Source organism: Pan paniscus, chromosome 5 (genome assembly GCF_029289425.2).
Source record: "Pan paniscus chromosome 5, NHGRI_mPanPan1-v2.0_pri, whole genome shotgun sequence".
Taxonomy (NCBI): Eukaryota; Metazoa; Chordata; class Mammalia; order Primates; family Hominidae; genus Pan; species Pan paniscus.
Window position 1 is genome coordinate 55,995,891 of NC_073254.2, and position 134,071 is coordinate 56,129,961.

Genomic DNA, 134,071 nt, shown 5'->3' on the forward strand with positions numbered 1-134,071 from the left:
GAGAAGCAGACATCAAACACAAAGGCTGCAGAGGAGCTTGGAAAGCATCCAGTCCAACCTACTCATTTTACCTATAAGGAGTCCAAGGCCCAGAGAGGGACATGTCTTGCCCGGGGTTACACAGCAAGTCAAGACTCAGCCCAAACCAGAGTCACAGAATGATGGCTCCAGGCTAGAAGACATTTCTTGACTTTCTACTGAGCAGAGAAAAGGGGGCTTCAGAGAGTCATACTCTGCCTGACTTCTGGAAATGTGGGAGCAAGAAGAACAGCCATCATGGCCCACCCAGCCTATGGCCAGGTATCAGAACAAAGAAATGGAACATTCAGGCCCACTGCCCATAGCCTTATCTACCTAGCAGCACTTGAGCCAAGGTTTGATGTGCTTTCTATTGTACCCATTGATTTATTCCACCACTTACTCTATGTGCCTAGCACTGTGCCAGGCCCTCAAGTTGAGGAGGAGGACAAGAAGAGGGTGGCAAGGAGGCTACAAGCTAGTTTATTCGAATACTTTGAAAGAAGGCTAATTAAGTGGACATTCAGTCAGAGGTTGCTGTATGCCAGCTGCTTGCCCCATGTTACTGTGTCAGAGACTCACAAGGCAGTTCCTACTGTTAGTCCCATTTTTTCAGATGATGACACTGAGGCTCAGAGAGACTAAGAGGCCCTAGGTCCTACAACTGATGTGGCAGAGCAGGAAGTTAAACCACACCATTTGCTCTTAACCATTAGGCTGTACGGTCCCCCAGGTTGGGCTTTAAGAGCTAGAGTGATGAGGTTACCCCCACCACACTGTGATCCATCACAGCCCCCTCCTCTTTTTTTTTTTTTTTTTTTTTTTTTTTTGAGACAGAGTCTCACTCTGTCACCCAGGCTGGAGTGCAGTGGTGCAATCTCGGCTCACTGCAACCTCCTCCTCCTGGGTTCAAGCAATTCTCTGCCTCAGCCTCCCGAGTAGCTGGGATTACAGGCACCCGCCACCACACCTGGCTAATTTTTGTATTTTTAGTAGAGATGGGGGTTTCACCATCTTGGCCAGGCTGGTCTTGAACTTCTGACCTCGTGATCTGCCCACCTCGGCCTCCCAGAGTGTTGGGATTACAGGTATGAGCCACTGCACCCGGCCAACACCCCTCCTTCTATCCCAGCCAAGGTGAGTCAGTCCCTCCTCTGAGGCTTTTATAAATGCCTCCCATGACCCCTTATTTTTGGCCTAGTCTTGGAATTAATTGTCAGCATGTCTGTCTCCCTGGCAAGTTGGAGGGCAGAAATGGCCTTTGCTCAGCTCTGAACCCCCAGTGCCTAGAACAGTGTCTGGCATATGGCAGGTGCTCAATAACTGGTTATGGAAGGAGTATAGCTGGGTAATATGGTATCCCCATATGAACAGAAAATAAAGCCCAGTAGAGGCTTAGGTCCAAGGGAGGGGCAGGAAGAGAGTTTCATTAGTCTCCAAATGTCCTGAGTCTAGCACACTGCCTGGAATATACTAAATGCCCTCATAAGTGCCCTTTGGAGTGAGTATGGAGGGTGCTCCAGATACGAGGCTTCCATGGGCCTAGAGGATGGACTCAGGAGGTTTGAGACTACATTTGGATTGCGGCCAGAACTCAGGGCCCCATCCCAAGAAGTTTGAGGCCCAGCCAGACCACCAGGAGAGCCTGCAGAGGACTGGGGTTCAGGGTACTGGGGGCCTCTTTCAGGAGTGCAGGCTGTTCCTGTGGACTCTGCCAGGGCTCAAAGCTGCGGACTGGGGGGTGGGCTGGATCAGAGTGAACAGGAGCGGGCAGGCTGGAGTTGGGACACATTCTCCAGCCTCTTCTGTTTGCAGGTGCCTGAGGACAACTTCGAACCTTCTCTGCTCCGTTGTAGAACTTTTTCCAGCAAGGGGGAGAGGAAGGACAAAAGGCTATGCCTTGGGCTCCAAAGTTTAGGAGAGGAGCCATGGAGATGGACAGAGAGAGGTGAGGAGAGAGAGACCCAGGAGGCCTCTGGGAAGGGAAGGGAAGGTTGCTGAGGAAGGAAGTCTGCACTTGGGGCCAGCCCTGCCTCTGGCACCAGCCCCACTGGGCCAGGGTCGCAGGGATTTATTGACTAATCCTCAAATGATACACTTTCCCTGATTTATTCTCTCTCCCGCTTGCAATCTCACAAGATCCCATTGTCTCTGGACACTGCTGGCCAAGGGCCTCCATCTCAGGAGCTGCTGCCTCTCATCCACTTCCGGGGCGGGGGTAATGGAAGCTCCCTACCGCCAAGCACCACGACCCTCCCCTGCCTTCTCCAGGCCTAAGGGTCAAGCTGCCAGGCCACCAGGCAGTGCCAGGTACGAGGATGACAACACCTAGCCAACCCGCGGAGAAGGCGGTGAGCTGGGTGACCTCCTGGAGCCGCAAGAGTTTGTGCCGGCTGAGGCGTTGCTCCACCGAGTCTTGGGGGGAGGCAGCTGGGGGGTGGGGGCGTGGCTGCCAAGGAAGTGGGTGTCGGGTACTGGGCGGGGGACAGAGCTAGGTCACAGTCGAGGTTTTCACTGACCCGAGTGGGCGGGGGTAAAGGGAATTCGTAAAAAGTTTCTTTCTTCATTAATGGCCTTTTTTCCCTATCCGAGAGCCTGGGCGCGGGAGGGAGCGACGACGGGCGGGGGCAGGGCAGGCCCTCCGCAAGTGACACTTAATTCCCGGTCTGGACTGGGCCGGCGCTTGAAAGCAACTAAATTAGCAAAACAGAAGTCAACTGTCGATTGCTTCATTGGAGGATTAAGTGTGATAAATGGGGGGTTTGTTCGCTCTCCGGTCCAGATGTTGTGTCTAAGTAAGGGTTTTTTCAAAAAAAAGTTTTTTTACATTCTTGGCCCAGGGCCCATATATATTTTGGATACTGCTGGGAGTATATAATATCATTGGAAAATGATGCGGTCTGCTAACCTTTTAAATAACATTTCCTCCCTCCTCTATTTTCTAATAGTTTGTTTTTCTTTCCATGTTTGCCTTTTATTGGGGGAAATTTTTTTTGGAAATTAATGAGGCTCAAGTTTGGAGACCAAAATAAAAAAGGGGTGGGGGAGTGTGAGAGGTGGATGGGGTGTGGAATGAAGCTGGGTGGAGGGAGGGCTACTCTTTGTGTCTTTTAAAGCGCTCCTGGTTTGATTTTTTTTTTTTTTCTTTTAATTTTCTCTGCCGAGGCTGCCCGCGGCCCTCCGGCGGGGCTGCGCGGTGGCGCACGCGGGCAGGGCGCCCGGGACTCTCCGCCGCGCCGGGCACCCGCTCGCCCTGCCCGGGCCGTGGGGCTGCGCGCCGCTGGCCTCCGGGAAGAACCTGCCATTCCCCCTGCAGCCGAGTCCGACGTGAGAGGGGGTGGGGGTGGGGGCGCCTCCTTCCTGAGTGAAACCTACGGAATCCGGCAGGAATTCGGGCCTCCCAGATTTAAGAAAACAAACAAAGGAAAGATTGTCAGAGAGGGGCCGCCAAGAGCCGCCGGGCCGCCGCACTGCCCTCCGCCCTCACCCCCGGGGCGCCCGGGCCTCCCAGCGGGGGCGGAACGCGAGGCTGGGGGGCTCCCCCGGGTGGTCCCCGGTGGGCTTCCCTGCCCTGGGTCTTGACTAACCTGTGTTGAGTCATCCTCCTGTCTCTAGAGCTGAAGAGGCCCCAGGGTGCATGGGAAAGGAGGGTGCTGCCGAGGTGGCTGCCTGGGGGCGGGCCCTACAGGGGTCATTTGGGGCATCCCCTGCCTCTAGGCAAATCCCCACGGGGCCCCATCCCGCACCCTCCCGCAGTGTCCAGGGCGAACCCCTGTCCCCAAGCCCAGGCTTAGGAGTGAAATCTCGACGGCTCAGGTTCCTTCTCTACGCAGTCCCCCAGCCAGACTAGGAATGGATCACCGCGCGGGTGGGCTCAGTTCCCGGCTTCGCCCGGGTCTAGGAAGAATGATAAAAAGTGAGAATGTAAAGGGAGGAGGTACTATAAAACAAAAGGGGTTAGACACCCATCAGGCAGCTGCGACCCGGTGGTAAACATGAGGGTCTCCTGTGCTCCCACCGCCTGCGTTCTTCCCGGCCGCGTCCACGTTGGTTTCCTTCTCGTTGTCTTGGTCTCTCCTGATTCTGTTCTCGTGTCAGTCTGCCCTGCCTCTGTTACTCCAAATCTCTGTGGTCTCTCTCCCTCTCTACCTTCTCTGTCTCCTTCTGAATCTGAATATGGCTCAGTGCTTCTGGCTTTCTCTTTGTCTCTGAAGCTATCTCTCTGAGAATGTCTCTGTCCCTTTCTGTCTGCCCCTCTTCGTGTTTCTCTGTCTCAAGCTGACGCTGTCTCGTGGCCTGTCTCACTGTGTCTTCTTCTGTCCTCCTCCTCCTCTTCCTCCTCCTCTCCTCCCTCCTCTCTCTCCCCCCTTCGTCCCCCCCGCCCCACTATTCCCCTCCATCTCTCCACCCTGCCCCCGCCTTAGGTAGCCCAGCGGGCGGGCGCCGGGCCAAGGCCGCCCTGGGCAGGGCCTTACTGGCGCTGACAGAGCCTCGCGCCCGCGGCCCAATTAGCGCGCGGCGCGAGGGACGCGGCATCTGGAATTGCGCTGCGCTCACGGCCAAGGCCGATTGTTTAGTCTGCGCGGCGGGGCGGGCGGCCCGCGCGGTGGCCCCACATCTGGAGCCTCGGCCAGACGGCCCTGCTGGCGGCTGGCCGGGGTGCGTGTGCATTTTTAACTCTGGGATTTGCTGACAAGTTAAGAAGTCAGAAAGTCAGTGACGGCGGGAACTGGCGAGGCGCTCAAGGAAGGGAGGGGCAGGCGGAGGCTCGGGCGCATCAGCCGCGGCGGAGACATGCTTGGGGGAGCGCACAGCAGCTCCGTGCTTTGGCCCAGCGCGGCCTTCCCCCAATCTACCCCCACCCGTAGCTGCCCAGCGCCGCAGCCACGCGTTCACTTTTCTTCCTTCCCGGTCTTTATCCTCTCCCACTTCTCCTTTCTCTTTATTTAGTCCCTGAATTATCCCGAAATACCACACTTCCCAGCTGGCCAGAGCTCCTTGGAGGTCAGCCTCTAAGAGGGAAGCCCTGGAGTCTTAGGGCTCCCACGCTCTGGAGGAAACACAAAGAGGGCCAGAGAAGGCCAACAAATTGCCCGGAGGTGGCTCAGCAGTTGAGCGGCAGAGCTAGGACCAGAGGCCAACTCTCTTGACCCCTAATAGGGTTCTTGGCACAGCTCCGGGTCCCCCTTGGGGCTGATCCAATGTGAGCATTCTCACATTGTCAGAGTTCCTTCCCATCCTTTAAAAACGTGCTTTTGCACTTCCACTCATTCATTTCACAAATATCTGTAGCACACTGTGTGCCCAGCCTGGGAAACACAGCGGTAAACAAGACAGGCACGTCCTTGTGCTGCAGAGCTTACATTTTAGTGGAGAAGAGAGACAGAAACTACGCAGCAAACAAACTATCCAAAGTTAGAAACTGTTGAGGAACAGGAAAAAAATTGCTAATGTTTATTGAGTAACTATTGTGTGCCAGTCACCATTATAGATATTTTCATTTTTACCAACTCATCAAATCATTATGACCTTATGAGGTAGGCATGTGTCCCTGTTTTGCAGATGGACAATTCGAGGCTGAGTTACATGATTTATCCAAAGTCACACACGTGCACAGGTGGTGGAGCTGAGGTGCAGATTCAGGCTTGACTTCAAAACCAGGGCTCTCGCTCCAACAGTAGGCTGCAACGGCTTGAAGGACAATGGTATAGTTGTCCGGAATTGGGTAATGACATCTAGGTGATATACAATTTATTCCCAGCAGCAAAACAAGTATTTACCAGGCCGCTGCTGTAAAGATCATTACTAGCATTTGTGTACTGCTTTCCTATTTATAAGCCATTTTCACTTGCATCATCTTCTTTAATCTTCACAACTTAGAGGGGTAAGTATGATTATCATTTCCATCTCTGCCTCTGGAAACTAAGGCCTGCCAGTGTGCCCAAGCTTCACTTGAGTTTTAAGAGCACTCCCTGCCCCAGCCCTCTTTCTCGGTAACAGAGGGCTCCATTTCTTTCCGCATTTGGTCTACTTTTTCCTTGTTCTGTTTTCCATGGAAATACAGCTCAGTGCTCAACCTCATCCCCAGAAAATAGTGACTATATCATGCCTTTGAGATGTTTCCCCCTAGGAGCAAGTAGAGACTTTGTAATGTGCCATGGACTCTCAGCACAGTGTCCTGGTGAACCAGCCTGCTTTTCTGGTTGTGCAGCCAGGCAGACCCAACTGTTTAGGTCTGCCTAGCAGACCCACAAAGCCACACAGGGTTAGAGACCTTGGTTTCTATCCAGCCTCTACTGTGTGACCCAGCAGGTCACTTACCCTCTCTGGACTTCAGTGTCCTCCTCTTTGAGATGGGAGATTTGGGATGGAGCAAATCTACTTTTCTTGGGTCACAAACTCCTTTGAGAATTTGCTAGAAGCTTCAGGTCACCAATTTAGAGTGGCTTATGTGTACACATATCCTCAAGCACTCCATTTTTGCATATAAATATATATATATAGATATATATATATTTTTTTTTTTGAGATGGTGTCTTGCTCTGTCTCCCAGACTAGAGTGCAGTGGCGCCATCTTGGCTCACTGCACCCTCCGCCTCCCGGGTTCAAGCCATTCTTGTGCCTTAGCCTCCTGAGTAGCTGGGATTACAGGTGCCCACCACCGCACCAGGCTAATTTTTGTATTTTTAGTAGAAACAGAGTTTCACCATGTTGGCCAGGCTGGTCTCAAACTCCTGACCTCAGGTGATCGGCCCACCTTGGCCTCCCAAAGTCTGGGATTACAGGTGTGAGCCACCATGCCTGGCCATTTTTTACTTATAATTTTTAGGGACTTAGGGACTCTTAAGGGTTATCCATGGGCTCCCTAGGGATTCCAAGACCCCCCCACCCCCATTCCTCCCACCGCCAAGTTTGGGATTGCTGTACAAAATGGTTTCTACACTCATCAGACATCCGAAAAAACCCACTACTGACCCAGGTAAAAGGAACCACAGGCTATCCCTGGTAGGCAGGGAAATGTGGGATCCTTTTCACTGAGGAGTCAGCAGATCTTAACCCCATGGCCTTTTCTTTTTCCATCTTTTACCTTTGGGGTTGTCTTGGAATAGGAAGAGGCAGGAGTCATCCCACCAGGGCCAGGGGAACACACCTTTGTGTTTTGACCACAGAGTGAATAACATAACTAGGTACCTCAAGCTTGGATCATGCCTAGATCCTGCTTGGATCATCCCCTACCTGTTCTGAGCACTCCCCAAACATCATTCTAGCTTGTTCCAACCCATCTATGGCATAAGCAGAGAAGGTAGAAAGGTCTTAATTTTATAGACGATGTGGCCCAGAGTCATCCTATGTCTTGCTTAGCATCACACAATGAATTAAAAACTGAGCAATGGGGAGAGTCCAGGTTTTCCCAGCTCTAATGTCAAACCTCCTTTTGGTCCACAGATACTTACAGCATGCCTACTGTGTGCAAAATGCCATGCTGAAGGCTGTCAGGTCTTGAAAGGTGATGATTCAGCAGAGGATGCTGTTTGTGCCTCACCCCGTGTCCTCTAGCCCACTTCTCCACTCATCTGCCACTGTGATGGGAAGGTGTCAGCAAGCCCAGGAATTGTCCACCCTAAGCAGCCTTTCTGCTTCTCACCTGCAGAGTTTCTCCAGTGCAGGGGCCAAGAGAGCTTTACTCAGCCCACAGGACAGCTGGGATTTAACACTGCAGGGGCAACCCTCAAGTTATTAATAAGAGATAAGAATGGGTGGATAAGCAACCTGGCTGCCTTGGAACTCCGTGGGACAATTCCATGGTGTGTTCTCACAGTTCCTCAGTGGGCCCCCATTGCCCACAATGAAACTCGATCATTAACCACTCTTCACTGGCTTTTCTCCTAACCCATCCCTATCTCACTTCCCCTTTCCCTCCCTCCAGCCTCCAGAGATCACCTCCTCAGTAAACTACCTGCACCCAAGTTCTTGTCTCAGGGTCTGATTTCAGGAGAAACCAAACTAGGACATGCAGAGACACGCGTGCACACACACACACACATGCACACATCTCTGTGAAAAGATGAGGCACAGAGAAGAATCATTCCCAGTCATGACTGGATGGCACCAATAATAAAGGCTGACACGTCCAAAGCTCTAAGACTGTGCTCCTCACTTTGCTAAGCACGTTCGACACTTGCTTCATTTATTTATTTTTATTTGGCAGGTGAGAAGTAGGCATCATAATTATACCTATTACATAGAGTAAGAAACTGAGGCTGAGAGATTAACCTGTCAAGGTCCCTTAGCTAAGTGGTAAAGCCTGGCTGTGTGCCCAGACCTGTCCACCTCCAAAGCAGTTGTCTTATAAAGACTGCCTAGGCTGTCCGTGGCTGATGCTACAGGAATGGAGCCCAGAGAGGACTAGGGATGGGGAGACTTCCTGGAGGAGGTGGGGTTTGGCTTGGCCTTGAAAGACCAGGTAGGCTTCCACTTCTACCCATCCAGGGCAGGCCATATGGAAAACAGGGAAAGCTTCTAGGCAAAACATGAAGAACTTTAAAAACAACAGTGAGGAGTTGGGTCCAGCTAGCCAGGAGTGTGTGTTGGAGCAGGTTGAGGCCAGGCTGTGGAGACCAGAATGTCAGCCAGCAAGGTAGCCTCTTCCCCACTCCAGCCCAATGACCTATGTCAGAGAGAGCTCACCAGGAACAGGAATGGTGAAGGCTGGGGACTAGACAGCAGTCCTGCTCAGGCAGGGAGGGCAGAGAACTCACACCTGGTCTGCACCCCATTTCCTGGCCAGCACCCCTGGTCTCAGTCATTCCCCATTTCCAAGTAGTAAATAGATGTATAAAGCAACCGTTTCCATTTAAAGCTCTGCAGACCGTAGGGAGGAGGGCCTGCAGGCCATCTGGGCCCTTGTTTGGCGATGTTTGTGCTCACAACAAACCTGATAGACAGAGATTTATCGCCGTTTTCATTAGCTGGGGTTGGTTTGGTTTGCTGCTTTTCCACCCCCTCCCCCCTACACACACACTCCCGAGTTACAGATTTATGGTGGGTGGGAGGAGCAGGGACTCAGAGAGAGGGGAGGAAGAAGGCTGAGCAAGGTATGGACTTGAAGCAAAGGGGATGGGGTGGGGATATGGAGGATGAAGGGGTGGGGGTGGTGAGGAGTGCACCAGCTCCAGAGAAAAGACTAAGAGAGGGTGTGTGTGTGTGTGTGTGTGTGTGTGCACTAGCATGCATGTTAGAAGGTGGCTGAAAGACACCTGCAGCCACATGCCCCCAACACACACATACACACACATCTCATAATCACTGTAACTGTTGAGCATAGAAGCTGCTGAAATTCTAAGCTATCACCACCAGCACTGGGCCCAAGGCCAGGAGGGATGCAGACCTTTGGCAACCTCAGGGTCCACTCTGGTATGACCGTATTTAACAAATGCCTATGTAGCATTCCTTCTGTCCTGAGGCTTTAGCTAGCTTCACTAATTTCAGCATTAAAGCAACCTCCAAAGTGGACACTGTATCGTTTCCTTGATGCTGGTTCTTTCCCTCCCCTCACAGCAGAGTATACACCCCACCCATCTCTGTAGGAAGGGGGCCTGGACTTGAGTTCCCAGTTGTAGATATCATTTTCCCCCTTGGTGCTCCTGTGAAGTTCCCATGGGCATCCCCTTAGGGCTCTTTCTTGGGTTCTTTGCACTCCCTCTCCTCCAGCACTTCCCACCCCCAGCCAGGCTGGCTCTTCCCTGTCTGCATCTTTTCTCACACAGCGCCTCCTGCCCGGTGTGCCCTCCCCACACCTTCACTCATCAAAATCCTTCTAGCCTTCAAGCCCTCGGGGACTGCCTCCGTGAGGCCATTCCTGAGCTGCTCCATGAGGGTCATGCCTTCAGTGAAAGACACTGAGAGCTGCCCTTGGGGATCATCCTGAAGGAAGAGGAAGAAACCAGAGAAGGTTGGCTCCTGCCTCTCACAAGCAGAGCAGCTCTACTTTTTATAGCAGAGTTCTGTGTTGGATTTCATTACAGCTAATTTTAAGAGGAAAAACAAGGTTTAACCCAGTGATCAATTCTAACTTTCTCATTTCACAGGTGAGAAACCAAGATCAGAGAGGGTGAGTGACTTGTCCAAGTCACACAGAGTTCTCATCAGGGCCACAGGGCCAGGTTCCCCGATGCTCTTTCCATGGTATAGTTTCCCCAGTGTAAATGCCCATCCTGCTAGGAGACTGAAAGCTCTAGAGAGCAAGGACCAGGACGCGGCATCTCTGTCTCCACTCAACAAACATGTGATGCCTGCGTGTTATTTCACAGGCATTTGATCCCCAAGGCTGGCAGCTTTCGGAGGGTCCATGTTATCAACTTGCCTCCACAGCACCCAGGTAGGGACAGGCTGTAGGGTTGAGACAGGGCTGGAGTGTGGAAGGGGGAGTTCCTTGTCTCTATAGAATCTCCTCTGTCTGGAACACTCACTGCCAAACAGAGCTCTCTGCCTCAGGATTTTCAACACACAAAGCACCTGTCTTTTCAGACCCACCCATAGTCATGTCCCTTGAAAAGAAAGGGTTGATGGGTTGGTTGGTTGGTTGGTTGGTTGGTTGGCTGGAAGGCCCTTAGCAATAATCTGAAGGAAACCAAAAGAACTTCCTCTCCCCAACAAACCAGAACATCAACCCACCATCAGCCTGCCTCAGTGTCTACCGTCCCATCAGAGTGCCTCCTGTGGGACACGGCCTTGGCTCCAGAAAGTCCCACCTCTTTCCTAAGCAGGAGTATCCCACTAGTTCTGACTAAGGCAGGACTTATCAAAGTCAAGAGTGGGCTCTGGAGCCACACAGTCTTGGATTCTAGTCCAAGCTCTGCGGCTGAGAAATACTGAAATACTTAACCTCTCTCTGCTCTGGTCTCCTCTGGGAAATAGGGATAAGAATATCTGGAACAGTGCTCAGAGGATTATTAAAAGAAGTGAACAATTTGTCTCAACTTCCCTGACGGAAAAAAAAAAAGGATTGAATGAGATAACCTGTTGGGACACTCAACACAGCACTGGGCCCACTATCTTCCTGTGAATGAGGTCCTCCAGGATTAGCAAGTGCGTTGCTTGGCAAAGTCCCCAGGGAACAAGAGGATGGAGCTGGTGGGGCTTGAAGACACAGAGAATAGAGGGAGTTACCCCAGGCCACAGACAGCCCTGGTAGAGGAGGGGGAACAGCCTAGTCACTGAGCCCCCATCTGCTATGGGGAATCTTGAAAGTGGGAGGAGAAAAGTCTGGCACCAAAACCAACGTCTCCTTCTCTGATTTGCCAGGAGCTGCCCCTTAGCTGGGCTTAAGAGTTCCTTCCAAGGGGTCATTTCACATGATAACAAACTTTCATAGAACTCACTACATGCCAAACACTACATCTTCCCCCGGTAAACTAGACGGTTGGGGCCATTAGGGATTATTATCGTTACCCTGTCTTAGAAGAAGGCGGCTGATGCACCAGGAGCTAGCAACCTGCTGGGGCCACACAGTCCTAAAGAGCAGAACTGGGCTTTGAACCCAGGTGGTCTGCCTGCTCTTAACCCCCTGGACACTGGGTCAGCTTCCTCACCAGCCACTGGCCACACCTCCAAAGCCCTCTGCAGTCAGTTGCCTGACCAACCTTTCTTTTGCCTACTGGGGTCTCGTCAAATCTGTATTTCTCACTATCAGGCTGGGATCTCATTCTTTTTCCAGTTCGATGGAAATTACCAAGGTCCAGGGGTCCAAGGTTGGGGGGATGGGGGAGGGTGAACGAGACAAATAAGACATAATCCTGGCCCTTGGGAGTTTTCCACTCACCCCTCTTAGACCAAGCAAAAGTACAAATGGAGACCCACATTCCATATGTCTAAATATTTAAAAGTTAAAAATCAAGTTAACAAACTGTTTAATAAAATATGTTCTATTCTCCTAGGCTGACACATACACCTTCTAAAGATCTGGAAGGCTGGATTTGAATTTAGAGTTCTCAGGTTTCTTGGAGTTCTGCACAGGGACACGGCGTGGGGAGAAACTCCCTCTGCTCTCCCCCAGCCCTGCCCTCAGCCTGCCTCTTCCCTTCCCATCCCCACCTTCATCTTAAACTAGGGCTTCGAGCACGTGTGTAGATACTCCAATCCGCACACACAGCTGCTGACTGCATGCCCCACACTCGACTCACAGCCAAGACACAGGCTACCTTCTGGAGGTTGAACCTGGGGAGGTGGCCTGCAAAGGTCTTGGATGCAGGGTACAGGCCCTTAGGGCAGGGATTTCTAGGGCCCTGGGCATCTGGAGCATGGTTCAGGAGTGGGGGTGGCTCCCTCCTTCTGAACAGACTCCTACCCTGTGAGGAGGGCCAAAGGAGGGCCCTAAGTGTAGGGCCCGTTGTCTACAGGCACTGGAGCTGAAGGTGGGTCACTCTTTCTTCCTTCTGCTTTCTAATCTCTTTGCCTGATCAGCCAACATCTGAACATCCTGGCAACTTTCCTTTCTAAACAGTTCTCCAAGCCCCATCACAGCCCCTCTAGTCCAGGCCACTCTCATCTATCACCAGGTCACCACAACAGCTTCCTAACTGGTCCTCCAGGCCCCAGTCCTTTGCCCATCCCTCCACAGCCAGTGATCTTTGTTGAACACAAACTGGATCATGATGCAGCCATGCTTAACACTCTTCCGTGGCTCCCTGCTGCACACAGAAGACCCAAATTCATCTTGGCCATTGACGTTGGTGTCCAGCCCCTCTCAAGCCCTCCAGCCTCAGCCTGCCCTACTCCCTGCCTCTAAATGATGCTCTGGCCTATCTACACTGCCCCCAGGTCCCTGCAAGACATGAAGTACACACTGCAGTGTGTGCTGCTCCTCTGCCCCACTTTCTCAGCTCCTGTCTCTACGAATTCCTTCTTCTTGAAGATTTGGCTTCATGGTCAAACCTGCAGCAATCCTTTCTTGTCAACAGCCCACTCCCGCCTCCAGGTCTGGCAGGGAGTCCCCGGCTTGTGCTCTCATACTAGTATCTACACTCTATTATAACTATCACTAATTTAACCACTTCTTAATACCCTGACCATTGCCATCTCTTGCTTGAACTATTGCAGTGGCTCCCTAACTATTCTCCCTGCTTCCACTCTTGCCCCTTCCTCTAGGCTGTCCTCCACCAGCAGCCAAAGTGAGCCTTTTAAGACATGTGTTTGGGCTGGGCGCAGTGGCTCACGCTTGTAATCCCAGCACTTTGGGAGGCCGAGGCGGGCAGATCACCTGAGGTCAGGAGTTCCAGATGAGCCTGACCAACATGGCGAAACCCCGTCTCTACTAAAGATACAAAATTAGCCGGGTGTGGTGGCACGTGTCTGTAATCCCAGCTACTCAGGAGGCTGAGGAAGGAGAATCGCTTGAACCCGGGAGGCGGAGGTTGCAGTGAGCCAAGATTGCGCCATTGCACTCCAGCCTGGGCAACAAGAGCAAAACTCCTTCTCAAAAAAAAAAAAAGACATGTGTTTACTGACCTCACCCCCTGCTCAATATCCCCAGTGGCTCTCATCTCACTATAGGATCCGAAGGCCTGGCGGGGCTATAGTATCATTCATGATTTGCCCCCTGCTCCCTCTACTCTTCTCCCTTCTTCCTTCCCTCACTCACTCTTCCCCAGACACACTGGTCTCTTTCCTTGCTCCTCGTTAAACCCAAAGGCACTGCTGCCTCAGGACCATTGCACAAGCAGTTCCTTCCCTTTACTCAGATTTCTGCTCAAATATCCTCACCTCCAAGGTCCTTCTCTTCCCCCCTACTTTGTTTTACTTCACACATTCATCTCCCCATGACAGACTGTATATCTCTTTGCTTATGTGTTTCTGTCTGTCTCTCCTTCAACCATCTAAGCTCCACAAGAGTGGGGACTTTATCTGTTTTGTCCACCTCAGTGTCCTCAGGTCTGGCACATAGAGGTGCTCAAGAAGAATTTGGCAAAGGAATCATCTGTTTATGTTTTCATGTCCCAGCTAGAATGTGTCCCCCCAAGAGCAGGGACCGTGGCTCATTTATCTCAGTGTCCCCTCTGCTTGGCCTGTTGCTGGGCACATAAACAGATGACTTCATTCAGATGGTGAAGGAATGGAGGCCAAGAGCATGGCCTGTGAAAAGGCACCACAGTGGGCTGGAGCCAAGGGCACGCAGGGCAGATGGAGCTGGAAAGGTGAGGTGGGAGCAAATTACAGAGGGGCTGGAAGGCTGGGGGAGCTTCTCTGTAACTTAACATTGCAATGGCTCCTATCTAACATGGAGCCATTGCAAGGTCTTAAGCCAAAGAGAAGAATTTTACGCTGCAACTGTATTTAAAGCTGGGCACGGTGGCTCGTGCCTATAATCCCAGCACTTTGGGAAGCCAACACAGGAGAATCACTTGAGGCTAGGAGTTTTGAGACCAACCTGAGCAATATAGTGAGACCCCATCTCTATGAAAAATTTAAAAATTAGCTGGATGTGATGGCACACTCCTGTAGTCCCAGCTACTGAGGAGGCTCAGGCAGGAGGATCAATTGAACCTGGGAGGTCAAGGTTGCAGTGTGCCATAATCATGCCACTGCTCTCCAGCCTGGATGACAGAGCGAGACCCTGTCTCAAACAAACAAACAAACAAACAAACAAACAAACAAAAATATATATATATATATATATTTTTTTTTTTTTTAAAGAACTTGGGAGCCGGGTGCGGTGGCTCACACCTGTAATCCCAGCACTTTGGGAGGCCAAGACGGGCAGATCACAAGGTCAGGAGATCGAGACCATCCTGGCTAACATGGTGAAACCCCATCTCTACTAAAAATACAAAAAAATTAGCTGGGCCTGGTGGCGGGCGCCTGTAGTCCCAGCTACTCGGGAGGCTGAGGCAGGAGAATGGTGTGAACCTGGGAGGCGGAGCTTGCAGTGAGCCGAGATCGCACCACTGCACTCCAGCCTGGGTGACAGAGCAAGACTCTGTCTCAAAAAAAAAAAAAAGAACTTGGGAGAAGAGTAATCACGAAAGCATGGAGAGATGGAACTGACTTAGAGATTGCAAAATCCCCAATCTCAGAATATCCCAGAAGCAAAGCATCATCTTGAGTTGGACACACCAAGGCTTGTCTCCTGATACTTCTCGGCCTCTTTACACTGGCTCAGTCCACTTTCTGATACTGAAAATTGGTTCTGGACATAAGTGCTCCAATCACCCCTAGGAATGCTGGAATTTGCGTGAGAAGGTATCTTAGAGAAAGGTTAGATGTGAGCGGTTCCCTGGGGGCAAGGGCTGGGAAAGGGGCAGGAAGAGTATGGTGGCTCTGCCCCCCCGGGAAAAGTTGAAGGCCCTTATTTGGCATCACCACTCACCTAGGCCTTGGTTGTCCAGGAAGGCCTGGGAAACAGGGCGACAGAGTGTCTCGGGTCTCCCCTCCCCTCTACCCACCCCACAGGCTTTACTCTGGGTCAGTTGAAGCCTGAAGTGGCTTTTAAGCAATTAGACCAAGCACTGGGCACTTTCAAATCTAATTGTTTCAAAAGCCCTTGAAGGGTTTGAGTCTGAGCTCTTAAAATGCCAGAGAAGAGGGAAATCAGTGATGGTGGGAAGTGTGCGGGGCCCGGCTCTCTTCCCCTGCCCCTGTTTCTGCTCTCCATCTTCTTGAGGATGGAGCGAGTGGACAATTTAGAACAGAAGGGTCCCTCCTCCCCAGGCTCTGAAGGTTCTGTATCCCCTTCCCTGCCCTACTTCAGGTATCCAAGTAACTGTTTAATCAAACTCTATGCCCTCCCCACCAAAATGATGAGAACTAGGGCCGTCCAGTAGGGAGACCCTGACCCCAGTGGGCAAAGCATCTCACCATCACCCAAGAAAACATGTCAGCAGCCTCACTGTGATTGCACACCTACTCATGGGCTGGAGGCTTGGGATTTTTTAAAAACCTCCTGACCTCAAGGAGACCAACAGCCTGACAAGGGAGAAAAGAGCTGCTTCAAATGGGCAGAAATGAGAGGTTGAACTTAAGAGAGATGCAAAAGCAGTGAGCTCCAGGAACACCGAACTGGGTGGGAGTAGGGCCAGAACTGGAGGAGAGAATTGAGGAACGCTCCATGGTGGAGGGTGACATTTGAGCTGAGCCTGAAGAGTCCATAGAATTGTGCAGGTCAAGTTAGAAAGAAGGGTACATTATGAGTCCAGGGAATGAACATGAGCCAGAAGTGATCATGGGAGGGTGGAGGCCCCTAAGGACTCACATCCATCCCATCATGCTCTGACTCAGTTTCTTTGTCTATAAAATGGATCACTAGACTGGCTCAGTGGATTCTATTCGTGTTCTCCTGAGCTTTGGAGGTCCACAGAGAAGCTTTGGACCACTTATGGGCCAAGTGGGAGAGCAGAGGAGGTAGGGTCTAGACCTTTGCCTTCAACTGGAGCTTTAACTCTTAGCTGTTTTATATTTTGGATTTTGGTATACTTTTGAGTCATTTTGTCCTCTGCAAACTACTGGGTGGATGGGTCCCTGGATATCTTCCAGCTCTGAGCTCAGGGTCTTCCTCATGATCAGCCACTTCCCTACCAAGAAGGACAGAGAGAGAAATCTATGCAGAGCCCTGAGGGCCAGCGGGGTGGAAATTCTACCCCAAGGTCTGATGTCCTGGAAGGGATCCTGCCCAGCTGCCCTGGGGAGCTCAGCCCATGACCAAACTCAGATGGACTGATGGGTTTGATGCCTGGAGATATATCATTAAAGCACCTCCCTTTACATTTAGGTAAAGTCTCCCAAACTTTTTTCATGAGGAGAAATTGCCCTTCCTTCCATTGAAGGTGCAAAAAAGACAGCTTGGGTTGCTGCCAATATACCTACATGCTGTCAGAGGGTGTGGATGCCACTACCCACAAAGCCCAGAGTTTGGACAGCAGCCCACCAAACAGCTTAGAGGTGTCCCAGCTAAGCCTTCGAGATAGGATGGAGGGTCTCCAGGAATGCCAAAGGAAATTGTTGAGGAAATCAAAGAATGAATGAACAAATAAAGAGGCCACTGCCAAAATGCCCTTGAAAGGATCACTTTGGAAGCTGTTATTAGTCATGTTTACCTTGGTGTGAATTAAGTATCTTAGGGTAAGAGTTCCTAGGAGGAAGGAAAGGTTTTGGAAACTGGATGTCACTATATAAGGAAAGAATAATACAAAAAGAAAGATGATGGGTGCAAGACAATCACTCACATAACTTCATCCTAGTCTCCACTACCCCCAGCTCCTCACCTTCCCTCAACCCACCCCCAGCCTCCTCCTCATACCCTCTCCCTTCTTTCCTCCCTGGAAATGCTCCCCAGCTCAGGGCCCAGGTGCTGAAAGGTGCTTTAACGTGAGTGAAAAAGTATTTGGCCTGGAGCAGGGGGACTGGAAGGGGGTGTCAATCTGTGCCATCTGAAGGGGTGTGGCCCACTGCATGTAAACATGGAGGAAGGGAGTGGCTTCCGGCCTGAGCTATGGGCCCAGGGAAGGACTGGAAATTCCTACCTGGCCTTCTGCTGCCTCCCCACCTGCCACTGCAGCAACTTCGCTTCACAAACAAAACAGAGACGGAAGTCAGTGGAGTCTTTGCAATGACATCTGCCCCTGCTCAAGTCCTCCGCCCTTGGGAGGTCCCACAACAGGCCTTGGCTCCAACCTTCAGCACCCAAGACCCCAGGATGGCCCATACTCTCAGGGGCCCCTGCCCTGGCCCTGGCCCACTTTCCTGGTCATGTTCTCTTAGGAGTGGCTTCTAGCTATAAAAGCCCAGGTAGGCTTAAGACAAGCAAACAACAATAATAACAACGAAACCCACTTCCCATGGTTCTCCCACAATTATAGGTTGAGAAGTCAGATGTGTAACTTAGAGCAAGTCACTTAAACTTTCTGGATTTCAGCGTCTTCCTCAATGGACAAAACAGGTCGGAAGACAGTTTGAATCATATAAGGTGCTCTATAAGGGTTGGGGATAAATATTAGGCCATTTAACTGTGGGTTCAAATCCTGCCTCCACCTCCCACCAGCTGGGTGATCTTGGGCAGGTTATTGAATTCTTGGTGCCTCAGTTTTCTCATCAGAGGTGCTCCTGTGACCTATGTTGCAGCTTTGGGAGGTGGATTAAATGAGATAATGGATGCAAATCATCCAGCTCAGTCCCCACAGTTGGTAGAGGTTAGTTTTCTATTACTATATTTTGTTGAACCTAAGACTGTAAGATGCACCATTATTTTACGATCCACTAAGAAAAAAATACCACTGTCAATGAATTGTGAGATGTCTTGAAATGGAAGAGATACTGTATTATTGGAAGGACAAGTGGGGAGTGGGTGGGAAATGGGAATGTCAATCTTTTTCCACTTGGGATGCATCCTGGAATCCAATGCCCAGCCTGCATCCCAGTTAAACCAAAACCTCTGGAGTACAGCCAGTAATCTTTCTGTGACTTGGTTTCCCCATATGCAAAACTGGGATAATTATAGAATCTACTTCTGGGGCCATTAAATGAGTTGATTCATGTAAGCGATTTAGAACAGTACCAGGCCCACAGAAATGCTAAAGTAATTGTTAACAACTATTCCTCTCTCCACCCCCAGGTCCTGGCACAGGCTAGGTGCCTTCTGACTGTTGGTTGATGCAGGAATAGACATGATCATGTGACTGCTGCCCTCCCTCCAACCCCCATCCAGCAGGGAGAGGCCCACTCTGGCCTCTGGAAGCCGGAGAAGAGGCTCACCTGCCCAAAGGCCTTCTGTCCAAAGTTCAAGGGAGCCCCACCCCTCCCGGATGCTCAGCTCACCCCACCCCCAACAGGCAGGGCTACAGTGTGGTGGGCACTGCCACACCCGGACCTGCCACAACCTCTTGGAGTCAGTGACAAGAACCAAACGCACCCCAGCCTCCACCCCTCCCCTTTCCTGCTTTTATTATTTTCTTTTCCATAAAGATTAGTCTGTGTTGCTCCTCTATCAAGGCCTGGAGGATAAACATGTGGTCCGGAGGCAGAGAAACCCCAGGCCTGAAGGCCCCACTGCCCCCACCCCAGCAGCATAAACCCAGGGCTTTTAAGCAAGGAATGGTTTTCAGTAAATCTCTCCTATCAGCAGAAACCTTTGAAAGAGTTTGTTTAAAGGCCAGGGAGATAAACAGCAAGGAGAAGTGTTTGTTTAAGATGTATGTTCTGTGTGGCCACTCTGGGGCCCGGATTTACATCTCTGGGGAGAGGAACCACTCGGAGGCCAGGGTGGGGGCCTTCCAGGGGCACCTTGGGCTCCCGGTGTGGACTTCAGCCCAGGCAGGGACCCATGAGCTCAGGGGAGGGAAGTTAGCTGGACTGCACTCACAGGCCTCTCCAGGCTTGGGGCAAGAAAGCAGGGGCTGAAAGGAGCTGCAGGAAGGGAAGAAGCCCTGTAAAGGAGGGGAGGGGTGCCCGGAAGGACCTGCTGGTTGGAATGCAGGCAGAAATCCCCTAGGAAGCCACCAAACACACACACACACACACACACACACACACACACAAAGTTCAGAACAGGCTCAGGCTCAAGGCCCACCCCAAACAGCCTCATACTCAGCAGCCCAATACACAGCTGGGTATGGCCAGCTCCGTGACCTTGGACAAGTCACCTAACCCAGAACTAGAGCCCTAGTTCCTCTCTGCTGTGAAAACAACACACCTGCCTCAAAGGGTTTTGAGTTTTCCTCCTGTCATTTGACAAATATCGCTTGTACACCTACCGTATGTCAGGCACTGTTCTAGGTGCTTGGGATGCAACAGTAAACAAAATACAGCCTCTGTCCTTTTGGAACTTAAAGAGGAGGAAGATAGGCAATGAGGACAATAATCAGTAAATTAAATACTCTTCGGAAGGTGACATGAGCTATAGAAAGAAATAAAGCGGGTACAAAGACCTGGGAAAGGATGGTTAGGTTGGACCTCCCAGAGAAGGTGGTCCTTCAAGGAGATGCAGGTATCTGAAGGGAGAGAAGCTCAGGCAGAACCCTCAGCCAGGGCAAAAGCCTGGAGGATTGAATAAAATACCTTAGGGTAGGTGCTGAAGCATAGTCCTGTGGTCAGTAAATAACGTCCAATGTTGTCATTATACTGAAGCAGTTACTGAGGCCTGGGATGGGCAGGGAAGCCTTCAGGGAGGATGCAGGACTTAAGCTGGGTTTTCCCTGGAATTCCTTCTCCCTGCCAAGTGGAGAGAAAGGCCCTGCAGAAAAGCATCATGGAGGTAGAGAGACAGGAGAATGATGGCAGAGCTCATTCCCCAAACCCAGTGGTGCCCAAGGGGTGTAGGGACCAACGCAGCTGGATTCTCAAGGAAAGTCTTTGGCCTGGGTCAGGAGTCTGGGCTCCCAGTTCTGGCTCTGCCCCTTGCTGGCAGGTGATTTGGGGCAAGTGATTTGAAGCTTCTTGGGTCCTTCTTTTCTCTATGGTAAAATGGGAATAATATATCCTCCCTTCATTGAATTGGTTGAGAGGATGAAAAGAGATATGGGGCCAGGCGCAGTGGTGCACACCTGTAATCCCAGCACTTTGGGAGGCCGAGGCGGGCGGGTTGCCTAAGCTCAGGAGTTTGAGACCAGCCTGGGCAACACAGTGAAATCCCATCTCTACTAAAATACAAAAAATTAGCTGAGCGTGGCGGCATGAGCCTGTAGTCCCAGCTATTTGGGAGGCTGAGGCAGGAGAATTGTTTGAACCTGGGAGGTGGAGGCTGCAGTGAGCTGAGATCGTGCCACTGCACTCCAGCCTGCGTGACACAGCGAGACTCCGTCTCCAAAAAAAGAAAAAAAAGAAAAAAAAGAAAAGAGATATGGTGGGTGTTTCTGCCTGGAACATAGCAGATGCTCAATAAACATTGGGTTTGCATTTTGGGCTGTCCTGTGCCCTTTCAGACTCCTTTTGGGCACTTTCCTGAAAGAATGAGCCAGATGGTGATGAGTCTACTGGGTCCCAGACTTGGAGGAGAAGATGACGAATAGCTGAGCATGGTCCCCACGTAGCTGAAGGGCTGTCCCGCCAGAGAAAGCCTAGATTTGTTCCAAAGGGGCTCCAAAAGGAAGGAAGAAGTTTCACGGACACAGATTTTCATTTGCACTCAGGAGGAATTTGGCAATGGTCCGGGCTATTTAACAGCAGGATGGACCTCTATAGAGACAGCTAGCTCGTGCTATTAGGAATTGTGTGGGCAGAGGTGGCTGAGTTGTTTTTTGTTTGTTTTGTTTTGTTTTTTGTTTTGAGACAGAATTTCACTCTTGTCACCCAGGCTGGAGTGCAATGGCACTATCTCGGCTCACTGCAACCTCCACCTCCCAGGTTCAAGTGATTCTTCTGCCTCAGCCTCTCAAGTAGCTGGGATTACAGGCGCGTGCCACCATGCCTGGCTAATTTTTGTATTTTTAGTAGAGATGGGGTTTCACCATGTTGGCCAGGCTGGTCTCAAACTCCTAACCTCAGGTGATCTGCCTGCCTTGGCCTCCCAAACTGCTGGGATTACAGGCGTGAGTCACCGTGCCCAGCCCTGAGTTTTGGATAGAGGTAGAACAGAGAGGTGGGGACTCCTTCTCTGCGAAGTTTGGACCTGTTGGCTTCTGGGATCCCTTCCAGCTTTGAGATTTGGGGATTTACCTCCATTCCTTGCCAGGCTTCACAGTCCATCAAGATCTACCCATACAACAGATTTTTTCCAATCCTTCACAGAAATTTGCCTGACCCCTGTGTCCTTTGGTTTCAGTCATGTGATGGGCCAGCACATCTGAGAGATGCATCCATGCTACATTTGGAGTGGTCACAGATTAACACATTAGTCCTTCCACGTAACCCAGATGCAGGTTTACAGGGTCTTGGATCTGTCAACTTAAAGGTAAAAGGAACAGTGGAACTTCTAGCACAGGGGAGGGACCGAGGACAGATATGTTTGGGAAAACATGCCTGAGAAGTTCATCAAATAGTGCCTAGTACCCTCCAAATCCTTCTTACAATAAGATTAACTTTAGCTAAGATGACAAACCAGAGCTCAAAGATCTTAAGGGCTGGAGTGCCTACCTTGGCCCCTCTTCATGAGCCAGGTGAAGTTCCAGGGGATCTCTGGACACCTTCTCCTTGCCCTGTAGACGCCTTGCCAAGGAGAACCCGCTCGCCTGGCAGCTGTAAGCCAGCACTTTTCTTTTCAAAGCCTCTGAGTCTCCTTTCCCTCCTCCTCCTTCCTTCCTGCCTCCCCCCTCAACACCCAAAAAAGGAGGATGCCCCTTCTGTTGAGTACACAGCCTACAATTTTGCTGTCAAATCTCAGCCAGGAGGTCAGTGTTGTGACTGACTGTGTAAGGATCGCTCCCTTAAGGGTAATTACACTAAATTCCCCTCTGAAGGACAGCTCTCTCTGGATAGAATACAAGAAAACTCCACATCCCCCATTCACGGAAACTCATGATTTCTGTGGCTGTCACTGGTACTCTGGCAGCGAGACACTTCGAGGTTCTCCAACCACTCGGAGGTGAGTATGAAGGCGGTGGCCGTGGCAGGACCCAGGCCATGGAGGTGGGTGGCCAAGCGGCAAGATTAGGGTCGTGGGGTCCAGAGGACCCCTCTGGGGAGCTGGGGTCCTGGGTGGCCAAGCAGGAACTGGGCCACAGACAGGAGCATCTCCACCTGAGCTGGCCACGCCCTGAACAGGGAATGCAATGTCTCTCCACTGACATTCACCCCGGGAGAACAACCCTACACATGCACTCATTCCTTTGTTTAACATGTTGCCTTAGTGCACTCATCACCTGCCCTGCACTGTACTAGGCACTAAAGGGGGACCCGCGATAGGGCAGCAGCCCCCTCTGCAAAGAGCTGGAGCACTCGTTGGCAAAACAAAGCACTTACATGTGAAAGGTGAATAAATATCCAATCCTCCTCCATCCCCTGCATCATCCCCAGACCCTATCAGAGGGGCAACACGCTGACCCTTGTCCCCACCTGCCCTGAAGGAGGCTGGCAGCTAGACCTTTCAGGTCTGGCAGCCACACTTCCACTCTCCCCACCCTGGGGAGACCCTGGCAAGAGTTGGGGAGTCACTCACCCACAACAAACAGTTAAAAGGAAGAAAGCAGGTCTGGCGATATCAATGCACTTTGATAACAATAAACTCTGCTTTTAATTTATGCTAATGTGTAGGGCTGTGGTGACAGTAAGAACTAAATTACAGAGTGGCTTTCGAGCTGGTAATTATCCCTCCATTTTTCGCTGCTCTGGAAGATGGACACACAATTATGCTCTCTTGCTGTATATTAATACAGATTCTTGACATCTTCAGCAGACCTGGAGCTGTCATCGAGCTTTTTGTCTCCTTTAATTGAAAATTAATGGTTACTAGGTTGCCACGGAAACAGAGGCCACGGACGCCAATGGCGCTCACGTCTCACCGCGGGACTGGCGGCGTCAGGAGTCCGGAATGACCTTGAAAGTTAAAAGAAAAAAAAAAACTTAAAAAAGAAGGGGAGAGGAGGGGAGAGGAGGAGAGGAGGGGAGAGGGGACAGGAGGGTGGGGGGGTGTTCATGTCAGAACTGAGAGAGAGACAGAGAAAGAGGAGAAGGAAAGGAGTGAAAAGGGGGAAGAGGGAGAGAAAAGAGAGGAAAAGAAGAGATTAAAAATTGAAAAGAAGAGAAGAAATTCTAGGAGGTTGGGAGTGTGGATGCTGGTGAGGGGAAATTAAGTTTGGAAGTTTTACCTCTCAGCTTTTGCCTCTTACCTCTCATGCTCTTGCTCACTTTCTCTCTCTCTCTCTCCATCTCTCTCTCCCTTTCTCTCTTTTTTAAAGACCCACTGAAACACTGGGACCTGGGTCCCCACTTCAAAATCCATGATTCTACAAATCTGTTTCAGTCAGAACGTCAGCATCTGCTGAGAGCCCCCATGAGGAAGGGACAAAGGCTCCTTTGGTGCCATGAGAGGTGGCAGGCAGAGCAGGGGCAGGGGTGAGGTGTGCCACGTGGGCACTTCTCAGGAGCCAAGCGGGCTGTGCTGTCAAAAGTGGGGGCCACGGAGGAGGCCACTGCATGGGGAGCTGGGAGCTGCCGCAACATTGTCCAGCAGACACGGGCAGGTGAGAGGGCTCTGTCTGCTGGGCCTTCAGCTTGAAAACACAACAAAAGAACTCAAGAGTCAGAGATGAGGGTGGGGGGGTAGGGGATGAGGGGGGAGGGTCCAGGCAAGGTTCAGTTTGCCTGGGAAGATAAGAGATACAGGAGGGCCATTCAGTGAGCCTCTGGGATGGCCAGTGGCTCTGTGCGTGGGAAGGTGTTTTCCTAGGAGAAGTTAGCAGGTCCAGCATAGAGGCACTGGGGACCCCTGAGTGTTCTAGCAGGAGAGGTGGGCTCTTTCCTCATCAGTCCACCTTCCCAATTCCTCAGCCCAGGGCACATGCTCTAGAAAAGCAACTCAATTCAACCATTATTGGATGCCTACAGTGAACCAGCAGCCAAGCTAGACTTTGGGGTCACAACAAACCAGACACAGATCCTGCCTAGAAAGGCTCAAAATCGAAGCTGGGAGTAGACAGACATGAATAGACAATTGGAAAGTTAGCGACCCCCTCGAAGATTTCTCTGCAAGGATGTTCACCTCAGTATTATTTATAATAGCAAAAATCTAGAAATGGATGGATGACCAACAGGTGATAACTGATAAAATGATATGCCTTATGCCCAAAGACAGAGCACTATACAGTCATTTTAAATTATGTTGGAGAAGAATATGTAATGACCTGGGGGAAAAGTTATCAATATTTTATTTAATAAAAATATTAGTTGACAAAATGGTGATGTATTCATGATTCCATGATCTTGTTTCTAAACTTTTAAAGACGTGTACATTAAACATGTAACAAAAAGTTACATATATGTGTATGTAAATGTGTGAGTGCGTGTGAGTGTATATTTGTGAATATGTGTGTGTGAATGTGTGTGTCCATGTGAGTGTGTGTAAATGTGTGTATGAGAGTCAGCTTAAAAAAAACTAGGAGATACACTAAAGTCGTACCATGGTTATCTCTGGGTGGGAAGATTATGGCTGATCTTTATTTCCTTTTTTATGCTTTTCTGTATTTTCCTTTTTTTTTTTTTTTTTTTTGAGATGGAGTCTCACTCTGTCACCTAGGCTGGAGTGCAGCGGCTGGATCTTGGCTCACTGCAACCTCTGCCGCCCAGGTTCAAGCGATTCTCCTGCTCAGCCTCCCGAGTAGCTGGGATTACAGGCACCTGCCACCGCGCCTGGCTAATTTTTATAGCTTTAGCAAAGACGGGGTTTCACCATCTTGGCCAGGCTAGTTTTGAACTCCTGACCTCATGATCCACGCGCCTCAGCCTCCCAAAGTGCTGGGATTACAGGCATGAGCCACTATGCCTGGCCTGTATTTTCCATTTTTTAAACAATAAATATACATAACTTCTATTAACAGAACAAAAAGAAAAGAAAAGGTGTTTTTAAAATTCTAGAACCAGGCCCCTAGAGATAAAATCCCCAATAAGGTGCTCCTCACACACTTCTGCAGGGACTGGGCCTCCTTGCCTAAGGCTTTCCCTCAGAAATCAGACCCAGCAGAGCTTTTCCCCAGTTACCAGAACCCCAGAACCCCATCCTAGGTTCTCATTCCCCTCCCCCCACAACACTCTCCCCATCCCCAGCCTGCTGGCCAGGGTGTCCAGAGATAGGGACACCCAAGCAGGGCTGCAGGGTGGGCCAGGGGAGCAGGCCCTGCAGCCTGGGATGTGGATGCCAGGAACTCCTTCTCTTTGGTTCCCAGGTGGACCTTTAAGGTAGCACCACTGCCTTCAGCATCATATTTGGACTCACATGCAGGCCACCAGCTATCGAGGGCTAGGAAAGGGTCTCTCATTCATTGGGGCCCCAGTAACTGGCTGGACCTCAGCAACTCTTTGCTAAGCTGAATGTCAACAGTGGATAGTTATGGAGTAACTGCTCATCATTACAACTCTTAAGGTACATATTACTATCTCATTTCACAGACCTGGCAGCTAAGGTCCAGAGAGGCTAATTGACTGGCTCCAAGGCACATAGATGATCAGTCACAGAGCTGGAACCCAACCCCAGGGATGATCTGCCTCCAGGTTTGTACTCTCTGTGCCTGTTTCTTCCCTTGCCAGGTCCAGAAAACCCAGGTACAAGTGGAGTCTCCCTGAATGGCTAGGGTTTCTAGAATAGACTCCATTCTGGGAAGGTCACCATGAAAAACTGCATCTTTTCATGGTCTTGGCACCCCTGGCTTGCCCTTGGCAGGGCTGGAAGAGTTACCCCTAGTTAAAGTGGGAACTTTGGAGAAAGCCTGGCTGGGATGGGGGCTTCTAGAAAATTCATCCTCTCTGCCTCTCACCAGATACATCCTTAACTCACTCACCTGGCAAATGGGAGCTCTATTCCATACCCCTAATTCACTTCTCTACCCCTGCCCAGTCTCAGCTTCCTAAATCAGATTTCCACACCCCTCCCCCCAGGAAGCTTTCAGCCAAGTCACTTCAAATTGCCACACTTATTCCTGTACTCTGCCTCAATAATAAATAAAGCTACCCTATGGCGTATGTCTTCTGTCCTCCATGGCAGGCCCTATGCCAAGCACTTCGCACGTGTCCACTCCCTCTATCTTCCTGACAAGTTTATAAGGAGGTGCTATGATTTTATCCCACTGAGGCATAGAAAGTTAGCCAGCTTGCCCAATGTGACATAGCAAATCAGTGGCAGAGCCAAAAGGTTACCCCTTGCAGTCTGAAACCAGAAGCCACGTTCTTCACTACCACACCAATGACAATGCAAGGATATGAGGTTTCACTGGAATTGTGGTGCACTGGATGACCTGGAAATCAGTAGCCCATTTGGCTGGACTCTTGTGACATGTCAATGATGAGGCAGGTTGGGGTAATGGTCTTTCCCCAGAACAGGGGATCTTGCATGTGTAGACAGGTGGAAATAGGCTCACCTCCTCTCTGGAGGTAGACTGCATCTGCTTCATTGAGCTGGGAGCCTCTCAGGGCAAGGTCAATTGTGTTCTCACTGGTCCTGCCACCCACACTCAGGACATGAGGGAGGGTTCCGGGGTGGGGGTCGGGGGGCGACTGGCTGCTCCACTGGCTGGTGGACCAGCTATAGGGACAGGTATAGGGGAAGGGTCCCAGGTAAGGGCCATCTGTGCCTCTGCCCCATCCCTGGCTGAGCCCCAAGACCCAGAGGAGGCCTGACTTTCTCTTCCCTCCACCTCCCTCCACCCCCATACCAGCCCTTCTCCACCTCCCCCCTGTCCTTCCCTCCACCTCCCCACCTCACCCCTGCCCACTTCTCTCCCCGCCCACTTTCCCAGAGCCAGAACAAACAAGAAGACAAACCCAGCCGCAGCGGCAGCGGTGGCAGCGAGGGGAGCAGGGAACTTGCCTTCATTTCCCCGGCTTCCCTGATCCCGACCTTAATCCCCGCTCAGCATCCTGTCAGCCGGGTTGTTCTCAAGCTGACATTGCTGCAGGCGCCTTCTCGGCAGCCTTTCCTCAGATCTGCCTCCTCCGGGGACTTCTAAAGAGGAGCCTGAGGTTTCTCTGTTACAGCCGGCTTCACTTGCTGCCCTCAAGCAAAGCCTGGGCTCCCAGGGGGCCGTAGGGAGCGGGGGCTGAGCGGGGGCAGTGCCAGGCCTGACGTTTGGGAAGAAGAGAGGAGGATGGAGGTGGCTGGACCCCAGAGGCTTCCACAGTGGGGGTCAGGCCTGGAGCAGGAGCCCAACCAGTGCTGTGGGTCTGCTCAAAGCAGGGAGGGACTTGCTCAGGTGTGCAGACCTAAGAAACTCAGGGGAAACTGAGGCTGGAGCCCAGAGAATTCAGGCTGGCGCTAGTTCTGGCTGTAGAGGAAGCCAAGTGGTCTGCAAGTTTCTGAGCCTGCAGGGAGATCACAGCTCAGAGTCGGTTTGGAGAGAGGGGCAGCTGGAGCCTGCACTGTGTGTGAAAGAAAACACAGACATACACATTCATCAGTGGACGTGCTGAACACCTGCTGGGTCCTGGGAGCCAGACGGGAAAAGCAGCCTGGTGAGAAGGACGCGGGTGAGCTCCGCAACAGACAGACCCCAGTCCCCGCTCTGCCGTGGGGTCGCTGTGTGGCCTCAGACCAGTCACTTGGCTTTTCTGAAGCCCATTTTTCTCATCTATAAGGTGTGTGGTGGGTAGGGGGAGGTCATCAGGGAAAGCATCCTTGCAGGATCAATGTGAAGTTTAGAGTCAGCATGTGCAGAGCACCAGGGGTTGAGGATGATTTTTACCATTCATGTCACTGTCCACAGGGACATTAGTCTGGAGCTTTGTCTGGGTTTTCACAAGTGGAACTCTGTGTGGAGGGGAGTCGCATGAGGGCACGCGTGTGTGCAAGTAAGCAAGTGAGTGTCCATGTGGGAGTCTGGGCAGGACTCCCATGAAGCTGCCACACATCTGAAATCAGGCTCAGCCCACAGCCTGAACAAACATCTGGGACCATAGGTCTGGCCAGCTCTGCCGTCCCCATACCCCCACCCTCCAGTTGTGATACACCCATTCTGCCAAGGGGATAGGGATGTAAGAGGCTCCTGGAAGCCCAGGAAAGGTGCTCCTTAAGCTCCCCCACCTCTTTCAGCCCCCTCTCCGGGGACTCCCTCAGAGCCATAAGTGCTCCAGGGACTGAATTGGAAGGGAGTACCTGAGACCCCAGGTGCTCAGCTTCTTGGGAGAGAGCTCAGGGTGCAAGCTGGGTGGGCTGTATGAGAGTCTATAGGGTCCCAAAGGCAGAGGGGTTGAGTGAGTGGCAGAGAGGGTGCCTCTCCATCCACCTCTCCATTCCAGAGTGGGAGGGAGGGAGTCCTGGAGAGGGGGCTATAAAGCAGGATCTGGATTCAGTCCCTCTACCTCCCTAATAGGGCCTCTCCCTGGATCAGTAAAAAAACAAAAGCACCAGCTCTTCCTGTTGCCAGGGTTGATGTAGCCGGGTGGCCTTAGGCAAGTGACTAAACCTCTCTGACCCTTGCTGTCCTCATCAGTAAAATGGGAATAGTATTGCCTGTCGGTGTTGCGGTGCAGTAAAAAACAAAGCAGTACATGCAAAGCACAATGCCTGGCATGTGGTAGATGCTCCAAGGTGTGCACAACATCCCAGCTGACACACAGTTTTGACTCGGGCTGTGGCGGGTATGTCTGTATGAGCATTACTTGGTAATAAGAAATAGAATGTTGACAGCGTTTTAGGTTCCAAAAATGGATATGAATGTCAAAAAGTCAAAGCAGCCAGGTAAAAATGTCGTGTAACAGCCAGGCATGGTGGCATGCACCTGTAGTCCCAGCTACTCGGAAGGCTGAGGCAGGAGAATCGCTTGAGCCCAGGAATTCGAGGCTGCAGTGGGCTATGATTTGATTGTGCCACTGCACTCCAGCCTGGGCCACATAGCAAGACCCTGTCTCTGAAAAACAAAAGCACAAAGCAAAACGAAAAGCATCATGTAACAGCTTGGCACATATAGGTATTGGTAAATTATATTTTCCTTCCTCTCTTCCTCCCTCCCTTCCTTCGGACCAAATAAATTTTATCATTCTCTAACCAAATCATTCTCACTCTTTGGGGGAAGTCAAATTCCCTCCTGACCTAACCATGATGCTTGCATCTCATCTTTATGCGTTGGGCAGGGGGGTTGCCTCCAGGGCCCACATAGGGCACTGTTGTCTCCCAGTCTTTGGGAAACCACCAGTCCAAGAACTCTCAGGAACTTGCTAACCATGCTGATTCCTGCCCCCCACCCCCCCGACCTGCTGAATCAACGCCAGGAAAGGAGCCTGGGGATCCGCATTTAATAAGCTCCCCTGTGAATCTGACACCCACTAAATTTGAAAACCGCCTCCTTAGCACTTTTTCTCTTTTGCCCTTGGCCCATATGTGCTCTTGTTTGTCACACCGTGTTTAAAGTCCTTGTCTTGGGAAGGTGGCTGCTTCACCCCCCAGCCAGGAGATTCCTGTGGGATGCTCCCTGCAAGAACCCCGAGGTCACTGGGCAGGATTCTGCCCTGCACCTTAATCCCATGGCACCTGTATATATTCATCCCCCACAGTCTGCAGGAGTTGGGGGCTTCTGGGCCCATTTTCCATAGTGGATGCTATATTCCTCAAAGGTCAGAACCTCTGGGTCCCCCCAGCAGGTGGCCTGGGATACAACCAGGGCTCCATGTCAAACAAAGACATTGTCTCCCTGCCCTGGCATTCAAAAAGACAGGCTCAGGTGGGGGCAGGTGCCTTTCCAGCTTCCCAAGAGCCTCCCTGCACTGGGGGTTGGGGAGCAGGGCAGCCTTCTGCTGCTTCTTCCTTCCCTGGCTTGTCACCCAAAGGAGGCTCACCTTAATGTTTAGGAAAGGGTGGAGAAGGGGACACTTCTCAGACCTCTGATGACTCACCATTCCCCAAATTCCAACCCCCACACCCTTATAACTACTCCCATCACCTTAGAATGAGTGAGGGCAACCAGAACTTTACCAAGGGAGGCATCCTTGGGAGGAGGAGGCAGTGGGGTGTGTGAGGTTCTTCTGGACTCAGAGGCCTGAGTGTGAAGTTCTGGCTCCTCATCAGCCAGTTGCACAGACCATGGCAAGCCCTCCTCCAGTTCTCTCACCTGGGAAGCAGCCATTAAAAGTTGTGAGGCCTCAGAGAGACCACGGGGATGAAAGTGCTAAGTGAACATGAGGTATGGATCTTTTTTTTTCTTATTTTATAGAATTAATCCTTTTGCATCTTCCCCCAACAACAGGTGCAGGCTACCTAGGAAGACCCTGTCCAACTGCCTCCTTTCTGGGAGTCCAGCCTCAAGCTGTCTGGCTCTTAAAACAAGCCCATCTGTCTGGGAGGTTTCAGAGGCAGCTGGGAGGGGCCCCCAACCACCCCAGCCCATTCCAAATAGGTGGAGTGGGAGAACCTGGTTCTGAGGCAGCCTCTAGCCATGATGCCCACCCCGGGGATGTCAGGGGAGGCGAGGAGAGGAGGCACCAGGGGAAGAGGACTCTGGGAGCCAGATTCCGAAACTCCTATGGGCGTGAGATCAGAAACCCAAACCCTGCCCCCCACCTCCCCACCCCTTAAGCCACCGTCCGGAAAAAATAAACTATTTCCTGCAACCAGCTCCGAAACAAAGTCTGTGAATGCACAGTGACACATGTTACATAAATAGAAGCCACAGAGGGGAAAAGCCTGTTTTCTCTTTCATTATTTATCACTCTCTAACCATCTCCAGCTGGGTGAGTAAACAGGCACATTGGCCCATAATGAGGAACAGACTGCTGCCGTGGGGCTGCCGGAGGGGCGCGTGTGTGAGCATGAGAGTGTGTGGATGTTTCTGTCTGTCTGTCCCTGAGAGGGAAGCGTGGGAGCCTGAAAAGGCAGGCTTGTGGGGGCACCAGATTCCAGAGGACAAGGGGGGAGCCATCTGGTGCCCCCGCTGGAGTGGGACAGAGCCAGTCTGTTGCCTCCTTGCCATGAGGGTTGGTGCGGGAACTGGTGAGCTGGGCGGAGGAGTCAGAGGGGAGAGACTGTGTGGGTGGGAGAGGATGTGAGATGTATGAGCCAAGTGCGAGGCTGCAAATGTGCCGGGTCTCTAAGCATGACCTCCACAGGGTGGCCTCTGGGAGTGAGGCGGGGGCAGGAGGGTGTGCGAAGGGGTGTGACTGTAGGGGGTGTGTAGGGCTGTAAGACTGGGAAACTAAAGGAGTGTGTATGTGATGACCTCGCCATGTGTGTGTATGCGTGCATGTGGGGGGACCATGGGAGTGTCTGATCCTGAAAGTGTATATGGGAGTGTGTGATTTTTGTGACTATGGGAATGTGTGTTTTATATCTGTGTCACTATGGCAGTATGGCCTATGTATGTGAGATTTTATGGCTGTAGGTGGTATTTTGGGTTGAATTGTGCTCCTCCCCAAAAAAGATATATTGAAGTCCTAACCCCAGAACCTCCAAATATGATTTTATTTGGAACCAGTATCATTGCAGATGTAATCAGTTAGGATGAGTCCCTACTGGAATAGAGTGGCCCTCATGCATTATGACTAGTGTCCTTATAAGATGTCCATGTGAAGACACAGAGACAGATGGAGGCAGAGGCTGGAGTGATGCACCTCCAAACCGAAGAATACCTGGGGCTACCAGAAGCCAGCAAAGGCAAGGAAAGGCCCTTCCCCACAAGTCTCAGAAGGAATCTTGCTTTTGGACTTCTGGCCTCCAAAACTGATACAATAAATTCCTGTTGTTTTAAGCTACCCAGTGTGTGATACTTTGTTGTGGCAGTCCCAGGAAACTAATAGAGGTATGTATGAACATGTTGTGCATATGAATATGTTGTGCAAGCTTGAGAGTGCATGAAAAAATGTGAGAAGCCAGCTGGACGCGGTGGCTCACACCTGTAATCCTAGCACTTTGGGAGGCCAAGGCGGGCAGATCACCTGAGGTCAGGAGTTCGAGACTAGCCTGGCCAACATGGTGAAACCCCATCTCTACTAAAAAAGTACAAAAATTAGCTGGGTGTGGTGGTGCATGGTTGTAATCCCAGCTACTTGGGAGGCTGAGGCAGGAGAATCACCAGAACCAGGGAGGCAGAGGTTGCAGTGAGCTGAGATCGTGCCACTGCACTCCAGCCTGGGTGACAGAGCCAGACTCCATCTCAAAAAAAAAAAAAAAGTGAGAAACCACGAGACTGTGCATGTATGTGAGTATGAGATGGTGGTAGTGAAGATGGAGGTGACTATGGGAGTGTGAAAACGTGTGTGAGACAGGGAATGTGTGAAGTGTCTGTGTATTTGTATGTACCAGAACACACATGCTCAGTACCCACAAATCATCATCCTGGAAAGGAACTCAGCATCTGTCCTTCACATCTGATTGCCTCCACCCACCCTCCCTGACCTTGGGCAGCCCTACCTGAGGCAAGGTAAGCCTGGAGGAGGGCTGCCCACAGCCTGCCCACAGGACACAGGATGCAGGCTTGCTCCTCAGGAACCCAGATGAGGCCAGGCATTGAAGGCTGCAGGCAGTGAGGTAGAGGGTCAAAATCTTTGTTTGTGGGGCTGGGCATTATTGTCTGAAGTCTGATTTCTATTTTTTTGTTTGTTTTTTGAGACAGAGTCTTGCTCTGTTGCCCACGCTGAAATGCAGTGGTGAGATCTTGGTTCACGACAACCTCCGCCTCCTGAGCTCAAGAGATTTTCCTACCTCAGCCTCCTGAGTATCTGGGACTATAAGCGCACGCCATCATGCCTGGCTAATTACTGTATTTTTTGTAGAGAAGGGGTCTCATGGCCAGACATGGTGGCTCACACCTGTAATCCCAGCACTCTGGGAAGCTGAAGCGGGCAGATCACCTGCGGTAAGGAGTTCAAGACCAGCCTGGCCAACATGAAACATCTATCTCTACAAAACACCTGTCTCTACAAAAATACAAAAATTAGCCGGGCGTGATGGTGGGTGCCTGTAATCCCAGCTACTTGGAAGGCTGAGGAAGGAGAATCGCTTGAGCCTAGGAGGTAGAGGTTGCAGTGAGCCATGATCGCGCCATTGCACTCCAGCCTGGGCAACACAGAGAGACTCCATCTCAAAAAAAAAAAAAAAAAAAAAGAGAAGGGGTCTCGTTATGTTGCCCAGGCTGGTCTCAACCAATCCTCCTGCCTTGGCCTCCCAAAGTGCTGGGATTACAGGTGTGAGCCACCACGCCCAGCCCTGATTTCTTTCTAGCTGCTACGCTGGTATCCCCAGTCCTGCATAGGGAGACAGGCCTATGCTCAGAGAACCTTGAAGCCACACTGGGTTCCTAGGCACCATGCTGACCAGCCCCATTCCTGGAGACCACTGGATGTCACAGAGCCAGCTGGAAACTTAGCCTTCCAGACCATGTTCAGACCAGCCTGTCCCTCTGCAGGCTCAGCCTGTCTTCCAGCCAGGAGACACCATAATTGTTCAATTACTCAACAAAGCACATGTTCCAAGGCCCATGTCTTAGCATCCTCAAAGGTGTCCCAGAGAGGCTTTGCTATGAAACTTCAGACAAGCCACTTCTCTCTGAGCCTCAGTCTCCTCTCTGAAGAGTGTACAACCATCCTTACCCTGCCTACCCTCATGGAATTGTTGTCAAGATTAAGGAGCTCAATGGACATGAACTTGCCTTATAAAGAAATGCCTTATAAGATGCCTCCCACAGACCTATGGGGTCAGTATCATCTCCAGCATCAGCTTCCCACTGTCTCTTCCCTTAGCTCTGTAATGCTTTGATTTAATTCAGGAGTCTGCAAACTGTGGCTCACAGACAAAATCCTGCCTGGTTTTGTATGCTCTGTTAGCTAAGTGGTTTTCACAGATGAACATTGGTGGTCGCTTTGATAATAGGGAGCGTTAACTTTGAACCCCAACCAAGCAAAATGTTATCCCCTTTCCCCAAATTTCATTCTTCTTATTAGTAGACCTGTAGTACAAAAAAAAGTTCTCAATTATTATTGTCATTCTAATTTCATCAATAAAAGTTTTGTGGAAATTTGTTTTCTCTCTTGTTATGTAAATCCCTGCATCATATTCTCAATTTTGCCTCATAGCCTGTAGAGGTTAAAATACAGCAAAATTTGCTGGTCTTTGCCTCCACTGCCCAACTCTGCCCCGGTCACACAAAAACAGCCACAGATGATACATAAGCAAATGAGTATGACTGTGATCCAATACAACTTTATTTCCAGAAACAAGTGGTAAGCAGGATTTGGCCATAATCCACCAACCCCTGAAGTAGAACACTGTAAGCCCTTGGCCATTTTGATGGGTTTGGAGAAGGGCAAGTCAATCCCTAGTCAAGTCCAAATAAGCTAAGTGTTGGCTTGAACAATTCACTGGACTGAAGTGGGCTGGATGTGAGTCTGAAGCTGATGGGACTCCCTCCAAGGACTCTAAGAATAAAGCCCACCCAGGAAAAGGCAGAGTTAAGCAATGGGAGCACCCAAGGGCATCATTTTAAGCCCCTGGATCACACATCATCTGCAGTGAGTCCTGCTCCCTTGACTTTCAGTTACAAGAGTCAGTCAATTTTCATTGTTATTTAAGCCCATTTGAAGTGGATTTTCTGATGTTTGCACTGATACAAGAACACAAAAGAAGAGTGTCTAATCCAGCCTGGGGCATTCAGGGAAGACTTCCAAGAAGAGGTGCCATCTGAGCTGGGTCTTAGTCAGCAGTGAAAGCATATGGGAGAAAAGATATTCCAAACAGAGGACACAGTCTGAGAGGAAGCCTAGCTACATGGAAGAGCATAGCACATGCCACAAGTCCCAGGTGGCAGAGCTGGGAGTGGCCAGGGATAGAACCAGAGGTTCAAGAAAGGATACTTGTACCCTGTGCACCCAACCAAGGTGCTTGAATTTTGAATGCATCTTAAGCAGGGCATGACAAGTTCAGGCTGGAATTGTATTTATTTAATTTTTATTAAAGATGGGGTTTTGCCATGTCGTCCAGGCTGGTCTTGAACTCCTGGCCTCAAGCAATCCATCTGCCTCAGCCTCCCAAAGTGCTAAGATTACAGGCATGAGCTACCACACCCAGCCTGGGCTGGCATGTTAGATAGAACTTTTTCACCACTGTGGAGGATGCACTGAAAGGAGGCTCCGGAAGAGGACAAGGCTGGAAGTGGGGAGGCCAGGTAGGAAGCTATTGGAATACTCCAGATGAGGGATGATGAAGGTCCTGCCCTGACCAATAGTAGGAGAAGTGGAGGTAAAGAGGAGGGAATGACTCTGAGAAATGCCTTGGAAGCCATAGGACTTGGTGACTGGATGTGAAGAGGAAGGGATAAGGAGAACCAAGGGATGATTCTAGTTTCTAGAGTGACTGGGTAGATTATGGTGCCACCAATGGGGAGAAAATGCAGAGGTGGAGCATGTTATGGATACAGAAGATGGCTTGGGCTGGGGACATGTTGAGTGTGCCATCCCTGGAGGCCCACAAACACGCGCATGGGATCCAAGTCCCACACAGGATAGTAGTGGGAGCCACCATCTCAAAAGTGGAAGGTAAAACCATGAGAGTAGATGGGCTTGTCCGAGAGCACAGATGACGAGGACAGAGTGGGGCAACGTCCAGTGCTTCAGACAGGACAGAGGGAGATGAGATGAGCCCACAAAGACTCATGAAAAGGAAAAGTTAAGCAGGAGAACAGACCGGCAGAGTGTGGCAGGCACTGGCGCCCTGCCCATCTCTCTCTGTGTTCGCCTCTAAAGGTAGAAGCCTGCTTACTGCCAACACCTGCTGTTTGCCTGAGGCTTTTTTCCTGGCCGTGGAAACACCCTTGGCTCCAGCCCAGAGCAGGCCGGAAGTGCTGGAGAGTGAATGCGCCTAGAAGGAGGACGCAGCCCACGATGAAGGGGAAGTTGGTGGATGAGTACCCTAAGGCCTGCGTCCGTGGGCTGGCTTGTGTGCGGTGTGTGTTACGCACGCTCAAGTCCTCAGTGGGACTGCACTCCTCTTGCTGACAGTGGGATAACACTCCCTTTATTGGCTGCCTTCCCTTCATTCTCCCTGCCCTGCTCCCCCACTGGTATTTCTGGGACCACCTCCCAAATAAACCACTTATGCTTGAATCACTGTCAGAGTCTGCTTCAGGGAGAACCTAAACTAAGACAAACGTGTCATGAAAACCAAACAAATAGAAAACATGAAGGTGTTCTCACCAGGTAACTTTTGTCTCCGGAGGGATCAGGTCTTTCCTGTCCCAAGGGGCCCACCTCCACTCTCATAAAAGAGGCCAATTTCTTGTCTGGTCCGAAGGTTCTCAGCAGGGGACTTTCCACATTCCCTGGCTGAGCAAACTCTAACATCAAGAAATCCTTTTGCAGTCCCAGCTACTCAGAGGCTAAGGCAGGAGGATCTCTTGAGCCCAGGAATTCAAGGCTGCAGCGAGCTATGGTCATGTCACTGCACTCTAGCCTGGGTGTCAAAGTGAGATCCTGACTCTAAAATAAGACAGAAAAAAATAAATCCTTTCCTGTCTCTCATCTCATTCCTTCTGTTTTTGCAGGAGCTGCTGTGTACTGCAAATGCTCAGAAAGATTCCTCAGCCCCGAGCCCGCCCTCGCCTTGTACCCCTGATTCAGTCCTCTTCTTTTCCAGCACTCCAGGTGGCTTTCACTTCTTTCTATTCATCATATCTCCAGCCCTGTAGGTGTTCTCTGCTTCTCTTTCTGCCTGCAATCCAGAGACTGGCTATGACTGCTTGCTAGTGTCCCACAGGGAGACGGGGGCTAGGTGGGCTGGAAATACTCCCAGTGTACCCCTGACCCACCCCGCTCCCCACCTCCTACCTCTCAAGGCAGGAGGCCAAGGGGAATTGCCTTGAACCAGTCTTCTTGAGAGGGAAAGGGCCCTCAAGAAGCCGTATACTAGAGCAATGAGGTGATCACTCTGGTGTGTAACAAGCCAGGGTATGAAGACAGGTGCTGTACTTACATAATTGTGGAACCGTGTATGAATTTCAACCTTTCTGAGCTTTAGTCTTGTCATTTATAGAATGAAGATAATAATAGTATCAACCTGATTTAGGCTGGGTTCCCACAGAAGCAGCCCCTGAGACACTATTCCATTGCAAATGGTTGATTTAGGAGGTGAAGGAAATACCAGTAGAAAAGTGGGGAAGTAAGACAAGGAAAGGAGGCAACAAAGTATATGTTACCAAGCCAGCTACAGGATGGGCTCAGTCCCACAGAGGAAACCCTGGGAGTATGCATGGCACACATGACTCGGAGTTATCCCACAAGGGGAGTGAGGGAGTAGGGGTATTTATATACCAATTCCCATCAGTTATGGGTGGAGGGCTCCCCCAGGAAGTGTTAGTTCCCTGGCACTTCTGGTCTCCCACACAGTGGAAAAGTGGGCTCTAATTCCCAAAGGAAACTCTTAGGCTAGGAAAGTCAGGCACTAGTGATTGGAAGCCTTAGGGGTGAAAAGTCACAGTGCACCAGACAGGGCACCAACAAGTATCTGTTGCATCATCTTAGAGGACTGTTGGGAGGTGAAATGAGGTCATGTGTGGAGCGTGCTTAGCACAGTGTCTGATGCATGGGTGGTTCTTCTTTAATCAAGACCCAGCTTCAGTTTGCCTTCAGCTGCCTGGCTCCAGGGACTTCCTGCTGCCTCACAACCTTAAGAGAGGTCCTGGGGGCTGGAGAGCCATGGCTCAAGAGCAGAGGGGACTGGAGGAGAGAAGACCCTAGGGCACATGGTGAAGACCAGAAAGAAGAGGGGGTGCAGGAGAACCAGGAAGGAGCTGGGGCCTGGGGCCCAGGCCTGGCATAGAATTACAAGGATGAGGAAGTGTGTGAGCCCCACTCCATGGACCCAGCCAGATGCCACACACAATAAGGGATGTATAAAGACTCTCTTATCTTCCCTTATTTCTACTCTACGTTCATTGCCTCTGACATTTGGAGCACTGCTTTCTCTCCAAAAAAAAAAAAAAAAAAAATAGGACTGTTGTGGGAATCAGAGATACATATTAAAAGTGCCTGGTGAACAGTTGTTGCTCAACAGGTGGCAGCTATTTTCAATGTAAGTCTACCTGGGCTTTAACTTCCCTCCTTCATATCCCACCTCACCCTCCAGTGCCAGCAGCTGAGACTCCAAGCCCCAGGTCTTCCAGGTTCCATGGGGAAGGAATGCATCCTCTGCTAAGAACAGAGTTCTGAAGGCATCCTAAGTCAACAAGCAGAAAGGGAGCCAGAGTAGAGATGAGAAGAATGGGGAGCACAGCCCTCTGAGAGAAGGGGATGGCTCTGAGGGAATGAGAGTCTTCCTTGTCCCATTTTCTACCCAGGTTTCCCCCTTGACCCTAGCTAGCTCTTTCCTTGCAATCACTGAAGACACAGTTATTACATATGTCCTACAACATGCAGCTGATACCTGCAGGACACCAACTTGCCCTAAAGTGTTTGTTAGGCTATTTTTTGTTTTTTAAACTTTGCTCTAAAGTATCAAATCATAATCAAATCAATATGCATGTACTGTGCAGCTACCTTGCAAAAGAAATTAAGCTGGATGCAATGAGAAATCCCCAAATGACTGAAATTGTGGGTCCCTAAATTAAGGAGTTTATTATCTAGTTGGAGAAATGAGGCATAAAATGGCTAAACAGTTAACAACCAATAGGGTTTGTTAAAAGTTACTGGGAGCTTATTAAATAAGTTAGCTAACAACACATTATAACATCAATGACATAGGAGTGCTAAAGAGCACCTGGAAAGAGGCAGAAGTGGGCTGGGTTAATCAAGAAAGAATAACAGTAGCTATAGTCTATCCAATGCCTAAACTGAGAAGAATCCTACATGAGCCATACTTGTCCTCACGACCTCTCTGCCAGACTCTCATTTTTCTTCCCATCTTGCAGTTGAGTAAACTGAGGTTAAGCCCCTTGCTTCAGGATTTGGGGCTAGAAAAGTGACAGAATTGAGACTTAAATCCAAAAGTCTTCAAGTGGATGGAAAATGTGGGATAGCTCTTAAAAGATAAGGAAGGGCCGGACGAGGTGGCTTGCACCTGCAATCCCAGCACTTTGGGAGGCTGAGGCGGGAGAATTATTTGAGTCCAGGAGTTTGAGACGAACCTGCGCAACACAGAGACCCCTTCTCTACCCGGGCATGGTAGCTCACACCTGTGGTCACAGTTAATCGGAAGGCTGAAGTGGGAGGATCAGTTGAGCCCAGGAGGTTGATCACAGTGAGCTGTGATTGCACCTCTGCACTCCAGCCTGGGCAACAGAGCGGAAGCTCCGTGTCCGAAAAAAAAAAAAAAAAAAAAAAAGATGAGGAAGAACTAAATGAAGGAAAAAGGAATTCTTTTCTCTGTGCCCACTCCTGGGGCTTCTGCTACCCTCAAGCATCCTCCACCCACATCCCCACCCCCATGGGTGGGGTGCATGGGGGAGGGATAAGGCACTGGGTCGGCTCTCTTGGCCCCTCTCTGTGTGTCATGCTCTCTTCCTGCACAGAAATCCCTCCATGTAGGGATCTCATTTGACCTAAAGATGCTGTGTTCCAATTAGTGGAAAATTGCTCACTGCTTGTCAAGCTATCGCTTATTTCCTGATCTTTAATGACTGATTTTCCACCAATCAGCCCAAAGTCCCATGCCCACCACCTTTTGGACAAGGCCTGAGTCTCTGACTCCCTAAAAGTCCCAAAAGGAACTCCAAATACCTCCAAGGGCCCAGGCACCCGGTCAGCCTGGCACCTAGAAGGACAAGCCAGCCTCACCCCAGTCCTGGGGGCCCTCTCCTCCACAGCCCCTGGCACAGCTACCCACACTACCATGGTCATCTACTTGGGGCAATATGGTAAACTGATAAGCCTCCCCCAGAGGTAGGAGCCCCGCTTAAAACCGAGGAAGCCTAGAGAGTGCCTTGAAGGTTCCTGGCATGGTTCATTAAGATGTCAACCCCTAATGAAATATTTCTTTCTTTAAATCATCATTGATCTTGGGGAAGAGGAGCCTTTGTGGAAAAGGAAAAGGCTGTCCCTCTCCTATCCCTCCCTCACCTCCAATCGGCACAGATCCTAGGTCTTTCCCAGTCAGAAAGATTGGGAAGCAGGGAATGGAGGAACAGTGGGGAGATGGGAAAGGGAAAAGATTATGGAGTAGAAGAACCACAGGGGGGAAGGAGAGGCACAGTGGGGAGGGAGGTCACAGAAGGAAGCCTACTGCAGCAAGGAGATCATAATACCCAAATATCCACTACAATCGAACTGTCCCATCAGTGGGAGGCTGGGTAACAAAACAAGATGGGACACACTGATATGGTAGAATCCTCTCAAGCAGCCTCTTAAGTAAGTGACCTAGAGACACACACAACACATGCAACAAACATGTAGACATTCATCTCGGCAGCATGAAGTTCAGCAAAACGCAAGTAAAAACAAGGAGCAGGCTACCTTTCATTTAAAATTTTAATTGCTTGATACTTTACTATGCCCCAAAAGTGAATAAAAATAAATAACTCAAACAAAAGAAAATTTTGAGATACCCAAGCAATACCAAAGGAGTAAGAGTAGAAAACTTACTTGGGAAGGCCAACTTCAGGAAACCACAAGGGAAGGATGGAGAATGGGAAAGAAGGAGAGTCACGGAAAGGCCTATATTAGCAATGATTTTTACATGTTTCACTTTTAAGCATAAAATGTATAGCTCAATTAATGTTTACAAAGTGAACACATGCATGTAACCAACTCCCAAATTCAAAAACACCCCCAGAAATCCCCACGTGCCCCTCCGTCACACCCCCACCTAAAACAGCCATGCTCCTGAGTTTTAATGCCATCAATTCATTGGATTGGGTTTTGAATTTCCTATCAATGGAATCAAACTGTGTTTTCTTTCGTGTCTGGCTTTTATGCTCAACGTTGTATTTGTCAGATTCCTCCATGTTGTTGCTCGTGGCAATGGTTTGCTCATTCTCATTGCCAAGGACTAGCCCACGGATGAGAAGACCGTGGTTTAGTCACCTATTCCATTGTTGACAGCTGTTGTGAATAGTGAGCACATGCGAATAGATGGCCTAGCATTCTGGTGTATGCCTTTTGGTGAACATACGTACATATGCATTTTTATTGGCATATACTTAGGAGTGGAGTGGAGTGGAGTTACTGTATTACGCTGATAAAGTGGGTTTTATTTTTGTTTTTTGTTTTGTTTTTTGAGACAGAGTTTCGCTCTTGTTGCCCAGGCTAGAGTGCAACGGCACGATCTCAGCTCACTGCAACCTCCACCTCCCAGGTTCAAGCGATTCTCCTGCCTCAGCCTCCTGAGTAGCTGGGATTACAGGCATGTGCCACCACACCTGGCTAATTTTGTATTTTTAGTAGAGATGGGGTTTCTCCATGTTGGTCAGGCTGGTCTCAAACTCCTAACCTCAGGTAATCCACCCACCTGCCTCGGCCTCCCAAAGTGCTGGGATTACAGGCGTGAGCCACCACACCCGGCCTATGCTGATGAAGTTTTATTCCTCAATAACTGAAAAATAGTTTTTGGCCAGGTGTAGTGGCTCATGCCTGTAATCCCAGTACTTTGGGAGGCCAAGGCGGGCAGATCACTTGAGGTCAGGAGTTCGAGACCAGCCTGGCCAATATGGCAAAACCCCATCTCTACTAAAAATACAAAAATTAGCAGGGCATGGTGGCATGAGCCTGTAGTCCCAGCTACTCGGGAGGCTGAGGCAGGAGAATTGCTTCAACTCAGAAGGTGGAGGTTGCAGTGAGCCGAGATTGTGCCATTGCACTCCAGCCTGGACAACAGAGTGAGACTCTGTCTCAATAATAATAATAATAATAATAATAATAGAAACATAAACTGTCTGGGCTTAGGTTTGTTGGGACCATGGGAATGAAGCAAATGTTTCTAGATGTACACACCACTACCACCCCAACCTACTCCTGAGTATCAGGCCTGCTGCTAGGAACAAGCTCATCCATCAGCCCACTTCACCTCCACAATAGGGTGGCGGCTGACCTTGGGAAAGGGCGTCTGCTTCAAAGCAGGAGACCTGGGAGCAAGTCCTCGCCACACTACTTCCTAGGTATGTGAACTGAGCAAGTCATTTGACCTCTCTTAGCTTCACCTGGAGAAGAGTCACCATTGCTGGGGTGATAAGCTGAACAGCACGTTATTCGACTGCCTGGCAAGCATTTAATAAGTGGCAACTCATGATTTGCAGTTTTGTGAGGTCAGCATTCGTCATTTTAAGTGAGGACCCTGGAGCTCATCAAGGGGAAAATAAGTAATTATGGAAAGCATGTGAGGAACACATTACCAGGCTAGAAGTTTTGCCCATCCTCCCTCCCAAACACCCAAGGAGGCCTCCCAACCTCCCAATTGATGAGTGAGGTGATGAGTGAGTTAACTGAGACTCAAACATCATGTAACTTGCCTGGGTCACACACTGGTTAAGTGACAGAGGCTGAAGTTCAACCCAAGGCTGCCTGACTCTAGCCCCTGTGCTCTTAACTATGGCCCACCTGGAGGGGCCAAGCCATGAGCCTTGGTTCCGGCCACCACCAAAGCACCTGCACCTGCCCTGAGTCCTGTGAAGGAACAAGGACAGAAAGAGGACCCTCCTGCCTGCTCCCGGTCACTCCCACTTTGGAGCCAAGGGCTACTCTTTTCAACCTTCTTAACGAAGCTCTTGCACCAGGAAGAAGGGCTTTGGACTGGCTTCTTTGATTTAGGGGCATTTGTTCTGTATCTTTCTTTGGGGAGGCTTTGTCTTCCTTGCTAAAATGCCCTTTAGGTGAAGACAAGACAGGGTCTTTTGATGCCTTGAGCCCCCACTGTAGCTCACAGGGAGCTGGGAACTGAACTGGCCTGGAGATGAGGGGTAAACTGAACTGAAAGTGAAGCATTTCCCAGGGCAATCCCTCTAGGCAAGTGAGCCCATGTGTAAGGTACAAGGGCTGCTGCAGGAAGGGGATGGGAAAAACATTCAGTGAACCAGCCAGAAAAGGGCTGGAGAAGCCCCTCGGAGGTCACCTCATTCAATACCCCCCTACAGAAATTCTCTCTTTTGTCTCCAAAGCCCCTAGTTCTCACCCCACCCTCAGCCTTTGCTGCAAGAAGGATAGGAAGGAGAACTGAGGACATAGTCACTGGCCCAGCTGGTCTGACACAAGGACTTGCCACTCCAGGCTTGGCCTAGGGCTGTCCACACACCATGATTTCCACCAGAGCTGGGCCTCAACAGAAGGTAAATCAGATAGTACTACCAAGGGCTTTCTTTCTCCCAGAATATCCTTCCCCTCAGCTAACCCACAAGCAGGCAGTGTCGCTTCAGAGACCACCATGAGCTTCTTTCTTGTCCTCACTGAAGTGGCTCTAGTTGGAATCTGGCTCATCACTGACCAGCAGCTGTGTAAGCCCAGGCAAGTGACTTGATCTCTTTGTGCCTCAGTTTCCTCTTCTATAAAATGGAGATAATAAAAATATCTCCCTCCTGGGGTTACTGTGAAGATTAAATGGCTGGTGGGTGGTACGACTCAGATGTTAGCTGTTATTTTATTCTTATGGCTATGGTTATCTCAGTTGCCACACTGGAAAGGACACTGAGATATCCACATAAATGGCACTTAGAGTCTTCCCTGCACAATTTCACACCTAGAAATCTAAAACGCTCCAGTAGGACCTAAGTATGCCTGTCACACTTGCCCAACAGGGCAAATACATAAAATGGGGACCTGTGCAGGTGTCACTAACATTGCAGAAAAGAGACAGAAGTGATGAAAAACAACCCAAGAGGGTGCCTCCTCTCTGAGGTCCCCTTTTCTTTCAAGGACCACTGGAAGGGCCAAGAAATCCCCTCCCCCCAGGCAACTAAGCATCAATCCTTGCAGCTCCGACCCCACACCTCAGGCTTCCAGCTCCCACTCCACAGGGGCTCACATACTATGCCAGCCTCTTGTCCACCTGCCTGAGGATTTAGGGCCAGGAGAGGCTTCAAGAGCCATTGTCTTCTTGTCCTGATCCCACAACAGGATCCTCCCTTGGTCATGGGGACCCGGCATCACTGAGCTGGGTTGGGGTACTTCATGAGGACCCCTGAGGCCTCCTTCACTTCTCCCCACCCCCAACACATGCAGACAGATGGGAGATGTTTCCGGCGTGTGTGGGGCGGGGAGGGGGACGGGTATTGAGATTTCCACGGGACTCTGAGTGGTGCGTCTGCTACCAACACAGCCCTCCCCCTTGGGCCGTGGGCATTTCCTCACCCAGACCTCCCCCTCCCAACCCAAACACACCATCGCCGCCACCACCACAATCCCTCCAGTCCCCCTGGGCAAAAGCGATGTTCAGAGACGCGGGGTTTTGTTTACAATCTAATTTGTCCGGATAATTGCCTCAACTTTGCACTTCACTTTGCCCGCATGGCTCTGGCCTTGGGCCCCTTCTTCACTGGTTCGCAGAGCACTTTACGGGAAATTCCCTTTCCGCAGAGGGAGGCAGTGCGCGCCCGGGGGTGACCGTTCACAAAGCCCTGAAGGGGCCTCCCCACCCTCTACCCTCGGCTCAGGAAGCCCACCCTCAGCCCCCACGCAGTGGGGAGCAGGAGGGAGGCTAGACAGGGCCCGGGCCTGACACTGGCTCCGTCTCTGGGCCCCCGGCCACTCCCCGCGCCGAGCGCAGCCCGCCGGGAACCAGTGAACCGTGTGGGATCAGGACTTGGCCGTACCTCCAGACTCCAGGGGATGGCCGGGGTTTGCAAGCGCCCCATAGGATTAGTCCGAGGCCAGGGTGAATCCCTGGGGTCCCTCCACCTACCATCTTTTTCAGATCTGCCGCCCCACGTCTTCTCCCCACGTTCCCATTTTTCCTCCCCTAAAGTTTGGTGCACGTGGTCTTCTCTCGCTCTCAGCGGGCTGCCAGGCGGGGTGAAAGTTGCTGCACCTGCTTTAGGCGAATTATGGTAGCACTAGAAGTTGGTCTCCCCTCCCTCCGCCGCTTGCTCTCTCGCTCCCTCCTCCCTCGCTCTCCGCGCGCTCCCTCCTTCCCTCTCCACCCTCCTCCTCCCCCGCCCCCTCCCGCCCCGCCCGCGCGCCGCCCGCTCGCAGCCACTCGCAGCCCAGGCTCAGTCGCAGCCCCTCGGAGTCCGGAGCCCGCCGCCCCTGCGGACCGGACAGTGCGGCCGGCGGCCGGGACGGAGCCCCCAGCCCGCGAGGAGGGCGCGGCGCAGGCGGCGGCGGCGCGGCGGGGAGGAGCCCGGGCCGGAACCAGGGCTGGGCCGGGGGCGGGGACGCCGGGGTCCGGGAGCCCGGGAGCCGGAGCGAGCTGACGAGCGTCGCGGAAGGACCGGGAAGGAGGAGCGGAGCCCGAGCGAGCCAAGCAGCCCACAAAGTGCGATGCCCCGGCGGGGTTGAGGCGCGCGGCGGTCGGCCCGGCGCGCTGGGAGGACGCCCGGGAGCTGCGCGGCGCGGGGCGGCGCGGAAGGGCAGCCTCGGCGGGCGGCGGCGGGCCCGGGCTGCGACCGGAGCGAGCCCCATGCCCCGCGCGGGCTGACGGGCCGGAGCCCGCACGGAGCGGCCGGGCGGGACAGGTAGGTGGCGGGTCGGGCCCAGGGACGCGGGTGGGGGCTGGGCGGGCGACCAGACCAACTCCCTCGCTCGCGCACTCTCTCGCCCGCTCGCTGGCTCACTTTGTGTTTGCAAACTGCCCGCCCGAGACGCGCTGGGCGCCGGGCGCCAGGAGGAGCCGGGCCCGGGCCGGCGCACTTTGTTCCAGCCAGGGCCGGCCGTGGCGCACTGACCCCGCGCAGCCGCGACATTCCGCCCCTGGCCCGGGCCCCAGCGGGCCGGAGCTGCCTCGGGAACAGGTGGGGGCTGTGGCGCGGCGGGAGTGGGGGCAGCCGGAGGCCGGGGCGGGGAGGGGGGTGGCCGGAGAGGCCACCGAGGCCCGCCCTTCCCCAAGAATCTGGGCCCCGCCCCCTCCCCGCCGGGCCTCTGGGAATGGGGTGTACGGGGGCGCGACCCCCTCCCCGCCCCGAGTCAGACAAAGAATACTTCCCGGCCCAGACTTTCCAGAGCTGGGAAGGGAAGTGGCTCCCCCCAACTCTAGTCGGTACCGGACTCCCCAGGACGCGCCGGAGACAGATGAAAATGGGGGCAAGAGAGCGGGGGATCGCGGTCCTACCCGCCGTGTCGTCTCTGGTGAAGAGGGGACTTGTCTTGCTGAGGTCGCACCTCGGAAGTGCCAGGGCCAGTCAGCCCCTTTTCCATCGCTCGGTCAGCTCGGGGATAGAGCGGAAAACTTCTTGGGGACTTGAGAGCGTCTGGAAATGGCCCCTGTGATTTGTGCGCCGGAGGTGGAGGGTGGGGAAACGATCTGGCTGACACCTCTACTCACCCGCTGTGGAGAGAGCTCCCGCTTCACCACGTAAGGGGGGAAGAGAGGGCGGCCACGGGGGCCCGAAGGCCACCAGGGAAGGAGCCCGGAGTGACCGAGCAGGACCCCCCCGCCCCAACTGAGGAGTCTGGTATCTCCCCTGGACAACCCCAGCACCTCTCTGACCGGCGGCGCTTCAGCCTCGGGCTCCTCATCCACGCCAAACAAACTTCCTTGGGCTGCGTCAGAGCAGAGCCAGTGGCGCTAGAATGCGACCTGGGGTCCCGGCCGCCCCCATAAAGGACCGGGTAATTTCGCGGAATGCGGATTTTGAGACAGGCCCAGACGGCGGCGGATTCCTTGTGTCCCCCAACTGGGGCGATCTCGTGAACACACCTGCGTCCCACCCCGATCCTAGGTTGGGGGGAAAGGGTATGGGAACCCTGAGCCCAGAGCGCTCCCCGCTCTTTCCTTTGCTCCCCGGCTTCCCTGGCCAGCCCCCTCCCGGCTGGTTTCCTCGCTCACTCGGCGCCTGGCGTTTCGGGCGTCTGGAGATCACCGCGTGTCTGGCACCCCAACGCCTAGTCTCCCCGCAGGTTGACCGCGGCGCCTGGAGCCGGGAATAGGGGTGGGGAGTCCGGAGAAGCAAACCCGAGTCTGAAGTTGCCATTCGGATGACTCCCGAAAAAGCCCGGGAGCATTTTGGCCAATGCGGGTTTTTACCTGAACTTCAGCATCTTCACCCCGGTTTCGGAGACCTGCCTAGATTCGTCCCAGCACGCACTGTTTCGGGTCCGGGATTGAAGGTTAGGGCAGCACACACAGCTTGAGGGGCAATTGTTAGGACTGGCCCGAGTGCCCGCAGAAAGAAAGAGCAGCGAGGTTGTCGTATGGCCTGTAGCTGCGGGAAGGTCTGTGCCGGTCCCACTGTCGAACCCAGAAGCTCACTTTCCACAGAGAACCAGGGCTGAACGGCCCCCTGACCGCCATGCCCTGCGGGCACCGGGCATTTTGAGCTCTCCCCTTACCCCCTCCCCCCGCTGCGAACCAGCCGGTAGGTGCAGGGGCCGAAGGCCAGGCCCAGTGGACCCAGCCGCCTGAAGGGGAGCCACGGCCTCAGAAAACCTCTGCCCGCCCCCGCGGAAAACCGCTGTGGGGAAGTCTGAAGGCCTTTTTTTTTTTTTTTTCAACTTGAGAAACTTTTGCCTCGGGGTTTTGGGGCTCTGTTAGCTGGTGGCTGGAGGGAGGATACTGGGGCTCTGCTCTTGGTACCTGGACAGCTTGTTGGCTCCCATGGTGCCCTTTCAATCTGAAACTCTCAAAAAACTGTGAATTGGGGGAGTCACTCACACTCTAGTCAGTGGGGCAAGGTGGCAAGGGGAAGAGGTGGTTTTGTGGTTGCCCCCTCTCAGCCTCCACACCCAGGGCCAGGGTGAGCGCTGAATCTCTCCTGCGGGACCCTCAGGACCCACTTTATCCTGGCTCCAGCCTTGCTACTAAGTTTGGGAGACCATGGGAGCCTTCTCTCCTGGCACCAAGGGCTGGGCGTCTGGGTGGGGTTTTCTATCCTTCTCCCTGTCCTGGACAGGTTTCCCAGGAGTTACGGAGTTGGGGAACCCCTGAGCCCTGGAGAGAGAAAGACCTGACCCCAGTGCTGGAGAACGCCAGGGCCAGAGCATTTGCAAAGGGTCCCACTTGCAAAGGGACCTGCTCCTATCCCTTTCTGTGTAGGGATCTTCCTCACACCTAGACGCCCCCAGCCCCCTTCCTCTGCCTTTAGAGCCGAAAACTTCCGTTCTGGCTGTAGGCAGGTAGGTCCCTTCTTGCCAGGAATGTGCATATCCTGCTGGGCCCCTACCCCAAACATACCTGTTCCTTGGTGGGAGGGAAGCAGAGGGACTGGGAGAGGAAGGCTTGCTTTTGATCCAGTAATTCCCCCAAATGTTTGCTGAGCCCCTACTCTGCCTGGGCAGGTCCCAGGCTGAGTACTGGGGTACCCAAGCAATGAAGGCTGGGGTCTGCTCTCTGGACCTCAGATTGTTGGGGTAGGAGAGACAGATATCACATGGTGGGGGGGAGGGTGGGGGGGAGAAGAATGGGAACAGGGTGTCTGTTTCAGAGGAGAGTTGTGAGGTGCAAGGGGAGGGAAGGGTTGTCTCCCCAGGAAGCCTTCCCTGCATCTTAACCCTTCCTACCCCACTGCCTTGGCAGTTTCCTGTCTCTCCAGCCACAGTGCAAGCCCCCCAGTCCCATCCTAAGCAGGCACAATGTCTTTACTTTTTGAATAGCCTAAACTGTGTGAAATAATAATTTCTTCCATCCAAGAAACTCCTCACAGTTTCCCTTCTCACAGATCTTACCACGCTCCAGCTTCCCTAGACCAAGGCAGGGCAGGTACTATTTTTGACAGGACTCTCAGGCTCCGTTGGCTGGAATGACCTCCTCAGATTTGGTTCCAGAACTCTGGAACCCAGAGCAAGGAACTGAGGCCTCCCCAGGGCAGAACATGTGTCAGAGTGGAAAAGGCTTTGGAACTTGGCATTAGAGATGGGACTCTGGAGAACTTAATTAAGCTCTTCGAACCTCAATTTTCTTAAATTGTAAAGTAGGTCATAATACCCACCTTAGAGATTCCGTTTGGGAGTTAGATGAGAGAGCAGATGTCAAGTACCTAGCACGGTGCCGGGTGCATGGTAGTACTGATCAAGGGATGGCGTTTATTATTAATTTGCTAGCACTGCCAGGCCACATGTTGGTTGAATATGGAAATACTGAAGTATTAATCTTCATTTTATGGGTTGGGAAAACGAAGCCCGGAGAGAAGAGGCAACTTGTCCAAGGTTACACAGCTACATGGTAGCAGAGCTGGAACTAAAATATGGGGCCCTCGACTCCCAGTATAACCAGTAGGGCTTGAGCGTGTGCTGTGGTGAAGGGAGAAAGGAAGGGATGGGAGGAGCTGCCACTCCTCCCTCCCTCCTCCATAAGCTTGGCCTAGGCCGCCTGCCTTCTAGTGTGAATTCTTTCTCTTTTCCCTTTAAGTGGAGAGGGGGACTGTAGGTGCAGAATCTGGTGTTTCCACCTGCACACAACCCTGGAGCATTCCCCAGGCACTCCTAAGGTTTTTGTGAGACACACATAAATGGGAGAGAGAATTCCCCAGAATGCAGAGGAAGAAAAATGACTGATAACCCCTGTCTCCAGAAAGGGAGATTTCTAGGGTTTGGAAACCCTAGCCTACACGTCCTTATGGAAGATTTTGGCAGCAAGTCGCAGACCAGTTTGGGACCTATCACTGAATGGATCATCTCAAAGAAGCAAAAGGAAACTCCCCTTGAGCCTGAAGTTATTGGCTCCCTTCAGCGTTGCCTCCCAGGATTCTCTGTGGAAATACACACCTTCAGTCCGCTGCCAGTTCCACCAAGCCGGGATCACAGCGGGAACCCTCTTTCCTCTGAATTCTGCCACTTCAGATGCTGTGGTCTTGTGAGATGTTGCTCCTGGGCCCTTGCAGAGCCTGGACGCAGGGCACACCTGCCTGAGCTAGAAAACAAGAGCTCCTGGCACAAAAGGTACACATCTGGACAGGGCCGCAGGTGTTGGACCGTGGAGTCACTGTTGCTGTCCTGTGTCGCCCGGGCTGGACATGCCTGGGCCTGGCGAATGCCCTCCTTGCCTTGATCCTGGTCCCAGGATCCCTCTTGAGACCAGGGTCTTTTCCCGGCTGTCCCTCTGGCACAGCCCTGCACCTTCCTTCTCTCCCGTCTGGATGGTAGCCATACAGCCGCCTGTTCCCTGAATCCCAGCTGCTCTGCCCACCTCCCTGGGCCCCATCCTCTGGCCAACTGGAGCCTCCACAGCCAGGCCTGATGGTGGGTGGAGCCAGTTGATAGTGCAAGATAGAGGTAAATGGTGTTTCCTTTCCTGCTGCAGTTCTGATGGTCTGTGACCCAGGCTACCATGTAAATGGAAAATGGGGCGACATGGTGGGTTTTCCTCAGACTAACAGTATGTAGAATAGAGACCATCCGGCATTTGTTCAAGGTAGGCAGGACTGGTGGGAGCAGAAGTTACTCAAGTAGCAGCAAAGGGGTGGCAAAATGATGGCGACTTGAAGGTAGGGTGGCTTAGGGAATGGAGCCAGGGACTCAGTAGTTGTATCCATCCTACGAACACTGTGGAGCGCCTACTGTGTGCTGGAGGCCAGGCTGGTGAAGGGCAGCAGGAGGGACCCGGAGAAGGGGTGGCTCACGTGCAACTTGGAAAATCAGAAATAGAACAAGGGCCGGAGCACAGATCTGGGCACTGGCCACCTGAGCCAGCGTGGGTCCTGAAACCCCCAGCTGAGATAGGACCCAGAGAGCCCTTAGGAGGGCCTCCCCGTGTGAAATGAAACCAGGGGGTGGGAGGTTGGGGTAGCTTCCGTTCTCATCTCCTCAGGGGGGCTTCCTTGGATCCCATTCCCGGCTGGCTTTACGTTTCTAGGAGAACATTTCTATGGAGACCCAGGCCTAAAGAAGTTGCTTCAAAAGAGGGTGGCGGTGTACTTCCTCCTTTCCTTCGGGGTTCCCCTGTAGACGCACATCCGCATCCTGGAAGGAAGGGGTGCACTGGGGAGAGTTTTGGGGAGATATGAAACATCAGGATTTGTGGGAGACCCAGCGAGAGGCTGCGGCTGTAAGCACTCAGGGAGCAAAGTGCCAGGCTTTTTGAGGCTGCGTCTCTGGATGGGAGCTGGAGAAGCTGGATGGTCAGGCCATGCTGAGGGTGTAGAGTTGGTCCACTGAGAGAATCCCTCCTTCAGGAAGCCTCTGAGCTTTCTTTCCCAGAGAGCCAGAGCTACCTGTTTCCCCTCCCCAGCTGAGCACTCGCTTTGGATTGTTCCCTCAGTGAGCTTTTACCTTTTTAACTGAGCACATCAGTTCCAGTTGCTGGAAGCTCCTGCATGTCTGAGACCTGAGCACAGGGATGTAACACAAGGGGTTTTCGGCACTCACCAGACGCAGAGAAAATAACTGCAGCTGGGCTAGCTCGGGCCGGCAGCTGGGGATCCGGAAACACTGGAAGAGGGGACGGCTCAGGCAGCATGGCAGTTTTTAGCCACAGAGAAAGCTGCCCACCGATTGTGCTCAGAGATGATTTTGTGGGTCTAGGCCTAAACGGTCTGTACCCACACGGGTACATGATGAGGGGCCCCGGTAAGCCCACTGCTGCCATCGTCCTAACTCACTCTTCGGCCTTAGGCATGACCCGTCTTCTCTCTGGGCCTCAGTTTTCCTAACTGTACAGTGGGTGAAAAGGGCACCTGCAGCCCCACGTCTTCGGGCTCACCATCCTGAAGCTGTGGGTTGGGAGCCAGGCAAGAAGAGACCTGAATGTCTCAACGCACACCCTCTTTGTTCCAAGGGCATCGGGAGCCTACTGCTTCCATGGGTCCTTCTTGAAAGGGATGCTGTGGAGCTCGGGGAAGAGGACACTACGACCCATGCAAGTCTCCTCCTTCCCAATTAGGCAGTGGAGCCTGATTAAAAGGGGTGCTGCCTGCCCCCTCCCACCCGATCCCCATCGACGAGATTTCCCTTCATCAGAATCTCACATTCTCCAGAAATTAATTTGATGCCTTATGTTATCAATTAATTGAATCTCGTTGGGAGAGCTCCGCGAGGCGAGGCGAGCTTCAGCTTGGACCTTGTGCGCCGCCGTCCCCCCTCCCCCTCACACCAGGGCAGCCTTCTCCTCCCCCATTCCTTTTTTTCTGCCTTTCTTTTAATTGCACTTATTTTCTAAAATAAAACCACTGCTCTGTGCCCCTTTGCCCAGTTTGGCTTGGATGGATACCCATAGACTGGGTACTGGCTGGGATTCGCCCTTTCAGAGGTGGGGGCAGGAGGACTTCCCCTCCCCTGGACCCTGTCTGATCTCTCCTTAAGTAAACAGAATCTCACCCTTTGGGAATTTGGCTGTGATCCTGTGTGCTCCAGGGGCTACTGGTGAGAAACTTAGGAGGACTAGGGGAGGGAGGAAGAGCTGGGAACAGACTGCACCCTAGTTGGGGACAGGGGAGGTAGAGAAGGACCAAGCTAGGGACCTTTTAACCCTCAGGATTTTGTCATTCAGAAGCTGCTGCCCCTGCCAGAGCTGATCCATTAAAACGCAGGGCAGAGGGCATAGGTGTGTGGTACCTCCAAGCCTCCCAACAGTCAGGTCAGATATCTGCAGGAACAAGCCCTCAGCATTTTCAAGGACACTTGGAAGCCCTTGCTCTGCCCCCTGCATGGAAGATGGGGGAAGAAAGTTCTAATAGGACATCCCTATTAGGAAACCTGGGAGGTTGTTGTGGCAGGTAGAGCTAGGTAGTCACCAGGCCCTGACTGAGGAACTGTGCTTTGCCGTTTCACATACCTCCTTGTTCTTATCCCCACAACAACCCTGAAAGATTCTCCAGGCAGTGGTAATTATCACTCCCATTTGATAGGTGAAGTACCCAGGCCCGGAGAGGTTACCTGACTTGCCCCAAGTCACAGTTAACTGGAACTTGCCTTTCTGAAATGCTGGCCATAAGGGCTGAGGTCACAAGTGGACTAACTTCATCCCTGCTGAGTTTTGTTGACCCGCACACTGTTCATTACAATGGTAAATTTCACATAAATATCCCCACTTCGGCTCCTTTTGAAAAACCCAAGCCCTGTCAACACTGAGCCTGCATTTCTGTGTGGAAAGGATGGACTGGGATTGAGTGGCAGCTGCCTCCTCGTGCCCTCCTCACGTGGCCTCCTAAGTGACCAGCCTAGCCCCTGAAGGCATTTTGGTTAGCAGCTTTGACATGGAGATTCACCTGTCCCCAGTATTCCTCAAGGAGAATCTAGTGTGGGACAGTGTCTGAAGGACTCTGCAGGGTCTGGCCAGGCACGGTGGCTCACGCCTGTAATCCCAGCACTTTGGGAGGCCAAGGCAGGTGAATCACCTGAGGTCAGTGGTTCAAGACCATCCTGGCCAACATGGCGAAACCCCATCTCTACTAAAAATACAAAAGTTAGCCGGGCGTGGTGGCAGGCACCTGTAGTCCCAGCTACTCAGGAGGCTGAGGCAGGAGAATTGCTTGAACCCAGGAGGCGGAGGTTGCAGTGAGCCGAGATTGTGCCACTGCACTCTAGCCTGGGCGACAGAATGAGACTCTGCCTCCAAAAAAAAAAAAAAAAAAAAGACTGCAGGGTCTGTACAAGAAGATCTCAGAGAGAGGACCTATAAGGACACCCTGACCCAAATCTAATTCCCACACAGCTACTTAATAACTGATGGTGGGATGGGCGCAGTGGCTCATGCCTGTAATCCCAGCACTTGGGAGGCCAAAGCGGGAGGATCACTTGAGCTCAGGAGTTTGAGACCAGCCTGGGCAATATGGTGAAACCCCCTCTCTACAAAAAATAGAAAAATTAGGGTGTGGTGGCATGTGACTGTAGTCCCAGCTACTCGGGAGGCTGAGACCAGAGGATCACTTAAGCCAAGGAGGAAAGGTTGCAGTGAGTGAGCCGAGATCGCGCTACTGCACTCCAGTCTGAGCGACACAGAGTGAGACCCTGTCTCAAAAAAAAAAAAGAACTGATGGTGGTGGGTGATTCTTTTTCCCTTCTTTGTACCATAGAGGTTAGGTCTTTGTACCATAAGGCCTTGTGTCTCCGGGGGCCTGTTTCAAGATGAAATCAGCCCATCCCTGCCAGGGTGAGCCCCTCTATGATAAAGTCATCACTTGCCCCCTACATCTGGGGAAATGAAGGGAGGGGCCAAGGCATGTCAGGGGCAGGCTGGGCAGAACAGCCAGGGGCCCAGAAATGGCCATACTCAGTGGTTTGTCCCAGGCCCGCTAGAGCCCCTCCTGTGCCCGAAGGAAACCCTGGTGCCAAAGGCACCACCAGAACCAGGCTCCAGATGGCCATTCAGGCCCTGGGCGAGTTGCCCCTACCCCTTAACCAGCAGGCCCCCCACATAAGACGTCACTATTTAATTAGCTGTCTCTGATTAACCAAACTTGGCATTCGGCTCCTCTTGCCCTCATCTTTCCCAGCTCCGAATCAATGGCTTTGATATGCTAATTAGGGAGTAATTTAATTTCAAAAGGCCGCAATTAACAAGGGTGTTGTGGACATGCTGTAGTTAAGCGGAGTAATCTAATTTGCATTAGTAACAAGCAGGGACTAATTAGAAGCTTAATTAGACACTTAGATGGCTCTTATGTTTACTTTCTTAATGAGATGGAGTGGGATCTTTGGTTCTCTTTCTTTTTTTTCCCCCTGTATTGTTAATTCTTTTTTTTGGTCTGTGTAGTAGGAAGGGGTATTGAGGGAGGCCACCTTGCCAGGGCCTGTGGGAGCGTTTCAGGGATGGAGCCAGTAAAAGGTAAGGTGGAGGGTGGTGGTAGGGGTAAGTGAAGGCTTGGATTCCAGAGTGACTCGGGGAGTTAGGACGCGGGGAGGAGCACTGGTTTAGGAGTCAGGAGAGCCACCTAGTTTCAGTTTGGCTCAGCCACTTAGCAGTCAGGTAACCTTGTCAAGTCTTTGGCATCTTTGAAGTATGGTTCCATCCTCTGTCAAAATGAGCGCAAAATTGCATGGGGGAGAGAGGAGGGAGGGGCTATAGGAAAGCACTCTTGGGGACTCTGTGAATTTTTTTTTTTTTTTTTTGAAATGGAGTCTCGCTCTGTTGCCCAGGCTGGAGTGCAGTGGCATCATCTCGGCTCACTGCAAGCTCCACCTCCCAGGTTCACACCATTCTCCTGCCTCAGTCTCCTGAGTAGCTGGGACTACAGGCGCCCGCCAACACGCCCGGCTAATTTTTTGTATTTTTAGTAGAGATGGGGTTTCACCATGTTAGCCAGGATGGTCTCGATCTCCTGACCTCGTGATCTGCCCGCCTTGGCCTCCCAGAGTGCTGGGATTACAGGTGTGAGCCACCGCGCCCGGCAAGCGAATGGTTTTTAACAATAAAATGTATTCACAAATTGTGTGCCGAGGCCTTGCTGCGTCATGGCTCAGCTCAGAAGCCACCTCCTACAGAAAGCCTTCCCAGAGCACCCCTTACTCCCTCCAGGCTCCATGGTCCCCAGTGTCTAACATAACATTTGTAAAGCTGTGTGTGTTGTGTAAGACAGAAGTTCTCAATCCTGGCTGCACTGGGAATTTAGAATGCTTGGAAAGCTTTTTAAAATATCCACGCCTGGGTCCAGTTCCCTGAAGAGTGCGATTTAATTGACTTAGGGTGGGCCATAGGTATGGGTCGGTTTGTTTTTTTAAAGCTCCCCAGATGATTCCGATGTTTAGAAGGAAAACTTACCTGCCCATTAGTCTTTCTCCTCTCTCCATTTCAAGCCCGGCAAAAGCAAGGATTGCGTTTTGCTCACCTCCATTTGCCCCAACCCCAGTGCCCACTGTGCTCAGTATCAGCTGCAGGTGAAGGCTCCCTACCCCACTCTGACCTTAGGGAACTCACCCAGATTTGACAGGGCCTGTAGTGTTGAGTTGCAAATGCCTTATTCAGGCTCTGAGAATCTCCTGGAGAAGGAGCTGAGGAGAATTGAGGGAAATCACTAAAGAGGTTAGGGCCCGAGAGTCTTACGAGATGTGACTGCTTGCTAAAGAAGAACTGGGCAAAATTGGTATGAATTTTATGGGCATCAGTTTGGGAATGAATATATCAAGAACCTTAAAAATACGCAGTTCCACCTTCTAAACATGTATCCTATGCAACTATTCAAAAATGTAGAGTATCCTGTTCCCATAGAGTATCCTGTTCCCATTTACTGCAGAGTCATAGTAAAACATAGCTAACAGCCTAGATGTCCAACTCTAGGGGCTTGGCTCAATACATTCTGGAATATGCGGCCCATTCAAGCAACTGTGTGACCATTAGAAACTGTTGCTTAAAATATTTGATAGCATGTGGAAATGCTTATGATAGTAAGTGGTGAGTGGAAAAAGATGAAAATTCAAACCATGTATAGATTATGACCCAAATTTCACTTTTTAAATGTTTATATGCCAAAAGAGAGTGAGAATGGATTGACTGGAAAGGCTATATATCCCAAAGGGCTAGATCTCTGCAGGGTAGGATTATGAGTACTCTATTTTTTTTTCTTTTTTTCAAAATTTTCTACCAGGATGTCTCTTACTTTTAGGATTCAGAAATAACGTTATTTGGAACTTGGGAGAGGACCTGGAACAGACAGCACAGGACGGCAGATTCACCTTACAAATCGAAGGCTTTGGTGGAGCCTTTCAGATAGGAATGTCTTTGCCCTGCCACTTGTACTGAGCTCCTCCGAGCACCCAAGTGTTGTGCCAGGAGGCCTTGAATGGTCCCTAGAGTTGGGGTAGGCAGCTTCTAGGATGTCACAGTCATTGAGGGAGACTCCCAGGCCAGGAACTCAGGCAGAGATGGGGGTACAGAGGGAAGTCCAGCGTGCCAGCCTCTGACCCACACAATGAGGAGTGCCCAAGGAGGGCAGGGGCTTGGAGAGGGATTAAGCCTACTCTGGAACTCACAGAGCCCCATGTGCTTGGGGAGAGAAACTGCTGGCACGATCAGGGAGCCAAGCAGTGCGTGACTCACATCACCCACCTCTGGCTTCAGGACCTATTCTGGAGCTATAGCCATATTCTAACCCATGGGTCTTGACTCACTTTCTTCAAGTGCTGAACCAAGGGCTGGGAGAGGGGGGTGGGATCAATTTTTAAACCATAGCCCACTCATGTGGGTTGTAGCAAGACTTTCTGGACTCCTGTAATTATAGTCACTACCCTTCTCTAAACATCTTCCTCATGCAGTGTGTCTTATTTGATACCACTGCAACCCTGGAAGGAAGGTGTACTGGCATTGGCCCCACATTACAGATAAGGAAACCAGGGCTCAGACTGGTGACCTCATTCCTCAATGTCACAAAGGTAGTAAGAGGCCAGGAAGGGTTAGCAGTTCATCTGGCAAATGAGTGGCTGGCTAAGTAAGCCAGAGGCCCAAAGTGGCCACTGCCCTGGAGCCCTCCCCTTACCTGGAGCCTGAAGCCAGAAGCCAGTGGGTCTCTGGGGCCAGGGCTGAATGGGGGAGGCTGGTCCCTGGGACTTTGGATTGGGAAGCATCCTGCAGTTACTTGTAGGGCCAGGGCTCATTGCTCTGAAAAGCCCTCTGTTTTATATCTCTTGACACAAGTAAGATATAGCAGGATAGCTAGAAAGAAACAAATAGAGAAAGAAGGAACTAGAAGACATCCTTGTGCTCTGGTATCCACATGTGTATCTTTTTATATAATCTAGAAATGTATGTATTTCAAAGGTTTTTCATTCTGGAAAAGTCTGAAACTGACGACCCTTCTTTTGTAAAATAAAGGCCTTTGCGTACGTTCTTTGCCCTGCATTCATTGTATACTTTGCCTGGCCAGTACCTACTCAGCCTTCATATCTAAGCATAAATGCCCTTTCCTGGCAAAAGGAGGCTTTCCCTGCCCCTCTCCACTTACCTTAGATCCCCATTTATTTCCTGTACTCACACTTGATAGAATGTATCTGACTTGGGCTTCTCCATTTACTTGTGTATTTAGTTAACATTTGTACACTCTTCATGGGAACATAAGCTCCACAAGAGCAAGGCCTGTGTCCTGCTCTGCTGGAGTCTGCATACACAGAGCCTGGCACACTGTAGGTACTTAAACATTGGTCGCACCAATGAATGGATGAGGGGTCATTGCTGGTGAAACATGCTCCTGGCCAACCACTGGAGGAGAGAGAAGCATGACTTTGTTCATGGCTAAAGCCCCACTGGTTTTTAGGAAACTTGTTTTGAGGAAAAACAAGTGCCAGGTTTATCTAGAAAAAAAAGAGAAGGGGCTAGGACCTCCATTATTACCAGTTGCCCTTGCTGAGTCCTTTACCTGCAGCTCTCAGAGCATCTAAGGACACTGCTGCACTGCCTTGTTCAGTAGCGTCCACATTTCACTTTCCTTCAGGTAGATCCCCAGTGCTTAGCTTAATGGGGCCCTAAATACATGTTGAATGATTGAATGGCTTTTGCAGATATATCATCTAGTTTTGCCCAGCAGGAAACTCATAACTAAAGTTAGTGTTCATCATTGGAGCCCCATTGCCTGGGACAACCACCATCAGCATCACCTAGGAACTTCTTAGAAATACAGATTCCCAGGCCCACTCCAAACCTGTTGGGTTAGCAACTTCTGCTGGGGCCCAGTAATCTGTGTTTTAACAAGCTCTCCAAGGTGATTTTGATGCACTCAGGTCTGCAACCCCCTGATTTAACGTTGTGGTCCGTCATTCTCATCTTCTACTGCATGCTATTGTATTTTAAGAAATCTTACCTCTTATTGCAATCTGCTTCCTAATCTTTGTTGGAATTATAAATTATAAAAGAGATGGCTACATCTAGTCCAGTTCTCCCCATTATACAGAGAAGAAAAGAGGAGAATCAACTTGCTCCAAGTCACTCTAGTAGGCCAGGTGCGGTGGCCCAGGCCAGTAATCCCAGCACTTTGGGAGACTGAGGAGGGAGGATCACTTGAGCCCAGGAGTTGGAGACCAGCCTGGGCAACAAAGTGAGACTCTCCCCCGCACCACCACCACTCTGAAAAAAACAAGTCATTCAGTAGTAAATTGGTGTTAGCGCTGGGGCTAGACACCAACTTACAGGGTCAGGCTGTCAGCTGGGCCACGTCCTGCTGTCTCCCAGACTATATTATAGGTTTCTGGAGAACTGGAAACGATATCTTATTTAAATTCCAACCGCCACTATTGCTCTGGGTACGGGCTACCTGTGGTCATTCCCCACCCGTGTCTCCCTTAAGAACTGGGGCCTCATCTCCACTCCAGCTGCGCGTGCACGTGTGCTCCCGGCAGGACGCGCGCCCAGGAGCGCGCTGGGGGCTGCCCCGCCCCTCTCTCCCTCCCCCGCGGGTAAACTCCGGGCATCCATCAGTCTGTTAATTGCACTAATTAGAGATCGCAGAGGTGTTAATTGGAAAACCCTGGTATTGTGCCTGTTTGGGGGAAGAAAACGTCAATAAAAATTAATTGATGAGTTGGCAGGGCGGGCGGTGCGGGTTCGCGGTGAGGCGCAGGGTGTCATGGCAAATGTTACGGCTCAGATTAAGCGATTGTTAATTAAAAAGCGACGGTAATTAATACTCGCTACGCCATATGGGCCCGCGAAAAGGCACAAAAGGTTTCTGCGCATGTGGGGTTCCCCGTCTCTTTTCTCCTTCCACAAAAGCACCCCAGCCCGTGGGTCCCCCCTTTGGCCCCAAGGTAGGTGGAACTCGTCACTTCCGGCCAGGGAGGGGACGGGGCGGTCTCCGGCGAGTTCCAAGGGCGTCCCTCGTGGCGCACTCGCCCGCCCAGGTTCTTTGAAGAGCCAGGAGCCTCCGGGGAAGTGGGAGCCCCCAGCGGCCCGCAGACTGCCTCAGAGCGGAAGAGGCAGCCGCGGCTTTGACCCAGCTTCCTTCCGACGGCATCTGCAGGAGCCTCTAGGCCTGACATAGGCTCCGAGGTGCCCTGGCTCCCCCACGGGGAACGCTGAGGGTTGGGCCACTAGGTCCTGCCTAAGTGCAGGACCTGAGCCTCAGACAAATCCTGGACCTGCCAAAATAACTCGGCCTCCGGTGCTATCTCCATTTGCCCCCAACATGTGGTAGGAGAGGCATATGGAAAGTCTGGGGTGGGGGATAAGAGCCCAGTATTAGCGAACCTTAGACCCCTGGCCAATCCCTACCTTATTGTATGGAGGCAGAAAGAGCACCCCAGTGACTTGCCCAAGGTCACACAGCTGAGCCTAGAAACCAGATGGTCTAATTCTCAGAGCCTCTGCCTTCCTGTTCCGCAGGTGTTCAGCTGCTCCTTGCTGAGGACCTTGGTGGCTGGGGGAGGAGCATGGATTGGGAAGATAGGGGTGTGTGGAGAAGAAAGGAGGACCTCTTGGAGCTTGCCCCTCATTACCAGAGGAAGCAGCTCAGATCTACACTGGGTGGAGTCCACTGTGAAAGGGACCCGGCTGTGACTCCAGCAGACCGACCATCAGTGCCTACCAGTATTCACTGAAGTACTGTGGTTTCATGTCCACATGCCAGACTGAGAGTGAGAAGAGATCTTCAGGACCACCTATTTGTATAGAGACAGGGAAGTAGAGGCTCAGAGAAAAGGGAAGGCAGAGGATTCACAATGGTGTGTGGCTGAGCCCAGGCCCCTACCTGCTCCCGTAGCCAGGGTTCAGGCTCCTGTGGACACTGACTTCTCCTCCATACCCCACACCCTTGTAGTTACAGGGGACTGATAATCAAGGCCTCCCACCAGCACCCTTCCCCATCCTGTCTTTAGCTGACTGGGTCCCAGGCACCCAGAGCCTGCTCACCCACAGTGCAGGGAGCACACCGGTGCTGTCGCGGCGCCCTGTGGAGAGGTGGGCAGGAGACATGAGGCTTCTGGTGTGCTCATCCTTGGCGAGCAGGTATCCCAGGGCAGAGGTGAGAATTCGGAAAGCACTTGGGAGTGCCTGTCATGCAGGTTTGGGGGGTATGTTGTTAGGTGGGCGGGAGCATGGAAGGAGGTGTATGGGTGTGTGTCAGTGGGGTAAAGACCCTGGAGGGGGCAGAGCATGCCACATGGGAATTAATGCCATTCACACACCCTGCGGAAATGACTTTTCAAATGCATATAATCTCAAGCATGCAAATGAGAGGCTTGCTTCACCCTGTTTAATATGAATGATCGGCCCCTGAATAGCTATTATTATACACCACATTGCAGCAATTATGTTGTTCACTGGGTGTTACTCTGTATGCCCCCCCCCCCATAAAAAGAAAAGAAAGGAGCACCTCTGTCTGCATCCTCCTCCTTCCTTCTTTCTCTTTTTCCAAACTTACTGTCGGATCTGCAACTTTATGATACTCCTTGAGTGTTGGAAGGGGGCCACTCTCCCTGACCCCAGGGAAGTAACTGCCAGATTCTCTTTCCTTTCTCCTTTGCATGCATACACCCCTGAGGCTCTGGTCTTTGTCCCTTGGGGCCCAGGAGTTCTCAGATCTCAGAGAAGCTAGACTTGGAATCAGAGCGGGCAGCTGCTTTCCACCACCAGCAGAGCCAGGGTTGGGGGAGAGGCCCCCCTCCCTCCTGTCTCCCCATCCCCCTCATGTAACTGAGGCCCAGGCCCAAGTGGGGGAAGGCGCTGCTGGCTGGGTGGTTTCAGGGGAGGGTGATGGAGCCCTGTGCTGTGGCAAGTGGAGGATGGTGCCCACCCCATCCATCATTTCACCGCCACTAGCCCTCAGGCTGACATGGCCATTAAGGCCTGAGACCGAGTGCTCAATCTCTTCTGAACCATCACTCCCATCCTGCCCTTACTCCAGCCCAGCTCCTCTCAGAACTTAGGAGTGGAGCAGTGGCTGGGTTGGGGGAAGAGCAAGCCCTTGGGAACATACAGAGAAATTCACAAATACAGGGCACCCAGGAGGCCACTCAGACTTACTGGGACAGTGACACCCAGAGTCACAGATGAAGAGGGGCCACAGGAACAGGGATGTGGCTTCTGTGGACCCCTTGCAGTTCTCTATCTCCTCCCGACTCTGCTTCCAGCCAGGATGAAAGCTGAGCAAATGGCTTGGTAGAGTGAGGGAGAAGAGTTCTTCTGGAGTGAAAGGAGAGAATTTGGGAGTGGGAGGGAAATGCTTTGGGGAGCTGCTGCCTTGGGGAAGGAACTAGAGAAATCACAGTCCAGTCTCTTTCCACAGTTTCTCATTGTTACCTACAAGGCCCTCATCTGTCAGTCGGGTCAGGGAGACCATGTGGTTATAGGGTGTGCCTAGGCCAAAAGAGATCGACTTGGGAGGAAAGAAACTGGCTGGCTTCCACGGGCCTTGCTAAATGCTCATGTGGCTTCTATCCCTCGATGATCTCTGTGCAATCTGGGCCAAGTCCTTGACCTCTTTGGGTCTCAATGTCCTCACCCTTACAGTTATGGTGGGTGGAGAAGGCGCTGATCAATATTGGGGGCTTGCTCTCTCAGGTGCCATGTGCATGTTTATTTTCTCCTCAAAAGACTTGGAGGCTGGGATGAAATATACTTGGCTCTCTTTATCCGCAGGTTCCACATCCGTGGATTCAATCCACCACAGATGGAAAATACTGTACAGTATTTGCAGTGTGCAGGACCCACAGATAGGGAGGGCCAACTTTTGTATCCACAGGTCCTGCAGGACAAACTGGGAGGCTTGAGCATCTGGAAATTATGGTATCCACAGGGATCCTGGAACCAATCCCCCATAGGTGCCAAGAAACATTGTCCTACCACAGACAAGGAATCTGAGGGTTGGGGAGTTTAAGATGGATCAAAAATCAGTAGTGGATGCCAACCATGGTCTGACCTGTTTGACTGAAATCCATGTTCCTCTCAAGGGACTGTGACTCGGGGGTAGTTGGGGAGCCCCCAGAATTTGAGAACAGCTTTTCATACTAAAGATATTGGAACCTTGTCAGGTGCAGTGGTTCATGCCTATAATCCCAGCACTTTCGGAGGCCGAGGCAAGTGGATCAGTTGAGGCCGAGGCAAGTGGATCAGTTGAGGCCAGGAGTTCGAGACCAGCCTGGCTAACATCTCTACTAATGGTGTTGCGTGCCTATAGTACCAGCTGCTTGGGAGGCTGAGACAGGATAATCGCTTGAACCCGGGAGACGGAGGTTGCAGGGAGCCGAGATTGTGCCACTGCACTCCAGCCTGGGTAACAGAGCGAGACTCTGTCTCAAAAAGATAAAATGAATAAATTAATTAAATTAAATTTTAAAAGCTATTGGAACCTCTATGAGTTATAAGAGGAAGCTTAGGCCTCCACCTCCTCCTTACTGTCCTGACCATCCCAAACACATACCCTCTCTTTCTAGGGGGATGTTTCAGCCACTCCTTGAGAGGCATTTCTGGGATCAGGGGATCCAGACCTTGACTCTTTGCCTTGGGTATGTAACCTAACTCTCTGGACCTTCGGTTTTTCCATCTGTAAAATTGGCGTGATAACTCTCTCCCACAGTTCTCATGAGGAGAAATCATGGTTCCTATGGAGAGTGAGTTAACCTTACTGAGTGTCTACTTTTGACCAGGTGCTAGGCTGAGGGCTTTAAAATGGAAGATGGAAAGTGGAACCAGGGCTTCCTTCACTGCACACCTCCATGACGAAGCCCAGTGTCTGGCTCCCAGTAGGTGCTGGGCAAGTGGCAGCCTTTTTTATAGAAGAATAATTGTTGCTTTGGACCTTCTGTGGCCTGGGGAAGGTCATTTGCCCTGGGATGGGAGCAAACACAAAGTCCATTTCAGGTGGGGGTAGGAAGGCAGTAATATGATAGGTTCCTAGTGAATAACTTTTGTCTTTGCTTTGTTGGTGTAGGTTTAAGACCCAGACGGGGGCTAGGCACTGTGGCTCATGCCTATAATCGCAGCATTTTGGGAGGCTGAGGCAGGCAGATCACCTGAGGTCAGGAGTGCGAGACCAGCCTGGCCGACATGGTGAAACCCCTTCTCTACTAAAAATACACACACAAAAATTTAGCTGGTCGTGGTGGCAGGCACCTGTAATCCTAGCTACTCAGGAGGCTGAGGTAGAAGAATCACTCAAACTCGGGAGGCGGAGGCTGCAGTGAGCCGAGATCGCACCACTGCACTCTAGCCTGGGCAATAGAGCGAGACTCTGTCTCAAAAACAAACAAACAAACAAAAAACCTAAAATAGCCCTTCTTCATGTCATTATTATAAACAGTGCAAAACCTCAACTGGGGCAAAAAATCCTCACCCAGAGGGGCAGTGCAAGGGCTTTGTCTCCTCCCTTCCCCACCCCAGCACGAGGTCTCCTAGAAGTCAAGAAAACATGGTTGGGGGTGTGGAGCCACCCCTCACCTGGGGGGACATCGGGAGGAGCCACATTCCATCAGGCATCCCAGGAGCAGCCTCTGGGAAGTTGAGGAGGAGTAGATGCCCAGCTACTCCTGTGGCGATGGTTATGTTTTTGGGGGTCAGCAGTCACTGCCCTTTCAGCCTTCAGCCTCAGCCTCTCCCCTGTGTCTCTCTTCCTCCACCAGGTACCGCTAGAGCGACATGATGGTGGAATCTGCCTCGGAGACAATCAGGTCGGCTCCATCTGGTCAGAATGGCGTGGGCAGCCTCTCTGGGCAAGCCGATGGCAGCAGCGGCGGGGCCACAGGGACAACTGCAAGTGGCACGGGCAGGGAAGTGACCACGGGTGCAGACAGCAATGGTGAGATGAGTCCTGCGGAGCTGCTGCACTTCCAGCAGCAACAGGTAGGAACTGGTGCGCCTTGGGGTATCTGGGAGCGGGAGAGGGGACACTAGGCTGCATTCCACTTCATCCTGGCTGCTGGAGCACCACTCCCTGCCAGGCAGCGTCACTTTACCATTCTTAAGACAGTCCAGCCTCCAAGGACTCCCTGTCCACCCACCCATTCTGGTGGCCACCTTGAGCCTAGGCTACCACAGCATTTTCAAGAGATAGAAGTGGGACTCGGAGGTCTGAGATCATGAAGCTTGAAACTGTCCCAGAAATGCCAATAAGAAGAGACAGACACACACCTGGGCAGCAGGGTTGAGATTGGCATGTTGGATTGGTGGGCACTCCACTCTTCACCTGCACACTGGCTAGGAAACTGGCTAAATGAACAGGGTTAAGAGGGTGCTGTGCACACAGGGGGATCTTCACATTATTTCTGTTGCAAAACATTATCTGCTTCCGAGTCAGCTTGGGCCTCCATTTCCAGCAGTGAAGAGAGGCCCAGGCAGCTGGGTAAAGGCCAAGAGAGGTAGGCAAAGACAGGCCTCCATTTTTAGGGCTCAAACTGGGAATCCCTGTCTGTGTCTTCTATTTCCTCTTCCACCCTAAAGTGCAGAGTTCGGGAGTTTAAGACCAACCTCTCTGAGGATCTAGAGGCACTAGGATGGGTCTAGATCTGGTTGGGTGATGACAGAGCAGGGGCCTCATGTCCTGGTCCCACCCGGGGAAAAAGGGAGAGTCATGCTCAACAAGTTGAGGAGAACCTGCCCAGCCAACAGCCCTGGCCTTGGGATTCTCTTTCTCTGATTTGACTCTGCTCCTGGAATCACTGCTGGTGGTGCCGGCCCTTGAGCGGGGCAGGGGGTGGGGTATGCTAGGGACATGGAGAAGCAGGGCTCTGTGTGTACCTCCCTGCTCAGTACCCCACTCCTGCCTCATGCGTGCACACATGTGTGTACCACGGTACCCTCATGTGCTCCTCCATGGCCCTGCTGTCTCTCCCAAGTTCACCCTGGGACTCTGCACTCCTTCTCCCACAGCCCAACTTCATAACCCTTAAGGGGCCTTTTCCCATCATATTCCTTGGAGCCAGAAGTCAGACTGGAAGCAACACCATCAGAAGCCTGACTCCCCTGCACAGAGCTGGTCAGCCAGCGCTAAAGCAGGAATTGAAGAAACCTGGTTTAAGTCCCAGCCAGCCCCTTAACCAGTGGCATGACCTTGACCAAGTCATGAGCCTGCCTGAGCCCTGGCCTCCTTGGCACCTAAAGTACAGAGTTGTTAGGATCAGGTGCAATTTGGGTGTGCAACACATGCAGCTCATTTGTCGATGTGGATGTGAGTGGAACAGAGGACTTCAAAAATCACTTTCTCTTGCCAGCAGTGGAGACTGGAGCAGGGAAGGGCCTGACTCCCTTCCCTAGGGAGATATTCTTCAGGAGTTTGCTGGCATCTCCCAAGCCTTCCTAAGCACATTCTCTGGGGAAGAGACCCACAGAGTCTGTGCCGTTTGCTGGGGACAGAAGGTTAAAGGGCAATATCCTACCCTTTACCAACATAATAGCAAAACACACCCCACCAGAAATCTCCAAGGCCACCCATTTTGTATGGCCAGCTCTTCCATCTCTGTGACTGTGCAGACAGAGTTATGAAGAATTTTAAATGTAGGGGTTGGGGAGTACTGAAACTGGAAAGTTTCTTTTAAAAAATTTCTGAAAATGAAGAACGAACACAGTTCTCTGGATAACTGGGGAAATGTTTAGGGTGGGGAAAGACAGAACTGTCTGTACTGATCAGGTTTCTTGGTTCTGCGTTGCACATGAGCCATGTTTTCCCATCTATATTCCACATTCCAGTTATTCCTGTTTGTTTTGGGGAATATCCCACAGTCCTGGAAAATCCTATATCTGTTTCACAAATAAACTGGGGTGGGGAGTTGGAGGCAGGCAGAGGGCTGTTTTATCCATTTGGGCTCACTATGGGCAGAGTGCCCAGGGCCAAGGAACATATTTGAGACTTAAAAAAGGTTTTGTTGGCTCCAAACTATGAAAAGAACTTTGCAAAATTAAAATTACAAGATTTCCAATTAAAATGAAATAGTCCATGGGCTATTCCTCTACCCTGAATGTGTGAACGAGGCTTTTGGGGGAGCTTCAAGGGTAACATTTCTGGTCCCTAACAACAAATGTTCCTACTTGTAGGATAAACAAGTATGGGAAGGAGAGCCTGGCCCTTTGGGTTCCTGCTCCTTCTCAACCCCAACCTGAAAGGACTTAGAGGACAAACCAATGCCTTTCGTCTCTGGTGCTTTGGGGTCTTCACGTATGCTGTGTTGTTATCTCACCATCCCTGCAAGGTGGATATTATTATTCCAGTTTCACAGATGAGACAGCCAGAGGTAGGCACTGAGTTGTCAAGATGGCACAATAAAGGCTGCGTAGACCTCACTCTCCCAGTTCCTAGTTCAGGGCTCAGCACACCTGCCCCTTTGCTGCTTCTCCATCACACAGTCGCTGTGGGAAATGGAGGCAGCGAGGCCTCGAGCATAGTGGGTGCTAAGGAAATGTCTGTTGATGAGTAAATTAGAGCATTTCATTTCCAACCTGAAAGGGTTCTGTGATAGAAAAGCAACGCTGCCCGCTGGCCCTAAGTAGCCACTCTAGTGCCATCTGCAAACTCGATAGGAAGTGGGGTAGGAGAGGGTCTGTGGACCACACGCTGGTCCCATTCTCCTCGTACTCTCTGTGGCTCTCCAAGCTCCTCTGCCTTTGTCTGTCTGTTGGTCCTTGTCCCTCTGCTCTCAGTAAACAAGCCCTGGAAATGCAATCCTGGCCTTTGGGAGTAATGAGTTGACAGAGAGGAGAGAGATAAACAGGGCGAGTCAGAAGTCAGGCCTGTGACAGGACTTCAGGCTGAAACAAACAGTGCTGAAGAGGGTGGCCACGTCACTTTGGAACAAGAGCAGGCACTTGTTTCCATGCAACGAGCAGGCTGGGAGCTTGTTTAAACAGAGGCTGGGGGGTGACCTGGCTTGGCTGCCCCATTTCAGCCCACAAGGCCCAGCTTCCACCTCCTTCATCCCAGCCTGGTCATTGGTGAGTGACAAAGCCATATCACCTCCACGCTGTCTTTGGGGCTTTCACCAAGTCTGCAGTCTTATGCCCTATGGGGAATCTGTCTACCCTGAGGAGAAGGTGCAGGAAGTACAGTAGGCTCTGGAGCAGTCAGTCAAGCTGCAAACACACCTTCAGTCTTACTTTGCACTGGGCTCCGTGCCGGCCAGCTGGCATTGGCGATCCCCAGCTGCTGTTAAAGAATACCCTAGACCATAGACACACCCGCAGCCCATCCGTCCCCTCCCTCGCCAAGGCAAATGCTTCTACCACAGTGCCCCTCCCTGCATTTTTACCCTATGGGATGGCTCTTTTCTTTGAAAGTTGCCCTTGTGTTTTATTCTAATCTGATTTCACTTGTATGAAAATGTTCCCAGTGTGGGGATTTTCTCAGGGACCCCACAAATACCCTTAGGACTCTCTCTGATAGGGGCCATGAAGCCTAGGAGAAGCGTGTGCCAGATTTTGGGAGGGGGCTGGTCTGGGTGCGCTGGCCAAGTTGGGGCCAGGAGGGCCGAGCTGGTGGGGTGGAGGCAGGCAGAGCCGCTGGCGGCGGTGCTGAGGCCGCGCTGAAAGGCGTCCTGGGCCTCTGGAGCGCGCACTCCCATTGTCCATGGGTTGCGGGGGTGACAGGTCAGCGAGGGTCACGGGAGGGTTGCCTAGCGTCTGGGAACTCCCACTGCAGTTGCCGTGGCAACTGGGCCAAATCCCATCCCGTTCACATCCTGTGAGGAGATTCAAAAGGGTTGGGGGGCTCTGCACATTAATGGGCTTTTACCTCACCCCCCCTTCAAAGAGATGGGGGGAATGTCAGGCAGTTGGGGGAGGGGAGAAGAAGAATGGGAGAGACTTTTCTTTCCTTTTCCTCCCCCATCTGGCCCTCCTCTGCCCAAGCTACTTAGAGGGATGACAGCAGGGGAAGGGGAGGATTCAGAGGGTGAATTTGCCCCCCACCACCCCCTGACACACAGACACACACGCGCGCGCACACACACACACACACACACACACACGCGCGCGCAGTCAACAGTTGTCTTTGGTCTGCAGGTCCAGGGCCCATTTCTCTTCAGGACTGCTGGCTGTGTGCCCCAGATTCTACCGTTTCCTGTCTGATCCCACACCTTCTGCATTCTCCTTTTTCTTCTGGAGAATGAGCCCCTCCCGTGGAGGAGCCATGGCGTGGAGGGAGAGTTGGGGCCTGCACTCTCCAGAGGGGAGGCTTACGGACATCACACCAGTTCATACCAGCTGCTGGGGAATGCTCAGAAACTGCCCTTTCCTCCTTGGCCTGACACAGTGAGAGAAGGGCAGGTGGGAGGTGGGAGGAGCTGGGGAGTGCTGTGGCTGGGAGAGGGCCTTAACCATCCCCCTTGTTGTACCCCTCCCAGGTCCCTGAGAGCCAAAGACCGCCCTGTTTCCTATGTTGGAAAATTCTCCTAGGAGGGAGTAGTGCTAGGAGGGCAGAGGGCGGGGCTGGGGCCTGGAGGAGGGATCTGCAGACCCCTGCTTTCTTGGGACTAAAAGGAGCCAGCCCACTCTACCAGCAGGAGAGCCCCCAGCTTCCCTCCTAATATGGAATTCTGAAATCCCTCTTCTTCCCTCCCTCACCTCCCCTTCATGGCAGAATTCTTTTCCCTGCTGATTAGAACTGGGGATACAGAGGAGAATTTGGGGAAGGGAGATGAATGTTCCTTCTGAGAAAGGATTTATCTTGAGGATTGAAGCGGGGAAGGCTGCATCCTAGGGTCACCTCATCAGGGCAGAACTTGGCCTGGAACCCTCAGTGGGAGAGCTGGCTTTTCCCCTGGGGGAGCACCTTTATTCTGAGAAGGCCCAGTAGGAATCTTCAGGACGAGAACTGCATCCCCCACCACCACTGCCCCCACTCCAACCCTACATTGCAGAGGTGGCTAGAGTGAAGCGGCTCAGAACCCAAACCCCAGCACAGACCCACTTCCAGAGAACTCCACAGATACTGGTGGGAGGGATGTATGTCTGGTAGCCACCTCCAAATGCCACCAAGAATGAGGAAAGTGATCACGGGAACTTTTGCATCACTGCCACTCGGTCACCCACCATCACCTTGGTGATTTCACCTCCTTGCTGGAGGTCAGAGTTCCTTCCAGGCACTGAGGACTCTCGCCCTCATGACACCCTGCAGAGCTGGTTTTGGCTGCAGGAGCTGGATGAGCCCTGGGCTGCATCATTGCTAGAAGCAGGCAGAGGCCGGGCACTGCTGGTGCGAAGCCTGCCTGAGTTTGAGAGCAGTGGTGCAGGGAATGGAGAGAATGAAGGAGCCTTTTGAAGGATCGCAGTTCCTCATCCACGCTGTTGAGTTCAGCTGTAAATTCTCATCTCTCTGAGGCCAGAAACTAGTTCCTTATAGAGAGGAGGCATTTTCAAGGCACTTGGTAGGGAAGGCGTCCTGAAACCGGGGCTGTACACCCAGGATGTGAGTCGTCTCCCACCCACGTGGGCCTGTCTGTGTCTGTGCATTGCTGGTTTTCATTTTAATGGTTCTAATTTGAGAATGCACCGATGTCATTTTTATGAGGTTGGTGTAAAAAAAATTTACAGCCTTTTCCAAAAAGCTTTTTTTTTCCAAGGGAAAAAGGTGCGGAATAACTTCAGGGGTTTTATGTTCTCCTCTCCCCACCTTCCTTGTCCCCGCTCTCTGTGTAATTTCATTTTTATGTCTCTTTGCTGGAGGACAAAGCCTGGCTGGTCGAGAACTTTCCTCCCCCCAGGTCAGTTCCCTCAGTGGTCAGGACCACTAATCTCTAACTCCTCCTTCTTGTACCCCTTTCTTCCACCCTCTGGTCCCTGAGGAGTTGCATTTTGAGGGGTAGATGAAGCAATATTCCTTCTTTACTTTGAACCAGTGAGTGCTTATTAGGCATCCATTGTTTACCAGCAGTAAGTATCTACCCTGAAAGACTGTATCACTTCCTACTCAAAATCCTTCAGCGATTTTTCAAGTGTATAATGGAATAAAAAATCATTGTCCCTGTGTAATCTGGCACCTGCACACCTCTGGGACTTCTTCTCAGGCCACTCTTCTCTTGGCCACACTGGCTTTTCAATTCATAATGCACCCAGCTTTTCCCACGGCAGGGCCTCGCACCATGTGTTCCCTCCACCTCAGATACTCTCCCTTGGAAGAGTTGCCTCCTCCTGATGTTGTGTCTCCTCAGAGAGGCCTTCCCTGGCCACACACCCTAGAGCCAGCCACCCAGCCAGCCTCCATGGGACACTCGCCACCAGCTCAGAGTTTGCATGTCTCTTTGTGTAGTGTCTGTCTCGGCCCATTAGAACGTGAGCCCCGTTAAAGACGCTGAGTCCCCAGTACTGAGGACACTGTGAGTGCCCTGTGGGGCTTAATAACCACTCATTAAATTGTTAAATTAATAGTCATGCTGTGGTTCTGGAGGTAAAGGTAATAGGCTTTCCTGGGGATGCTTTTCTGGCTCAGAATGGGGCGAGGTGGGCCAACACCCTCAAATACCCTTCTAGTCCCTTCTTTTCCTAAATCCAGCCAGTTCCCAGTGAAAATTAATTATGGAGACAATTTAGATAAGATTGAATCCCAGTTTTGCCAGAACCAGCCAGAGGCAGACAAAGGAAGTTTGGAGTTTGTTTGTTTTGGCTGCCCCTCACCACAATCCAAATTAAACTAGAATTTGCTAGTACCTCCTCCATCCTGCCCAGCCAGTGCTTGGTTTCTCTTCCCTGTGCAGAGCCCAGTTTCAGGTCTGGTACATTCAGGTTCTGCTTTTGCCACTGTGTCCCGTTGGGCAAATCATTGCCCATCTCTGGATCTCTGTTTCTCCATCTATCAGTGAACTAGAAAATACCTATTTTTTGACCCACTAAATTGATATTATGACCCACTACTGGGCCATGAGCAGCAATTTGAAAAATACTGGACTAGATACCCTCTAACACTTGCAGCTCTCCAGGGGGTTGTGGCCCAAGCTCTTCGACTTCTCATTCTCAACAGCCTTTCAAGCTTGTCTCCCTGATTATCACGTCCCTGCCCTCCTGCACACACACAGAATAAGGCTGGCACCCCAACACAGATCTGGGATCCTCCAGCCTGCTGAAAGGACTGGTAAATAGCCCCGCACCTGGCTTCCTGAGAGAGAATGACCCCTCTCCCACCCCCCACTCCACCAGCCCTGAATTCCCAGAACCAGAAATGGGAGTGTGGTCCTATCCTGGAGGGGAGAGAGAGACCCCACAGCACCGAGACTTGTTTTTCTATTCATAGCAGCTCCCTGTTGCCCTCAAAGCTACAGCTTCATTCTCCACCATCCCAACCGCCCTCCCTGGATGCCATCCGTTATAAGCCGTTTGTTCCTAATTGCGGAGATCCTGCTAATGACTTCTGAATGGGGGATGGGGGGAGGAGAGTTCAGCTTCATTAGCGAGACTGAGTTCTTAAGCTTGAGGGGGAATGGGGGCTGGGCTGGAAGAGGGTTTGGTTAGCAAGGCCTTCCGGGTGGCACCAGGCAAGTGACCAGGAGCTGCTGGTGAAAGATCAATCATCATAATAGTGTTCGTCCAGGACCTACTGGGTGCCTGGCAGTGTGCTAAGTACTCCATGTGCACAGTCCCACGTGCTGTTCCCAGGAACCCCATGAAGAAAGTATGGGGTTGTTCCAGTTTTGCAGAGGAAGAAACGGAGGCTCAAAGAGATGGTGACTTGCCCAAGGTTACCCAGCATACGGTGGAGCCAGAACTTGGATCCAGATCTCTCTTGAAGTCCATGCATGAATGGACAGTACACCTCCCTTAGAGGAAAACTGGACATCATCCCCAGACCACAGAGCTGGACATTTGGTTTTCAGTCCAAGGGGTAGAAGGAGGAAAAAAATGAGGTTCGAGAGGCCAAATGGCTCCCAGTTTTCCACTCTGCCTAAGCCCCCTCTTCCTCCTCCCCTAGGTTTTCCATAATGGCTTCTTCCTGGTGTGGGTATCTGAACACCTTTCTCACCCAGGGCTGTGTTTGGGTATCTCTTGTCCTTAGGGAAGGGAAACTGAGCCCACTTTTCCCCTGGAGTTTCCTTTCTTGGTCTTCTTCCTCCACCTCCACCATCTTCACTTCCCCTTCTCACTGGAGGGCTGAACACATGCAGATTAGGGGGAAGGCAGATTTGAAGGCCTCGCTGGACTGTGCATGGGATCATGGAGACCCCTCAGTGGAGTAAGCCCTGAGCAGTCAGAGGTGTTTGGACTCTGCCACTTCCTAGCTGTGGAACCTCAGGCCTCAGTTTCCTTGTCTGTAAAATAGGGACATCAATACCTGCTCCACCTAGCTCAATGTTGTGAAGCTTCAATTAAATGTTTGAAAAAGTGCTTTGAAAACTGCAAGGCAAATGTTAGCTGTTAAGCTTAGTGTCAGCCTGTGCCAGCCTCCCATATTCAGCCTAGACTAAAATGAGTTTTGTGAGCGGGTATCGCATGTCTGCTGTGTGCTGGTGGTTGGAGATGGGGGTTCACAGCTACAGTTGACAACATCTATGCTTTCAAGGAGGCCCCAGTCTGGTTGGCATATTCAAAGAAAGTGGGGCTGGGGATCTGCTGGAGTTAGGACCCATCATTTCCCACGTCTCTCTGAGGTGGGCAGTCCAGTGATCTCCAGGCTGCAGTGCCAGCAGGCAGTGTGAACACATCTGGTGCAGCAGCATGGTCGATGTGACCCTCCTCGTTCACCGTGTTAACTCGCCCTTCAGATGGCGAGACTCCAGTTAGTGCTGCCACCACCTCTGGGAAGCCTTCCCAGACTTCCCCAGGTAGAAGAAAGCCTTCTCTGACCCCTGGCACTCACCCCCACTTCAGGCTGACTAGTTTCTTATCATTCGTGTTTTGTTTTGTTTTGTGTTTTGTTTTGTTTTGTTTTTTGAGATGGAGTCTTGCTCTGTTGCCCAGGCTGGAGTGCAGTGGTGCCATCTCGGCTCACTGCAAGCTCCGCCTCCCGGGTTCACGCCATCATTCTGCCTCAGCCTCCGGAGTAGCTGGGACTGCGGGCTCCCGCCACCACGCCTGGCTAATTTTTTGTATTTTTAGTAGAGAACGGGGTTTCACCGTGTTAGCCAGGATTGTCTTGATCTCCTGACCTCATGATCCGCCTGCCTTGGCTTCCCAAAGTGCTAGGATTACAGGCATGAGCCATTGCGCCCGGCCTATCATTCTTTATATTAGAGGCTATCATCACAGAACCTGAGCTGTGAGCCCTGGGGGGGCAGAGGCCACCTTCTGTTTCTCTGTATCCCCAGCCCCTAGCCTGGTCCCTGGCACGCAGCAGGTACTTCATAGATGTGAGAAGAGTGGTGAGTGAGGACCCATGTATGAGAAGGAATGGTAGGAAGCTGAGGGAGGGGAGCCTTGGCCAGACCTAAGGTCTTACCTGGCTCTCATCTGGCCTGGTCTTGGCAGGAAGAAGGAAAGGGGTTGTGGGTAGGGGGTGTAGGGGGAGGAAGGGCCTGTCACAGGGAGGGGGAGGTCTCAGGAATGAGACTGCAAGGCCTTGCTATTTTTTTCGTGTAAATCATGTAATTTCATGCTCCAGGGGACCACAAAGTAAGAGAGTCAGTGGGAGTCAACTCCCCTGGCCACCCCCCACCCCACCCCAGGAGACTGAGCAGGGCTCTGCCCCCAACTGCCCCCAGAAGCCCCTCCCTGCTGTTCCCTCCTGTCCCCCGGGGATCTGGAGTGCGTCATCTCCCCACCCCAACCAGTGTCCCTTTTGGGTCGCCTGGGCTGGCCAGCCTCTCTGAGCCATCTTCTTCCCCTACCCTTGTCCCCTGGCCTCTGACCCCTGTACCCCCTCAACCCTACTCTACCTCCACCTTTGGAGGACAAAGAGCACTTGTCAGTAGACCTGGAAGAGTTTGTAAAAGCAAGGTAGTAGAGGCAGGGGCTTCTTCCTAATGACCACCTGACTCCCTGCCCTTCCTCACCCGCAACACCCCCCCCCCCACCCTTCCTCCTCTTTCCGCAGAGCCTTTTGACTTAGAAAGGTCAGATTTCTGCTTTCTGAAGTGAATCTGGAAGAGGAGAAACATCCTGTCCCCCTCTGGAAGCCCAGGGCACTTCTCTGGGTGTGACATCCAGGGAAGGAGGTGGGGTGGGGGTGGCCTGTGAGGAGCACACCATTCTGAGCTCCAGGTTTGCTGCAGGACACCTTCCCGTCAATAGGCCAGTGCATATTTAGTTGCCATCCTAGGGTAAACTAGATTTAAAGCCTCAGGAGGCTCGGCTGTTTGCACTGATGATGAACGGACGCGAAGGTGGTTGTGTGTATATGCTTGGTACACAGTGGTCACTCTCTTTGCTTGTTGAGCGATGGGTGGTGCAGCCATATCCCACCTTAAAAGGTTTTGCCTTGAAGGTGCTTGTGGTGGGGTAGGAGAATAGGGGCCCATACAGAAAAAACAAGTGCGAGTGTGGACAGATGTGAGAGTGAGCCACAGGCGGGCGCATTTCATCTAATAAGTGCGCAGGGCACGAGGCTATGTTGGGGAGAGGCTGGAGGAGGTGAAGTGGAGAATTGTGGAGAGATTAATGAGAGCTGAAGGGAGTGAATACTTCCCGAATGCCAACTGGATGCCAAACATTGGTCCTTTAATCCCCCTAGTAATTTGGAGATGGGTAGTTTCCCAGTTTTGCAGATAAGGAGACTGAAGTGCAGAGAACTGGAATAACTTGCCCAAGGTCGTAGCTGGCAGGCCGCACAGCTGGGATTCAGACCCAGGACTGCCTAAGGTTGGAGCCCTGTGTCAAGGTAGACACACCTGCACTGGCTCCCAAGAGGGTCTTGAGCAATCTGGAAGCAGATAAATTTTGTGCTCCTGAAATGTGGATTCAGAACTTGCCTTCAAACCTCCCACTGAAGCATAGTGAGGACATAGAGGGCTTGACTGGCCTCAGATAATTTCCTGGGCCCTCCTGACCCCTCACTCCTACCAGACGTCTCACTGCCCATCAGTTTACCTTCTGGGCCCCTCCTACTCCTTGACTGTCACACTGACCCACTGGAGTGATTCCTCCAGCAATCTCCATATGCCTCCCACTCCTATGACCCCTCTGGCTCAGCTCAGTCTAAGCCACTGTGGCCACCAAGCCCACAGCACGATGGTCCGTGCATCTCTGCTGATAGTATACCTTTCAGAACTTGATCTAATTCCTCCAGCAGCATGCATGTACAATCCTTGAACTCAGAAAGTCACACAGTACTCAGACCTTGTGCCACTGACCCCAGGGCTCTTCCCTCATCCTCCCAACTGTGTGCTCTGGCTCCACAGTGAATGCTACTTTTTAGCCCCCAGACTGACCACCCAGTAAGGCAGTTGGCCTTGGAGCCAGGCTTCCTGGGCTCAAATCTTGGCTCTGATGCCGCCTAGCTGTATGATCATGGGTAAGTTACTTAACCTCCTGGAGACTCCGTTTCCTCATCTGCAAAATGGGGCAATAATCCCTACCTCACAGCCTTACAGAGGAAGATTAAATAAGCTCTTGCCTGTACAGTGCCTGACCCATAGTAGATGCTCAACAAATAGTACTGATTTACTAATGCCCTGAGTCAACCCCCTTTATTTTCCTCTAAGAGTCCCTTTTTGACCATGGGCCCTTCCATTTGCTGTCCCCATTGAGTCCTAACAAAACTTCACTGGGTCCCAGGCTGAGTCTGTAGAGGCTCTGATCCCTGAACCCCAACAGCTCTTCTCAGTGACTCCTACTGCCCTTACCACAAGCCCTTATGGACCCATGACCCTCTCACCCCCAAGACCTTCCACCTTACCCTGATCTCCTTCTCCTTACTGCCCCAAACACTCCCTAATCCCTGGATCCCACCCAGCCTCCCAGGCCATTGCTGACTCAGCCCCTGTCTTGCAGGCTCTCCAAGTGGCCCGGCAGTTCCTGCTGCAGCAGGCCTCAGGCCTGAGCTCCCCAGGGAACAATGACAGCAAACAGTCTGCCTCTGCTGTGCAGGTGAGGAAGAGAGCACCCCGCTGGCTCTGGGTTGGGCTGGAGTGTGGGCCTGGCACAGAGGGAGGGCAAGGACCCGTTGGAGAACTGCTCTTGCCAGTTCCAACACCAAAAAGTGGGCAACTTTTCAAAGGAAATACAGTCACTGCAGGGGTGGGGCAAAAAGGCTTCCACTTTCTCTCGTCTCCACCTGATCAGCCAGACCTTCCGCTAGCTTAGCCTCTTTGTCCCTGTCACTCAAAGTTTGTCTGCAGCTCTCCCTGTCTCTTTGTACCTCTCTCACTGTTTCTTCTCCCCTGCCTCTTCCCTTCAGGGTCTCTCTCGGTCACTTCTCATGTTTCTGCGTCCCTGTCGGTCACTCCCTCTGTCCCTCTGTGTTCCTGTGTCTGGGGCTTAGCCCCTCCCAGGCCATCTCTGTTGCTGCAGTCACGTCACCAAGTCCCCCCTTCCCTTATCCTCCCCCCTTATCCCTCATCCACCAGCTCTCTCGCAGTCTCTCCATGCTTCCTGTCTCTTGATGTCTCTCTGTCTCTTTTGTTTTCCTTTGCACAATCTGCCCTTTTTTCCCCTTCTCCCTTCCCCCCAGCTTGCCAGCCCATCTGGCTGGCTGGGGGAGGGGAGATCTGTGGGGGGTGGGCGGGGGGTGGGGGAGCCAGGCCTTCTGTTTACCTTTTGTGTCACAAAGAACTTGGGAGAATTGCAGTCTGAGTCCGGGTTGGGTCACTACTCGGGCAGCCACTCCCCTCCCCCTCTGCCCAGCAGCCCGGGATCCATGCTCCCCCCACCCCTCCCCCAGCAGAGGGAGGCTCAGAATTGGGGAAGGGATTAAGCCAGGCTTTGAAAGGAAGTTTATCTAAGGGAAGAAGGGTGAGTATGGTTGGTTCTGAGCTGGAGGTGCTCTGGAGTCTGGGGCTGGGTGCTGAGGGAAGTGAAGAGGAGGGTGGGGTGGGTGCAGGGTGCTCAGAGAAGGACCCAGGACCAGGCTTTGTCCTGGGTGGAGATTCCAGTGCTCTGACAAAGTCTGAGTTTTATGTAAAACAAGTTTATGTTTGGAAAAAGTTCAAGGTGCCCAACAGATGTGCAGCCTTAACAGTAACCCTCTTAAAATTCTTGACCCTAAGGAGACAACCCTCAAAGGGGAGGAGCTGGGCAAAGATCAGGGCGTGGCCTGGGGTGGAGGAGGGGAAGACACAATCTGGAAAGTCAATAAAGAGAGGAAGAGAAAGATCTCATCAGAATGAGATCTAAAAGGGTCTCATACCCATGCTGGTCAGGATTGGGTCTCTTTAAATTAATGATCCCCACATACAATCCCAGGGTTTGAAGTGGTCCTTGGGCTTCCACTCTGAATCCTGCCCGCCCTGGACCCAGCTTAGAACAGGAAGGAGTAGGCTGGACAACAGCAAACGTTCCCCCAAACCAGAAAGGGGCTGCTGACCCAGGGGTAGGAGGGTAAGAGCTTGATGGTAGTGGGAGGGACTGGGGTAAGACATCCAGAAGGACTGTTCAGCTGGGGATTAAGGGTCACAGATCTGAAATAATTGAGAGCTGAAGGGAGACTATGGAATCTTCCTTAGGAAACTCCCTCCCTCCAAAATAAGAGAGGCCTAGAGGTTTCAGAGTCAGAAAGACAGATAAAATGATGTTTTTCTCAGGCCTTCTCTCTCCTTGTCTCATTACTTCCAAAAATTCATTGATTGATTCATTCATTCATTCAACAAATACTTACTGAGTACATCCCAAACTAACAACTGACATATACAGAGTGCTTACCATGAAGTGTAGACACTAAGCGCTTTACAGCTATCTCATTTATCCTCACAGTCCTATGGGAGAGGTGCTATTCTAGCCCCATCTTGCAGATGAGGAAACTGAGGCCCAGAGAGGTTAAGAAAGTTGTCCAAAGTTGTACAACAAATAAAAGACAGAGTGAGGATTTGAACCCAATAGCTCCAGAACTCACACTTTTTTTTTTTTTTTTTTTTGAGATGGAGTCTCTTGTTGCCCAGGCTGGAGTGCAATGCCGCGATTTCAGCTCACCACAACCTCCGCCTCCCGGGTTCAAGCAGTTTTCCTGCCTCAGTCTCCCAAGTAGCTGGGATTACAGGCATGCACCACCAAGCCCAGCTAATTTTGTATTTTTAGTAGGGTTGTATTTTTAGTAGGTTTTAGTAGCGTTGTGTTTTTAGGGTTTCTCCATGTTGGTCAGGCTGGTCTCAAACCCCCAACCTCAGGTGATCTGCGCGCCTCTGCCTCCCAAAGTGCTGGGATTACAGGCGTGAGCCATCGTGCCCGGCCAGTAGAACTCACACTTTTAATCTCTGCATTGTGACGATCCCTTGTGCTTGGCACAATATTGGTAATAATGCCAATATTTCCCTGGTGTAGAAGCCTAGGCCAGATGGTTCTCAGGGTCTCAGGGATATGGGGGTTCTTGGGGCCATGGAGCCATGCTTCCCCAGGAGCCTGGATTCCCTACCTATATTGATCCCTCTATTTCTTCTCCAACCCTGAATACCTTCCTTGCCTTCTGCCCCTATTCCTAAGTTTATTATCTCCAAGGAGGTCAGATCCTTGTCCTGAAGTAGGGCCCAGGGCCTTGAAATGTTCTTCTGTGAGCTCAAGATTGGTGAGGGGATAGGGGAGAGCAAGGACTGGGCTCCCCACCCGAGCAGAAGAGTGCATCTTGAGCCTGAGTGCAGTGGATAATGAAGGGAGATCAAGGGCAGCTCCTTTCCCAGGGCTCCCCACAGAACGCTGCTCTGCTCCCCAGCAGGATTTTCTGCCCACGCACCTCCCAGCCATGTTCACCACCCTCTCCTCCAGAGCCAGCTTCAGAAGAGTTTCCAAAACTATTGTCAGGTCTCCGGCTCCAGCCTAGTGAGGGGCCCTCCTTCCAGGCCTGGACCCCACCAGGGAGAGGCCTATCATAGAAGGCGGCACAGGTGGCCGAGAGTTGAGGACATGATGGGGGCAAAGGTGGCTGGGGCCTTGGCTTCGTCCATCCCCATCTGGCATTTTCAGAAGTTCTTCTTTATATCTCACTGCTATCTTTCCTTGCTGCAGCTGCAGCCCAGAATTAGTTTGAGGACTTCTGGTCATTTGCAGGAGAGTTTAAGCCAAACCAAACTCTGGCCTGATCTCCCCACATTGCCCCCCACTCATAGGGACCCCATACTCAAGAGACAATTTGGGTTCTTGACCCTGGCACCAAATTGCATTCGTTCCCACTCTCAGCCCTCAAATAAGCTTCCTGTGTGTCAGGCACTGTCCCTGTTCCTTCCAGTCAGACCGTCCAGCCGAGCACGCTGTATTCATGGGTGGGTGCAGGGTCCCTGAGGGAGGGGCTGGAGGCAGCTGCCGGCGTTTGGCCCAGGGCTCACACTGCCAGGGCTTAAGTTAGCACTTAGCTGCCCAGCTACTCTCCAGATGGTGACTCATGGGCCCTGCTGAGCCTGCTAGCTGCAGAGCGCCCATCCTGAGGCATCTGAGCCTGGCGAGGGGCCAGCCGGGACACCAGAGGAGCTCCAGCTCAGTTCTCAGACCCCCAAGGGGCACGGGGAGAGGTGGATGAGGTCAACCAACTCAGGAGATCAGCATGCGGCAGCCACTTCCCAGACCCTTTGTGACCCCAGTGGGCCACCTCGAGAGGAGTGCACACCATGTAATCCATCCAGATCTCTGTAGCAGCCTCCACAGGCAGCTGCTCAGCCAAGTGGCAGGAAAAGCAAGTGCCAAGGAGGCCTTCCAAGGTCATCTCTTCCATTCCCCTGCTTCCAAGTAAGAAAGGCCCGAGGAAGGAAAGGCCACATCCTTTTTCCACATTCTCCTGTCAGTGACTCACAGTCCTGGTGCCTGGAAAGATCTTCTGAGTGTCTGGTCTCAGTCTTTCCTGTTGCGGGCCACGTTCGTCTCTAGTTCAGCTCTCACAGCAGTGAGAATGAGTGGCCTAGTGCCTTGGTCCTCAGTGACCTTTGTCAGGCAGCACCCTAAGGCACACCAGGGGAGGAGACAGAGAAGGAGGGGAAAGGGAAAATCCAGAATGTTTTAAAAAGTTATTTTCTTCACGTTTACATAGAATTTAATGGCGTACAAGTCACTTTCACCCCTGCTCCCACTGTCCCTTCCGGGTCAGGGTCAGGGCAGGTTATTTAACCTCTCTGGGCCTCAGTTTTCCCATCTCATCTGTGAGATGTTAATGATGATGGCACCATCCTCACAGGGTTGCTGTGAAGATTCCATGAGATACACGTGTAAAGGGCTTAGCCAAGTGCCGTGCCGGGCACATAATAAGCAGTCAGCAACATCTGCTAATGATGCAGGGAGGGCACGTGCCCCAAATCCCAGTTAGCCGACAGGGAAAGTGAGGCTAGGTGATTTCAAGGCTAGTAAATATCAGGGACAAAAACCAAGGTCACCTGACCCAGAAATCTAGGGCTCTGAGCTCACCTGCACCAAGATGCCTCTCTTTGTTGGGCACCCCCTTGGGAGGAGGAAAGAAAGGACAGTGGTACTCGTTCCATGTCTTTGGATGGCAAAACCCACCTTCTTTGAGCAGCCTCCCCAGCTGCCTCTGGAACACCCAACAACAGACTTAGGGGCTGGCTCTGGAGTTGGGTCTATGCCGTTGTCTGCCTCCAACCCCAGGCCCCCCCATCCACCCCTGCAGTCTGGCTTTCAGAGAGTCCTTCTAGGATACAACCGTAGAGTAGGAAGTTAGCCTTTGGGATCTCAGCCTCATCAGCCCCCTCAGCCTCCGGACATCCCACCTCCACATTCTCTCCCTAACCCTTCCCAAGACCTGCCCTGGGGTGGGGCAGGCAGCATAGGATGTGAAAACCCTGGGAGCTATGGAGTATGCAGACCTGGGCTTACATCCCAACCCTGCCACTTAAGGCCACCAGACTTTCCTGGTCTCCTCATTGGTAAAAATGAGGTTAAAAAACAACAACAACAACAAAGAACAAAAAACACTCTCAAGGGCATATCCCCCACTGGCTTAGAGGTCTCTTGGAGCCTTCATTCACATGATATGCCCATGACTAAAGAGCTAGGTGTTACCCCTCCCAGGCCCATGTGGATAGAGATGGGCTGGGATAGGGGAGTAAAGCCCAGGGGCAGGGACAGCCACCAGTGATGGGGTGAGCGAGAGGTGTTGGGAGCCATGGGATTCCCCAATGTCCTTGGATTCACTGTACCTCCCTGGTTGCTTCTCTGCCTGGGGATTTCCTAATCCATGGCTTAAGGGGTGGTTCAAGGCTGAGTCCTGCCTCTGCCAGGCATTGAAAAGAGATCCAACTCCTCCTCCCCTACCCCACAGGTGAGGCTGAGGCTTGGGAGAGGGTCCCCTGAGGACCTAGCCTGTCACAGCCTAGGACAAGTCCCTACACAGCACTCCTCTCTGACTGGGCTAGCCCTGTAACCTTCCCTTCCTGCTTCCGGGCTGGCAGAGGGGCCTCTGAGGTGCCAGGGAAGGCATTTCAGCTCAGGGGGGCTAACACTTAGTGTACCTACCGTGTGCCAGGCACTCTGCCACAGCTTGGGAGTGAGAGAGGAAATTAGAGAAGAGTCCTGTATGCATGGGGTCACAGAGTAGAGGGGGCGGCAGACAGCCCCATCAGAGCACCTGTCCTGCTAATACAGGAACAAGACAAAATAGCAGCTGAGACCTGCCTGTCCATGACTGCACAAGCCTGGGGGGTTCAGGGGAGGTGGGGCTGGGAAGAGAATGATGTCATTGCTTTTCTCTGAATCTTTTCCCTGTAGCTGGATTCTTTGGGCCTTCTATAGAGGCCTGACCCAGGGCAGGGGGTAGAAAGCTGTTCTACTTTGAGAATCCTGAATGTTCCAGCCTAGAAGGAATCATCTCTTACAGCCCAGTCTCTTATGTTTTATGTTTGAGGAAACCGAAACATAAGAGAGGGCAAGTGACTTGCTAGAGTCACACAGCCAGCTCAGTGCAGAGTTAGGAGCAGAAGCCTGCCCTGCTAACTCCCTGCCTGCCATTCTTCCCACCCCACCCTAGACATAGCTACACACATGCACACACATTAGGACCAGGATGGCACCAAGAGCGCTCTGTGGGCTTCACCTCTGGCCACTGTGTGTGCCGTCCAGGCAGGTGTGCCGGGGTGTGTGAGAGGAGACAAAGTGCAGGTCCTCGTGCAAGGTGAGCCACGTTTTGAATCCTTCCCATGCTGTAGACTGCCCTCCCAGCCAGGCCCACCTTGCAGGAAGTGGTCTCAAAATAGACTGCGTGAGACTATGGGTGGCCTGGTATGCTGCCCCTCCCCATTACTGGGGGGAACCAGCCAAAGCATGGGTTCTACTGACCAGTGCCACTACAGCCTAATCTTCCTGCTCTAAGGACAGCCCGTCCTATGATAATAGTCAACCCTTATGTGCACTTGCTGTGTGCCAGGCCTTGTTTTAAGTATTCACTGATTAGTCCTTATGGTGACCTTAATAGGTAGGTACTATCACTGTTTTCGTTTTAGAGATAAAGAAAACAGACAACAGGAAGGTAAGTCACTGTCCAAAGAGAGAGACAGCCAGTAGGCAGCAGAGCCAGAATTGGAACCCAGGCAGCCTCCCTGGGAGCCACTCTGCCATGCTGAGAGTGGGGCCCTGGGTGGTGCCTCCTCCTGGGTTGGGGTCCAGGGGACAGGGCTAACGGGCCGAATCCTGCAGGTGCCTGTGTCGGTGGCCATGATGTCGCCGCAGATGCTTACCCCGCAACAGATGCAGCAGATCCTATCGCCCCCGCAGCTGCAGGCCTTGCTCCAGCAGCAGCAAGCCCTCATGCTCCAGCAGGTGAGTCTGGCCCCAGGGCAGCTGGTCCCTCCTCCTCTGCCTGGCCTGGCTCCTCCCACCCTGTTTACACCTCACCAAGGGCCCAAGCTGTCCCAGAAACCAGAGAGACTGCTCAGGCCAGACTGATCTGCATTCCTCTAGGGTAGTGGGGAGAGGTCAAAGGTCAGGCATCTCTTATGGCGGCCCTGTCCCCACAATACTCCCCGGTCCTCCCTCCCTGCATGCTGGCCCCACTTCTATCTCCTGAACAGGGAAGGGCAAAGTACTGGAACATCCTGGCACGTTGTCCCCTGTGACCTGCTCAGGAGATCCACCAAAAGCAGGGAGGGTTCAGAGCTGTGGGAATGAACCTCCTCCATCCCTTGCTCCCTCCCTCCGCACCCAGACCCTGCTCAGGGCCCCTCCAGGCTGACTGGGGAAAGCCAGACCATGTTTTAGGGAAACTCCCTTCTCCTGCCCCCAGGAGCCCAGATGGGGCAGGGCTGGGGTTGTGGGGATAGCAGTACCCTGCCAGTGGTAACCCTCCTCCACACCCCCAGCTGCAGGAGTACTACAAGAAGCAGCAGGAGCAGCTCCACCTGCAGCTCCTCACCCAGCAGCAGGCTGGGAAGCCGCAGCCCAAAGAGGTAAGGGGCTGTACCAGGGCCCACCACCGCCCTCACCCCCTGCCCAGAGGCTGGGTGTCCAGAGCTGGTCAGGAGGGAATTGCCTTGCAGGAATAGTAGAAAAATCTAGAAAAGGCTGAGGAAAGGGACCAAGGATCAGTGTGGGGGAAATGGGGATGGTGGTTCTTACGTGTCTCCATCTCCACTCATCCCCATTCATTCTTTCTCTCCTTGCCTCGTGTTGTTGTCTCTGTGCACATGGGTGTAGACAGGTGTGTACGTGTCACCCCCGTGTGTGGTGTCTGCCGGGCCATGCTCATGTGCCTTGTGGTCGCACCATCTTCCTGCCCCCTTGTCTCTTTGTGACCCAGCACCTCAGCCCTCCCCTCCTTGTCCTGCGAATCTCTGAGTCCCTCAGCAAACCACCTCCCCTTACCTCAGCCTGCCCCCAGCTTCTTCCCCTTCTTGTTATGACTTGCCCAGCCACCCCTCGGTCTCCTCTCAGAGCTCCCCAGCCTACATCCCCTACCCCATCGCAGCTTCTATACCAGGCCCTGGAGGCCCTTCTCCCCTGGGTCCCAGACCTGTGCATCTCTCCTACTGCCCAACCGCAGCCCCAAGCTCTAAGTTTCCTCTTCCCAGAAGGCTGCCCTGACACCCAGGAATTCTCCAGCACCCCCAGTCTCCCTCTCAGCAGTCTTGTAATTGCTGTGTTATCGGCAGGTAAATCTCTAGGCTAAGTTTATCCTGTGTCTCTCTATTGAATAGCCAGCCCCCACCCTACCCCATGCTTCCCACCCCCAGCAGGCAGGCAGAGACATCTCTGCCTCTCAACCCACCCAGGACATGCTTGGCTCCTGGGGCTCAAAAGAGACTTGCTGACAGCCTGACTTGTCAGTGCCTGTGTGAAGAACTGAATGGGTGGGGATAGGTAGAGTGGGTGAGCCAGCGAGTACAGGGCGCCTGGGCAGTGGTGATGTGACTGTTCTCCGAGCCTGGGTCCCAGTGAGTCCCGTCAGACTCCTTGATTCTCTGTATCTAAAAAGCAAGAGAGGAAAAGAGCTGGGGGAGAGAAAACTCCCTCCCCAGAGCAGAAGGGGGCACCCCGGGCATGTGGGAAGGGTGCCCTCCAGGCAGGAGTGGCCCCCAGAATCTGACAGGCTCATCGATCATTGTGATGAGGCACCCCCAGGCGTGCACAGCTGCGGTGCAGGGAGCTGAAGCAGCGGAAGGAGGGAGGCGGGAGGAGGGAGGGCGTCGTGCTGCGTGTCTGGGTCTGGCTGTGTGTGTTTGCGCGCGTGCGTGCGTGCGTGCATGCGTGTGTTTACTGCGAGGAGGCATGCAGCCTTATGGAAGCTGGGCCGGGAGCAGAGACACTGCAGCTGCAGACGCCACAACGACAGCTCCAGGGGCTGACAGGCCCTGGGAGGGGGTGGCCGCGGGGTGGGGGCCAGATGGCATGCCTGAAGCTGATGGCACCCCTCTCTGCCCGCCCCCTCGGGCCCCTCACCAGGCACTGGGGAACAAGCAGCTGGCCTTCCAGCAGCAGCTCCTGCAAATGCAACAGTTGCAGCAGCAGCACCTGCTCAACCTGCAGAGGCAGGGGCTGGTCAGCCTGCAGCCCAACCAAGCCTCGGGGCCCCTCCAGACCCTTCCGCAAGGTGAGCACCCGCCACTCCTCCCCTCCCAGCCCCAACCCCACAGCCCTGCCTGTACGCAAGAGCTGGCAGCCCCTGTTCTTGGGGCCAAGTAGAAAGCCGAGTGTTGTGGGGCCCTGCCAGCCTCCCCTGTCTCTCCCACAGCAGCTGTTTGCCCAACAGACCTGCCCCAGCTGTGGAAGGGCGAGGGTGCCCCCGGGCAGCCTGCCGAGGACGGCGTCAAGCAGGAGGGGCTGGACCTCACTGGCACGGCCACCACCGCTACCTCGTTTGCCGCTCCCCCCAAGGTCTCACCCCCCCTCTCCCACCATACCCTGCCCAACGGACAGCCTACTGTGCTCACATCTCGGAGAGACAGGTACAGGGGTCCAGGCTGGGAGGGGCATCAAAGGCCTGCCTGGGGGTAGACCTGGCCCCCCACCCCCGAGGGCTGACTGTGAGGGAGGGGGTGGAGCCCACGGACCGGAGGTTCACTCCCTCTCCACTCCCTCTCCCGGGGTGTACAGATGGTGCTTGGCTGCTGGGAAACCTGTACTGGGGCAGAAATGTCACCAGCAGGGGAGCTGGTGCTCAGCTGACTACAGGGCCGCTGGGGTCTTCAGGGTCCCTGATCGGCCACCTCCCTGCTGTCCTCCCAGCTCTTCCCACGAGGAGACCCCCGGCTCCCACCCCCTGTACGGACACGGAGAGTGCAAGTGGCCAGGCTGTGAGACCCTGTGTGAAGACCTGGGCCAGTTTATCAAGTAGGTGTCACCCCCAGCCCCTCCCCCAGCAGCCTTTCCCCACAGGGCCCCTCCCCCAATCCTGCCCACTAGCTTGCCCCTTCTGGGAGCCCTCCTCACTAGCTGTACTACTGTCCTCACTCCAGAGGGTTCTAGTTCTTTCTCTGCCCCCCACGGACTCCCTGATCACCCACTCCCTACCCTGTCTATATTTCTGGGCCTGCATTCCCCTGACTCCATCCCCAGCACAGGGTGCGGGTAGGAGAAGGAGAGGACAAACATAAGCATTTCTCCTCCCCCCACCCTCCCCAGCTCCCCTCCAGCCTCAGCCCCGGGGAGTGATGGCGAGTGACAGGCTGAGGGCCGCAGACAGGCAGGGCGGGAGGTGGACAGGCGGCTGGCAGCAGGCGGCCAGCTGCCACAGCCGTGCCAGGCTCTGTCACTGACTGATTAACTCCGCTGTCTCCCAGACCCTTGCAGCATCAGGGTCAAACAAATTGTTTTCACGCTTCGTCAGAGGTTTACTTAATTAGTTCATTTGCAATTAGATCTCTCTGTAGCTGGGATTTTAGCAAAGACATCAAAGGAGGCTGACGAGAAGGGAGAAGCCTTCCTCCATTGCCCCGTTTTTCCACCTCTTTCTCTTCTTTGTATCTCTTGGTCTGTCTGCTTTTCAGGCCATGGGTGGGATTAGAGGATAGGATGGGAGGATGGTGGCAGCAGGGAAACCGGAGCCAACTTTCTCTCCTCCTCTCTTCCCCTTGAAGACACCTCAACACAGAGCACGCCCTGGATGACCGGAGTACAGCCCAGTGCCGGGTACAGATGCAGGTGGTGCAGCAGCTGGAGATCCAGGTGTGGCCCGGAAGATGCTGGGGAGGGACATGGTGGGCTCCAGCCCCTGCCCACCCACAGCACTGACTTGCTAGGTGGGCTCTGTTGGGAGGGTCTCATGGAAGGGTCCTATGGTCAAAGCCACCATCTTATGCTTTCTAGGTCCTAATGACCATGGTTGTGAGGTGAGGACAGCTGGATTCTGAGGGGTAAACCAAGGTTGGGGGCGTCTCTGCTGGGAGGTCCAGAAGAGACTCACGCTACATAGAAACATCAAAAATAATTATTAGTAGCTAACATATGGAGCACTTATTTTGTGCTGTGCTAAATACTTTATATAGCTCAAGGAATCCTCTCAACAACCTTATGTGGTGGGTACCATTATTCTCCCCATTTTCCAGATGGAGAAAACAGGCACACAGAGCTAAAGTAACTTGCCTGTGAGTGGCAGAGCTGGGATTAGAACCCAGGCAGCCTGGCTTTCCCAAGGGAGTATCCCAGCTACTTGAGAGGGGACACTCGGCAGCACAGGGTTCCCAGGAAGCAACTCAGGGCAGCTCCTCTGTGCTTACCCATCTCCCTCCAGCACCTAGCAGAGCATCCTGCCGTGAGAGGGTGGTCATGAGAGACCCATTGAGTTTATGAATGGGGTGTCTGAGCCATTCATCCGTTCCTGCATCTGCATTCAGTATGCAAGGCCCTCACACACAAGTGCCACTGCACAAGGCACAGTGGCCGCCCCCCGTGGGTGGGTAGGAAGAAGCCTCCCAACATGTAGAGGCAGGGATAAGCTCCAGCCAGGACGCACTGGGAGGGCTCAAATGGTCACCGTCCAGGGGAGAAAGGGAGAGGCTTCATGGAGCTGGCAGCCCTTGAGGGGTAGAGCATTGCTGAGGCCTCCCTGGAGCGGGTCACAGAGGGAGCGTGGATGCTGAGGCAAGGAGGCGAATGGGGGTGGGAATCCGCGGCCTTCTGAAGAGCCTGGCGGTGGAGGGATGGGACAACACTGCCTCCAGGGTTCAGCCTCCCGCTCACCTCCTGCTTTGCCACCCTCCACAGCTCGCCAAGGAGAGCGAGCGGCTGCAGGCCATGATGGCCCACCTGCACATGCGGCCCTCGGAGCCCAAGCCCTTCAGCCAGCCAGTGAGTGCTGCTCCCCTCCCCGCCCCTCCCAGAGCCTTCCCCAGACCCTGGAGCCTCGGGACCCCCACCCTCGGGCACTGGTCTCAGTACCCTCCCCGTTGCTCACAGCTGAACCCGGTCCCCGGCTCCTCCTCATTCTCCAAGGTGACCGTCTCTGCAGCAGACTCATTCCCAGATGGTCTCGTGCACCCCCCGACCTCGGCCGCAGCCCCTGTCACCCCTCTACGGCCCCCTGGCCTGGGCTCTGCCTCCCTGCATGGTGGGGGCCCAGCCCGTCGGAGAAGCAGCGACAAGTTCTGCTCCCCCATCTCCTCAGGTGAGGGTGGGCTGGGGGCTGCAGGGCGACAGCAGCGTGAGGCTGTTTTTCCCATCTGAGCCCCATATCTGGCTACCTCATCCTCTGCCTGTCTCCCCAGAGCTGGCCCAGAATCATGAGTTCTACAAGAACGCCGACGTCCGGCCCCCCTTCACCTACGCCTCCCTCATCCGCCAGGTGAGCAGGGCAGGTAGGAGGAGGGTGGGGAATGGCACACAGGCTGCTCCCCCAGCCCCCGCCACACCCCTGCCTCCAGGAAGGTCCTGGGGCCAAGCAATGGAGCTGTCCCGCTCCCTCTCACGTGGCGGTCTTCCCTCTCTGCTGTGCCGGGCTCTCCTGCAGGCTGGGCCCTGTCAGCCTGCTGCGTAGGGTTATGTGTCTCTGGGGGTGCACACACTGTTCTTCTTACTGACACCCACCGTGGCATTCATGTGCTCATTTCCACGTACACAGCCCCCCATGATAGACTCAGGGTCACTCTTCGTCTCTCTCCTTCGTCTTTCCTCCCTCAAGCCCATGATCTTCATGTCACCAGTGTTCACATAGTATTCACACTCAAGCATGAACTTACATCGACACATATGTCCTCCCTGATACCCACACAGGCATGTACACCCTCACACACATTCTTTCTGTCACACACACACTGTGCTTAGGGTACCTTTTGCGAAAATCAGGATAAATTCCAAACAGCCTCCACCCCGTGGACATCTCTCCCAAGAAAGACAGGACTGACTACTTTCACCCTCGGTCCAGGGCCAGGTACTAAAGGCATTTTCTCTCCAGAAGCAGCTCCAATCCTTCTTGTACAAATACATAGCCCTTGGAGGCTCCTGCCCTCTTTATCCTTGGCCAAGCTATAACCAGCCTGTCCCTCTGAGGGGACCCACCAGCCACCACCCATCTTGTTATCCACACATTTCTGAGCAGGTCTTCTCACAAAGTGAACTCGGGGCTAGGCAGAAGGGAGAGATACTGGGGGAGGGAACCCAGGGCTGTGACCCTTCGAGGCCCAGGCTGACGGTCCCTTTGCTTGTTCCTTCCCCGCAGGCCATCCTGGAAACCCCTGACAGGCAGCTGACCCTGAATGAGATCTATAACTGGTTCACCAGGATGTTCGCCTATTTCCGCAGAAACACTGCCACCTGGAAGGTGAAGCAGGCCCCTTCCACCTTCTGGGCCCCAGTCACCCTTGGACCTGCCATATCCCATGGAGACCAAGGCTGCCTAACAATTAGTTCCCTAAACCATTAGTCCTGCAGAAACAGCCACCCAAGGGCCCAGCCAGGGCCGCATGCCCACGCCCACCTCAGCAGGAGCTGTGGATTGTTCCATAACCTTTTAATGATCCCTTCCTTCCAGCCTGGTGCTGCCTCCTTTCTGGGAAGCAATCCTTCTCTAGGGTACACCCCCAAGGGCCCCAAAGACGCCAGCCCCACGAGGTAGGGCCTCTAGGAATTGCTAATGCCCAAGCTTGATACAGAAGCCTGGGCCGAATTTCACAGAGACCCTAAGGGTCTGGATACCTTGGCTTAAGGTACATGTTCTGAAGCCTGAGGTGGGGCTAGGAAAGTGCAGGTATAGACACACGGATGGACCACTCACAGCCCTCCCCAGCTCTGCCATCCCTGGCAGGAAGATAATTGTCTCCATCCAATTAGTCATTTCAACACCTTCAGCCGTAAGTTTTCCTGGGAGAGCAGAAGCAGGCAAGAGGGGGACTCTAGAAAAATGGGACACAGATGCTGGGGCACTAGGCCATTTATTTTTCTATAGCCAAAAGGGGTGTGTGTGTGTGTGTCTGTCTGTCTGTCTGTCTGTCTCAAGGTGGGAAGGTGATATCTAAATTGGGAGAGTGGGCGGGGCGGGGGGGGCAGTGGGGCAGGGGGAAGAAGGAGAGAGTGTTGGCCCCTGCAGGGAAGGTTAGACGCGGGGAAGGACTCCCTCTCAGAACCTTAATCGGATCCCTGGCTCTTGAGTCCCCCTGCTGGCCACTGAAGAAACTGCAGTTAAACGGGCTACCTCCCCCAATCCTACTAGGTTTCAACAAGTGTTACTGAACCCCTCCTCCCCACCAGCGCCCAGGACTTGGTGGGGTCTGCACAGTGCCTGCCTACCCTTTGCCCTGGGATTATGCTAAGTGCAGCAGAAGGGACTGCATCATGACTTTCATATGCTCATACCCAATTCCCAAAGCTTGGGAGAGAAGCTGGGAGGCTGTTGGGACAGCTGCTCTAATTGGCTGTGAGTGATGTCATTTTCTGCCAACCACATTCCTGCCCTCTTTCTGAGCCAGCAGGGCTTGCTTGGGACCACCTGGTCCAGTCTCCAACCTCCAAGTCAGTTCAGATACCAGGTTTTTATAAATGATAGAGTCCTACAAACATAAGGGATGATTATAATTATTACCTAATGTTTAATAATGCATATTAATCTTTTGCCTTTAGGGGTAGCAATATAGAGCCTCCTTTCCATAAGACAGCCTCCTCTTTGGGGGCAAAGTACTGCTAAGCCACCTACCTTCCTTCCTTCCTTCTGTCTTACCTGTAATGCCCTGCTGCAATTTTCTAATTCTCTCTTCTCTTGAGGTCAGGTTAGGTGACCTGGTTTAGGTGACTTCCTTAAACTACTCAGTGACCATCCTGAAGCCACCCCCCTGATATTCTAACCCTGCCGCCCTTGCCCAGCCCAGCCTTTGACATCTCTGTGGTGTGTTCCTCCTAGTTCTTCACCCCCATCTCCCCTCACCTAGTCTAGGGTCCAGTAAGAAGCATCTGGGCTGGGGAAAGTGAACGACTAAGTGGGTGACTTTCCCAGTTTGCAGTGCTCTGCTGCTGCCTCTGTGCCTGAGGCCACTGCCTGAGCCTTCCTCATGGCACAGCAGAATCCATCCAGCTTGAGGTCCACTTTGACCTTCTGGTTTTTTTCAGCCAAATGCATTCATGTTACTTGGGAAATACGCCATCTACACCCAACTCTGCTTCCCTTCCACCTCTACTTTCCACTCATTTCTCAGCCCCTCAGGTCATCTCTGCTCCTCTCCTGAATTATTTGTGCTTTCTTCTTTCCCTTCTTCACCTTTGCTGGCTCCCACCCTGAGATACTTTCCACCTCAGACCAGGGCAGAAGGGTTGGGAGCGGGCATGGTGTGGGCCCAGCCAGCTGCCGTTCATCCAGGGACAGAGCTGCCATCTGCCAAGCTGATGGTCCTTGCTGGCCCTCCCCGTGTCCATCCCCTCCCAAGGCCCGTGTTGTGGGCCCGTCCTTTTGTTTACGAAGCCCCTGCCAGACCCCTTAAATTGCCGTTAATGTTTCAGCGTAACGAATTAGTCTCTCATCACGAATCAGGCTTCGAAATGAGGGAAAAAAGCCCCGGTGAGGCCATCCTCGGAAATTGGGGTCATTCTCATTTGCAAAGCGGAGGATCGGAGCCCCGTAATGCGGGCAAATTTATTCCGAGGCAGGAGCCCCGGCGTGATTAGGCCCTTTGTAATTATCGCTCCAAGAGATTCCACTCCAGCCGCCCGCCTCCCTCGTGGATTAGCAAGCGAGTCGGAAAAATACACAGGATTTAATTAGAGGCAAATTAAAATTGGTAATGAAATCGGGCCAGTTGCAAGTGGCAAGAGTTGGAAGGGAGAGAGGGAGAGGGATCTCCAGGGGCACGGGCTGCCTGCCCTACCCGCTTTCTTCCCCGTTTAGAAATGTAAAGAGGAGACAAGGATGGGGACGAGGTGGGGGAGGCTAAGGGAGGACAGGTAACAGGGTCCAGGGATGCAGGCAGGGATGGTGATAACTGGGAGCTGGCCGTGGGGGCAGCACAGCTGAGAGAGGAGGGTGCAGGGACAGGACTGAGGGACACGATGAGGTGGGGCAGACTAGGGCCCTAGTCCGGGCTCCCATGGTGGTGAGGGGGGAATTGGGCCAAGCACCCCGTCCTCGCCCAAGTGTCCTACAAACCAGATGACCTCAATTCTTGAAGTTATCCTGCCAGGAGGAGGTGGGACAGACAAGGTGACTTATCTTCTTTCTCTCCTCTTTCTGCCTCTGGGTTGTCAACCCACACTCTCCTCTCTCCCTGTTTATTTCAACAAGTATGTATGAGGCCTTTACTGTATACCTTGTGCTCTCAAAATATAAGCTGCCTGTTCTGAGCCACAGCCAAAGCATGGCTCCCAGACTCCTGTGGGTCAGTGGAGGTGGCAGTGAGGGTTTATGAGCTCTTTCCCAAACTTTTAAAAGCTTTGTGGAAATTCTGCATGCAGCTGAGATGAAGCATCCTGGGCTCGCAGAGATGCCGGGGCCCGAATGTGATCTGCTGCTGATCCAAAGCCCTGAGTAACAATTACATGTGTCTTTGATTAACGAAGATGATGAAACAGATTATTACTAACTGGATAGCATTTAGTTAGTAGACAGAACTTTCCAAGATGTGGCAGGGAGAGAGGAGGCAGCTAATAAAATGGGTCATCCATGGTGAAGAGGCTGGGAACCCCTGGCTCTATGGAAAGGGTAGGGGCCCGCCTTCCCTTTGGCTGGGTCTCCTCGCAGCCCACCCCCCTCCCCTGCTCATCCCTGAGCTGGGGAAGGTGGGCCGCTGCTGCGTGGGACGTGGGATGGGATGAGGACTATCATGTTTGTGCTTGGCCAAGCAAGCCGCCTCTGAGCTCCTCTTCACTGCACCCACAGAACGCCGTGCGCCACAACCTCAGCCTGCACAAGTGCTTCGTCCGCGTGGAGAACGTCAAGGGTGCCGTGTGGACTGTGGACGAGCGGGAGTATCAGAAGCGGAGACCGCCAAAGATGACAGGGTATGTGGGTCCATAGCTGGATGGGCTGTACCTGCCCAGGGGGCAGAAGCCAACTCACCCCCACCCCCTACCTCTCCAGGGTACACATGTGCACCAGATCCTTCCTGGCTGGGGGAAGGGGTGTGGGGAGAAAGGAGCAGAGGAGACTAGTGCTTGGGGACAGGGGGCTGGAATCTGGAAGTGATGGATAATCAGAAGGCAGACATTTATGTCCTCTTCTGTCCTCACTCTGACTGAGGGAAGGGGCCAAGAAGGAGGCCTGGTAGCAAAGAGAGACAGGGGCCCCAGGTAGCCCTGGCCAGAGCTGGCACACAGGCAGATGCCAGCCAACGGGCCATGGGTGAGGGGCTGCCACCCCCAGGGCACCCGCTCTCTCAGCTCATCAGGATGACTAGACCTCTGAGGTCCCGGGACCCCACCAATTCATCTTACGGCAGAGGAGAGGCAGTGAGGGCCAGGGGCTGGCAGGAGGCCCCAGAGCAGATTTGTGGCAGAGCTGGTTCTAGGACCAGGTCTCTGCCCTCCTGGTCTTTTGTGCTCAGCTTCACCACCTGGCATTTTATTTATTTACGTATTTATTTATTATTTTTTTAATTTTATTATTTTATTTATTTATTTATTTTTGAGAAGGAGTTTTGTTCTTGTTGCCCAGGCTAGAGTGCAATGGCACAATCTCAGCTCACTGGAACCTCCACTTCCCGGGTTCAAGCAATTCTCCTGCCCCAGCCTTTCGGGTAGCTAGAATTACAAGTGCCCACGACCACGCCCGGCTAATTTTTTTTGTATTTAGTAGAAATGTGGTTTCACCACGTTGGTCAGGCTGGTCTCGAATTCCCAACTTCAGGTGATCCACCTGCCTTGGCCTCCCAAAGTGCTAGGATTATAGGCGTGCACCAGCGCACCCGGCCTATTATTTTTTTGAGACAGAGTCTTGCTCTGTTGCCCAGGCTGGAGTGCGGTGGCACAATTTTGGCTCACTGCAACCTCCACCTCGTGGGTTCAAGCGATTCTCCTTCCTTAGCCTCCCGAGAAGCTGAAATTACAGGCGCCCACCACCACACCCAGCTAATTATTTTACTTTTGGTAGAGACGGGGTTTCACCCTGTTGACCAGGCTGATCTCAAACTCCTGACCTCAGGTGATCTGCCCGCATCGGCCTCCCAAAATGCTGGGATTACAGGCGTGAGCTACCGCACCTAGCCTCCACCTGGCAGTTTAAACAGAAACTGAGGAGTCTGGGACAGGGTCAGGACCTCCCTTTGGCTTCCACGTAGCAGCAGTGGCCTTCTCCCCACCTCAAACACCCCCACCCCAGCCACCTGCTTGCTGTGCCCCTTGGGCCAGAGCCCCTGGGTAAGGAGAGGAGAGCAAGTTAGATGGATGTCTCTGAGGTGTGGGGTGTCTGCTCCCCTCAAAGATGCCTGCTTTCCAGGCAGGAGCCTTTGCACCCCAGGCAGTGTGCAGCCTGGAGAATGGAGGGAAGCCATCCCCTGGTGAATGCCTAGGGGCCAGTCTCCAGGCCTGGCTGCGCTTGCACCTCTGCTTCTCACCAGTTTGGTGACCTTTGGCTGTTTCCTTAAGCTCTGTGAGAGCTCTGTGATGGTGTCATCACTGGAAGAGGGACAGCCCCCAGCCACTGCTTTTCCTGTCCCAACTCCCGAACACCTTCCCGTGCAGAGAAGCCTTCTGTATGGAGGCTTCCATACAGAAGCCTCCATGTGGGACAGGCTGAGCGTATGTCTGACATGTCCCAAAATCTAGGATGGCAAGACAGTGTGGGCAGACCAGGTGTGTAACTACTGAGACTATAGATTGGACCTTGCCAAACATTGGAAAATCTAGACCGGAGAGAAAACGGGTGGGGGGGCAGCATGCTCTGAAGGCAGACACTGGGGGGATGCCAGTTCCCACTTCCCAGCTCTGAGACCTGGACAGGTCCCTGAACCAAGCCCATCGCACCCACCTGTGAAGGGGCTGCTCCTGCAGGGCCAGTTGAGCGTGAAGACCGAATCAGACCAAGTACACACACAGCTCCAAGACAGCGGCTGATCCGCCCTGGCCTCCCGGAATAGGGAATGGGACCCATTCCCAGCACAGGCCGTTACTTAGTGAGAGTAAAGAGATGCGAATGAAGAGCTAAGTGAATGAGTGAGCCAAAGATGGCCTTCTCTGTCCTCCAGGAGCCCCACCCTGGTGAAGAACATGATCTCCGGCCTCAGCTATGGAGCACTTAATGCCAGCTACCAGGTGACCGGCCCAGAGCCCACCCACTCACCTCTACCTCCCGCCCCCTTGCTTTCTCATACAAGAGACCCCCATCCTCCCCTGCAGAGGACTCACCAGAGGAGGGAAGGAGGGTGAAGACCCAAACTCTCCGAGACCCCACCTCTCTGCCCCACCCCAACTCGGGGCCAGCCTCCACCTCTGCTTTCAAGGCTGGGTTCAGACAAGGCAGGCAGCTGGGAGGATGGCATACCTATAGCATCCCCTTTCCTGGTTTGTCAGTCTGGGGGTTCTCTGTTCCCTGGGAGAGGGGATAAGCCAGACCCAGGTTCCAGGAAAGCTAGGAGGTAGGAGGTCGGGGGGGTCAGAGTTCCAGCCATGGGGGAGGGGTGCTACATTCAAAGGCTGAGTTGGGGCTTGGGGGTTGCCCAGACAGATCCGCCTGTGGGGCCAGTAGGCAGACACACAGGCAGCTCTCTAGTGGGCGGGGAAGGCACAGCACTTGACTGAGTGTGCCCCATCCTGTGGAGCCACTGACGAGGCCCAACCCTGTGCCCCTCCAGGCCGCCCTGGCCGAGAGCAGCTTCCCCCTCCTCAACAGCCCTGGCATGCTGAACCCTGGCTCCGCCAGCAGCCTGCTGCCCCTCAGCCACGATGACGTGGGTGCCCCCGTGGAGCCGCTGCCCAGCAACGGCAGCAGCAGCCCTCCTCGCCTCTCCCCACCCCAGTACAGGTGAGCACACAGCACGGACCCCCACCCACCCCAGCACCCCTCAACCACCAGGGAGGAGGCGTCATCCCCCACCCTGGGTGGGGTTCCCCATCCCACCCCCACCACGCCTCTCCCCAGGACAAGTGGCTTCTCTCTTCCTTCCCTCAGCTCTCTCAGCCCTCCCTTGTCCCACCCGCCTGTTCTTATCCCCTCTCCCCACCTCCCCACCTTCCCACCTTCTCCTCCCCATTTTCCCCCTTTCTTATTTTTCCTCCTCCTCTCTTCTCTTTTTTTTTTTTTTTTAAGACGGAGTCTCGCTCTGTCACCCAGGCTGGAGTGTAATGGCAAGATCTTGGCTCACTGCAACCTCTGCCTCCTGGGTTCAAGTGATTCTCCTGCCTCAGCCTCCCAAGTAGCTGGAATTATAGGTGCCTGCCACCACGCCCAGCTAATTATTTTGTATTTAGTAGAGAATGGGGTTTCACCATGCTGGCCAGGCTGGTCTCGACCTCCTGATTTCAGGTGATCCACTGGCCTCGCCCTCCCAAAATGCTGGGATTACATGTGTGAGCCACCTCGCCTGGCCTCTCTTCTATCTTTCTTCTCCTTCCTCCGTTCGCTCATCTCTCCTCTGCTCCCCTCTTTCTCTCCTCCCCAACCCAGAGCAGTCTCTGCCCCAGGACCAGCTTTTCTTTGAAGAGAGCCCTAGGGGAGATCAGCCCTCAGGTCTGATGGGATCCTGGGGAGGGGGCTGTGGGCACCCCACTGTGCCCCAGAGTTCTGGGTGAGTTTGGGGGGTAGGGGGCAGAGGGCATCAGAGGACAGCCGCCTGGTGCCCATGCCATACTTTTGCCTCAGCCACCAGGTGCAGGTGAAGGAGGAGCCGGCAGAGGCAGAGGAAGACAGGCAGCCCGGGCCTCCCCTAGGCGCCCCTAACCCCAGCGCCTCGGGGCCTCCGGAAGACAGGGACCTGGAGGAGGAGCTGCCGGGAGAAGAACTGTCCTAAGGGCCTGTAGTGACCGGCAGGGCTGGGGTGAGACCCCTCCCTTCCAGAATCCAGGCCCCATCTCCCCCAACTCCACAGCCCCTCCCGAGCCTCAAGGCAAGTCCAGGACTCAGACGGGGGAGGCCCGGGCCAGCAGCTCCCAGTGTGACCTGACAAAAACACGTAGGGGCAGGGACGGTCGCCACCCCCAGGGACACAACCCCTGGTCTTGGACCAGTAGAGGACACGGAGGGTTCAGACCCCTCCTCAGGCCCTCCCCACATCTGAAACCGCCTCCCCCCAACCACCAGCAGCAGCAGGGCCCTCCTCCCCCACCAGCTCTCCCCACAGGGCCCCTCAGCATCATGGAGACCCGCAGGCGGGGCTTAGCCACCCCTCTCAAACCCAGGGCCCCCTGGCACCTGGCTCTGGCCGTGTTTTCTGGCCAGAGGCCCCCACTTTCCTAACTCGTGCTCCCTTTCGCCTTCTTTTCCGTACTGTGAAGAAAGAACTCTCCACCCCAGCTCCCACCCTGCCCTGGCCTGGGTGGAGGAACTGTGCCTCCATCCCCAGAAGAAACAGCCCCCTCTGCTGCTGGGGTGGGACTGTCTGTGTGCCCTGTGGGGGTCCGTGTGAGCAGGCCCACCTGGCTCCAGACCCGCCCCCAACCTGTGACAGAACCAGGCTGAGCCAGGCCTCCACCCCCACCCCCGTTTGCTGGGGGCTCCTCCAGCCGCCCCCATGGGAAGAGGCCTGGTACCGCCTCACCCACAGAGGTCTGTGCCAGGTGCGCTTCTGCAGGTGGAGCCAAGCTCTCCCTGAGGCCAGAGGCGGGGCCTGGGCCGGGAGCCCAGGGGAAGGCCAGGCTGGACCCCGGCTCCACACCCACATCCAGCCTGCAGGCCTCTCTGCAGTCCTCTCACCCTCCCTCAGCTCCCCTTCCTCTGCAGTCACCCTCAGCTCCCCTTCCTTGCCCGCCTCTCCCCCCGCCGCCCCCCCAGTTAAACGGATGACCAAAGACCTTTCTTATGCCGGAAGCAAAAACCAAAACTTTTTGTTGGCTTTTTCCTTTGTCGCCTCCCCAGCACCTGCCCTCCCAGTCTCCCACCCCGGCCCCAGGCTGGAGCCCTCCCTCCACTTAAGTTATTGTTTTAAACCAAAGTTTACAGTGTCTGTTGGTGGCCAAGACCTTCTCTCTCCACCCCTCCTCCATCCACCCCGAGGACCCTGGGGCTCAGTGGAGGCAGGGCCCTGCCCCCCTCCCTTCCGCTCCTGCCCAGCCTGGGGGAAGGAGAAAGGAGGGGAGAAAGCGGGCTCTCACCCCCTCAGGAGTGGGCACGGGAGCCCTTCTCCCTGACCCTGGGCTGCTTCCTGGGGGCTCTCCAGACCCCTCTCTAGGACCAAGTCACCCGTCGTGCTGGGAGTGTGGATTCTAGCAAAAGAGCTGGAAAAAAGTCAGACTCTCCACAGACCCCCTATGGGGGACCCCCAACTCAAGGCCAAGGACTGGGCCTATCGGATGCTCATAACACCCCTGGCCTGGCCCCTTTACTGAGAAGACTCCTTGGATATTTCCCAAGAACCCCCGCATACACCCCTCACAAGCCACCCCTCCTGAGAGGCAGGGGGCCCTCCGCCCCCTCCCCATGTATTCCCCACCTGTGTTCCGTTTGACCAGCACAGAAATATTAAACGTCCTCTATTCACCGGGCCCTGTGTGTGTCACCGAGGTGCGGGAGGGGAGGAGCATTAAAGCTGAAAGATCGCTCTGCTCGGGGAGCCTGGGCAGAGCAGCAGCAACGTGAGGGTCGCTGTGGTGGTGGTTTCTGTGAGTGGATGGAATGAGCAGCCCTGCAGGGGCGCTGGGCATGTGCCCTCACTGTGGACAGGGCCCACCCACCTCCGGTTCCCCTGTGCCTCCTGTCCCTTCCATGCTTAAACAGGGTTCTCTGTCATTTTCCTGTTTTCTTCCAGAGTCCCAATCCTTTGCCCTAGTTCTTTCACTAGTTTGAAATCCAAGTTCTTGCCAGAGTGTTGGAGCAAGGCAGCTGATTTGCTGCAGGGATGGAGAGGACCACCACCGCAGGGTTCTTTTACCTATGCCACCAGCTCTGGAGACATTCACCCCCATTCCCAGGTGTCCTTCCGGGCCCATTGTCCACGTCTTCGAGGGGGCTGCCTGGATAGGCGTGTGTGTGTAGTGCCCAGGTGTGGTGGTGGCATCCTGAAGCAGTAGGACCATTAGTGTGCATGCACACCCACGTGGCACACTGTGTGGTGACCATGGTCGTCATAGTGGGCTCACGGCAGAAACGGGATCATTCAACCTGTACAAAGGGGACCCTGGATAGGCTGCAAGGAAAGAGGCCAAGAGCCAAGCTGCTAAGCCAAAGATGGCCCCTGACACCTCCCCCAGCCCCAGCACACCAGCCTGCACCTCTTATCCCGTGTTAAGTCCTGGTTCCCCACCTGCTGCCCCTCCTCAACACAGAGCCCCTCCCGCCGCCTCAGACCCCTGTGCACATCCCCAGGGCCTCAGCTGTCTCATTGGTCTTTATTTTTTATTTTTTTTAAGATGGAGTTTTGCTCTTATTGCCCAGACTGGAGTGCAGTGATGCTATCTCGGCTCACTGCAACCTTTGCCTCCCAGGTTCAAGTGATTCTCCTGCCTCAGCCTCCCAAGTAGCTGGGATTACAGGCGTGCACCACCACGCCAGGCTAAATTTTTTTGTATTTTTAGTAGAGACGGGGTTTCTCTATGTTGGTCAGGCTGATCTCGAACTCCCGACCTCAGGTGATCCGCCAGCCTCAGCCTCCCAAAGTGCTGGGATTACAGGCGTGAGCCACCGCACCCGGCTCTCACTGGTCTTATGCCACCTTCTGGACACTCCCTCCTTGAGGGCAGAAAGGAGTCCCAGGCCTGTCCCTAGGGACAAGGCCCAGGGAAGAGTGTATTTGGGGAGCAGGGGAGGGGAGGGTGTTGAGAAAGCTGAACTGGAGTCAATCACCCTTCCCACAAATCACCAGACTGCTGGAACTCTCCAGCCAAATGCTGGGAGAAGGACCTGGAGGGTGAGTCTGCTGACCTCTCTCTACTCTCAGGCATGTCTTTTGTCCTTTTCGTCCATCTATTTCTGTCTGTCGCTCACTCGCCCTGCTTTCTCTGTCTCACCTTCATCCACTCTGCAGGCCTGCTCCACCACAGCCCTAATCCTCTGGACGCTTGTGTAGGGCCTGGGGTGAATTCCCTGTCCCCCATGGTACCTCGAGAGGGGCTGGGGAGCTCAGCTTGGTCTCAGAGTCTCCCCACCAGACACTGTTTAAAGAAGTAGCACTGATGTGTTTTGTAATCTGCCCCTCCCAGCCCTCCGTGGAGGCTGCCAGGGCCTGGTACGGTAAACCTAGCTGCATGTAATCTGTGGACAATGGCATTCTCTACAATGCAATAAAAACAATTACCCATGATTTTGCTGCGGCCGCTTCCCCTTTCCCCTTCTTCCCCTCCCAGCTGGGACCTACCAGAATGCCCCAGAGAATCCTTAGGTGTTGGCTGCCAGTCTCCCAGCCCCCTTACTCTGCCCCCTTGAAGAAGAGGGTCAGTTCTGTGGACCAGCCCTGGGGGCATTCTTCCTATGCCAGACTCTGGAGGGACAAGACTGCACCTAGCTTTATTCTCAGGACCGTCCTTCCCGCAGTCTAACTTCAGTTTCTCCTGCTTCAACTAGAGTCCTCTTTTTATTCCTCTCACAGGGATATAGTGAATGGTCAGTGCATTTGCAGGTGGGGTGATGATCTATTTTGGACACTGGTACAGGAGAGGGTCTTGCAATATAAGAAACAAGAGCTGTTATGAACCACCACCTTCTGGGTGCATTGGGCTTATAGACTCAGTAATTTATTTTCTTCCTGATCTGACAGCCTACATGGGGCAGCCCTCCCACAATTATTACCTTATTCGAAGTATGAACCAACATGTCCACCCCACCCCCAACCCCCATCACGCTTTGCCTCAGGAAGCCCTGCATGCTGGGTATGTAGCTTCTCTCCTTCCTACTGTTAACTCACAGCCAGGGAGCAGGCTGTTGTTAACTGCAGCTGGCAGCTTGTCCTGGTCTTAGCATTGCTGAGCCCTGTTGGGGAAGCTATCTTTGGAACCTGGGGGAAAAAAAAAAAGAGAAATACTCCAAGCCAGACGTTTTAGGGGTGGGATAAGTAGCGCTCTGCGCTCTGCATCCGACAGAAGTCCCCCTTCCCCTTGGCACTCAGCACTTCGCTCCCCCACCATGAACTCGCCACCTTGCCCACAGCCTTCTTGCCGATGGTCAGCAGAGGGCGCTTTAAACAAAGCAGACCGGCTCCTCTGGACAAACTTGCCTGTTTCCGGGCCACAGAACAACTTCCCTGAGAATGCCAGCCGCTGTACAGCGGAGGGCTCAGTACCTGTTTTTAACAGTAATAATTATTAACATTTAATGAGCCCTCATTATGTGCCAGGCACTATCCTAGAAGCTTTATATTTCATTTCATCCCCAAAACGACTCTGAGTTAGGTATTATTATCCCCATTTTATAGATGAAGAAACTGAGGCAGAGTCAAAGAGATGAGCAGATAAAGCATTAAGAATAAAGAATCTTTGCAGATGAGCAATCCAGGTTGTGGGTTTAAAAAAAAAAAAAATGAACCTGTGGCTGACGGTGGGGAAAGAGAAGAGGGAGACCCTGTTGTTTGCCCCTGCTTTCTAGTGACACGATTTACTTTGGTGATCGCTGCTTCCCTCCTTCTCTGGAGGCTCTGAGGGGAAATGAGGCTCCGAGCGCCTCAAAGCTGGGAATTAGGCCCTGGCTTCTGAGTTCCCCAGCTGCCATTCTACTCTAAGCAGAATAAGGTAAATTGATCTTGAAACAGTCACTGAAGGACAGAGTGAAGCAGAGAAAGAAGTCTGAATTACCCTATAAAAATAATCAGACAGGGGCCCTTCTGATGGGACGGTGAGGCAGAGCAGTGCAGACAAAGATCCCCCTGTCTGTGGTGGGGAGTTTAAAATGACACCCCTCATGCACAGCACACACCTTCACACACACATGCACATGCTACTACCCGATATACTGACACCAGAGGTCCCTTCCATCTGCAGTCATCTCTAGGTGACCAGAAATGGACCCCCAGGGTGGGACATCCCACCACACAGAACCCCCGACACCTCACTGGCCTGCAGTCTGCATCCGCCTCAGGATCAAAAGTTTAGAAAAACAGCCCCTCCCGAGAAGGCAGTCATGGTGGCAGCCCAGGCTGAAAGGCCCTCTGTCCTAGCCAGGAGGGGCCAGGGACAGGGCGTGGGGGCTGGCAACCTTCAGAAGACTGGCTGAATTAACAGGGACAGTGCAGTGGTGGGCTGGGTAACCAAGCTGGCACTCTGGGCTTCTGGCCCTGGCCCTCCCACGAGGGCCTCTCCTGCTCTGGGACCTGGAATGCAGGCCTGTCTATACAAGGCCACCATGCTTGGGCTCCAGGAGTGGGCCAGGTGCAGGGGGTAAGGGTGGGTGGTCACCAGAGAAACACAGGGTGGGTCTCTGTTCTCTGAGAGCTGCTTCTCTGGCTGGGAAACAGATGGAGATCAGCCGACTGTCATGTGCTGTGAGGGAGTAAACACAAGGGTTCACATCCTGGCTCTGCTGCTTGCCAGGTCTGTGGCACTGGGAAAGCCACTGGACCTCTCTGGGCCTCAGAGTTCTCATTTGTAGAATGGGGTGGAGTAATAATCTCTACATCACTGGCTTGTTGAGAAGATTAATGATATATAAAAAGATGTCTGGTGCATAATATGCCCTCAATACATAATGGCTGTTAATAAAATGGAGTCCTGGGTGCCAGTCACCATAGGGGCTCAGAGGGACCTAAGTGCTCACTGGGGACCAGTGTATCCTGGAAGACTCCCTGGAAGAGTTCTGGAGCTGAGGAGGGGAAATTTGGGTAGAAAGAGGGGAGAAGAAAGAACATTCTAGGCCTGCAGGGGAACTGAGATGGAGCTTAGGGAAGGTTAATGTGGAAGAAAACAAAAAATTAAATGGAGGCAGCAGAGACAGAGGCCGAGGCAAGGAGGTCAACAGGGTCTTAGAAACCTGGCCCCGGGGCTGGGCGCGGTGGCTCACGCCTGTAATCCCAGCACTTTGGGAGGCCAAGGTGGGCGGATCACAAGGTCAGGAGATCGAGACCATCCTGGCTAACACGGTGAAACCCCGTCTCTACTAAAAATACAAAAAATTAGCCGGGCATGGTCGCGGGTGCCTGTAGTCCCAGCTACTCAGGAGGCTGAGGCAGGAGAATGGCATGAACCCAGGAGGTGGAGCTTGCAGTGAGCCGAGATTGTGCCACAGCACTCCAGCCTGGGCAACAGAGCGAGACTCCGTCTAAAAAAATAAAAAAAGAAACCTGGCCCCATCCCTGTCATTACCAACTGACTGGCCCTGGGCTTTGGGCAGGTGAATTGGGGTGTGGTTTCCTATAAAGTGGCCCTAGGACTCCCTGACTACTCAGAAGTTTAAGGGGAGAATTACCCGGCTTGGTGGCATGAGCATGCCCACACCTGCTAATGCCAGTAAGTGGCGATGCTGCTGCTGCTGTTGATGCCACTGGGGAGTTTCCATCCACAGAGGGACTGTCTTGGACTTAAATGGGTACTTCACAGGTGTGGCAGGGGCCAGTGAGTGGTGCTGTGACCTTCAGAGGTGTGCAGAGCAGAGCCATAGAGATTCGACTTAGCAGGAAAGTTTGCAAGGTAGGGGATAGCTGAAAACACACAGGTGGACTGGGCAGGACACCTGGGGACAGCCAGGAAGGCTGGACAGGGAGACTGGGTTACTGGGAGGTGATAGTGGAAAGGCAGGCACCAGACAGGGGAGGACCCCGGAGGTCAAGCTGGGGACCAAGCTGGGGCTTGGGGAGCTGTGCCCACAGGGGCATTTAGAGCAGAGAAGTAACAGGATTGACCTGAGATTGGGGGAATAGGCCAAGTGGAACCATATAGGGTGACAGGAGCCAATTAGGTGACTCTTGGGATTGTCCAGGTGACAGATGATGAAGGCCTAAGTAGGGTGGGGGGTTGCTTTGGAAAATAATGTCAGGAGGCTTTTTGCAAAACAACAGAGTAAAAGAGGGGCTGTTGGCTACCTGAGAGAAAGGAGATCAGGAATGAGCTCAACAGGGTCTTCCTAAATGTCTATTCGCAGGAGAGAGGGAAATCAAGTGTGGCACATTTGACAATGGAATATTATATTGCAAAGAGAATAAATAAAGAGCTCCCATCAGCAGGGTAAATTTGAGCAAAAAAAAAAAGGTAAGTTGAAGAAAGATACATAGAGACTGTTCTCATTTGTATAATGTTTGAAAACATGTAATAATTCTATATATCATGTATGGGCACACATACATGTAGCAAACATTTAAATAATTTGTAGGAATGATAAATAACAAATTCAAGATGGTGGCTGTCACTCGGGAGGGGGATGCAATGGGGAGGAGTATTCAAGGGGCTTCAAGTCTGTTGGTAATGGTTAGTATTGGAGCTGGGTGGTGGGAACACAGAGGTTAAATCTGTTCTTCTCTGTACCTTTTTGTGGCTGGAATATTTCACTTAAAAATAAAAAAAGAATGGTCCAGGTGCAGTGGCTCATGCCTGTAATCCCAGCACTTTGGGAGGCTGAGGTGGGCAGATCACCTGAGGTCAGGAGTTCGAGACCACCCAGACTAACATGGTGAAACCCGTCTCTACTAAAAATGCAAAAATTAGCCGGGCGCACCTGTAATCCCAGCTACTCGGGAGGTTGAGGTGGGAGAATTGCTTGAACCCGGGAGGCGGAGGCTCCAGTGAGCTGAGATCGTGCCACTGCACTCCAGCCTGGGCAAGAGAGTGAGACCCTGCCTTTAAATAAATAAATAAATAAATAAATAAATAAATAAATAAATAAAGGGGGGATTTAATAAATAAATCAATAAATAAAAGAAGAATGGCCCCAAGGTTTGGGGTCTGTGCCACAGGAATAATTCTTATCCTTTCAGCCCCTGTGGGCTCAAGACAAGCAAGGGAAAAGATAAAATGTTAAAGGAGTTTGCAGGGGTGGCAGGACATCAAGTGGCTCCCATGCCCAGGACTGGACAGATGGAAATTGGCAAAGCACATCTGGGCCCACATCTGGTGGTGGGGCAGGAGATGTGGCCACAAAGGAAGGTGGGGATAGTCCGGGGATGGCAAGGAAGGAGAACCACAAGAGAGGGCAGTCCTGAGGGTTCACTGTGACAGAGGCCAAAGGGTTCCCAAAATTCGAGGCCTGGGAGCTGCTTCCACGGACTTGGCAACTGGAAGCTTCTGATGCCCTAGGACAGAATAGTTTCTAAGAAGAGTGAGGGCAGAATAGCGGTCCCCAACCTTTTTGGCACCAGGGACTGGTTTCGTGGAAGACAATTTTTCCATGGACCAGGGTGGGGGTGAGGGATAGTTTCGGGATGAAACTGTTCCACTTCAGATCATCAGCCATTAGATTCTCATAAGGAGCACACAGTCTAGATCCCTTGCATGCACAGGTCACAATAGACTTCACACTCCTGTGAGAATCTAGTGCCACCGTTGAGCTGACAGAGGCGGAGCTCGGGTGGTTATGCTCCCTTGTCAGCCGCTCCCCTCCTGCTGTGCGGCCCAGTTCCTAGCAGGCCACGGAGCAGGTCCACGGCCTGGGGGTTGGGGACTCCTGGGTTAGGGAGTCTGTATGTGGAGGGCAAGTAGAGGCACAGGTGTACGTCTCTCTTTCAGTGAGTTTAGTAAGCAGCAAAGGGAGAGAGAGAGGAGACCCCCAGAGGTTGAGAGGAGGTGGGACATAGCCAAGGAATGTCAAGAAAATGTTTTATTATTAATTTTCTCAGCAGTGATGGTTATATGTGCCTCAGTGTATTTTTAAGGAGCATGGGGCCGGGTATGATGGCTCATGCCTGTAATCCCAGCACTTTGGGAGTCTGAGGCGGGTGGATCACTTGAGGTCAGGAGTTCGAGACCAGCCTGGCCAACATGGCGAAACCCTGTCTCTACTAAAAATACAAAAAAAAAAAAAAAAGCCTGGCATGGTGGTGTGCGCCTCTAGTCCCAGCTACTCGGGAGGCTGAGGCATGAGAATAACTTGAACTCAGGCAGCATAGGTTGCAGACAGAGCGAGACTCTGTCTCAATTTAAAAAAAAAAAAAAAAAGCAAGGGAAAAGGCAGAATGGGCTCAGATTGTATACCTCTTTATGAGTGCATACATGAGCCAGCCCTTCTCCAGCAGACTCAGCAGTTCCCCTGGTTCTGATGTCTCCTTCCTTGTTATCTCCCCGAGAACTCAGGAACAGGGGACCCCTTCTGGGAAGGGCAGCCTAGAAACAGTCATGGGACTCACAGCTGGCAGTGGGAAGTCAAGAGCGGGTGGAAATCCCATCCCCAAGCAGAGGCCTGGGCTTGATGACACTGAAGGAGGGTATGGGGCGGTTCAGGGGCTCCTCAATAGTTAAGACAAAGGCGGCTCTGGCAGATGGGCCGCAGTGTGGAGCACCTGTGTGAACAGGAGGCAAGGGAGGTGGCAGGGAACACAGGGCTGGCCTGCCTGTTAGACCTGCTAAGGCCTTCACCCCGGGAGCCTTCTCACCTCCCTGCACCCCTCCTCTATTGCAGTCGCCACCCCCACCCAACCACTACACCATTCACACAAGTTTCTCTCCTACTTCTTCCGTGGAATTCCTTCCTCATCCTTCTCTTGCTTCCTGCTTTGCAAAGACTGCTCAGCTGTCATTGGCTGTCCCCGGGTGCCCTCTCCCACAACCCGCTCTGGTCCTCAGCTGTCACACCTTTGCCACGACCCACCCCCAGCTTCCTGACTTTGCTTCCGCATTGGAGAATCACCCCAAACTGACGTGTGTATCTTTCCTTATCCCAGAGCGCACCCAGTCAATCCACAAACCTTTATTGAGCATCGATTCTACACCCAGCCTGGGGCTGGGTGTTACAGGTAATATGGAAAGCAATGAGTAGGCACAGGCCCTACCCTGAGGGGCTAACAGAGCAGCTGGAAAAAGAACACTGATAGGTTGTCCGGGCGCAGTGGCTCACACATGTAATCCTAGCACATTGGGAGGCCGAGGCAGGCGGATCACTTGAGGTCAGGAGTTCAAAACCAGCCTGACCAACATGGCCAAACCCTATCTCTACTAAAAAAAAAAAAAAATATTTAAAAAAATTAGATGTGGTGGCAGGCACCTGTAATCCCAGCTACTGGGGAGTCTGAGGCAGGAGAATCGGCTGGCCGACAGAGCAAGACTCTGTCTAAAAAAATTTAAAAATTAAAAAAAGAAAGAAAGAAAGAAAATAACACCGATATGTAAAGAAGTAAAATAAGTCAAGATAAGGCCCCATACAAAAGAATATGCTTGACTCCCTTCTGCTGTAAGCACTCCCCATATAGAAAAGGGTCTTCTTATGACACTCCCAAGGAGTTTAATTTTACAAAAGTCTTTCCCATAAAAATTGTTATTAATATGGTGACTGAGAAGGCAGCTGCATAGAAAAGAATAGAAAGCAACAAATTATGAAGTATAACCGAGGTTAATCATTCATACATTCAAAATTTATTGAGAACTTTCTGCATACAAGGCACCAAGCTGAGCTCTGAAAGTACACGATGAATAAGACACAGTCTGTCTCCTCAAAGAACTCCAAACAGATACATATATAAGCAGAAGAATGACATATATATATATGAAGCTTATATAGACAGATATATAAGCAGAAGAATGACAATACAACATTCAGTTTGGGGATGGGAACCCAGAAAAGGATGTGTGCAACTTCCCTGGGGTAACCTGGGAAACTTCACACCAGGGAAGCACTTGAGCTGGATGTCGAGAGGTGCCTGAGCAGAGAGGACAGCACGTGAAGGGCACAGCGTCTGAAAGGAGCTGATCTGTTCAGAGTGCCCGTGTCCAGCAGTCATGGTAGAAGAATTAGGCCCAGAGACATAGATTGGAGTCAGATTATGGAAAATCACTGGCCTGACTCAGAACTTTGGACTTTTTACTCTAGACGAAATACAGTATTTGGCCAGGCACAGTGGCTCACGCCTGTAATCCCAACGTTTTGAGAGACCAAGGTGGGCGGATTGCCTGAGGTCAAGAGTTCAAAACCAGCCTGGCCAACGTGGTGAAGCCCCCGTCTCTACTAAAAATGCAAAAACTAGCCGGGCGTGGTGGCGGGTGCCTGTAATCCCAGTTACTTGGGAGGCTGAGGTAAGAGAATCGCTTGAACCCAGGAGACAGAGGTTGCAGTGAGCTGAGATCACGCCACTGCACTCCAGCCTGGGCGACAGAGCGAGACTCTGTCTCAAAATAAATAAATAAATAAATAAATAAATAAAAATAAAAACTATATTTTTGAGTGGCGGAATGATATGATCATGATTTTTTTTTATAAGAGGCATTTGTAGATTAGATGTGAGGGGGACAAGCTTGAAAATCAACAGGCCATTCATTCAGGCCTGGGTGTGAGAAGCTGGATGGGGGTGGTGGCTGTGAACAGAGAGGAAGGGAAATGGAAGGGACGCCCCACCCACAAAGGAAGAGAAGAGGTGAGACTGGTTCCACAAGTGGGAGGCAAAAAAAACAAAGATATACAGGGAAACTATGGCTTTCAGCCTTAGGTAACGGAGTGGCAGAAGCCACTGGCGGAAGTCAGGATATACGGAGCAGAAATTCGATTTGTAGTACACGATGAGAGGATTGGTCTGGGTCAAGTTGAATTTGAGGTGACATCAGAAAACCCAATGGGAGCAGCCTCTAATAAACATGGCAGATTGAGCTCATGCACTTTCCTTCATGCCGTCCTGGAGCCCTACTGAGCTACAGTAGAGGGATTTTTCTTTTAAGGAATAGCCTCAGAGAGACAAATAGAACCAGACTGGAGACAACAGCAACACATTCTGGAACCCTTGGAGAGGATAGGCAGAGACAGCTGAGTCCTAAGGCAGCATGAGAAGAGCTGAGAGGTAGCCCACCCTGCATGTGGCCCTCCCCACCAAGGCTCAGGGACTGTTGGCTGACACTGGGTACTTCTAGAAGTGGAGGTAATGGCGGGGCACAGTGGCTCACACCTGTAATCCCAGCACTTTGGGAGGCCAAGGCGGGCAGATCACTTAAGGTCAGGAGTTCAAGACCAGCCTGTCCAACATGGTGAGACCCCATCTCTACTAAAACTACAAACATTAGTTGGGTGTGGTGGTGCACGCCTGCAGTCCCAGCTACTTGGGAGGCTGAGGCAAGAGAATCGCTTGAACCCGAGAGGCGGAGGTTGCGGTGAGCCAAAATTGTGCCACTGCACTCCAGCCTGGGTGACAGAGCAAGACTCTGTCTCAAAAAGGAAGAAAAAGGAAAAGAAGTGGGAGTAATGGCAAATCTTTAACCAAGTAAATGACAAGTGGTTGCCAGGGACTGGAGGGGAGGGAAGGATGAATGGGCAGAGCACAGAGGATTATAGGACAGGGAAAATACCCTGGGTGATACTATAATGGTGGGTACATGCCATTATACATTTGTCCACACCCACAGAATGTACACCAAGAATGAACTGCTGTGGACTTTGGGTGACAACGATGGTCAGTGTAGGTCCAGAGATTGTAACAAATGTACCACTCCAGCGGGGACGTCAATCATGGAAGAGGCTGTGCATGTGTGGGGTAGGGGGTGTATGGGAATTCTCTGTATTTTCCACTCAATTTTGCTGTGAAGCTAAAACTGCTCTAAAAAAAAAAAAAGCCTTTTTTTTGAGACAGAATCTCACTCTCTCACCCAAGATGGAGTGCAGTGGTGCAGTCTTGGCTCACTGCAACCTCCGCTTCCTGGGTTCAAGCCATTCTCCTGCCTCAGCCTCCCAAGTAGCTGGGATTACAGGCACGCACCACCACGCCCAGCTGATTTTTGTATTTTTGGTAGAGACTGGGTTTCACCATGTTGATCAGGCTGGTCTCAAACTCCTGACCTCAGGTGATCCACCTGCCTCGGCCTCCCAAAGTGCTGGGATTACAGGCATGAGCCACCATGCTCTGACAAGCCTATTTTTTTTTAAAGAAAAAAAGAAAAATCAGGCAAACTGGTTGAAAGTCAGTTTAGGGAGTAGTGAGTCCTCCAGACCCCCTACCCCACTCTGCCACTCCGTACAGGCAGGCCTCTTCTCCTCCCCATACCATGGCAGATGATGGGAGATGAATATTCTGGAGGGGTAGAGGGTCTTTGGGCTGGGAGACACTGATGTGGTTGGAGCAGGGACACTCCAGGGGGATTGAGAGCCATAGACATCAAGGGTTCCCAAAGGTCAGGTCAGCAAGGCCCACTCGCAGACACAGAGCTTTTAGAATCCTATTCTTCAATAGAAATGCAAGGACCAACAGAGATATGAGTAGAACACCTAATATGAAAAACAGAAATAAAAACAGACAAAAAGCAACACAGAGGATATTACTAAGCAGATAGAGGAAAACTTAAAAATCATTTATTCTTAGGGAGATGTGATATCACATTCATGAAATAAGATGAAGATGTTACAAAAATGAACATTCCAAGAACAAAATGAGGTCTTAGAAATTAAAAATATGATAGCAGAAATGAAAACTACAGCAGGAAGACTGGAAGTCAAAGAGATTTTCCACAAAGTACAGCAAATAAAACAGCAGCAAACGGAAACAGAAGAGAAAAAATAAAATTAGAGGACCAGTTCAGGAGGTCCAACATCTAAATAATAGGAGGCCTATAAAGAGAGAATCAGGAAAGAGAAAACTCCTAAGTAACTTAAAACCATGCCCCAGAATTGATCGACATGAGTTTCTATCTTGTCTAACTGAATGGGTCAAAGTGTGTGTAAAAATGTACCTTCACCAAAGCACATCATCAAGGAATTCAGAACATGGCAGACAAGAGACGATCCTACAAACACCTGGAGCACATTAAAAACAGTATTGGAATGTACAACACTGTCATAGAAAATCATGGAACATTGCCTTTGAAGCTCTAAGAGAAAATTGTTTCCAAGCTAAAATGCCATGCTCTGCCAAACAATTAAGTGCAGGATAAAAACATGTTGAGACATGCAAATTCCCAAAATGCAGCTCCACTCACCACTTCTCACAATAGGAGGGTGAAGGATGTGTTCCACCAAAAACAAGAAAAGGGAAGCAGAGGATGGGCACAAGGAAGAGGTTAGAGGACCCCATCCCGGGAGGAAAGAGCTACGAGGCCAGACCAAAGAAGGCAAAGGCTCTGGAAGGGAGTTCCCGCAGAAGATGAAACTCACAGAATGCCTGACATGTGAACACACTGGTGAGATCTAGTGTACTATGGGGACGATTTGGGGTTGAATCCCTAATATGATAATAAAGAGAACTAAGCAAAATGTTGAAGGAAAAGTAATAATAACATACTATGTGGTTTAGCTGTACATGACCGTTAGTCTTAATAATGAAAACACAGAATCCTAATTTAACCAAAAGGATGGTGTAACCGTATTGGGAGTAGGGGAGACAGGCAGGGATTGCTGGGGGAAGGTTACAAGGGGGTGAGCGGGTGAAAGGGATTGAATCCACGTCTCATGGAGTGTGGGCTTAATGAGTACCTGAAACTGAAAAATCAAAAAGTAGCAATGCAAGTCTCTTTTCAACCCATATGATGCTGAAAATCAAAAGAATCCTCTAGAAGAACTGAAAGTGGCTGTGTCTAGGGAGCAGGCAGGAGAGGCAGGGGCAGTCAGGATGCTCCTGCCTTTCTTAGCAAGCTCACTGGAACCAACTGATGCTCTCAACCTGGTCCGGAGCCCTCTGGGTTGTCACTCCGTGCTTACTCATCTGTGTGTCCTCCAGAAGGTGAGAGCCACTAGGACAGGGACCAGACCCCTTCATCCTGTGGCCCACCACCTAGCCCAGAACCTGGCGGACTGCAATTACACATTTGTGGAATGAATCATTGCAGGTTCAAGCTAGAAGGGAACTTTCATTGCAACCTTATCATTTTACAGGTTAGAAAACTGAGGCCCACAGAGTAGAAATGACATGTTCCCCAATGCTCAGGTGGTGAGTTAGGCAAGCAGCTCCCTTGGGGAGAGGACTGAAAGAGAGAGAACAGAGGGAACAAGAGGAGGGAAGATGAAGCCATCCAGAAGGAGGAAGTATTAGAGAGGCTCAGGTGGCTCCTACCGGAATTGTGTAACATCGCCCAAGCCTCTCAAGAGAACAGCATTCCACAGAAGAGGAGGTAGCCACCTGGGGCCCACCAGGGGACTCCTCCCTCTGAGGCCCCACTGGAGCTAAAAGTTTAAGAACACACCCCATGGCTGCAATCCAGGGCTCAGGAAGCTGCTACTGCTGCCCCAAACCCTCCTGTCAACACCCAGCAAACTCCAGAATGGATCCTGGAATGTTGTTGCAGAAACACTTCACATCTCCACCACCTCACCTGGGAACAAAAGCTGTGAAAGGGGCAAGAAAGTGGCCTCTGCTTCGCTTCTGCCTTCCAAACACCACCAAAGGTATGACATTATCTACCTAAATCCTTATGGAAAGGAAGTTTTGAACAATGCTGCTTTCAGTGTTCCAACATTTCCGGGGAAGTATGGACCAGAGATTGAACGACACTTCAGATTCTACCACACCCTCTGTTGTATTCATGCCTTCCCTTCCATCTGAACCTCTGTCCTAGGCAACTGCTCCAGAAACTTCCCTTTTCTTCTGAGGCCTCCGAAGGAATGCCCGCCAGCACATTGGTAAATTCATGCAAAAAGATGCCCAGAGGGGCCCCTAGTCAACCAGTTCTGCATATAGCTCAACTCGGAGTCCCAGTGTGGCTTAGCGAGGACACCCTGCTTGACTTGCTTGGGGACATATTAGCATGCTAAACAGTCAAACTTATCCCTCCCCTCTCACCCACCAGAGAGAGCGTCCAGCTAATCCAGAGGGAGGAGGGATTTCAGGGTCAGCTTGGTGACCCAAGAAGCATGTTGGGCGGGATGCCTGAGTCTGAGACAGAAAAGGCTGAGGGGAGCCGAGAGTTCAAGAGAAAGGAAGCAGATGACGCTTTCCCCAAAGGGAGTCTGACGTGATCCCGCAGCTCATGGAATCCAGCGGTTACCCTTCTGAGCCTTGGTTTTCTCATCTGTAAAGTGGAGCTGGAGATAACACTCTCATAACGCAAAGAAATGATAAATGATTGAGATGATGGATATGCTAATTATTCTGATTTGATCACTACACATCATATGCATGTATGAAAATATCACTCTGTATCCAGTAAATATGTACAATTATTACATGTCAACTAAAATTTAAAAACTACAACAAAGAAATGTTTATTTGTGCAGTTTCTATGCCAAAAACTCCTCAAACTTCAAACAAGAACGTGACCAATTTTACATGATCATATCAAACAGTCTCCCTTATTTTTAGAGCAGAAAGAGTCAATGGATTTAATTTAGCAAATGGCCGGGGCGGGGGATGCTTAAAATAATTTTATTATAAAGTTTTCATATTAAAAAAATATAACACTCTCATAGGAATGTTGTGGGGAACATTGTGTTGTAAAAAAATAACACGTGGAAAGCTCTACATGGTGCAAAAATCACTTTCAAATGTGGTGACTTAAAACAGCAGCTAGGCTGGGCATGGTGGCTCACGCTTGTAATCCCAGCACTTTGGGAGGACGAGTTGAGAGGATCACCTGAGGCCAGGAGTTCGAGACCAGCCTGGCCAACATGGTGAAACCCCGTCTCTACTAAAAATACAAAACTTAGCCGGGCGTGGTGGCGGGTGCCTGTAATCCCAGCTACTCAGTAGGCTGAAGCAGGAGAATCCCTTGAACCCGGGAGGTGGAGGCTGCAGTAAGCCGAGATAGCGCCACTGCACTCCAGCCTGGATGACAGAGCGAGACTCCATCTAAAAAAACAAAAACAAAAACAAAAAAACAGCAGCTACCCATTATGTTTTGGCTGGCATTGCTCATTTGTTTGCATTCAGCTGGCCATTCAGCTGGGGTGGCTGGAAGGGGTGGAGGCTGGCTGACCTTCTTTCTCGAGCAGGGTGGACTGACTTCTTGTATGGTGGCCCAAGGCTCCAAGAGAATACAGGCAGAAGCAGCCAGGCCTCTTAAAGCCCAGGCTGGAACTGACACTGCAACACTTTTGGTGCGTTCTGCTGGTCAAAGCCAGTTCCAAGGCCAGCCCAGAATCAAGGGGAGGGGAAACAGCCTCTACCTCCTGGTAGGAGGAGTGACACGACCTAGGGAGAGGAGAAATTGTGGCTGTCTTTGAAAACAGCGTACCCGGCATTAAGTTTGGACAAGTGGTGGAAGCCTGGCTTGCCCAACTGGACTAGCACCCTCTCCCAGACTTTCCCAGACCACGCTGACTGTACCACTGGGGTCCTGAAGATGATTTGGTGGACCTTGGGAAGCAGCAAATTTGCATTTTGAATTCTCTTTCAATTCTTCTGACACCATCAAAGAGAATCATCTCAGCCTAGTGCAGCCTGTCTGCAACGGCTCTCAAGCACCAGTGAATCGCTGGGTCAGAATTTAGCAGCATCTGGCAGCAAAAGTATTAAAATGTAGCACCTTGCTTTGTTTCCCCAGCATGTATTTTTAAGATTGCCAAGTGACACTGGCTTTCCGTTCCTGAAGGCAGTAGGGAGTTAGCTAAATAAAGAGAGCCACTTCAACACAGGCATCAGAGCCCAAGGGCTGCTCAGCTCCAGGCTACAAGCTGTCTTCTGATAACACCCCTTTGTCCCCAGAGAAATAGTCAATACCCACAGACCTCACACCCTTAATCTGTCCTCTTTACCACCCTCACCCATCAAACATTTCCTCCTCAATATTAAATTCCAGCCCCACAGAGCTTTTGTGGCATATTTGCAAGCCTCTTCCAGAAACTTCTCCATGCTGTACTCTCCCCAAACACTCTCCCCACTCTCTCTTCCCATGGAGGGTGGTGCAGTGGGTCCTGGGGCCAGAACACATGGGTAAAGTCCTGGGTCTATCACCTGCCGGGCACACCCCACCCCTCACATTTGCAGCCCAGGGCAAGAGTGCAAAGGAGCCTCCCAAAGGAGGCGTCTTGATAGTTAAGGGTTACAAATAAAGCTGTCCACCCATTACATAAACTATGTCCCAGCTTCCTAGCTGGCAAACATATCTTCCTAGTAACCAAAAAATACGTGTGTGTGTGCACATGCACCTGCAGAGCTAGGTTTTCATATGATAAAAGATAGCAAAATATAACAGTAATTGAATTTATTTATTTATTTATTTATCGAGACAGGGTCTCACTCTGTTGTGCCAGGCTGGAGTACAGTGGTGTGATCTCAGCTCACTGCAACCTCCGCCTCCCCGGTTCAAGAGATTCTCGTGCCTCAGCCTCCCAAGTAGCTGGGACTATAGGCATGTGCCCCAACACCTGGCTAATTTTTGTATTTTTAACAGAGATGGGATTTTATCATGTTGGCCAGGCTGGTCTCAAACACCTGGCCTCAAGTGATCTTCCTGCCTTGGTCTCCCAAAGTGCTGGGATTACAGGTATAAGCCACGGCTCCGAGCCTAAAATCACCGAATTTAATTAATACTGCATGTCTGTGGGTCCTCTTGATGGGCTGTCAATGTTTGGATGAAAAATCAATAAAACATCTATGATTCATGAGGTATAATATTGTATTCTGTAACATTTCTTTTTCATGCTCTCATTTCAGTAAAATCAGGTATGTTTTTATAATCAAGATTTTCACGTAATGTATTAATAGTAATAATATAAAGATTAAAAATAAAATAATTGTGTTCAAAATATACATTTAAATGTATTATGAATGCATTTAAAGTAAATGTAATAAAATCAAAAATTAGAATCATTTACTTTAAAATTTCAATTTTTTATTTTAAAATATTCACCATTATCTATTACAATTGAAAAGGAAAAAATACAAATTATAATTGGTGAATACCAGTTAATTATTTGTCTGTACATGAATATCACACTGTAATTTTATGGTAAGTCTTGAAATCAGTTAGTGTTAGTCCTCCTATATATATATTTAATAGAAACAGGGCCTCACTATGTTGCCTCATCTCAAAGTCCTGGGTTCAAGTGATCCTCCCACCTCCACCTTCCGAAGTGCTGGGATAGCATCAGCCACCTTGCCCAGCCCATTTTTGAAAGGTGTTTTCACTGAGTATAGAAACCTAGCTTGACAATTTATTTTTTCTTTTGGTACTTTAAAGATATCTTCCCATTGTCCTATGGCTTCTTGCCATATATGTCCTATAGTTTCTTGCAAGAAATATATTGTCATTCTTTTTCTTTGTTTCTCTGTGTGAAATGCTTCTTTTCTCTTTGGCTCCTTATGCAAGTTGAAATACACAGGTTTTCCAAATACAATTCAATACCAAATACACTGGCTTTCAGAATTTTTTTTTCTTTGTAGAGACGGGGTTTCGTTATGTAGCCCAGGCTGCTCTGGAACTCCTGAACTCAAGGGATCTGCCCACCTTGGCCTCCCAAAGTGCTGGAATTACAGGCCACTGTGCCCAGCCAGGTTTTCAGCAACTTGATTATGATGTATCTTTGTCTTTGTGTGGCTTTCTTCATGTTTCTTCTGCCTGGGTTTGTGAGCCTCTTGAATCTGCTGTTTTTAGTTTCCATCAAATTTGCACTTTTTGGGGGGTGGCGGGGGTAGGACCGGGTTTCACTCTGTCACCCAGGCTAGAGTGCAGTGGCAAAATCTCGGCTCACTGCAACCTCTGCCTCCCAGGTTCAAGCATCCTCCTGCCTCAGCCTCCCAAGTAGTTGGGAATATAGGTGCATGCCACCACACCCAGCTAATGTTTGTATTTTTAGTGGAGACAGGGTTTTGCCATGTTGGCCAGCCTGGCCTTGAACTCCTGGCCTCAAGAGATCTGTCCACCTCTGCCTTCCAAAGCACTGGGATTATGGGCATGAGCCACTGTGCCTGGCAAATTTAGAAAATTTTTAACCATTATTTCTTCAAATATCATTTTTTATCTCCTCACCCTATCTGGGTCTCCAATTACACGTGTTAGATTGTCTGATATTACCTCCAATGTTACTGATGCTCTGTTTATTCCCCCCACCCTCATTTTCTCTCTGTATTTTATTTAGATTTTTTATTGCTATATCTTCAAAATAATTTATTTCATAGTATCTAACCTGCTTTTTATCCACTCCAGTGTATTTTTTATTTAATATACTGTATTTTTTTATTTATTTGAGATGCTGTATTTTTGTTCCTGGAAATCACATTTTCATTATTATAGTCATGATTTTCTCTACCTTCTTGAATATATGAGTCATATTTATGTCATCTCTTTCAGTGTCCTTTTCTGCTAATTTCTTCATCTCTTCATTTCAGGGTCTGTTTCTACTGATTGATTTTCCCATTGGTTGTGGGTCACACTTTCTATCTCTTTGTATGCCTTTTGTTGTGTTTGTTTGTTTCTTTGTTTGTTTTTAGATGCTCTTTATCAGATTGAGGAACTTTCTTTCTATTCCTAGTTTTCTGAGAGTGTTTATCAGGAATAAATACTGGATTTACCAAATGTTTTTTCTGCATATATTGCAATGATCACATGGTTTTCACTTTTTAGTTTGTTAATATAGTGAATTAAATTTGATTGATTTTCAAACATTAAACCAACTTTGTGTTCCTGAGATAAACCCCACTTAGCCATGGTGTATTATACTTTTTATATGTTGTTGGACTTGATTTGCAAAAATTTTGTTTAGAATTTTTGCATTTATGTTTATGAGGTAATTGATCTGTAGTTTGACAGGACTCTGAACATTGTGAACTTTACATTGTTTGGGGCTGCATTTTGTTGCATTCCTTTAAGTAGTGTCAGACTTGATTCTGGCCACACAACACATTTGGAATCAGATTTTTACTTCTGATGCTTACTTTTAAGATTTGTTAGGACAGATACAGAGGAGCTGTTAGTCTAAGGTTAATTTAGATCTCTACTAAGGCAATACCCGTTTGAGAATTGTACCTGATACCCCATGTATTACAAGGTCTTTTCGTTCTGCCTTTTGGGAACAGAAACTAATCTCAACCCTGTGTGAGCTCCAGGCACTGCTCTGCCTTCTGTGGTTCTTTCCCAGGCCTTGCCTTTCATGCATGTGCAAATCAGTACTCAGCCAAAGATTTAAGAAGACATCTCTGCAGATCTTTGGATATATGCTCAGCTCCCTCCTCTCTGGTGTTCTGCCCTGCAAATTCCAGCCCGTTGGCCTCTTGAACTCTGTTTTCTCAATCAGCAAGACTCCAAACTCTGTTTGGATTCCCTGTCCCTGTACTGAAGCCTGCAAACTGTCTCAGGCCGTGAGCTGGAGGTAATTATAGGGCTCACCTTTTTTGTTTCCCTTTTCTCAGAGATCATAGTCCTGAGTTGCCTTTGTTCAAAGTCTGAAAAATCATTGTTTCATCTACTTTATCTGGAGCCCTAGTTTTTCAAGGCAGGGCAGTAAACCTCATCTCTGTAACTTCACTGTGGCCAGTAGCTGAAGTCTTGCTTTGTTAGTAAGTTTGTTTTCTGGGTGGCTATGATGTGCAGAGCCTTCAAACATTCAGACCTCAGGTCAGAGGCCTCTCTGCCTATGTCTAAGAGCATTGCTAACTCAATGCATTACTTTGGGCCAGTTACCAGTCCTCTCTGTGCCTGAGTTTTCCCTACTGTCAAATGAAGGGAACAATGATTGTATTGACCTTGAGGGTGGTTGTGAGAAATGAGCAAGATATGACATGCTTAACACCTAAAACAGTGCCTGGCACACAGTGAGTGAATGTTCAATACATGTAATTATTTCAGGGACAATCAAGACCGTCCAGCTAGGGCTCCCTCAATCTACCCCCTACCTTGCCTCAGAGAAAGAGAGGTTCTGCTTTTTTCATAAGGCTGTCAAATCCCCTGGCTGATGAGGTAAAAAGATACTTTTTGGGGGCCAGGCAGGGTGGCTCACACCTATAATCCCAGCAGTTTGGGAGGCTGAGGCAGGCAGATCACCTGAGGTCAGGAGTTATAAACCAGCCTGACCAACATGGTGAAACCCCGTCTCTACTAAAAATACAAAATTAGCCGGGCGTGGTGGCGCATGCCTGTAATCCCAGCTGAGGCAGGAGAATTGCTTGAACCTGGGAAGTGGAGGTTGCGGTAAGGCGAGAACGCACCATTGCACTGCAGCCTGGACAACAAGAGCAAAACTCCATCTCAAAAAAAAAAAAAAAGATCCTTTTTGGTCATATTTCCTTTTCATTCCCTTCCCTCTACCTCTGATTTTTCAGTCCCTCTCTCCACACTCCTTTTCCCTCAGACGAAAACATACTCCTGTCTACTGCCCTCTAAATGCAAACAAACAAAAACATTCCCTCTGCCCTCCCTCCCTCTCCAGCTCTTTTCCTCTTGCTATATTTCCTCTCACTGCCAAATTTCTTGAAAGAGTGCTCTGTGCCTTCCACCTTCCATTCCCCACCTAACGCCCTGGGACATCTCCACAAGCCCCTGCAACACAGACACTGCTCTCTCACCAAGCCCCGGGCACCTTGTGGCCTCTCTTTTTTCTTTCTTTTTTTTTTTTTTGAGACGGAGTTTCAGTCTTGTTGCCTAGGCTGGAGTGCAGTGGCATGATCTCGGCTCACCGCAACCTCCACCTCCCGGGTTCAAACGATTCTCCTGCCTCAGCCTCCCTAGTAGCTGGGATTACAGGCATGCGCCATCACGCCCGGCTAATTTTCTATTTTTAGTAGAGACTGGGTTTCACCATGTTGGTCAGGCTGGTTTCGAACTCCTGATCTCAGGTGATCCACCCGCCTTGGCCTCCCAAAGTGATGAGATTATAGGCGTGAGCCACCGCGCCCGGCCAGTGGCCTCTTATTTATCCTTGCTCCACTCAGCCTCCCTGGAGAAGAGGGAGAAAGGCTGAAACCTGTTCTTAGGGCTTCCATGATTCTATCCAAAATGGCCTTTAGACCTGGACAACCAGGGTCCCTGATAGAGCAGGGAGCTCACGGGGTCAAAGAAACACACCTCCCTGGGACGTGTAACTTGTCACTGGGCCATGGGCCAGGTAACCAATGTTTGGACATTATTTGCCCCAATAGCCCTAGGCTCTCTTCTAGAGCCTACAAGGGCTTCCTCCCTCAGTTTGTCCTATTCTTCTTTTTTTTTTTCTTTTTTCTTTTTTTTTGAGATGGAGTCTTGCTCTGTCATCCAGGCTGGAGTGCAGTGGTTCGATCTTGGCTCACTGCTGCAACCTCCACCTCCTGGGCTCAAGTGATTCTCCTGCCTCAGCCTCCTGAGTCGCTGGGACCACAGGCCCGTACCACCACACCCAGCTAATTTTTTTTATTTTTAGTAGAGACAGGATTTCACCATGTTGGCCAGGCTGGTCTCAAACTCCTGACCTCAAGTGGTCCACCTGCCTCAGCCTCCCAAAGTGTGGGATTACAGGCGTGAGCCACTGAACCTGGCCTGCCCTACTATTCTTTTTTTTTTTTTTTTGAGACGGAGTCTTGCTCTGTCGCCCGGCTGGAGTGCAGTGGCGTGATCTCGGCTCACTGCAACCTCAGCCTCCCAGGTTCAAGCAATTCCCCCTCAGCCTCCCAAGTAGCTGGACCTACAGGTACACGCCACCACGCCCAGCTGATTTTTGTATTTTTGGTAGAGTCGGGGTTTCACCATGTTGGCCAGGAAGGTCTCGATCTCTTGACCTCGCAATCCGCCCACTTTGGCCTCCCAAACTGCTGGGATTACAGGCGTGAGCCACCGTGCCTGGCCTATTATTCTTTTTATTTTCTAAAATATTATTTCAATTCCTTGAAGCTTATTGAAGCTTCCACGTGCCCCAGCGTATAGCTATTTTTTGTAACAGCTTTATTGAGATGTAATTTATGTATCATACAGTTCACAGATTTAAATACTATTCAACGGTTTTTCATTTATTCAGCGTTGTGAACCATCCCCACAGTCAAGTTTAGATCCTTTTCATCTCCCCAAAAAGAAATCCTGCACCCATTAGCATCACTTCCCCTTCCTCCCCTCCCCCAGCCCCATCATCTATTTTCTTTTTATCTGTCTGTTTTCTGTTTTTCTTCCTCCTCTTGCTCCTCCTTTTTCTTCTTTCTTGTTGATACACAAAAAACTGCACCCATCTCCTATATACAATTTGATGCATTTGGACTTATGCATATTCCTGTGAAAACATCACCACAATCAAGGTAATAAACACAGCCATTACCTCCAAAAGCTTCTTCATGCCCCTTTCTTTTTGGTTTTGTTTTATTTTCCTCCTTTTCCTCGCTTTGTCCTTATGAGGCTAAAGTGTGATTCTGGTACATGTCCCCTGGCCTAAGGAGTAACCAGGGGCAGCTGTTTATAGGTGGAGCTGTTTATAGGCCAGAGCCTGAAGGCATTGCTGGCACTCGCATGCTCATTCACATGACGCTCCTCACTCTGCAAGATAAGCCAGGAGTGTGAACAGAAAGAGGCTGGCTGTGAGCCAGAGGCGGTTCGGTTCGTGGGGTTTCCTGGGTCCTGCAGATGTTAGGGGTGGGCGTGGTTCTGCCCTCTTGGCTTGCCTTCTGGCTCTTGGACTGCTTTTCCCTGACTCCACTGACTTGGCTCCCTCGCTTGGCTCCTAAAAAAGGATTCCTCCAGAGCCAGCTTTTCACATCCACAATTTCCTTCCTCTGTCCCCCTCTCTTGGGGCACTCACTGAGTAGTGAGGCAGGTCTCCATCCACACTTCTCCTTCCTCCTTCAGATGGGAGCTCCTGGTGGGGGGGCACTGCTAAGTCCCCTAGCACAGAGCTAGCACCCAATGGGTATGTGGTCAATATTTATTGAATGACAAAGGGAATGGTTAAATGCATTTCACTTATTGGCACCCATGATCTGAATTCACCCTGCTAAACTTGCATTTCCCCAGCAGATGTGAAGAAAAGATTAAGAGCGGGAGTTCTGTAGTCAGACTGCAGCTGTAAACCCAGCTTACCATTTATAAGCTGAGTGTTCTCTAGGGCAGGTCATTCAGCTGCTCTGTGCCTCAGTTTATTCTTCCGCAAAATGGGGACAATACTGGCACCTACTCAATAAGGATGCCATGAGACATAGAAGATCCATGGGCCTCTGTTTCCCTGCCTCTGTGCGTTTGCTTGTCCTACCTGGAATGCCTCTGGCACTATCTTTGCTTAGTGAAGCCTACCTGTTCTTAAAGGCCCAAGTTAAATGCGCCACGTCCTTGAAGCCTTCCCAGATTGCCACAGCCTTATGCCTCCTCCCCAGTTAAATAAACATGGTATGCTTCCTGAAGGCGGCTACAACCCACACTGCTCCAGGCTGTGGTTATGCCTGTCCACACCTCACTATCCCCACAGAGACTGAGCTTCTTGAGGGCAGGGGCTCAAGAGTTGGTGCTCAACAGATGCGTATTGAATGAATGAATGGTTCCAGGATATTCCAGATATTCTGGGGATGTTCTGTCAAACCTACGAGACTGTCTTTTAGATACTCTTGAACTGAGGCCTCTAAGATATTAAACACACCACTCCAACTAATTCTTTGGATTTAAAGGGACTTTGGCTTACTGAAGAGCTTATTTTGACTTGTTGAGAGTTAATTATCAGCAAGGAGCTAACCTGGGAAAGAAGAAGGAAGGACAAGAGGTCTCTCCCTCTGTCTACGCTATTAATATAGAAAGAGTATTACATGGTGTGAAGATCACATGACACATTTTAAAAGGCCTAGCGGAGCACTTAGCCTGAAGTTGTCCCTCAAGAAATGGTAGACTCATTGATTTTTTTTCGTGGTTGTTATTGTTAGGAAAAACTGAGCTTGCAGGGATGGAGGGCTGATTCATTCGTAGTTGGTAAGTAGTCATTTTTGCTTTAGGACTATGGTTCCACTTCCAGCCTTGTGCTTGTCAGTACCTGAATTCGTTTCCTATCGCTGCCGTCATTCCATCAGCGGCTTTAAACAATGTGAGTTTCCTGTCTTACTGCAGTTCTGCAGGTCAGAGGCCCATCACGCGTCTCATGGGGCTACGCTGAAGTGTTGGCAGAGTGCCTGCCTTTCTGGGGCCTGGCTCCCTCTCTCCACCCTCTAAGGTGGCCAAGAGGGATACAGTCCCCCACTTGCTGCCTGCCTCTGCCCTCTGCTAGGCTGTCATACTCTCTCTCTGATCTCTGCTAGAAAACGCTCTCCACTTTTTTTTTTCTTTTCTTTTTTGAGACGGAGTCTCGCTCTGTCTCCCAGGCTGGAGTTCAGTGGCACGATCTTGGCTCACTGCAAGCTCCACCTCCTGGGTTCACGCCATTCTCCTGCCTCAGCCTCCTGAGTAGCTGGGACTGCAGGCGCCCGCCATCATGCCCGGCTAACTTTTTCTATTTTTTAGTAGAGACGGGGTTTCACCATGTTAGCCAGGATGGTCTCAATCTCCTAACCTCATGATCCACCTGCCTCGGCCTCCCAAAGTCCTGGGATTACAGGCGTGAGCCACCGCGCCCGGCAAGGCTCTCCACTTTTAAAGATTTATGTGATGAGATTGGCCTACCTGGATAATCCAGGCTAATCTTCCCATTTCAAGGTTCCACGCCCTTCATCACATCTACAAAGTCCCTCTTGCCCTGTATGGTAACATACTCATAAACTCCTGGGGCATCTTTGGGGGGACCCTTGTTCGGCCTAATGCAGTACACTATCTATCAAGCTGTCCTAAGCATGTTTTCTATGTGGACACATATCTCCCCTCCAGACTGTCTCGGCATCATCACACTAACAGTAAATCATTATATAGGGCTTGCCACACGCCAGGCACTGCCCTAAGGACTTTACATTTCTAACCTTATTCAACATGCCCCAAAACCCTCTGAGCTCCCCACTCCTTAAGCATAGGCTGCACATAGTGACTTCCTTCCAAAGAGTACAGTTTGGAGAGGAGAGGGGTAACTTGACTGTGGAGAAACCTGATAAACACGATCTCAGCCAAGTGACCAAGGTTAACATCAGTGGTTATAAGTCATGGTTCATAGGATGTGCTATTGATATGATTTGATGACTATTGTTTTCTGTTGTTGTCGTTTTTGAGACGGAGTCTCACTCTGTCACCCAGGCTGGAGTGCAGTAGCGCGATCTCAGCTCACTGCAACCTCTGCCTCCCGGGTTCAAGCGATTCTCCCGCCTCAGCCTCCTGAGTAGCTGGGACTACAGGTCCATGCCACCACACCCAGCTATGTTGTCCAAGCTGGTCTCGAACTCCTGACCTCGTGATCCGCCCGCCTCGGCCTCCCAAAGTGCTGGCATTACAGGTGTGAGTCGCCGTGCCTGGCCCATGACTATTGTACTTTACCTCTGTGGTCTTCCTCCCAGAAACCCATAAGCCCAGTCTAATCATGAGAAACGCATCAGGCAAATTCCAACAGAAGGACATCCTGCAGTATACCTGCCCAGTGCTCCTCAAAGCTCTCAAGGTCATCAAAAGTAAGAAAAGTCTAAGAAGCTGTCACAGCCAACAGCAGCGTAAGGAGACATGACAACTAAATATGATGTGATGTCCTGAATGGGAGCCTGACATAGAAAAAGAACATCAAGTAAAAACTAAGGAAATATGAATTAACTAGGGGCTTTAAAACAATACTAATAATGTATCAATATTGGTTCATTAATTGCAACAAATGTCAATAATTGGGAAAACTGGCAGTGACATAGATGGGAACTGTCTGTACTTCTTAATTTTTCTGTAAATCTAAAAGTGTCCTAAAAAATAAAGTTTGTTACAAAAAGTTTTAAATGTAATAAAATTCTAAAAACAGATGCTATCGGCTGCGTGGGGTGGCTCACGCCTGTAATCCCAGCACTTTGGGAGGCCGAAGTGGACAGATCACAAGGTCAGGAATTCAAGACCAGCCTGACCAACATGGTGAAACCCCATCTCTACCAAAAATACAAAAATTAGCCAGGCGTGGTGGCGCACGCCTGTAATCCCAGCTACTCAGGAGGCTGAGGCAGGAGAATCGCTTGAGCCCAGGAGACGGAGGTTGCAGTGAGCCGCCATTGCGCCATTGCACTCCAGCCTGGGCAACAGAGAGAGACTCCAGCTCAAAAAAAAAAAAAAAAAAGATGCTATCACTATGCCCATTTTACAGATAAAGAAACTGAGGCACAAAGAGGTAACTTATGCTATGAATGGCAGACCCAGGATTTGAATTCAGGCATTCTGGCACCAAAGTCCATGCTCTTGACCACTGTGTTTTCAACCTGTCTGGGGACTACTGTCCAATCTCCCACATTAGCTCAGGAGTTCCCTAAGGGCAGGACTCTACCTCTACCCTTAGACTAGAGACAGGGCTGTGCCTGTCCCCGTTGAGGGACAAGGGCCATATTTCTCTATCAGACTGGGCACCATCTCCAGGCCCCTAGACAGTCCAGAATAGAATACACGCTGGGTTTCAAGAACAGACCAGTACTTCTCAATCAGGAGTGCTTTTGAACCCCTGCCTCCCCCCAGGGCCAGGGGACATTTGGCAATGTCTAGTGGAGGCGTTTTTGGTTTCATGACTGGGGGTTGGGGGTGTTACTGGCATCTGGTGGGTAGCAGCCATGAATGCTGCTAAATATCCTACAATGAGCAGGACAGCGCTCAACAAAGAATCATCCAGCCCAAAAATGTCAATAGTGCTGAGGTTGAAAAACCTTAGGATAGACCCTATGTCTAATTCTCTCTCCCGTTTCCCTCATAGGGACAGTCATATGTGTCTAACCACATGTAAGAATTTTTGGTTTGGGAAATATGGTCGCCATAAGTATAGGTATAGCGGTGACTCTGCCATTGAGCGCTCCACCCTGGGGAACTGAGGAGGGAGGGGCCAGCACGGGCCTCGCGCCTGTCTCTCAGTCCCTGCCTCAGTTGCTACACCCTGATTTCCATCATGGCCCTTTTGGCAGAGCCACCGGGATGTCCTATTTCTTGGAGCAGAAGGAAGTTACCAGCCCATAGGAGGTCACGGCTGAGTCACCCCTTCTTGCCCTCAGCTCCAAGAGCACATGGAAACGTGAAAAAGGCATCAACGTCATGGCTTATAGCTTGCTTGGGGCAGCCGGATTCCAGAGGTATGGCAGGGAGTGGGCAGCTGCCAAGTCAGCCCTGTCCTCACCCAAGACCTTTCTGAGGCTGGCCAGCAGGACATGTCATGGCAGCTGCATGCCTTTGGGCAAGTCAGAGCTTTCTAGACCTTGGTTTCTTTGTATATTAAAAGTAGAGAGTGGGATGGGCTCATTCCTGTAATCCCAGCACTTTGGGAGGCTGAGCTTGAGCTCAGGAGTCCGCGACCAGCCTGGGCAACATGGCGAAACTCCCTCGCTACAAAAAAAAAAAAAAAATTAACTGTGCATGGTGGCGTGCACCTGTAATCCCAGCTACTTGGGAGGCCAAGGTAGGATGATCACTTGAGCTTCGGAGGTTGAGGCTGCAGTGAGCTGTAATCGTGCCACTGCACTCTAGCCTGGGCAACAGGGTTAGACTCTGTCTTCTCTCTACTTGAGAGAGGACAAAAGTAGTCAGGAAGAACATTTCTTTGAGCACTGGCTCAGGCACCTGTTCTAAGTGTTGGAGAAAGTGTAGAAGACAAGATAGAATCCCGTCCTCAAGGCGATCTGTCCTAGTGAGGGGAGACACAAAACACATTTGCAAACAATGCACTTACTTCTAGCGTAAAGGCTGTGAAGCAGTTAGGTTGAAAGACAATAATCTGGGGGAGGGAGGAGAGAAAGAGGCTGGGGTCTGCTTTAGCTACTACGGTGTGCTGGTCCTTTGCCTGTTGGCTCTGAGATTCATTCTTTCCTTTCTTTCTTTTGCAGGGCCTGGAAGCCTGCAAATGACACTTCCTGAACTCCAGTTAAGTTCAGCCAATGGGATAAAGTGGTGAGAGATGGGATGGCATGAGGAAGGGAATAGCAGCTTTCTCTGCTTCTGGAGGTGACTTCCGCAGTGGCAGCAGCCGTGGCGGCCCTAGGGTAGGCGTTCCAGCAGCATCCCTGGGAGGGCAGGCTCCTTGGTTGTGGCTCAGTGGCAGCGTCCTGTCTCGGCAGCGGCAGTGGCAGCAGTGGCAGTGTCCTGTTTCGGCAGTGGCAGTGCTTCCAGCTGCTCACCAGCAAGTGTGTGCTTCTGGTTCCAGCCCATGGGCAGTAGCAGCTCCCTCAACTCAGAGCATCGCCTTCTCCCTTTGCTCATTCATTTTTCCAAGACATTTGTAACCAACTCCCTAAATTAAACAGTCTTCTCCTTGAGGTGCCTAGACTGGCTTCTATTTTCCTGATTGGGCTCCAATTGATATAGAGGGCAATAAATGGGGTAATTAATGTGAAACTTATTTGCTTCTTCTTATTGCAAGGGCCAGAGCAGAAAGGAAACTCCAAACCCAAACTCTCAGTGATTCCCCCTTAGTGGAAATCTGATATCATCCCACCCATCAGCTTGACTGCTTTAGGCCAGGCCACCTGTCACCCCAACTAGAGTTCATGGGCATCTTCAGAGACCAGGATACACAAAAAAAACCCACCCAACGCTCTCCTCCACTCTCCACCTCCCTCCTCACCCACAGTCCTATCTTATTCTCTTGGCTACTAGGAAGTGCTTTCTGAGTATCCGACTCAATTCACTTTCTATACTTCCCATCGATTTTGCCTTATTTATTGTCTTCAATAGCGTTAGATTACCCTAAAAAACCTACAGACTTGAGGCTGGGTGCAGTGGCTCCCAGCATTTTAGGAGGCCAAGGCGGGCAGATCTCGAGGTCAGGAGATCAAGACCATCCTGGCTAACACGGTGAAACCCCATCTCTACTAAAAATACAAAAAAAATTAGCCGGGCATGGTGGCAGGCACCTGTAGTCCCAAGCTACTCGGGAGGCTGAGGCAGGAGAATGGCGTCAACCTGGGAGGAGGAGCTTGCAGTGCAGCGAGATCGCACCACTGCACTCCAGCCTGGGTGACAGAGCGAGACTCCATCTCAAAAAATAAATAAATACATAAATAATTAAAAAACACCTACAGACTGGAAACAGGACCACAGAGGTGGATGCAATTCTCTCTTCCCATCCCTAACACCACTCCCCAGATGCCTGAGTTTCCACCTTTGGAGCAGTCCTTCCAATTAAGGCAAATATTCTTCAATGGGGCTTTCTGGGGTGTCCAGGAATCTCCCCAGCTTGTATTGGAAATGCTACATTTTCTTAAGGGGGAGGTTTTTGGAGAGGGTGCTTATAGCTTTCATCAGATTGTCAAAGAAATGTGGGCTCCAGGAAAAGCTTAACCAGTAGGGTAAGGCAAGCCTGTTTGTTAAATACATATATTCCTTCAGTAGCACATCATTGTCTCCATAGTGGGGTTTAGGAAGAAACATATATTTACATTTACTTTTATTTATATTAGGTTCATTTACACTTACTTTTTATCTCAGTTCTTTACTTTTCTACTTTGATCCAGCTTTTTCTGGGGAGTGTTATGGATTGAATTGTGTAATTTCCTGCAATATGTATAAAAATCCAAAAGATATGCTTAAGTCCTACCTCCCAGTACTTCAGAATGTGACCTTATTTGGAAATAGAGTCCTTGCAGATTTAACCAGGTTAATATGATCCCTAATTCAATATGACTGGTGTCCTTATAAAAATTTGGACACGCCGGGCACAGCGGCTCACGCCTGTAATCCCAGCACTTTGGGAGGCTGAGGCGGGTAGATCTCCTGAGCTCAGGAGTTTTAGACCAGCCTGGGCAACATGGCGAAACCCCATCTCTACTAAAAATACAAGAGTTAGCCGGGCGTGGTAGTGCACGCTTGCAATCCCAACTGCTTGGGAGGCTGAGGTGGGAGGATCACTTGAGCCTGGGAAGTAGAGAGGATGCAGTCAGTGGAAATCATGCCACTGCACTCCAACCTGGGCAACAGAGAGAGACCTCATCTCAAAAAAAAAAAAAAATGTGGACTCAGACACAGACATATAGAGAGAGACACTGATGTGAGGACACACAGGGAGAGACAGCCATGTGACTGGAGCAATGCATCCACAAACCAAGGCGATTCAAGGAGTGCTGGCAAGCCCCAGAAGCTAGGAGAGACAAGGAAGACTTCTCCCCCAGAGCTGTCAGAGAGAGCACAGCCCTGCCCACAGTTTCATTTTGAACTTCTTGCCTCCAACTCTATCAGACAATAATAAATTGCTACCAGTTTATGCCACCCAGTTTTTGATACTTTGTCATGACAGACCTAAGAAATTAATAGAAGGAGTTATTGCTTAATAGTTAGTTTCTGTTTGAGGTGGTGAAAAGTTTTGGAAATAGATGGTAGTGCTGTTTGCACAACATTGTGATATAATTATTACCACTGAATTGTACACTTAAAAATTGTTGAAATGGCCTGTAATCCCTGCATTTTGGTAGGCTAAGACAGGAGGATTGTTTGAGACCAGCCTGGACAACTAAGTGAGACTCTATCTCTACAAAAATAAAGTAAAATAAAATAAAATTAGCCAGACATGGTGGCATGCACCTGTAGCTCATTGAGACAAGGTCTCTAAATAAATAAAATAAAATAAAATAAAATACCATAAGTATGAGGTTAAGGGTTTGTAAATAAAACTTAGTACAACAGAAATGTTGCCCTTTGAAGCTTCCCTCCCCTGGGGAGGGATGTGGTGGGCAAGAGTTCCCATTTGCTGACAGCCAACGCCTTTGCCACGTTTCAACAGGAGAACTAAAGGCTTGGAGAGTTCAAGTGATTTGCTCAAAATCACATAGGGTGGTAGAAGTGATTGAGCCAGGATGCAAATTTGGTCTCCATGACACAGATCCAAGCCCCATTCTTCCTATATACCCTGCCAAGTTCCTGGTACCCCAACACAATGAGACAGAGGAGGGATGCAGAGGGCCATGTCCCTATCTTCAGCAACTAGCTTGGGGAGGGGGGCAGCACATGAAAGAGAACATCACAGTCCTTTCTACACGCTGAAGGCCATGACTGGGATTGGGGTGAGTGCTGCATTTGGCTTCAGAAAACATGGTCCAAGTCCCAGCTCCACCCATTACTAGTGGGTAAGTCTCTTCACATCACTTCATTGTACCTCAGTTGCCTCATCTGTAAAATGGGGTTAATAACTATGCTGACTGTTGTAGGCATTAAAGGAAATAACAAATCTAGAAGTATCTGGCAAAGGCTCGTCATATAGAACACGCTCAACACATGACCACTGAAATTGACACACCACCGTCATCCTCCATCACCAGGGGTAGCAGGGAGGGCTAGAATCAGGCATGGAGCCCAGAGCACCCTTCATCTTACTGCACATTCTTTTCTTCAGGAAGGGGGAGGGTTAGAGCCCCATTCTCTGCTCAGTGCCCATCCGAGATGGGGGTAGAAAGAAAGAGCTGGGGGCTCTCAATCCCCACCCAGCAGCTTCTCCTCACCCCACACAAACACACCCCAATTTATGCATCCCTCTTCCGGGAGGGTCCCATTCTCCCAGTGTCCTGACCCCATTCTCCAGGCACTGAGACCACAGCTGTGGTCCAGCTGCAGAAGCCAGCCCAGCAGACCGGCCCTCTGCCAGAGACAGGAAGTGGGGGAAGAGCTGTGCGTTCTGCTGGCCACCAAGGAGGGGTGGGCGCCAGAGGCTGGAGCTGGGCCAGACCTTGTGGTCTTGCGGAATGAACTGCAAGGGAGGAGTTGTGCGCTGGCCTGCTCCACTTTGAAGGGTATTGTGAGGGGCAGAGCCCATGCAAGGCAGTTCTGTCCCCTTTGTTGCCTGGAAGGCTCTGGGGTGGAGAGTGGGGAATAAGCCCTGGAAGGCAGGAAAGAATACTGAGGTGGGAGTCTGGAAAGCTGGGATTTGGTAAGGTTTTGCCACTAACTCACTACATGACTTGCATTAGCTCTTTCCCCTCTCTGGCCTCTGTTTTCCAACCTCTGAAATTGGAAAATGTATTGCACTGTCTGTGGCAGACACATCTCTAGGGAATACACTAGTAGACAAGCCAGTCCCTGCTCTCAGGGTCTTTCACTCTACCAACAGATGAGCAAATATAGAATAGGCCAAGTGCTGAAAAAGTCTGGGTAGAATAATAAAATGGTGTTGGGGGCAGAGAGTGAGAAGTCTGGGATGGCCTCTCTTAGAAGCTGACATAAGCAGAAGAAACGAGGAAAGGGCCAATGTGGGTATCTAGGGGATGCACATTCTGGGCAGAGGAAAGAGCAAGGGCAAAGGCCCTGAGGCGAGAAGGTGCCTGGCAAATTAACCGAGAAAAGGAAGTAGCATGGCTGGCAGGGAATAAGTAAGGGGAGATGAGGGCCAAGGCAGGTGGGGCCCAGTTCATGGAGACTGAGGGACTTTGCGCTTTATTCTGAACTGATCGGTGGGCCCCGGGGAAGCTGGGCCTGGGCTTGGGTGCAGAGCCCACTTGGTGCTGTGCATATGTGTGTGTGTGTGACAGTGTTGGGTGGGGGAACACCTTTGATCTCCCCTCATTTACCCTGGCTTCCTGGACAGGTCCTTCAGGAAGAGACAATAACAGGGCTGGGTCTAGGGTGAGGCATGTGAAACCTGGAGTGAATGAGGCACTTGGCTCAGGTTCAAAACTTAAGGGGGCATCAAAAAACTCAGTAATTAAGATAAAACAATATTTTCCTGCAATATGTATAAAAATCCAAATTAATGCCAAAAAGTCTATGATAAACAAAATGCCAACATTTTAGATAAAGACAGGATCTGACCCTGAACTTGCATGATTAATTACCTTAATTCTGGTCCTGTTTCCAATAAAACTTTATTTACAAAACAAGGCAGCTGGCCCAAAGAACTGTAGTTTGCCCATTTGGTATATTAAAATATTGCCTTAAAATATTCCTTATCAGTCTGGGCACAGTGGCTCATGCCTGTAATCTCAGCACTTTGAGAGGCCAAGGCAGGCAGATCACTTGAGGTCAGGAGCTCCAGACCAGCCTGGCCAACACGGTAAAACCCCATCTCTACTAAAAATAAAAAAAATTAGCCAGGTGTGGTGGCAAGCACCTGTAGTCCCAGCTGCTTTAACCTGGGAAGTAGAGATTGTAATGAGCTGAGATCTCACCACCACACTCCAGCCTGGCGGACAGAGCAAAATCCTGCCTCCAAAAAAAAAATTCCTTATCTTGGCATCCCTGAAATCTTGCACACCAGGTGAGTGTCTCACTTACCTCACCCTAGTCCTGGTCCTGGGCCCCAGTGCTCATCCCTCCTGAGGCTGAGAGGCAAAGGGATTTCCCCAAAGAAATACAGTAGATGGTGGGTCTGGAATCTGAGCTCCCATGCCAGGCCTCCAGCCTGGCCATCATACCCTATCATGCTCTGAACTGGAATGTTGATTTTAATGTGTTGATTTTTAAAAACTTTTTATTCGAGTATAATAGTCATACAAACAAGTGCCTGCATCATAAATGTTCAGCTTGCTGCTTCCTTACAAAATGAGCACACCTGTATAACCAGCATGTGGGATTAAATTTAAAGCATAATTTACATTTCCAACAAAACAGACATTAGTACTGGGCCAGATTCAGAGGACTTTTGAGATCAAGCAGGCGACTTGGAATACTAAGGCTCCGGGACTGAGCTGATGCAGAGTTTAGGGGCCCTGGATTGAGACTGAGAAAGCGGGGGGAGGGGTGCAGCACTGAGGTCTGGGGTTCAGGAGGGGGCCCTATACGCGGGAGGAAACGGAGAGAGACGGTGAGGATTGCCTTTGGAGGTGGGTGAGGCCCAGCGTGCGCGCCCAGGTAAGC

General features: G+C 51.6%; 1 protein-coding gene and 2 long non-coding RNA genes across 19 annotated transcripts; 2 read left to right on the forward strand and 1 right to left on the reverse strand.

Moving 5' to 3' along the window:
• Positions 1-1,833: 1,833 nt before the first annotated feature.
• On the forward strand, positions 1,834-7,985 carry LOC130541631 (uncharacterized). The gene is made up of 4 exons (XR_008955715.2): positions 1,834-1,966; positions 2,158-2,328; positions 5,581-5,723; positions 7,465-7,985. It is a non-coding gene; the product is annotated as an uncharacterized LOC130541631 (long non-coding RNA).
• A 15,156-nt stretch (positions 7,986-23,141) lies between these two features.
• Positions 23,142-48,963, reverse strand: LOC130541588 (uncharacterized). The gene is made up of 2 exons (XR_010112430.1): positions 46,742-48,963; positions 23,142-23,472 (listed from the first exon to the last, which is right to left on the reverse strand). It is a non-coding gene; the product is annotated as an uncharacterized LOC130541588 (long non-coding RNA).
• FOXP4 (forkhead box P4) lies at positions 45,668-99,880 on the forward strand. Of its 17 annotated transcripts, none has more exons than XM_034962057.4 (17): positions 45,668-46,148; positions 65,038-65,257; positions 77,255-77,350; positions 84,038-84,160; positions 84,700-84,786; positions 86,279-86,426; positions 86,568-86,781; positions 87,062-87,166; positions 87,913-88,000; positions 89,039-89,122; positions 89,231-89,438; positions 89,539-89,615; positions 90,489-90,590; positions 94,128-94,249; positions 96,430-96,496; positions 97,036-97,205; positions 98,043-99,880. In XM_034962057.4, the coding sequence occupies exons 2-17, from the start codon at positions 65,054-65,056 to the stop codon at positions 98,188-98,190; spliced, it is 2,043 nt and encodes a 680-aa protein (XP_034817948.1). In that variant the 5' UTR covers positions 45,668-46,148; positions 65,038-65,053; the 3' UTR covers positions 98,191-99,880. The 17 variants fall into 17 exon arrangements, with proteins under 17 accessions (XP_034817948.1, XP_034817953.1, XP_034817954.1 ...); XM_034962062.4 differs by having other exon boundaries at positions 89,267-89,438; XM_034962063.4 differs by having other exon boundaries at positions 86,571-86,781; positions 89,267-89,438.
• The last annotated feature ends 34,191 nt before the right edge of the window (positions 99,881-134,071 follow it).

Excerpts from the sequence above, each read along its gene's own strand:
- FOXP4 (XM_034962056.3), top strand. The coding sequence starts at position 65,054 with ATGATGGTGGAATCTGCCTCGGAGACAATCAGGTCGGCTCCATCTGGT. Across the intron at positions 84,161-84,699 it reads AAGCCCTCATGCTCCAGCAG|CTGCAGGAGTACTACAAGAA; the intron begins GTGAGTCTGGCC and ends CCACACCCCCAG. Across the intron at positions 96,497-97,035 it reads CACTTAATGCCAGCTACCAG|GCCGCCCTGGCCGAGAGCAG; the intron begins GTGACCGGCCCA and ends GTGCCCCTCCAG.